Genomic DNA, 144,179 nt, shown 5'->3' with positions numbered 1-144,179 from the left:
GTAATAAAATAATTCGATTACTTAGACCGTGTCTTATTTAATCATATTTACAATAAGATACGTAAATTATACTCACAAAATCATCCGTCAATTTTAAGCAATTTAATTAACTCGTATCGGTATACGATCAATTAAATAATCAATTAAGAGTATTTCCCTATAGGTATGACCTAAGGGGATCAACACCACCGTCGCACGACAGTAATGTCAAACTCTAGTCACCAATCATTACCGATATGTGTGGACCAGTTGATTTGTAAAATATTACATCCCACATGTATTCTTAAAATGAGATTTAATAATGATATTTAAATCATGTGATCGCACTATTGTTGAGGACACATTTCCCAACAATCTCCCACTTGTCCTCGACAAGTGTGCGTCACCAATTCTCTTGTCCTATTACTATCTCCCACTCAATGCAAGGTGTCTTTCAGGTCGTACTTGCAAGTGATCATATCGAGAGTGGTTTCCTCGATCTGGAGAATAACTGATTGACCGGATTTATCTATCATAGATACATTCCGAGCGTGGCCACGCATTTCCAGTTCATTACTCCTCGAGTGGCCCTGAGATATTGTTTTAACCTTGACAAGGGGGTGGACAATTCCTATCGCACTTATTCCCTTCGACTAGCCACACCATCATAACCCAAAATATGCCCATTTGACCCCATTTACGAAGGTCGTAGTAACACAAATCAAAGTTAATCGATCTTTGTGCCATCTTAGGTGAATAGTCTTTAGTGAAAAGAATCGACTCATTAGAATACTATAGTAGCTCTCGCCACGACCAGGCTATATAAATTGCTAGAACTCTATAAGCGGTCATAAGGCCCGACAAGGTGTTCCTAACAATCTGCCTATGTGATCGACTAGTCATCTCACATGACTGTATGGCACTTGAACTTGCCATCAATCGCATCACACTCTAGTCACTTCGAGACGTCACCTCATACAAATGACTATGGGCGAATACAATGCTAATCCGTGTTCACTTTAACGGGGTTCAATTGTCTCTACAACCCGTTTGGATGTAACAAAGTATAATAAAAGAGTTTTAAAGTAAAACTCGAACGACAAATGTGATTATCACATATGAATAGTCAATGCCTGATTACTATTTCATATTCTATAATCTAATTTGATCTTGTACGTAGTTGTTCATTTCAATTCAATTGAAATGACATGACTCATCATGTTTAGCCTTTGAGAAGGCTTTGGTTAGTAGGTTTTATCAACTTCTTGTACCTTACTCAACCTTACTACATACTCGTTTTCCTTTGTAATGTATACATTTGCATTACAAAACTTTCTGAGTACGTGTCGAGATCCAATCAAGACATAGGCCCTCTAGCCTAAGAATAGCTCCCACTGTTTTCACAGTGTGCAGGACTCATCTTTCTTGCACATCTCATGATCGCAAGTGTACTCAATTTCCGTTGTAAACATTTCTTATTGTTCTTTATTGCCTAGAACGATTCTAGAAAATCTACTTCTTAATTAACATTGCCACAATGGTATCTTAACCATCCTGATGTGTTTTGATTATGGTTTTGTCGGAAACCATGCGCAATCTCAATTGTCAATTGTCACTTGTGTAACACCCTTACACAAAATTGCATCATAAACACTTTGCTTTACTTCCTTAATGCTTCTGCAAGCACTTAAGGGTAATCTTTATAGCTTACTTGGTAAAGATTACTTAAATTGGATTTTTGAAAATAATTCATCATACTCAAAGCATATGAAGTGTTATACATCATTTCTTTTTAATTGATTCGGCAGCGAAAGCAAATGAAATCAATCAAATATGTTCAATTTAATTGAACTAGTCATGAATCTTATCAACATAAGACTTCTTACTGACGCTAATATCATGTGGATTTATCTACATAAATCTAGATATTAAAGATGTATTATATTACTCCAAAAGTCTTAAATCATTCTTAATGATCAATATGCCATCCACATATCGGACTAATTAAAATTTCTGTAACTCCCACTAAACTCCATGTATAAATACAACTTCTCGACTTATCGAGAAAAGTTTTTATCACATGATCAAAATGTTGACTCCAACTCATTGATGTCCTACTTAAGATTCTCTCTTAAGTTTCACATTATCTTAGGATTGCAAGAATCTATAAAACTCATGACATGTATTGAATACATTCCATCTATTGAAGAAGTGGGTTTTAGATTCACTTGCTGTATGCATATCCTCATAATGAAACACAATCCCTAAGAAGATCCAAATAGACTTAATCATTTCAATTAGTGCAAAACCCTTTGCAACCAATCTTACTTTGAAATATCTCTTTATTAGTGCAAAAACCATTTGTCACTAATCAAGCCCTTTCGTTTCGGATTTTCATGGCTCTAAGCCTTGTATTGAGTTGTGACTTAAACACTCCTATGTAAGTCATATGTTCATTACTTTCTAGAAGTAATCAACTTGAATCAAACAATTTCTTTTGTAAGTTATAAGCTCTTTACTTTCTTAAAAGTAGCATGAATTCATCATCTTTAACAAGTGACGAATTTAACCTCCTAGGTTTTAAAGAAACAACGACTTACACAAAATGTCTCATGTAGCCAAGAAAGACCAGTCTCTTGCGACATAACATTCTTTGTGGCATTCTTTGTGGCTCTTGAATAATTTCTCCCACTCTGTCTTCTAAAAATAAACTTGTATTTTAGAAAGACAGCTTCATGAGCCGCAAACCCGTCGTGCTCGTGATAATTGCAAGGGAAAACTGAGCATTTGTTTCTTGTGAAAAACTTACAACCATGGTACCCTTACCATTTCATATCTCATATGATTCGATTTAGTGGAAAAATAATTTAGACAAAATGATAAAATCCCCAAAAGGATCAAGTAACTCAAAGTAAGTTGATTGAAATCCAAACCATATCGAATAGCGTTTGATTTCTTATCTAATCACACATTATTCCATAATGCGTGCTAAGAGAGATTAACTTGTGATACTATATCACATTTCCTTTGGCTTATATCAAAGTCTTCACTTTGATAATCCCATCACGACTAAATCGTGATTCCTTGAACTCTTTGAAATTCTTCAAAGATTTCTCCTTTTACCTTATTAAGTGAACATATTAGCGTCAACTTATATCGTTGGTAAAAGAAAATGATCAACCTATTTTGGATCGAACATATACAACCTCGATCTCCTTTTATACCAAAAGGCACGAGACATCTTGCTTTGAATACAAGATACGCATATACCATTAACAATCTAATGGTTTCAAGAGTACTCGATAACTCTTTGCGTTCATCATTCCAAAATTTAAGGTTTAATCTTGGCTTACCAATTTGAGTCTTGCATCATCTTTATGATATATCATTCTAGTTTGGTTTAGAATATAATTACCTTGATGATGGGCTAGCCATACATCAAATCATGGTGTATAGGGTCACAAAAGTGAAAACCTCTTTTGTATCTTAACAAGTTTATATTCTTATTTAGAGTTTATGCACTTAATAGTCACAATTAAGTGCAACTTTAAATCCAAAAACTAGATTGAGTACACAATTACTCTATCTCTCGACATTATTGTTGCTAGTCGTCATATTCCAATCATCTTATGTGTCGAATACAATGATGAAAACCTCCACTGGTTTCTAATATTGACGAAGTGGTACTAGCAAAGTTTGTGTTTAATCAAATAAACATTTAAAGAAGAAGATCCTATTAGATGTCCCACAACTAATTTGTTGATTCTTCAATAATTTGGGGTAGTTTCCTTTCTCGTATCCAACATTTGAGACATTGGAAACTTTATCGGTCGGGATTGATAGGTTTAGTATCGTCATTCTCAACAACATTACCTTTAACATTACCTTGTATCAATTCCATTACTTCTTGAACCTCGTCCTCATCTTAACAGTTTATGAGAATGCTCCCACTCATTTTAATGAGTCTTTACTTAGATAAGCAAAGTTGAATCTTATGAAGATTACTCTTCAATTTAATCGTTTTAGTCTTAAAACTTTCATTGAAGTGGTTGCGTTATTTTGGTCAATTACGAATTCTAACAAAACTAATTACCAAAAAAATTTATCGCTTCAAGGTACTTAATTCAATTAAGTATATGAATAATAATCCATTGTAAGTAGATGTGTTAGTCAAGTATCAAAAACCTGTTTGATAATGAATAACTTTAATCTATACTCTTTACAAGAGATCCTTAGCAATGGTTCATATGAGGTTTTAGAAGCAAATTCAAATTTGTCTTTAGTTATGATGTTTTAATGGAGTTTTGAATCGAAATGATATCGTATATGAATTGTGGTAAAGAAATAGAACAATAATAACGGAATAGTGGAAAAATTAAAATTTATCGTTTTATTAATACTTGTAAACAAGTATAGCATTTACATAGCGACCTCTACCCAACTATGATAAATGATTCCAAGACCCAAAGTCATATTAACTTGGGCACGGTATGGCCGATGAAACCCTTATCAATATAACTCGGTGGATTAACGTTTTAATCGATTCTACTTTTAGAACTCTTGGTCGATAAAATTACTCTAATATTTATCTATAGCCCGGAACACATGCAACTACGGTCGCGAATACTTCCATTGAGCTCAATCCAAATTTCGAATAAATGTGTCCATGATCCAAATCCACATCAACTTGGGCACGGTATGGCCGATGAAACCCTCATCAACATGAATTCGGTTGATTAACACTCATCACCCACTTCCCCTACGTAACAAGGTTTGTACCCCGGTAGGGCCGAGTGCACTCCCTCGCGAAATAGGTTTTCATGGTTTCTACTATTTGGAAAGGCTATGTCTCAATTGTTTATTTTAGCGAGAGGTCATGTCAATTTATTATCTATCACGTTTTAAGTGAACTAAAGCGGTGAACTACGATAATTCTAATTGACACGGTCGATAAACTCGATAAAATAAGGATGCATGTTTTAGTTATGGCGATTTAGCGATGCATGTGACATAAAATAAAATGCAAGCATAAAAATAAATAAATCCTAGTATGGCCTTTCCTAAAATAGAAAAAACTATTTAACTATTACATATTCGGAAACCAACTCCATTGGTCCCTTGAACTTCGGTTGTGACACGCATCTCGAGGTAACACCGTCTTTATGTATCGCCATCTTGAAGAAATCCGTCTTTGGGAACTCCGAGATGAGTTTAAATTACATAATAAATTACATAATTTCTTATTATACATTTGTAAATAAAATAAAATAAATCTATTAAATTACAAAACGGTGATACGAGATCACAATAAAATTACAACCGAATTGATATTCCCATACATTTCGGGAAATACCAATTAAAATCTAAGGCCATACTAAGTAAAATTACATAATTCAAAATTACATAAATTAAAATTATGACAATCATAAAGAAAATGCAGCATTATAATATGTATGAACATGCCCAATTTTATGCTAAATCGCCCTTAATTAGCCAATATCGTATATTACTCGGTTTTTACGGATTTGCGTGATTTCAACATTTTTATAATCACAAAAATACATAAACTCATATTTATGCATAATTTAATTACCCTAATCTCTTAGGACTCAAAATTTAGTCTTCACTAATAATTTGACCATAATTAACTCATATTTTATAAAATTGTTCATAAATGGACCAAAAATTACAAAAATAAGCTATAAACTTCAAATAAATCACAAAATTTCAAATAAATTCAAAATTTGAAATTTTAAAACTCATGAACATTCTGAAAAAATACCATGACACTCATAATGTTCAAAAACTTAGGTTAAAAATTTCGAAAATTTTCCGGAAAAACAATGTTGCGGTTTATCGGTTTTTAACAAAATAATCATAAAAACATGAGAAAAATTATATTCATTAACTTTTCAATTTTAGATCTGAAAAATATGATAAAATGCAACATTGGACATTTTTCCTTAGTCATAGATTATGTTTTATTAATTTTTCACTAATAATGTCACTATTTATGCTCTTTTTCTTCAAAAATCCATAAATCATGCAAAAAGACTTCTTTATAGCCAATTATTTTACACACATCTTGTAAAATTTCATGTGACAACATATTAATTTTCTATGACCAGATTCGAAATTTATCTCATATTAACCTATTTTTCACCTAAATCCGAATTTAATAATGAAAAATCCATTTTTCGAGCATAACAAGTCCAAAAATTATGAAAATTTACAGGTTATCCCAAAATAATATATGTGACAACATATCCAAAAATCACTGGAAAATTCGAAGTGTAGCTAATTTTAGACCGAAAATGACATTTTTACTCATAAAATCATATTTAAATGCCATTATTGTATAATATGAACAATAAAAATCCGTAAATATAACCAAAATATCCTAAAACATTTTAGGACCAGAAATATTAATATGCATGAATTAATTTCGTGATATATCATAATAACACAAATTTTACAAGTTTTATATGTTATTCTTATAACTCGGAAAAACTTTTAACCGATTTGCATGCAAACAACCGTGGCTCTTGATACCGATTGAAGGAAAAGTAGATCTATATACTAACATACTCATATATGTTTTAATTTAATTTGTCATAAAATTAAATGGTGGAACTTATGCAAGCAAGCATTATAACAATATAAAGAAGAAACCATCATCTTACATTGTGATTTTCGGATTTATGGGCACAAGTGAGTTCACCTACTCACTTGTTCTTGAGCTCTCCAAATGGAAGAACAAGGATTCAAGTATAGAATCCCTCCCAAAAGCATATACCCAAGGAAAACTCATAATAACCAATATTATTTAAATCTAGTAATAATATTAGTTTTACTATAAAATTGACACAAAATAAATTGTATTTTACTCTTGAAAATTTCGGTCAAGAGGTAGTGTTTTGTGTGTTTTATTTCTCTAGAAATCTCATAAGATGTAGAGAGCATATCAATTTTCTTACACTAGAAAATTAGATAGGAGGAATGAATAATGATCATGTATGAGAAAAGCTCTTCTCTCTTTTCTTTGGAGTGGCCGAAAAAAAATGCTTGGGTAGGATGCCCAACACATTTCATTTGTGCTCTTCACAAGAGACTAGGCATGCAAGCCTACTACCTAGTGTTATGATTGTGTTTTCATTTAAAAATAAACAACATAATATAAACTATGTACACACCCCCTTATTTTCGGTTTTGGGCATAAAATGGAGAATCCATTTTATTTTTGTCATTTGTCAAATTTGTCACATGTAACATGTTACATGACATGTCACAATGTAATGTATTTTTAACATATTAAAAATCAACATACTCATAAAATATGTCATTTACAAAATCGACTAGTAATTCGTAATTACTTGTACCAAAAATGTTTCCAAATTATAAACTACAACATTCTGTATTTATAATAATTTATTCATTCCGTTTCAATTGTTTCTGTAAACAATAATTTCATCCAAGTAATAAAATAATTCGATTACTTAGACCGTGTCTTATTTAATCATATTTACAATAAGATACGTAAATTATACTCACAAAATCATCCGTCAATTTTAAGCAATTTAATTAACTCGTATCGGTATACGATCAATTAAATAATCAATTAAGAGTATTTCCCTATAGGTATGACCTAAGGGGATCAATCGATCACCACCGTTGCACGAAAAGTAATGTCAAACTCTAGTCAGTCAATCATTACCGATATGTGTGGACCAGTTGACTGTAAAATATTACATCCCACATGTATTCTTAAAATGAGATTTAATAATGATATTTAAATCATGTGATCGCACTATTGTTGAGGACACATTTCCCAACAATAGGGAACACCATCATTGCAAATAAAGACACCAACCACTTTACCAAGCTCGATTTTGTTCTTCTTGAGTCGGCCTTAAACATTGGAAGGGAATTCACCGAGCCTTTCAACTCTCTAAGGTTTTTGGTGGTTAGATGGCTAAATGTTGATTGTGGGAAGCAAGACACTACCGTTATTGTGAATGGAGGTCTAGTCACTCTTTTGGCTAAATACTTTGATCCGAACTTCAACAAGGATAGCAAGTATGTGGCGAAAAAGGGTGGTCATCTCATTGATATTGATACTATGATAAACAAATACAAGTGGGTCTCTCATAACCCTCTTGACACCAAGTATGTGTGGCTCACTAGTGAGGCTAGATCTTTTACTTTGCCTTCGAAGATTTGTCGTTTAAGTGTCCATCGGACCAACTATCTCCTTCCCCTCTCAAAAGAGGCCGAATACATTATCTGACAACAAAAGAGATGAAATTGAAATGTCCTCCTCTTCGATTGTCACACCACCCTATCCTTTCAAGTACCAAGAGTTCAAACCCGAAGGTGTTGAACCAAGCAAAGACTATATTACTCTTCTTATGCAAGAGATGCACAAGCAAGCTTTTAAGGATCGGGAAGATGCTTACTTAGCCCAATATCCACCCCTCCTTCATTTAGCTAGGCAAGGACTTCTTGATCCTTCATGTCCTTTGCCTAGTTGGGTGGATAGGGAAGTCTTCTTTCCGAGTGCATCTAGGGATGAGAGTCCGGTTGACGATGAGGTTGTCGGTGATGCGGTTGATGATATCATTGATGAAGAGGCTAGTGAACAAGAAGAAGAGGATGATGAACAAAGTGAACAAGAAAGTGAAGAGGGAAGTGGTGATGAGTCCACTTCTGTTGAGGAAGATGATGATGGTAATGATAAGATGGAAGATTAGCAAGCTTTGGAGGCTCCTACCCTCTTGAGGTTTGTCTACTTCTTTGTTTTATTTATTTTTCTTGATCATGATTGGAGTAGTCCTAGCAACATAGAGGACTAACACCTCGGCCCCATTGAGGTGATCTTATTTCATTGTTCCCACTTTTGAAAATCCAAAATGACAAATTTAGTTTCATTTCCAAAATGACAAATTTGAAAATTTGAAAAACCAAAAACATGTTCATTTCCTTTGTAGTGTAGTCGTGTATATATTATTGTATATATTGTGTTTGTTTTACCCTTGTTCACATTGATCGACTACGCCACATCCGAGACATAAGGATATTGAAGACCGCATGGTATGATCATTCCAATCTCCTTTTTCCTCTTTATGTTAATGACTATGTGGCTTTATTTTGATTGATGCGGTATAAACAATGTGAATTTAGGACTTGCATTTAGATTATTTGGCATATTAGTTGGTAGAATCATTTGCATTAGGATGTATATATGTTAGTTGCATCATGGCATGTAGTTTGCATGTTAGAAAATTTTGTGAAACCGTCTACTTGGGAAACTTGACAAGTGTATATAGGCCCTAGTAGATGCTTTTTCTTCTTAAGACTTTGCTTGTTAGAATACTTATAAAACACCCTAGGATGTGTCATGCTAGTATCCTTTGACCCATTGTTTAAGGCCTAGTCATGAGTACCTTGTGGTGTGATAACTCCTTGGCTACCGTTTATTCTAAGGTGACCCTTGAAACCATGCATCCATCCATCATCCATGTTCTACCACATTTTTGTCATCAAAGGGAATGGGCACAAAAAGAGATCAATTTGAGTTCAATGAAATGAAAAGTGAAAGAAAGTTTGCAAGAAAATGCATCAAATGAAAAAAGGAGCAAAAATAGAACTCCTAAAGCTTCAAATATAAGCCACCCTCTCTACATATGGGGTGACTTTGAAAATGTTCAAAAGAAATGCAAAGAAAGTTGTCAAGTGTTGAAATGCCAAAAATCAAAAGAAATGGCAAGAAAGTGTTCTCAAATGTTATATGCCACAAGAAATTGGGGGGAAAAACAAAAATGAAAGCAAACTCCCAAAGTGAAACTCAAATATCTATTGATCCCTTTATCCATCGTATCCATTTTTGTGCATGGTAGAGAGGGGACGATCCTTCTTCTTGTCTAGGCAAGAGGGGGAATTCCGCGATCCTCCAGCGTTTCTAACGCCATAGGGAGTCTGCTCTTGACAAAAGTATTTAACGATTGAGGACAAAGGTACCCTAGCTTGACACAATTTGGAGGTGATTTATTGGTATCCTTCTAGGCTTAGTAGTTTGAAGAAATTGCATCTATGAAGGAGTGTGTACCCTTGAATTGCTTCCCTTGTAGATAATTTTCCGCCACTTAGATGAGGAAAGTGGCTATTCTTTTGTAGATGCATCCATTATTTGATTTTGTGTGCTTAATGTTTGGATGTGTCGCCATTTTGGCAAGACCCACCTTGCCTTGCAAGAAAGCATCCTACCTCATGATTGTCTTGTTGTGAGTTGAAGGGACGGATTGAGACCCGCTAACTGTCTCATATCGGCTATGTTATTAGGTTAGTTTAAAATAATGGTCCTAGTCTTTTTCACCTCTTTACTCGGGACGAGCAAAGGTTCGGTTTGGGGATATTTGATGTGACCATAATTAGAGCATATTTAGTCCTCGAATTAGCCTAGTTCCCATGCTTTTTAGTGCATATTTGGGTCATTTATTGTCTTTAGTTCTTTGTTTTGCATTTTCTTTGAGGTTTTGTGTCCTTGGTAGGAAAGGAGTGCAAACCTTGCATTTTCATAGCAAAACGAGACTAAATTGATTGAATTCAATGACCAAGCATCAAGGAGAGACAAGATTAGAAGGCCTTTGTACATACTATAGTAGATGGGCAATGATGAGAAAAGATCCTTGCATCCCCGAGGAAATCCCCAAGGATTTTATGAAGAAAAGGGAAGAAAAGAAGAAGCAAGCACGCTGCATGCCAATCCGTGCGTCTTCCCAAGAAGACGCCCGTCCATCAAGCCACAATCCGTGCGTCTTCCTTACAAGACGCCCGGGCAGCAACCTCAGAAGACGCCCTGGGCAACAACTCACGAATCCGGCCGTCCCGTGCCAAAAACGCACGGATTCCAAGGCAGCACAACTTCGTTTCTTCAAGCTTCAAGAAAGATGCCCATCCTTCCAAAAATACTGGCGTTTCCCTAAGTGGGGACTTAATCGTCATTTAAGCACTTAGTTAACCCTAATTCCTACACCTAATCCCCACTATAAATACCCCCATTAGTCTAATTAGAAGAGCATGTTCTTCTTAGCAATCTCTAGTGTAGTTAATATCAATCAAATCTCTCTTTAATTTTGTAATCAACAATTAATCAAATAATAATACATGTTTTATTTCCTTAATCTCTCTTTTGTTCATCCTTTATTTTGGGAAATTGAAGATTATTTGGGTTATTATTGGGAGATTGACAACCTCTCAATTAAGCATCAAGTACTTCTTTTATTCTTAGCTTTATTATTGGAATCATTAGTAGGTATAATTCTCTTAATCCCTTTTTAATTATTGCTAATTACTTTCATTTATTCATCATGTTTCACTTTGTTGGTATGATTGACAACCTTGCTAGCATGATCAACATGATAATGAGTGAGTAGTCACTTAGCTAGGGTTAATGGGTAATTAGGGGAAACCAACATGGGGAATGATTCATGCTTAAATTAATATGCTTTCATGATTTATTTGCTTGCTTGTTATGATCTCAACTCATGCACATGTTATGTTTGATGAAATGCGAGCCTATGAATCCTTGCATTTTTTACCCATCACCTATCTTTTCAATGAGACTTGTAAGACATAAACCAACTCGAGTCTCATTAGACCATGCATGTTGTTGAGTAGGGAAGACTAAGTCGACTTGTAGGTGTTGTACAATCTAATCGATTCGGCTCCGGGACCCAAACTTTCCTAGGATTGTAAGATATAACCCAACTCAATCCTTCACAACAATAATTGCTTGCTTATAATTTGAGAACATGTTTGTATGATCAATTCCCATGAGTCCCCTATGACCCCATGATACGCTAGTGCTTTTTATCAATTGTTTACAACCCTTTTTAATTCATCTTGTTTGTTTACTTTCATTACTATTTAGTTTAGTGACCTTCTACATCAACCCAAATTGTGACACCCCTAAGACACCACTAGTTGCAATAGAAATCTCATTTCAATTCCCGTCCCTTGGGATCCGACCTTTACTTGCCTCTTTACTAATTGTAGAGTTGTTTCTGAAGCTATAAATTGTGTTTTGGTCTAGGTGCTCCTAACGACAAGTTACCGAAAAGATTTAGTCCGACCAACTTCCAGTCGGTATTTCTCTGTTCTATTATTGAGTATTTGCTGCTTTATTTTCATTCATAGTATAGAATTGCTAGATTAGTTTCCCGAAGCCGAAATTATCATCTTATGTTGTTTGTTTGTTTAATTATTTCAATCATGAATTCGGTAGTTTTATTCCTTAATCTTATTGTTGTTTTCGTCATAGCCATGAGTAGCTAAATACCTTGTGCTAGGATGTAGGGAATCTGTAGAAGTAGGCGGCATTAGAATAGTAGACCTGAAATCGCGCCACGGTCGATCGACCGCAGACCCTGGTCGATCGACTGGCCACGTGAGTTTTACCTTCGTTTTAATTAATTTAATTGCTATGTTTGACGAATCAAGTGCACGCGACTAGTTGAATGCCTAGAAATTGACCGACCCAATAAAGATCGAAAGATAGGGAAGGGAGATAGCCTATCAAATTAAGACGACTAAATTAATAAGATCGGGAGATGAGTTAATTTAGCCTTTTTAGTCACTTTTCAGGACGGAAGTTAGTATTAGTGACATTAGGGACCTGTAGCGAGATCGAAAGATGCTACCTGTAAGATTGGACCGAGAGGACTTCTTATTTTCCCGTCTCACGTGTTTGTTTTAAACCTACCTAGTATACTGCCGCCGAAACTATAGTGAACCGACCATCTTAGCACCCTTTTAATATTTATTTTCATCCGTTTATTTAATTTACTTTTCTTTTATTGTCTTTAGCTATACAACAAATCAAATCAAACCCCCACACTTGTTACTTTAAAGACTAAAATCAGACAACTATTGATTGCATCGCCTCCCTGTGGTTCGACCCTGACTGCCACTAGCTATAGTAGTAGTTTGGACTATAAATATTATCTTTGGTGCACCCAACGACAGGCATCAAATTTTGGCGCCGTTGCCGGGGAGGCAATTGTTTAAAATTTTTAGTTGTTTCTATTTTTAGTTTTTCTTCTAGTTTAAGGGACATCTGTTCCTTAAACTATTCTCATATTCTACTTGTAGTTTCTTCTTATGCGCAGGTCACAGGGTGGTGAATTACTACCGTTCAATCCTGAGATTGAGAAGACTTTGCGTGAGTTGAGACGATCATCTAGAATATTTTCGACAGAGGAAGAGCTGAGTACTTTGTCTAGTTACTACGAGAACGAGCTTTTTGAAGAGGATCCACCTTCGTCACCTATTTCTACTTCTTCAGCTGAGACCGTCACATCTTCAGACATGGCTGAAGAAGCATGTATAGCTAGTCACTCTGAGCCGACAGCTGAGAATCTCTATAACGGATTCGCATTACCAGGGACGGACAGAAAATTCGAGCCAAAACCGTCCTATATCAACTTGGTTGAGAGGAACCAATTCGGGGGAGCTGCAAATGAAGATGCAGCTAAGCACATGGAGACATTAATTGATTATTGTTGTTCCATACCCCCACCAACCGGTGTGACCCAGGACCAGGTGAAGGAAACTATGTTTATATTCTCTCTTCGTGATGCTGCAAGGGAATGGTACCGAGACCTGGATTGAGCTGCTCATGGGATAACAGACTGGAATTCGCTGGCCTTAGCATTTTACAAGAAATATTTCTCTGCCTCGAAGACCAATGCGATTAGAGCTCAGATCACGAGTTTTAAACAGGGTCCGGATGAGAATTTTCATGAGGCATGGGTCCATTTCAAGAAGCTGGTGCAAACTATTCCGCAACATGGGTTTAAGAAGGGGAACCTATGCAATCAATTTTATAATGGGCTTTATGACGATTAGAGGGCTATCCTGGATGCAGCAGCAAATGGTAGATTCCAGGAGAATGTTGGAGAGACTAAGGGGTGGAAAATTATTGATGATTTGGCCACCCATAAAGCTGAGTATGGAAATTCCAGGGGAAATCAAAGGAGAAGTGCTGAATCGTCTTCTGTAGCTGCATTAGAGGCTCTTACGGCGAGATTTGATAAGTACGAGTTGGGAGGAGCATCGAAAGGAGGGATCTATCAAGTGAATGCTGTGTCAGACGGTCCTTTCGTCTGCAAAAGATGTGGAGCTGAGGGACATGTTTAAGACCATTGTCCTAATCCCTATGAGTCTTGTGCTGCCTTTCAACATTATAGGCAGACAAACACTTATTTTGAGCCGAATGTCCATCCGAATTTGAGGTAGAGTAGCCAAAATGTCCTAAATCCGACTCCACCTCCACAGCAGCAGCAGCAGAATTATGTACCCCCTCATAAGCAGCAGCAGCCATATCAAAAGCCTCCGTATGTTCCACAGCAGCAGCAGCAGTCCCAAGGTTCCAAATTTGCCGAATTGAAAAATTTGTCGCTGAAAGAATCTCAAGCTAGAGAGGCCGGGATGAAGATGTTAGAGAGCCAAATTACTCAATTGGTTATCAAGAGTGCAACTCGAGCTCCGGGACATTTACCGTCGCAGACATATCAAAAGGAGACCCTTAATGCAATTACTTTGAGGAGTGGGTCCACCCTTGAGGGGCCCGCTATGGTCGAGGAAGCTACTGGAAAAGATGAGGCGGAACCAAGCAAGAAGAAGGCAGTGACGAATAATAGTAAGAAAAAGACGATCAGTAGGTATGTCAGTCGATCGACCAGTCCGCGAAAAACTACAGCTATTGTTCATGTAGACGTCAGTCGATCGACTGTCATTCATGGTCGATCGACTGACAACGCTGCTGATGGTGAGTCTTTTCGTCCTACAATGCCAAATAACTTGAGGGACCACTTGTTTCGAGGAACGACTACTCCGAAAATATTAAGGCAAGACCCAAATGCTGATGGGTCAGTTCCGGTTGCAAAGTTTGACCCGATGACGATTAATGGTTCATTATTTAGACAGGCTGAAGAAGGGTCAAGCTACAACAAAGAGAAGGTAGTGGATTTTCAGCCTAAATCCACCGACGCCGGCATGAGAGACTTAGAGGAGAGGGCTAAGTCACTTCTATCAGCCCCCTATCCGGAGAGATTAGTGCCGACGAAGGAACAGGTATCGTTTAACAAATTTGAAAATGTTATTCGTAGCTTAAACGTACAAGTTCCTTTTCTTGAATTAGTTAATCAAGTGCCTACTTACATGAAATTTATGAAGCAACTGTTGTCTAAAAAGAAGTCACTTGAAACTGTGCATTCTGTCGCATTAACTGAGGAGTCATGCTCTTATTTGACCCATACTGCACCTCATAAGCTAGAAGACCCAGGTAGCTTTTCAGTCCCGTGTAATATTGGCACTTTTCCAATTGAGAAGGCCTTATGTGACCTAGGAGCCAGTATTAGTGTAATGCCTTTGATTCTTGCTAGGAAGCTGAAATTAACTAGGTTTGCAGTCACGAACATGACAGTATAGATGGCTGATCGATCTGCGGTCCAGCCTATAGGAGACTTAGAGGACATTCCCGTGCAAATAGGAAAGTTCTTTTTCCCTGTTGACTTCATTGTACTAGATATGCCCGAGGATGCCCACATTCCCATCATATTGGGTAGACCATTTCTGCACACTGCTTGTGCAGTTATTGATGTTAGTTCAGGGACTTTAACCTTAAAAGTAGGGAAGCACTCCATTGTCTTTGCCCAGACAGCTAAGAAGAAAGACCCCATGTGGCCAGTCACTTGTAATACGGTTTCTGAAAAGAAATCCTATTTTATGCTTCCTAACATGCCTGTTTCTATGCCTATTCCTGTTATAACACCTCCGCCCCAGATTGGGAGCAAATTGGAGGAAGTCTCTTCTGTTTTGGATGTTGCAAGAGCTGGTTTGGGGAAGGAAGAGCCGCATGTTGCTCCAGCTGTGAAGGAGCCAATCGTTCAAAGAGGCGGCCTAGGATGTCTTAGCTATGGCACTGATGAGGAGCCAGTCAAAGTGAGGGAGTCCGATTTCGATTCTGATGAGCCGGATGAGGTCATTGATTGGGGAGATGCTGAAGCTGTTGATCCGTTGAGTTCTGCGGATGTTGGAGTTGAGAAGAGTGCAGCTGAGAAGATGAGCACTGTAGAGGCTACTTCTTGTAGCCAGAAGCCGAGCAAGTGGGCCATTCCGTGGCCGTTCTTGATCAACTATTAGTTGATTAAGGCTTTTTCAAACAACATTTTATTGCTTTTTAAGACTATTTATCGTTTTTCGTGTGCACGAGACTTCGCAATTTTAATAAGTTTGCTTAGGATTTTATATACTTTATACTATTGCTTTGGGTTTTGCGAAATTTTGGGCGCGTTATTGTGTGTATTTGCAGGTTTATAGACCTTTATAGCTCAATTTTTTGAACTAATTCGAAGAAATCAGAAATTACAGCAGGTCTTCCGGTCGATCGATTGGCCAGTATGGTCGATCGACTGATTTGCGATTTCCAGGAGCCTCTGTTCTTGTTCACTCTGGTCGATCGACTGAGTGATGTGGTCGATCGACCATGTTCGCTGCTGTACCTGTTTTCGATCATTCCCCTGCTGCGTTTGGTCGATTTGCGGAATTCAGGGAGTCTTTTCTCCACTTTATTCTCCGCCTCATTTCTGTTTTCTTCCGTTTCTTTATTTTACACATAATGTTGCGTTTCAATAATTGTTTTCTCAAATTTATGCGCGGTATTTTCTATTTTTTCAGGTACCTATGGTAGCACTGCTGGCTACTGAAACCTCCTAGCTCACGCTGGTTTGGGGAGGTTTCCTTTTGCTGCGCTTAAAGTCTTGTGAGTTTCCGAGTTCTTACTTCCTGTCTTATATAGTTAATTTAACGCAAATTCCTGTTTTCCTTTTTCATTACATGATTTTGCATAATGGGGACATTGTGTGATTTGGTTTGGGGAAGGGTTTTGCGTTGCATTTTATTTGCTTGCATTCACGTTTACATTTTGTCTTGCATTGTTTTTTAATTTCTCCATATATATACAAAAATTTCAAAAAATTCACGTTTGTTTTAGCATATACGTTGAGTCGGTATGGTAGTATTTCAATGATGACATTGCATTTGCATCTGTTTATGCCTAAGCCTTGCTAATTGACATGTTATTAGTAGAATCATATATGCATAATCTACGAGTTTTCGTTAAATTTCTTGCTGAACTTTAGACTTGACCTCGATTTTTGTAAATTACTTATATTTCTGAGATTTAGAGCCTATAACTGGTGTCATCTATGACCGGTTTATCTAGGATGTGAGTAGTACTCCTTACGAGACATGTTATATCAATTTGCATAAATATGAACTTTATCTACTTAATACCTGTATGCATTCGGTTTGTGGTTAGTTGATACATGTGGAAGAGGTTTCCTTTATTCATTTTGCCCATAAGCTTCACAAAGCCAAAAAATAGCCTTTTTGTCCCGTTAACTACATCCTACATTTAGCCTGCCCTTGTCAAGCTAGTAGTTTATTTTCTTGGGATTGTTACTTCATTTTTGGGTTGCAAATGCTCTTTTGAGATGATGTTGGGAAGATGAAAAAGGAAGGAAGGAAAGAAGGAAAAAAATAGAATTGAAAAAAAAGAAAAAAAAGAAAAAGAAAGAGGAACGCATGTGTACTGTAGAGGACGGTCGATCGACTGGCCTCATTGGTCGATCGACTGAAGCCCGAGAAAAGAAGGTTCGCATAATTCAAAGTCTTTATTAAATGGCGATTTTTGCTCCTATGTTGCATTCATATCTTATGGGGAGTTGATTAATTATGGAGATTGTGAGATTTGTGCTTGTTATTAGCACTCGTTTTATTGGAATTTTGAGCAAGAAGTTGGATGTTGTTATAATTTGGTTCCCTTAGTTACTAGCTTGGCTTTTAACTTTGTTTTTATCCAAATTTATCTTAGCCTCTTCTTACCCATACCTCACATATCCATATTTACCTCGGCATGTGTCATGGTCATCTGTTTGGTTGGAATGCATATGTACGGTTGTAGAGATTATTTTCATATTAGATTGCACGCATGTTCTTATAGGTCGTAGTTAGGTGAGATTCACTACAAAATGAATTCTTTCTATCTTTACATTTTTCACCTGTGCTTATGTGTGATATGAGCGACCCGTGAGAGTCTGAATCGATAAGTCTCTACAGTTGACGGTTCAGCAGGTTTTTAACGACTTCATAACTCGTTTGCATGATTTGTATTGCTAATTGATTGTTAGTTGTTGCATTAAAATTGGTTTAGGCTATTCGGTTTGCATTTCGCTCTGAGATTGAACTCGTTCCATTAGGTTTTAGGATCGAGTCTAGTTCTTGCTTGGGGACAAGCAAGGGTTTGGTTTGGGGAAGTTTGATGCGTGTCTTTTATATGATGTTTTACACCTCATTTTGCACGCATTTCAGAGCTCATTTATGTAGTTTAAAGCTACTATTTGCCCCATTTCGTCTACTTTCGTATTTTTATGTAATATTGCAGATTTATGCTGAAATGAGTAGATATTGAGCTAAACCCGTCCCCGAGTATCTTGCATTGCATTTGACATGAAGTATTTACTCAAGGAACGAGCTTGGTGCGCATTTCGAGGCCCGAAAAGATAAATCCACGAGAATTTAGAAGTCAAGTATCAGCTACTTCAGTCGATCGACGGATGCCTATGGTCGGTCGACCAGAGCACGAGTTCCAGGAGCTACTGTACACTGCAGTCCAGTCGATCGACCGGTCACAGTGGTCGATCGACCATGCCGCTAATCTGCGTGAATTAAGAGATCGAGAATTAAGAAGCCCGTTGTGTATTAGGTTTAGGAAAGAGTGTTACGTTATATTCCTATATAACGTAACCTGACATTATTCAGTTTTTAACAAGTCTTTTATCATCAAATTCATTAGGGTTAATTCATTCGTTTAGTTGATTTCCGTCAATAAAGTATTCTTTGCATTCGGTTTTGATTTTCATTCCTACTTCCAATCGGTATTTCTCTGTTCTATTATTGAGTATTCGCTGCTTTATTTTCATTCATAGTATAGAATTGCTATATTAGTTTCCCGAAGCCGAAATTATCATCTTATGTTATTTGTTTGTTTAATTATTTCAATCATGAATTCGGTAGTTTTATTCCTTAATCTTATTGTTGTTTTTGTCATAGCCATGAGTAGCTAAATACATTGTGCTAGGATGTAGGGAATCTGTAGAAGTAGGCGGCATTAGAATAGTAGACCTGAAATCGCGCCACGGTCGATCGACCGCACACCCTGGTCGATCGACTGGCCACGTGAGTTTTACCTTCGTTTTAATTAATTTAATTGCTATGTTTGACGAATCGAGTGCACGCAACTAGTTGAATGCCTAGGAATTGACCGACCCAATAAAGATCGAAAGATAGGGAAGGGAGATAGTCTATCTAATTAAGACGACTAAATTAATAAGATCGAGAGATGAGTTAATTTAGCCTTTTTAGTCATTTTTCAGGACAGAAGTTAGTATTAGTGATATTAGGGACCTGTAACGAGATCGAAAGATGCTACCTGTCAGATTGGACCGAGAGGACTTCTTATTTTCCCGTCTCACGTGTTTCTTTTAGACCTACCTAGTATACTGCCGCCGAAACTATAGTGAACCGACCATCTTAGCACCCTTTTAATATTTATTTTCATCCGTTTATTTAATTTACTTTTCTTTTATTGTCTTTAGCTATAGAACAAATCAAATCAAACCCCCACACTTGTTACTTTAAAGACTAAAATCAGACAACTATTGATTGCATCGCCTCCCTGTGGTTCGACCGTGACTGCCACTAGCTATAGTAGTAGTTTGGACTATAAATATTATCTTTGGTGCACACAACGACAGTCATCAACCATACCTCAAACTTCTCAAGGATAGGCTCCTCAAGCAAGGTGATATCACAAGTCCATTCTTCACCCTATTCCAAATTTCCTTGTAAGACACGTATTCTTCATAAGCCTCTTTTATGGTCTTGTCATCATTACTATTTTCATATGAATCATAAATGGGAGCTTCACTCCTCTTCATTAACTCTTTCTCCAACACCTCAATGTTCACATCAAATGATACACCCTCATACTCACAAAGGTTAAGAGTATTTGGCTTACTCAACCTCATATCTTCCTCATCAAATACCACACTTTCGTGATCATAGGAGCTCAAGGAGATTGGCTCTTCCCACATCACATCGTCTTCATCAAAGGTCTTTGCCTCAAATTCACATTCATGTTAAATGCTCAAGGATTGGTGGGGAGTGTTTGTTTGGGTTGCTTTCATTTGGGCAATTCGAATTGCCAACTCCTCACCATGGGTAACAATGCTTTGGAGAACATTGTTCCTATTTTGGCTCTCCTCTAGAATTTGTGTGAAGAAATTTTGTTGGTCTCCCATCATTTGGAGAACCATATCTTGAATGTCAAAGTTGGGCTCATCTTTTTATTGTGGGTGGGTGTGAAAGTGCTCATATTGTGGCATTTGGAATTGGTTGCAAAGTGAGTTTTGGGTGGGTGGTTGTTGTTGATTTTGGTGGGAAAAGTTGGGGAAGTAGTTAGGATTTTCATTGTATGAGTTGTAAGGTAGGTTTGTGTTTACTTGCTCCTCAAACTCCCCATACCCATAGTCATACTCAAAAGATCCACCACATACTCCATATGTCAAGTCTTGGGTCATCATTATAGCAAAGATAAAGATACAACTACAAACAAGGAAACTACAAGAAAACGGTAAAACGAACCTTGAGGAACAAGTTCCTCAAGGTTAAAGCACAATTAAAATAGACAAACAAGTAAGAACTTAATCACATAACATTGTCCCCGGCAACGGCGCCATTTTAATGGGACAAGAGTTGGTCATCACACATCCAATCAAACACATTTATATTCTCAACAAAACAACTAGTTAGTGGTTAAGTCGAGGTCGATCCATGGGACGGTGTGCTTTGGGTCCTAAGTCTATCTATCTCAATTTATGCTAGTGTCACAATTGATTTGGGTTTGTAGTTGTGATCTAGACTAATGAAAGCAATAAAGTAAATAAAGGTGTAAACCAGTAATAAAAAGTACTAGGATATCATGGGGTCATAGGGGATTCATGGTGTTGATCATACAAACATGTTTAAATAGTTTCAAGCAATTAATGTTGTAGAGGAACCGAGTTGGTTTATGTCTTACGGTTCTTAGGAAGAGTTGGGTCCCGGAGCCGAATCGATTAGATTGTACTACACCTACAAGTCGACTTACTTTCCTCCTAATCACTTCTATGCATGGTCTAACATGAGTCGAGTTGGTTTATGTCTTACAGGTCTTGTTGTATAGATAAGAGATGGGTAAAAATGCAAGGATTCATAGGCTTAGCATTTCATCAAACATAACATGTGCATAGGTTGACATTACAACAAGCAAGCAAATTAATTATGAAAACATATTATATTAAGCACGATTAATCCCCATGTTTGTTTCCCCTAATTACCCACGAATCCTAGTTTAGTAACTACTCACTCATTATTATAGAGAACATGTCATTAATTATATCAATCATTACAACAACTGCAGACATGATAAGAGAATGAGTAAATAAACGATATGGAGTAAAGAATAAAAGAATTTTACCAAACTTGAGATGATTCCAAATAATAAAGCAAACAATAAAAGAAGAGAACTTGATTGATTGATGAAGAGTTGTAAATTCTCCAATAATAACCCCAAATAAACTTCAATTACCCAATAATAATAAACTTGAACAATAATTAAGGAAAGGTTAATGTGTAATTTGTGGAAAGATTAAAGGATTCTCTATTCTAATCTACTCTAATCTAATCTAAGAGAATTTCCTCCGAAGAGAGCCCCCCTTTCTTTGATTATCATCAAATGGGGTATATATAGTAGTGCATCATTAGGTTAAATAAGGCTAAATTAGTAATTAACAATTCTAAATTCTAAGTAGGGAAATGCAAGTATTTCGAAGAGATGAGCATATTTGCTGAAAACGTCACGGTCCGCTCGTACAAAGGGGGAAGACGCTCGGATCGTTGGCAGGGGCGATGAGCATCTTGAAACTAGGATGCTCGGATTGTTCCTCAGGGTGCTTTGCTTCTTCCTTTCACATACTTCTTATACATGCATTGTTGATCTTAGTTCTTGCCTCTACTTCCATACTCGTTCAACCAATATCGTCAATAATCTTCCAAATATGTACGGGAGACGGGAATTTCCGCCTAATTGTCATCTTTCCTACAAAACAAACATAATGCAGTAGGAAAACGAAATAGGAAGGAATCGACTGATAAAACGGTCATGAAATGTTATCATAGTATGCAAAATACGCTCAATTAGGAGACTAAATGTGCGCAAATAATATTCACATCAATGGGTCACCTTAAAATGACTAACATCACCTTATAGATGGCTGATAGATCTAGTAGACGACCCTTGGGTTTCTTAGAGGGCGTGCCTGTTAAAGTAGGCAAGTTCTTTATAACAGTGGATTTCATTGTTTTAGACATAGCTGGGGATACCTGGACCCCAATTATACTAGGAAGACCATTCTTATGTACAATTGGGGCCATTAATGATGTCAAACAAGGGCGTTTGACTCTTGTAGTGGGGAATAATGCGATCACTTTTAGTTTGCCTGGTACGCTTGCTCGGCCAATGATAGAGGATACTTGCTATTCAGTTGATATTGTTGACGAGTCTGTTTATGAGATCTGGTCGGATTCTTTTATAAAGGATCCACTAGAGGCATTGATGCTTTTGGATGAGTGTGCAGATAACCCAGAGAACAATGACGCTGTGTTGGATTTGCTTGAAGCTGCATTAGATGAGCGTGAACTCACCGACGCTGAAGGAGAGAGAGTGGAACAAATGATAAATACTCTTTGTGCCATAGATGTAAAGGTACCTGAGCGTAAGGCTCTTCCTTATCATCTTAAATATGCATTCTTAGATGATACAGAGAAATATCCAGTCATAGTCAGTGCTAAATTGGATGATGATCAGCTGACCGCTTTGTTAGCTGTTCTTAAGAAAAACAGGAAGGCCATGAGTTATTCACTGGATGACATTAAGGGCATTAGTCCTGATATTTGTATGCACAGAATTGAGCTTGAGGGAAGATCACAAGCCTTGCAGACAGGGTCAGCGCCGTCTGAACCAGAAGATGCAGGATGTTGTGATGGCTTAGGTTTTGAAGCTGCTTGATGCAGGTATTATCTATTCTGTTGGTCATTCTAAGTGGGTGAGTCCAGTTCAGGTAGTTCCTAAGAAAGGAGGGACTACTTTGGTCAAGAATGACAAAAGTGAGTTGATACCTACTAGAGTAGTGACTGGTTGGCGGATGTGCATAGATTATAAACAGCTGAATGCCGCCACAAAGAAAGATCCTTTTCCCCTTCCTTTCATTGATTAGAAGGTAGAAAGGTTAGCTTCTCATAAGTTTTTCTGTTATCCAGATGGATACCCAGGGTTCTTTCTGATCCCTATTCATCCAGACGATTAGGAAAAGACTACTTTTACTTGTCCTCAGGGTGTTTTTGATTATCACAGGATGCCTTTTGGTTTATTTAATGCCCCTGCTACCTTTCAAAGGTGCATGATGGGGATATTTTATGAGCATATAGAGTCTATTATGGAAGTCTTTATGGATGATTTTAGTGTCTATGGAAGTGACTTTGCTGATTGTCTGTCTAACCTTGATAAAGTGTTGCAGCGCTGCATTGAGGTTAATCTTGTGCTTAACTGGGAGAAGTGCCACTTTATGGTCAACGAGGGATTTGACTTAGGGCACTTAGTTTCTCACAGGGGCAGTGAGGTTGATAAAGCAAAGGTGCAAGTGATTCAGCAATTGCCTCCTCTTGTTAATGTCAAAGGAGCGAGGAGCTTCCTTGGTCACGCCAGCTTTTACCGACGGTTTATCAAGAATTTTTCAAAAATTGCTAAACCGCTTACACAGCTGTTGCATAAGGATGCCCCCTTTGCATTTACTGATGAGTGTCTTTCTGCTTTTAACAGGTTAAAGCAGGCCTTGATTTCAGCACCGATTATACAGCCTCCCAACTGGGACTTGCCGTTTGATGCTAGTGATTATGCACTAGGAGCGGTGCTAGGCCAGCATAAAGACAAAGCTTTGAATGCAATTTACTATGCAAGCCGAACTCTAGATGAGGCTCAAGTGAAGTACACCACTACTGAGAAGGAGCTGTTAGCTGTGGTTTACGCGCTAGAAAAATTTTGCTCTTATTTGATAGGGTCAGAAGTCACTGTTTTTTACTGACCATGCATTACTGAGACACGTTCTTGCTAAGAAGGAAGCTAAACCACGATTGCTTAGGTGGATACCCCTCCTTCAGGAGTTTGATTTACAGATCAAAGATAAGAAGGGTGTAGAGAACGTAGTAGCTGATCATCTGTCGCGACTATCGCTACAGGAGGGAGAAGATTCTTTACCTATTGATGACTCTTTTCCCGATGACTCCTTATTTCCTGTTATGTCTTCTCATTCTAACCATGACCTTTGGTATGCAGATTTGGCTAATTACGTTGTTAGTGGCGAGCTGCCACCTAACCTTTCTTATCAGCAGAAGAAGCGTTTTCTCTATAACGCTAAGCAGTACTTCTGGGATGATCCTTATTTATTTAAAGAGTGTGCAGACGGTCTCTACAGACGGTGTATTCCGCAGTGGGAGACCAGAGCAATCTTGGAAGGCTGTCATTTATCCTCTTATTATGGTTACCACGGTCCATCGCGCACCGTGGCTAAGGTACTTCAGTCTGGTTTTTACTAGCCTACTTTATTTGCCGATGCTAAAGTGTTTGTTTCAGCTTGTGATGCTGTAGGAATATGTGTCCTCCGACAATAATGCGATTACAACTGTCAATCATGATGATCACATGTTTAAATCTCATTTTAAGAATACATGTGGGAAATAATATTTTACAGTCAACTGGTCCACTCATATCGGTAATGATTGGCTGACTAGATTTTGACATTACTGTCGTGCGACGGTGGTGATAAGTTGATCCTCTTAGGTCATACCTAAAGGGTGACACTCTTAATTGATTATTTAATTGATCGTATGATGATACGGATTAATTAAATTGCTTAAAATTGACGGACGATTTTGTGAGTATTATTGACATATCTTATTGTAATTCGATTAAATAAGATACGGTCTAAGTAATCAAATTGTTTTATTACTTAGATAAAATTATTGTTTACAAAACAATTGAAACTGAATGAATAATTTATTATAAATACAAGACGTTGTCATTTATAAACCGTTTTGGTACAAATAATTATGAATTACTAAGTCAATTTTGTACATGACGTATTTTTATTAATACGTTGATTTTTAATATGTTAAAAATACATAACAATTTCACATGACTAGTAACATGTGACAATTGACAAATGACAAATATAAAATGGACCTCCCATTTTATATAAGTGCCGAAATGGAGGGAGTATTAGGTTAAAGTTGTGTTGATTATTTTTAAGTGGAAAACATGATGATTGCAACCTAATATATAGCCATGCATACCTATGATTTCCTGGGTAGAAAAACTTGCCCATGCATTGGCTCTCCTCCACCCTCCCCACCGGATTTCAAAGGGAATAATAGAGGGTTTTTTCCCTCTAATTATTCATTCACAATTTTACATTATATTTTCTAGTGTAAGAAATAAAAAAACTCTCTCTATCTCTTATGAAAAATTAGAGAGATAAAATCTCCAAAAATCCTTCCTCTTGGCCGAAATTACAAGAGACGAAAACAAATATTTTGGGTTAATTTTTAGTCAGATTAATATTGTTCTAGTTCTAATAATATTAGTCTTTTAAGAGATTACCTTGGGTATTCACTTTTGGGAGGGATTCTTCTTTGGATCCTTTTGTTCATCCATATAAGGAAAGCTTAAGAACAAGTAAGAAAGAGATCTTACTTGTACCCAAAAACAGAAATCCATAAGCTTGTATGATGATTTCTTCTCTACTCTTGTTCTAGTTTTGCATGCATAAGATCTAATTTTAATTTATGACTAAATTAAATTGTCACATATACGAATATGTTAAATAATGAGATTATATATTTATAACAAGCGGTATCAAGAGCCTTAGGTTGTTTGCATGCAAATCGGTTTATAGTTTTTCCGAGTTATATGATTAACATACAAAACTAATTAATTTGGTTTTATGAAGAAAAACCTTAAAATAAATTTGCATGTTAAAATTTTCTGGTCCAAAGTGATTTTTAGGACATTTTGGTTTATTTATGGATTTTATTGTTCATTTTATATAATAATGGCATTAAAATGTGATTTTTATGATAAAAATGTCATTTTTGGACTAAAAATAGCTAAACTTTGATTTTTTTCAGTGGTTTTTGGATATGTTTTCACATATAGTATCTACTGATATCCTGTAAATGTTCATGATAAAATGAGTTGGTTTGCTCGAAATATGGATTTTTCAAATTAAAATCGTATTTAAATGGGAAAATAGGTTAATATGAGTTATATTTCGAATCTGGTCATGGAAATTTAGTATGTTGTCCCATACAATTGTACAAGATATGTGCAAAATATTTGGCTATAATGAAGTCTTTATGCATGATTTATGAATTTGTGATGAAAAATCACATAAATAGTGACTAAAATTAGTAATAATGCTAAAACATACTTCATGACTAAAGAAAAAACGTCATATGTTGCATTTAATCATATATTTCAAATCTAAAAGTGAAAAGTTGATAAAAATAATTTTTCTCATTTTTTTATGGTCATATTTGTTAAAACCGATAAACCGCAACATTGTTTTTCTCGATAAATTTTCGGAATTTTTAACCTAAGTTTTTGAAAATTATGAGTGTCATGGAATTTTTCCAGAATGTTTATGAATTCAAAATTCAAATTTTGAAATTATTTGAAATTTTTATGATTTAATTTGAAGTTTATGACATAATTTTGTATTTTAAGTCCATTTATGAACAATATTAAGATGTCTAGGTTAATCATTGTCAAAATGTTAGTGGAGACTAATTTTGAGTCCTAAATTGGTTAGGGTAATTAACTTGTACATAAATATGAATTTATGTAATTATTGTGATTTTTAAAAGGTTAAATCACGCAAATCCGTAAAAACCGATTAATATACGATATTGGCTCTTTAAAGGCGATTTAGCATAAAATCGAGCATGTTCATACATATTATAATGCTGCATTTTATTTATGATTGTCATATTTTAATTTTATGTAATTTTTGAATTATCTAATTTTACTTAGTATGACCTTAGTTTTAATTGATATTACCCGAAATGTATGGGAATATCGATTCGGTTATAATTATTGTGATCTCGTATAACCGTTTTGTAATTTAATAGATTTATTTTATTTTAGTTACAAATGTATAATAGGAAATTATGTAATTTATTATGTAATTTATTTATTCCGGAGTTCCATGAAGACGGTGCTACTCGAGAAGGCGATCCATCAAAGAATGTTGCCTTGAAATGCGTGCCAAGACCGAAGTTCAAGGGACCAAAAGAGTTGGTTTCCGAATTTATAATATTTTATTAGATTTATTATTTTAGGAAGGCCATACTAGGATTTTATTTTTATGCTTTGCATTTTATTTATATGTTGCATGCATCGCTAAACCGCCATAACTAAACATGCATTTTAATCGAGTTTATCGACCGTGTCAATTACAATTATCGTAGTTCACCGCTTTAGTTCACTTAAAACGTGATAGATAATAAATTGACATGACCTCTCGCTAAAATAAACAATTGAGACTTAGCCTTACCAAAAAGTAGAAACCATGAAGACCTATTTCATGAAGGAGTGCACTCGGCCTTACCGGGGTACAAAACTTGCTACGTAGGAGAAGTGGGTGATAAATGTCTACCCACCGAATTTATAAAGATAAGGGTTTTATTCGGCTTTACCGATGCCCAAGTTGATGTAAATTTGGATCATGGACACATTTATTCGAAATTTGGGTTGAAATCAACGAAAGTATTCTCGACGGTTGCCGGATGTGTTTCGGGCTAAAGATAAATGTTAATGTAAATTTATCGACCAAGAATTCTAAGAGTAGAATCGATTAAAGAGTTAATCCACCGAGTTATATTGATAAGGGTTGTATTCGGCTTTACCGATGCCTAAGTTAATATGAATTTGGGTCTTGGAATCATTTATCAAAGTTGGGTAGAGGTCACTAGATAAATGCTATAAAACTTGTTTAAATTAAAATTTACGAGTTTTATTATTATTGAAAATCGACAAATGTTTTATTCCTTCTATTTTGTTTTGTAGACCACTTTTATTTCTCATAACTAATGGCCGCACCAAACACCAACGCCGCACCTCTCACTAATGTTTCATGGCTCCGATCATTCTTGGATCGTTGTAAGTTTGAAAAGAATGGGTCAATTTTCCCCGATTGGGATGCCCAACTCAAATTAGCCGCCCAAGGTGACGACAAGCTTTGTTACCTAACCGAGGCCTCTCCACCCGAACCTAATGCTAGGTCGAGTGCCGCCACTAGGGAAGCATATGAGGCTTACCACCAAGAGTCCGCCACTATGAAAAATGTGCTGATTTTTGCTATGGAGGCGGATCTCCAAAGGGGAGCCTTTAAAATGGGCACCGCTTATGAAATCTATTCCAAACTTGTGACAATATTTTCGCAAGCACCGAGGATCGTCCAATATGTGGCGGCCTCGGCATTCTTTGATCTCGATTTTAAGGAGGGCCAAAAGGTTAGCCCTCACGTGCTCAAATTGTTGGAGCTAGTCGAGACATTGAAACTTCAAAAGGTTGAAATCCCCAAAGAGCTCATTGTAGATAGGATTCTACACTCCTTATCCAAAGTCAAAGCGTATGTTCAATTCCGGGTGAATTTTAACATGCAAGACAAGGACGTGTCTCTTGAAGAGTTGCACAAGTTACTTGTGCAAGCCGAAAGAGAAAAGGGTTAAATGTTAACCCACCTAAGGACGTGCTTAATATAAGCACTAAGAGCAAAGGGAAGTTCAAAAAGAATGGGAAAAAGGGTAAGAGGCAAGCTCCCATGTCCACCAAGGCTAAGACTTTTGAAGCTAGCACTTCCAAAACCAAGAAAGGTCCTCTTGACAAATGCCATTATTGTAATGGTGTTGGACATTGGAAGAGGAATTGTTCCAAGTACCTTGGTGACATCAAAGCTGGAAAGATCACTCCAGTAGGTAAATGACTATTCTTTCTTTTATGTTTCTAATTCGACTATGGTATTTTGATACAAAGTTGTGATAATGTATCCCCTTTTTATTGTAAATAAGGCCTCCTCCAAGCGAAGACATAGGAAAGGAAAAGCAAGCTTGAGCTATCATCAAGGAGCTGGGAGTAGCTACCAATGAAGCTTGGCTTTTTATTATTGTCTTATTTTAAGTTGTGTATCGGATTTTTAGAACTATTTTGATTTCCGTGTTCGACATGGAAATGGTTGATCCTTTCTAAACAATGGTTGTATTTTGGATTATGGTGGCTTGGTTTGCAACCCAAGTCACCCCTTTTATCGTATTTCTTTGTACTAAAAATTCGTTTTTATATGCTTGCACATAGAAACATATGATCGTCTACTTAAAGTGATCCAATAGACAACTATAATGATGGGATTCATTATATGTCCACAAGCTTAAGGCTTGTGTATGATCAGCTGAAGGCTTGTGTATGATCAATTATAAAGTGATGTTGAGTTGATGAACTCTCCTAAAGAAATGTCAATTACCAAGTACACTAATCAAATTTAATATCTATTAGTCAATCTATGAGATAGTCCTCCCTCTACTTTGAAATCATCACTTGTGTCTCATAAACTATCTTTGAATATTTAGTGTATTTATTCTAAAGATAGAGTGGGAGAAAAAGGAAGACACAAAGAATACAAAGAATAATTTGTATGCTTGAGTAAATGAGATCTATGAAAGAAAGAATGATTTGTATACCTAAATAGATAGTATACATAAATAGATGAGATCTATGGTCTCGAATAGATGAGATCTACATGAAAAAAGAGACCAAGTGAAGTAATCAAAAGAATATGTTCTTAAGATAACTACACGAGGAGACCAAAAGAAAGTTTTGATAGAAAATGACTAAAGAAGATAGAAAATGAGTAAAGAAAAGTCTCAACAAGTGATTTTGCTAGTTTATGACCTAGATATAAATAGAGTTTCAATATTGATATTTACTTAAGAGCCTAAATGAAACAAAGTTGCATCTTCGAATATAAATGAGATTTATGATTAAAAGTTGCAAAGAAAGATATGCCGATATCTACAAAAGCTAAGTTAATTGTTAACCACGCTAGTGTCATTACTCAACCTCGTTATGAAAATGAAATGGTTAAACCTCCTTCCGAAAAAGGGTATTTTGAGAAGGACGTATATTAAATGGGATTACACTTTTAAATAATGACATTGCTATGCATCATTATAAAAATGAATGAGTTAGAGATTAAAATCTCTTTCCATAAGTTTAAGACTGAAACCTTTTCAAAATAGGTATTTTGAAAGGATATGCTGGGAAAATATATGGTTTTAATCTTAATAACTTAGCAAAGCAAAATGTATTTCAATTCTTTAAATGTTTCGATTGAGTAGTCAATTACGAAACATGTGGAATTAAGTGGGAGTTTGAAATTATCATGTGAAGACATGGAATTTAGTGGGAGCAATCATCTTGTAAAATTTATAACTCATTACTCATTGAGAATGACGAGCTAGTACTATCTTTCACAAAGAAGTGTTTGAGGTTTCAATTCTGGATGAAAATGGACTATGATGAATCCAATCACATTATGGGATGTTGGATAAGTATTGAGATATACACATCAAATCAACGACAAACGTAGGTTATTCATATCGATGAAAATGGAATTACCATAAGCAGTCATGGTCGTTCATTGAACCTAAGAATGGTTGATCACATGATTAAAGATTACTAATGTTTCCGCCATTAGAATAATCATGCACATGTCCAATAATGAATCATATGCTTAAGAGCATGATGAGTCATTGGTAAGACATAGAAGAATCGTCATGAATTCTCAAGGACAACTAATGAGCTATTCTAGTGTTTGACAGAACACTCTGTTATGTGACAAGAAGTTGCACATATTGAAATTCGAAAACGCGTAAGGATTTATGAAGATCTTAAGCTAATTAAGCTTAAAGATAAATAAGAAGTTGGAAAGATACTAAGTTATAGTAAGAAGTTACTCAAAACTAGTATTTTCTAATATGCTACGACTTATGAGAAGTGCTAGGCTAATTGTCTTTACAATTGTTGTAAGACCCTACAAAATGTATACCTAGTGCATTGCGAGTTGGTAGAACACTTGACCAGTGCAAGTTATATTACCAACCACAATTCGTTGGTTATGTGATAAACAACTAGAAAGTTCTTTCAAGATAAAGAACCTAAACCTAGGTTGGGAACCTAGATGTGTACTTGGTAAAGTTCATGCTATGAGAGATAACATGAATATAAAGGAACGTGCAATACGAAAAGTATGAACACATGGACACATGGTATGTTAAAATTCTATTGTAATCAACAAGTGTTTCCACACTTATATACATCACAAGGTAGTAATATGGTATTGACTACCCGAATATGATGTCCACATCCAAACGGGTTGTAGAGACAATTGAACCCCGTTAAAGTGAACCCGGATTAGCATTGTATTCACCCATAGTCACTTATATGAGGTGACGTCTCGAAGTGACTACCGTGTGATGCGATTGATGGCAATTTTAAGTGCCATAGAGTCATATGAGAATGACTAGTCGATCACATAGGCAGACTGTTAAAAACAATTTGACGGGCCTTATGACCGCTTATACAGTTCTGGCAAATTTATATAGCCTGGTCGTGGCGAGAGCTACTATAGTATTCTAATGAGTCGATTCTTTTGACTAAAGACTGTTCACCTAAGGTGGCACAGTTTCAGATTAACTTTGATTTATGTTACTATGACCTTCGTAAATGGGGTCAAATGGGCATATTTTGGGTTATGATGGCTGTGGCTAGTTGAAGGGAATAAGTGCAATAGGAATTGTCCACCCCTTGTCAGGGTTATAATAATATCTCAACGCCACTCGAGGAGTAATGAACTGGAAATGCGTGGCCAGGCTCGGAAGGTATCTATGGTAGATAATTCCGGTCAATCAGTTATTCTCCAGATCGAGGAAACCACTCTCGATATGATCACTTGCAAGTACGACGTGAAAGACACCTTGCATTGAGTGGGAGATAGTAATAGGACAAGAGAATTGGTGACGCACACTTGTCGAGGACAAGTGGGAGATTGTAGGAATATGTGTCCGCCGACAATAATGCGATCACAACTGTCGATCATGATGATCACATGTTTAAATCTCATTTTAAGAATACATGTGGGAAGTAATATTTTACAGTCAACTGGTCCACACATATCGGTAATGATTGGCTGACTAGAGTTTGACATTACTGTCGTGCGATGGTGGTGATCAGTTGATCCCCTTAGGTCATACCTAAAGGGTGACACTCTTAATTGATTATTTAATTGATCGTATGATGATACGGATTAATTAAATTGCTTAAAATTGACGGACGATTTTGTGAGTATTATTGACGTATCTTATTGTAATTCGATTAAATAAGATACGATCTAAGTAATCAAATTGTTTTATTACTTAGATAAAATTATTGTTTACGAAACAATTGAAACTGAATGAATAATTTATTATAAATACAAGACATTGTGATTTATAAACCGTTTTATTACAAATAATTATGAATTACTAAGTCAATTTTGTACATGACGTATTTTTATTAATACGTTCATTTTTAATATGTTAAAAATACATAACAATTTCATATGACTAGTAACATGTGACAATTGACAAATGACAAATATAAAATAGACCTCCCATTTTATATAATTCCGAAATGGAGGGAGTATTAGGTTAAAATTGTGTTGATTATTTTTAAGTTGAAAACATGATGATTGCAACCTAATATATAGTCATGCATACCTATGATTTCTTGGGTAGAAAAACTTGCCCATGCATTGGCTCTCCTCCACCCTCCCCACCGGTTTTCAAAGGGAATAATAGAGGGTTTTTCCCTCTAATTATTCATTCACAATTTTACATTATATTTTCTAGTGTAAGAAATATAAAAACTCTCTCTATCTCTTATGAAAAATTATAGAGATAAAATCTCCAAAAATCCTTCCTCTTGGCCGAAATTACAAGAGGCAAAAACAAATATTCTGGGTCAATTTTTAGTAAGATTAATATTGTTCTAGTTCTAATAATATTAGTCTTTTAAGAGGTTACCTTGGGTATTCACTTTTGGGAGGGATTCCTCTTTGGATCCTTTTGTTCATCCATATAAGGAAAGCTCAAGAACAAGTAAGAAGGAGATCTTACTTGTGCCCAAAAACCGAAATCCATAAGCTTGTATGATGATTTCTTCTCTACTCTTGTTCTAGTTTGCATGCATAAGATCTAATTTTAATTTATGACTAAATTAAATTGTCACATATACGAATATGTTAAATAATGAGATTATATATTTCTAACAGATGCTTGACAACGCTCTGGGAATATTTCTAAGAGACATGAGATGCCACAAAATGGAATTTTAGAGGTCAAGGTTTTTGATGTCTGGGGCATTGATTTCCAATGACCCTTCCCGTCTAGCAAAGGTAACAGATATATTTTGGTAGCAGTAGATTATGTGTCAAAGTGGGTGGAAGTGATTGCTTCACCTAATTGCGATGCCAAGACTGTGATTAAAATGTTCAAAAAGATTATCTTTCCTAGATTTGGTGTCCCTAGGGTCGTCATTAGTGATGGGGGAATGCATTTTAAAGAAAAGAAACTTACTTCTATTTTGTCTAAAGTTGGTGTCCAACACCGGCGCGGTTTGGGGTATCATCCCCAAACTAATGGGCAAGTTGAGGTCTCTAACAGGGAAATAAAGGAGATTTTGGGTAAGGTAGTTTATAAATCACGGAAGGATTAGAATCTAAAACTAGAGGACACATTATGGGCTTATCGGACTGCCTTTAAAACACCGATTGGTGCATCACCATATCGGTTAGTTTATGGGAAGTCCTGTCATTTACCTGTTGAGTTAGAGTGTAAGGCTTGGTGGGCTATTCGTGAACTAAACTTTGATCCTAAGTTGTGTGGTCAGAACCATTTATTGCTGCTAGATGAGCTAGAGGAGTTTAGGCTAAATGCCTATGATAGCTATGCATCTACAAAGAGAAGACGAAGAGATGGCATGACAAACGGATCATACCTCGAGAATTTTATGTCGGGCAGAAGGTGTTGCTGTTTAATGCCCGACTGCGCTTATTTTCTAGTAAGCTGAAATCCAGGTGGAGTGGCCCTTATACAGTGACTGGCGTCACCAAATTCGGGTCCGTTGAGTTAGAAAGTTCCGAGGGAAACAGGTTCAAAGTCAATGGCAAATATGTGAAGCATTACCATGAAGGAAATGATGTAGATAATAGAGTTGAAGTCCTGTACTTCGACAATCCTGATGCGCAGCTAATTGAAGCCAGAAAGGTCGTGCGGGACCTCTTAAACCTGCGCTATCCGGGAGGCAACCCGGACTGTTTTGTTGTACTTTTGTTTAAACTTGTTGCTTTAGTTTATGTTGTGTGCCTAGACTCTATTTTTACGAACATTCGCTGGATATTCACGCCCTTTTGTTAGTTGCGTGGTTTCTTTTGGTGCGTTTGCAGGCTTCCCACGAAAACTTTTTGATCGAGAGGTTTTATTCCTCGATCGAACACTTCTGCTGCTCCTTCCCTTCGATCGAACACTTGACCTTCTCGATCGAAGGCCTGCAAAATCCCTCTCCTCGATCGAGAGCCTCTTCTCCTCGATCGAGTGCTTCTGGCCCCATATCCACTCGATCGAACCTCTCTGCCCTTTTCGATCGAGCCCTGTTGTTATATCTCGCATGATGCGATGATATTGGTTTGTTAATGACCTCCCATGTTCATGGTCGGTTTGGGGAGGTCCCTACTTTACGTAATCTTGTAAGTTTTCCGGCTATCGTTCTCCTTTTCTCTTCAGTTTGCATTTCCTTCCATGTGTTTGGTACAATGAGGGCATTGTACGGTTTGGTTTGGGGAGGTATGCATCCATATCTGTGTCTGCATGTTATTTTGTTGCATTTCCGTTTGCACGTTTATATATTTTCGCATGCATTGTTGTTTTAAATTCAAAATTTCCGCAAAATTCAAAAAAATTTCACGTTTATTTCTGCATTTCGGTTGAGTCGGAACGTTGAACTTTTACGCTACTTTGAGTCCTTTTACCCTTACCTTGCATATTCTTAAATTCTGTTGGCATGGTAATCTGCATAATCTACGAGTTTTTGTTTCACTTTTATCTGAATGAATAAACTTGACTCTTATGTTGGCAAGCTACATTTACATTCTAAGGTTTAGAGCTTGATAAACTAGTGACATTCCGGACCAGTTTCATGTAGGATGTGAGTAGTACTCTCTATAAGGAATGTAACATCAATTTGCATAAGCATGAATTTAGTCTACTTAGTACCTGGTTGCATTCGGTCTGTGGATGGTGACACATGTTAGGAGAGGCGATTCCCTTTATATCATTCTACCCATGAGCACCACATCGCCAAATTGCCTGTTTTGTCCCGTATAGCTACAATATATAATTCTGCCTACCCTAGCCGAGCTAGTAATAGTAGCTATTGGGATTGTTCCATTGCAATATCGTTATATATCTGGTTTGAGAAGTTGGTGGAAATGTTGAAGGGAATGAAAAAAAAAATGAAAAGAAAAAAATTATGAAAAATTGAAAAAGAGAAATATGAAAAAAGAAAGAAAGAAAAGATTAAAAAATCATGAGCAAAACATTTATCATGTTGTGATTTGTGCTCCCATGCTATATTTGTATCCTATGGGGCATAGACGATATTATGGTGGTAGTGAGTTGTGTGCTGCAAATTGGCACTGTTTTGCATTCTTATATATTGAGTATGAAGTTGGGAAGTGTTTCTAAATTTGGATCCGTTGTTACTAGCTTGGCTACTGACTCCACATCTCCAAATTCATTTTAGCCTCTTCTTACCCATTACCTCACTTACCCAAATGTAAGTCCTCAGCATGTGTCTTGGTCATTAATTGGTTGGAATGCATATGTACGGTTGTAGAGACTTTATTCATGTTACACTGCATGCATGTTCTTATAGGTTAAGTTAGGTGAGTGTCTCTACTTCTTTCTATCTTTTACTTATATACTCACCATGTGCCTAATTTATGCGATGAGCGACCCGTGAGAGTTTGATAATTATGAGTCTTGCAAGGTCGACAGTTCGGTAGTTTGAGACATTTATTTAACTCGTGTGCACTTGCTTATTTGCCGCTTTGTTAGTGTTGCATTAAATTGGTTTAGGTGGATAATTTGTAGCTGATGTGTTGGTCCCGTTCCGTTAGTTGTCCTTAGTTGCATTCATAGTTTGCTTCGGGACAAGCAAAGGTATGGTTTAGGAAGATTTGATGCGTGTATTTTATATAAGGTTTTTACCTCATTTTTACACACATTTCTTTGTTATTTATGTGGCATCTAGCTATAAATGCCCCCGAATTGTCTACTTTGGTTTGTCCTGTATAAATTGCAGGTATGAACCAGAAAGGAGCGAAATCAAGCTTAAACTGTTCTTAATCGCATGCATTTTGGAGAACAGGGAACCGGAGCTTGGAATCTGTTACTTAGAGATGCGTGAAGAGGCCTCGGAAGGTGTCAAGGAGTTCACCCGTGCTTATATAGCTCGACCGACCTATTTTGCTGCTCATAGTGGCCGATCGAATGCTTTATCCATCAAGAATCACTCGATCAAGCTCTATCTTTACTCGATTGAGATGGCTATCCTCTGAAGTCTTCGATCGAACATTATCTTTACTCGATCGAATGATTTGTCAAGCTTTTCTCTCGATCGAGTGGTTTCATTTCACTCGATCGAGAGCCTATTTGTTTTATGCGGGCTGATACGTGCATTTTATATAGTCTTTTTAGCCTATTTTATGCACGTATTTCTATGCCTTTATCGTGGTTTATTGCTACGAAATGCCCCGAATATGCTACTTTGGGTTATTATGTCTTATTTGCAGGTATGGATCCGAAAGTAGTGAAATCAAGCTATTTACCGTCCGTTTAGCATGCATTTGGAGGAAGAGATAACTCGGAGCTTGGAAAGTGCTATTTTGAGATGCGCATTGGAGTAAGGAAGTTAGGCGAGCCAAGAGAGTGCTTCAATTTGCTAGTTCCTGCTTGTAAGAGCCATATCTCGAGTTCTACAACAGTTATTAAGGTGATTCTAGTTGGAGGTGAAAGCTTATCCTCTTAGCTTTCCAACGCCACCAACCACGCCCTATTTGTCCAAGTAACGAAGAAATGGCAGCCGTTTGAGGTTCAGTGCGCGAAGCAGGAATTACGCGCTGAGAAGTGCTCGATCGAGAACTATTTCTATTCGATCGAGAGCCCATTTGCTCGATCGAGAGCCACTTCTTCTCGATCGAGTGGATTTTGCTGACGGGCTGGGCTTTTTAGTTATTTTCCGTCATTAGGTTTAATTAAACTCCTAATTTCTTATAAATAGGAGTGAGGTCGTCAGTTTATGCATCTCTTTTTTTATCCGGAGACACTCTGACTCTCTCTTTTCTCTTGGAACGATACACTGTTACTTTGCATTTTATTCCGGATCATTATTTCAGTAATTTCTTCCCTCTTTTCTCTCTTTTTATTTAATGTTTATTATTCCCTCTCCCTCTTTATTTATTGTTCTTATTTACTCCATGAGTAGCTAATTCCCCGTAGTATGTTAGGATTAGGGAAGCCGTGGTAGCAATGTTTTAACTGACTTATATAGATTAGTCTTGGGATAGGAATTGTATTAGGCAATTTAATTGTTATCCGGTCGAATGAATGCATGCAGGAGACCATAAATTTAGTTAACCCCGACCTAGATCGAAAGATTGGAAGGGAAGGCTTGCTTAATTACAATAGGGTATTGCAGTGAGGGCGAAAGTTAAGCTGTTTACGCTCTAGGGCGGTTTAAGGACCGAAAGGTGACGACCATAGCTCTTCTTATCAATAGTCTAATCGCCTTAGTATTCATGATAGTATAAGATCCGATAGCTGCCACGGTGGACCGACTCCTAGCATACTTCCTTCCTCTTACTGTTAATTCTCTTATTCATTTCTCTTCTTTAGCCTTTTTAGTTTAGTCAACACAATCAATTCAACCCCATCAGTGACATTAGACAGATAAATCGACAAATAGATAGTACACCGCCTCCCTGTGGAGATCGACCCTACTTACCGCTGACTTCTGTTAGTTGTACTTAGGTATTTTATTTTTGGTACGAAACGACAGTATCACGGGCTTTGAGTTGTTTTCGAGATTTCCTTTTGTAATTAGGATAAATAAATTAAGTCGGCAGTCAAAAAAAGGTCTCTCTTCCTCTCTCCCTTCCTTTGACTCTTTCTCTTACTCTCCTAGAGCCTTTGCTCTTGAACCCTAACTTTGGATTTTTCCTCCTTGTAATCGGTACTCTTTATTCTACTCTTAATCTTTAACCAATAACTTGTTCTATTGCTTATTTCCCTTTAATCTCTATTATTTATTCTCTCTTTTCATACTTCTATTATGTTGAATTCCTATAGTTCATGTATTGTTGTTGTTTGCTCAAGAATTATGCAAAACTAATCTCCCTTGCTAAGACATAGGGGAGCCATGATTTTAAGTAAATTATGAATAGGTGATTAGACTTGATGCGAATTAGATCTATGTTGTTAATCGATGCATATAATTGTTCTGGTCTACTTGAGTCGACGCAATTAGGCAATTAATCACGGTACACCTTGACCGAGATCGGAAGATTGGAAAAGGTAAGACCTGCAGCGAACATTAGGGCCTTCTAATGAGGGCGGAAGTTAAGTTAGTAATGTTTTAGAACGAATAGCGGACCGGAAGGACCTTTTCACTACCCTGTAGATCGAATTTGCATTGACATGTGACCCTAGATTACATTTTTTAAGAATCATGGCGAACCGACTGTCTTAGCTAATTTCTCTTTGCTTGATTGTTATCAACTCTCTTCTTTATTTCTCTTACTTTATTTCACTCCTTTGATCTCCTTAGCTTAGAACAATCATTTAAAACCCCCCACTAGAAATTGTGACTCAGGCGGATTAGTTTAGCAGACCTTTTACATCTCCCTGTGGAGATCGACCCTACTTACCGCTAACTTTTGTTGGTAGTATTAGGTAATTATTTTTGATACTAAAATAATGGTATCAGTCACAGTCGTGGGGATGGGTAAAGAGGTTGCAAGATGGAAAAATGGGGTCTGGGTTCAAGTCGTCCGGAGCGGAAGGCGATGGGGTATGACGAGCTTTACCCATGGAAAAAGAAAGGGAAATAAGATTGAGGAGAAGGGAATAAGTACCTGACGGCGTGGGGCGAAGCTCTGGCAGAAACAACGAGGATCCGACGAGAAGATGAAGAGGAGAGGAAGGGTTTTAGGGAGGTGTAACACCCCCATATAGCAAGGAGCCTTAACAAGACCTTCCTTAGAATATAGAGGCGTTACCATCTCGGTTGCCCGAAGAAAGCAATCATCAAAAGTCGATAAAAGAACATTTATAGTTACTTTACAAGTGATTAAACCAAAACTACTGATACAAATGATACAACTCATCAACACTATGTAAACTACTCCTGTCAGGACTCGTGAAGACTCATCTAGCCAAGACTCCGGCTACCATCCAAGACATCAACTGCTAAGACTGACTGCTCACCATAAGGGATCACGGCAGACACAACAAAAACAAATAAGAAGCAACCACACAAGGTCAGTAACTGAGGAAAGACACAACATCCACTACCAGGATACTACAAATACAACCAAGCACACACACAAGTCACAACCACTCCAGCCAAACACCGTCACCGACTGTCAACTGGACCAGCCCTGCCAGTGGGTGACCGCAGCCCTTCCCACCTAAGCCCCGCTCATCATATCGAGCAATAACCATGTCCCATTAATGTGCACATCCCCTCCCGTGGCGGGTTCCACGGAGGGAGAAACTAGGGCGTGAAGCCACTCCCGCAAGTGACTCCACTGAGCCGAGGACGCACCACGAGAACCATAGACAATCATTTACAATCATCTGCACCACAACAACAACAAACGGAACAACACAACACCAACCGATTACCATAGCCAAACAACTATACCGACACCACAATTAACACAACAGCTGACACACTAGACAACCAACAGAAACTGAGTAGGCGAACGTACCTTTAGCCAACCGCAGCGATTCCTTGTTCAATCACATGACATCAACCAAGCAAGCAAAACCCCTATAGAAACAGTACAAACACCTATTACTACTGCTACCACCCTACAATAAAACAACAACAACAAAAATGATGATGATGATGACATACCTACGCATCGCATATCAGCGTCAAGACCGCTACCCGACTCAAGCAACCCATCCCTAAGGCACAAGCATCCTCAAAGACTCCCATGGAAGGAATTAGGGTGAAGGAAATGAAGGAGGGCGACATCTAGGTCTGAAAGAAGGAGGCGGAAATGATTTGCTGTTCTATAAAAACACAATTATAAATCCTCGCTGTAAAGACGCTACACCATCGAGTAACTAACTTACTCGATCGAGCGGCCCCTACTCGATCGAGTACCCAAGCTACTCGATCGAGTAGCCTCGACTAGATCGAGTACCACTCATCCCAAGGCCTATCACGACACGAGGCATCTCTTGCACGAGTTCCCAAAGGCTATCACATGCCCCTAGGGTCGGTCAACGGGTCCCTAAAAGGACGGGTATTACAGTCTTCCTCCCTTAAAAAGAATTTCGTCCCAGAAGTTCGACTCATCCTCCCCCCAAACTACACGACAAGAGACCAAGTTCGACACCACAGTTTACCCGACACAGGTCAACAACTCTCTAGAAGCATTATCCCACTACGTATGTCCATCAAACATCATCATCGTCATTTGCCTAACACACACCACACACTCAAGACTCGAAGAACCACTACTTGAATTACCGAACACGCAACATGCACCAACTCGACTATTGCTTATACTACTACATCGAATTATGCAGACATACGTGAATGCAACAACGAGACTATACTTTCACTGGCCAACGATTTTCAACACCAAACATGCAACATAACAGTCCTATCCCAGATTCACATATGATAACATACAAATGATCGCTAACAACCCTACTACTTCTCATGACATCATATTCCCATGATAACATAACGAATTATTACTGAAAATAAGGTATAATGACATGTCATCTTGTTCGGCAATTATTGACAATTATTCACTCTCACCCAATTATATAATTGCCACAATAAAACTATTAAAACAATTATAAACTCATAATTTAAATGTAACAGAAATACCATGAAACATCACAAACATACTGCAAAACTGTGATAATTACGACAGTTTTTCTTTGCGACATTACTCTTCCCCTCTAAAAAGGAACTTCGTCCCTGAAGTTCACCATCAAACGACTTCCCTGTCCCTTAACCCGACACCTATTACATTTTGTCGACATTACTCATTAACCACCACTAATATTAATTCATATACACACGCCACTTTTACTAATGGACATTTGTGGACAGTGGGGGGCCCACAGGGGCGCTTGGGAGGAAGAGAACAAGAGTTTTCATTTTTGTTGGAGTCGCCACCAATTTTTATGGGAAATTGGAACCGTTCGAATACCTCGTGTCATGTGAAGACACAAAGTAGTGACATGAACACTAAGCAATCGTTACCCTTAGCATTCTATGTCTAGAATGACTCTCGTGGATGCCAATGAACACGGATGTTCACAGAGATCTGGAGTAAGGGGTGAGGGTACGTATTAGGAAGCTCTTTTAATCGAACACCTAATCCCACCCGCCTCGATAGCGGCCTCTACTAATGATTAGGGACATCATTTATACTCGATATATCGTCGATTATACGCATGCAATGCAACATCCAAGTTTTAATCCTAACATGTGAAAATTAGGCTAAGTCGGTGAGACACGTAGTTGACAAACAATTGGGTCGAAGTAGGAATTTAATGTTCAATTACATGTGATAACATACTAATGATACAAAATTCAATGATAAATACAATAGGAAAATTACAATAATTAGAATGGATTAGGCGATTTATGTCGAAAATACCTTTTAAAACGGATAATTTGAGAAAAAGAATAAAGAAATAAAAGAACGAACAAGTCAGAAGGTGTTACTACGGATAATAGTTGATTATACGTAAGCTAACTAAACTAAGTCAAGCAACAACCGAGTTCGGAAACAGAACTCAACCTGGAACAGGCGCTGCAGGACTGCGCCCTTTGGAAGAGGCGCAGGAGTTGCTGCGTTTGTTCCAAGGGTGAGTTCTGGCTGTGAAGCCGGAACTGCAAATCGTTAATAAAATCAGTGATTTTAAAGGTTAATTAATAATATTTACTCGGATGAAAGTGATTATTAGGTAAATTACATGTGATTGAAGGTCATAAAAGCAATAAAACATGGATGAGACGGATGCAAACGGATTATTTACATGAAAGAATGATTGATTAGTGACATGGGTGAACTAATTAGGTTAAACATGACGAATTATTGACAAATTAATGACGAAAACGACAAAAGACAGATGAAAATATATCAAAGATCGAATTTCAGAAACTCAATATGAACGAATCGAATTTCTACAACCCGGATTGAATTTAATGACGAAACCCGCAAATATTGGATTATAAGGGATTTAAGTCGGATTTTAATGATGAATTGAACGTGTTAATGATGATGATTAATATGCATATGAAATTATCATGTGATTGTGTGTCAAAGAATTAAAGAAAACAAACGAAACAAACAAAAGACGAACGAATTACAGAGGACGAAGGAAGAAGAAAGGAAACAGGAACTGCGGCAGCCTCAAGAAGAGGCGCAGCAGTTGCTGCGTCCTTTCTCGACGGTTTGTCTTCTGGAAATCCGCAAAAAGAGGTTTTAAAGCACGGTTTTAGAAATCGGTTTTAAGAAGGTATTTTCGACATAAACCTTACATTAATGATACAAAAAATAAATAACAATAAATAAAAGAAGGATTTACACCCTCAGACTTACATGTTTTACGAAACGAGATGAACTAAGATATCGATTAGTGATGCTCGACGCGAATGTAAAGAAAGTGCCCTCGTAAGAGGAAAACGAATAGATTAATTAAGTTGATTGATTGTGGAGTTGGTCAAATTGGTCGGTCATGCAAACGAGGCTGGTACTCAGAAGGATCCGAGCTTACGTGGTCGAAAGTTCAGGCACGTAGACGCCAAAAAGTAAGAACAATGGTCTAGAATGCAAAGGGAGAGGAGAAGGGCGGACACTCGCTTGAGAAATATGAGGAGCGAAGGCTCCTATTTATACTAACCACGTGAAGGAATTAGGGTTTCGGAGAGTCTTTGGAAGTGAATCTCGGAAAGATATGAAAAAGATACGAAAGATATGAAAAAGATATGAAAATTACGCAGAAAAGGACCTAGGAAGAGGCGCAGCAGCCACTGCGTCTCTTGGAAGAGGCGCAGCACCTGCTGCGTCTGTTCCCAAGTGGTTTCCCCCTGCGGAAGAAAGATTTCCGTGTTTAAGTTATGGTAGGACGGAATAATTTGGTTTTCCTTAATATTTTATGTGAATATTACGGGAAATTGTTTACCAAAGGATAAAGATTATAAAATATGGAATAGAAATATCCGGAACGTTCCAGAACATTCTGACTCGGGATTTAACGATTATCAGAAAATGAAGACGGTTTTAGGCCCGGACTCCAAATGTACTCTAATTACTGTCAAAACGCCCGAATCGGCACGCAGACGACAACTAAGAGGTAGACATTTGTATTTGAGCAATCACTTGACAATAAACTTACGAACTGTCACAAATCGTTCCGCGTAACAAACATGCGGCCCAATCATCACCGGGTGTTTTTTGCGAGGGGTGCAGAAATGAGGTATCTACAGAGCCCCCACTTTGACTGAGGGTCGGACAAGGCGAAAGTCAAAGTATAGCCATCAGGTCAATCGAAGATTACAACATGACGACTATGGTGACGCGAGGCGGCTCAAGGGGTCTGAGCCAAGGACCTGTCGTCAGGAACATTTTAGAGTCTGTCGACTATCGGGGAGGGTCGTTTAAAGTCCATTAGACTACGTAAGGAGACTCGCCAGCCATAAGAAGAGACCATACCTGAGACTTCTTTCTCGAGATGCTTCCGGAGGTGCATGGGAGCTAAGGTTAAGCGTGGGAGCTAAATAAGGTGAGTAGCAGGACACAGGCGGGAACTGATAAAAGAAAACTGCTTGGGTAGTCTTCGAGAAATAATTGCGAGTATCAGGACACAGGCGGGAACTGCTGAGAGAAAACTGCTTGGGTAGTCTTCGAGAAATAATTGCGAATACCAGGACACAGGCGGGAACTGCTGAGAGAAAACAATGTTGATCTCCATGTCGGTCGTGAACTCTTGTGTGGGGAACGTAACCGGGAATTTTATCTCTGTGCCTTGAGAGGGAAGTCTATCCACTTACTCTCGCTTGGGGGCAAGATAATGAAGAGAAGGCGTGTCGAAACACCTGTCGAGAAATACTTGCTCGTTGCGACAAGCAAAGTCTTGGAAGCAATAAATAATATGCAATAGTCTGCTGCTGGCTTGGAAAATACGGGCCGGAACGAAAGATAATCGTCAAACGGACCAAAAGGATAAAATAGCATCGGGGAAGAGGCGCACCAAGGATGGGCCCACAAATAACGAACTCATAACGAATTTTTGAAAACTGGTATGGAGGGAACACCAGGAAGAGGCACAGTAAGAGCTGCGTCTCTTGGAAGAGGCGCAGCGCCTGCTTCGTCTATTCCCCAAAGTGTATTTTCTGCGTAAAAACGCGATAAACAGAGGGGTTGTGTTCATTTGTTCGACATATAATTCACACATTTCTCTCTCAAATCTTCACCATTTCCGCCAAGGTTTGATTCAAAAGCTTGCATTAATCATGACTAATCGAGGTATGTGTCTCATTCTTGCATTAATCGCCCATATCGACTTAATTGGATCGAAAAACTTAGGGTTTTCAACCCAATTTGATCGAAAATTTGGGGCTTTTCCCCCAAATGCATTTGTCTTGTAAAATTGACATTAGAAACGGGTAATTGGTAGTATAAGGAACACAACCATGTATTTTTTCGAATTTTCGTTGAATTTTGAGCATTTGAGTGAATTTGAGATGGTTTCACAGCTAAACCGTAAATTGCTTCGAAAATAGCCTTAGGATTGTCCATTTGCGATGAAACTTGATATTTGGGATCCTTGGATGATGGATAAACTTCCTACCATTTCGGAATTTTGGTTTGTGACGGCTTTTTCAGGACACTTTTCTAGGGCATAATCGCCGTTATAACGAAATGCTGCCAAAATTTCGACTCGAACCCGGAACTAGGCTTCAAGTTAGGCTTAACTTGACCCTAATTACCACATGAGTGATCGGGTTTTTGAGAATATGGCCAAAGATGGCGAGAAAGGAGCGATTTCAGGACTTCCAAAGGCTCGAAAATCCCTTAACCAAGGCTCGTCGTCACGTGACGCGGCCTGAATTTGCTTTAATGTTGCAGGTGATGAGCCTTCTACTTCTGGGAGGGCTCCCATGGAGATAGACGCTGCTGTTGTCGAGGAGGCTTTGGAGCAGGCCTTCACTGCCGCGGTGATGGGTGCTGGGGACGAGGTCTATGAGGAGGAGGCTATTGAGGAGGAAGAGGCCCCGAGACGGGCCAACGTTGGACGAGGAGGTCGTCAGCTGAGGGGAGCACCTGCGTGGGCTGAGACGTGGGAGAGTAGGCACTTGCTGTGGGCCGCAGAGGGTCACCTGTCCTACAGGACGGTGAAGAGCTTGGTAAATAGGAATTCACTACTCATCACTCATCTTCTTTCATTTATTTGTTCATATCTCTTCCAATTTTTTTCAAAAACTAAAGATAGCTTTTGTTTCAAATCATAATAGGAGGCCAGGGACATCAGGTCGTTCTCGGGTTACACGACATCATTGGAGTGCTACGAGCGGCTGTCGGCGTAGGAGCGCGCCATGATCGAGCGTGGAGCGTTCGGCGCCTTGGTGCAGGCCTGGAGGGATATCGCGAAGAGGAAGCTGCGGGCTAACCTTAGCCTGGTCCGCGCTTTCTTGGACCGATTCTGGGATACGACTTCCACGTTTCACATGCCTTTTGGTGAGGTGGGAGTCACTCTGGAGGATTACGGCATGATTTCTGGTCTGCCGTGCGGGACTGAGGCTGTGGAGTGGCCGGAGACTGCCATGAGGGTGGACTCGGCCGAGGCTAGGAGGTTGATCGGCTGGAACTTGTCGCCGATGGCTGTCACAGTGCCGGGTTTGGTGCCCAGCTCCTAAGTTCGAGACTACTTTGCGGGAAAGATCCCAGCGCTGGTGACGATTGACGGGAGGGAGACGGCTCCTCCTCCTTGTACAGCTGAGCAGAGAGTTCGTTTGTGGCTCTGGTGGTTTCTGTCTTCGATCTACCTTGGAGACAAGGGAGAGAGGCTGTCGACGAAGCTTCTTCCCTTCCTTTCTGACCTGAGCTCCCTAGGGCGTTGGGACTGGGTCACTGCTGGTTTTGCTGTCCTCATCCGCTTCATGAGGGCCATGGTTCGTCCGGAGTTGATGGAGAAGGGGCTTCTCCTGGCGCTGTCGGACCTGGACTACTGCTGGAGGTATGAACCTTCATTTAGACCAAAATCGATTCCTTTCTTTATCCAAACACGAAAGATCGTTAGTAACTATCTTGCTTTACAGGCGTGGGTGTACTCCTACTTTCCGGGCCTCGCGCCCAAGAGGACGGAGCCGCTGGAGAAGGCCAATCCTGTGGTGAGGGATTGGGTGATGTGCAGGACGAAGAGCAAATGTTCTTCTCACGGTGTCTACCGGCGGGACGTGAACGCTCTTCAGCTAGACAGCGTAAGCATTTCACTTATATTCATTTGCTTCTATATTGCCTTTAAATTGATCATAAGAATAATTCCTTTGTTTATCTTATCCCAGTGGGTGCCCAGGCCTTGGGCGGAGTACACTGAAGCGCCTCCTTTTGTGGCTGAGGTCCTTCGACCTAGGAGCTCGAGCCGGCTGCTGTTGAGGACGTCGATGGGTCCTGTGTGGTACTTGGGCGAGCGCTTGGCTCGTCAGTGCTGTCGGGACGTGTTGACGGTTCCCATCGATCCTCCCAGGACGATGTTCGTGGAGCCTCTCGAGGCGAGAGAGGAGGTTGACTTGGCTGGCATTGGTGGTGACGCCCTCCTTCTTCCTGGCGAGGACTACTCGGCGTTCCTCTACGGGAGGTTGACGTACTGGCTGGTAGTGGTGAGTATCTCTACTCTTCCTCTTTACTTGATTTTTTAAAACTACGATGAAAGATCACCGATTAATGAGAAACATTTGGTTTTGCAGGAGGTTGAGGCGGCGGGCATTGAGCCCCCAGAGTACCCCGAGACCCTCGAGTACACTGACGCGACCGGGAGGACGATGATCTCCAAGCTACGCGACTTTGACGTGGCTGTGACAGATGCTGGCCTGGACGACTGGCAGCATCTGATTCGGAGGGTGAGCCTCTAATTTGCATAATTTTTGTGTAAGAACACATTTGGTTGAACTTATTCAATTATTGAGAACTTCTTTCTTGAAAATGCAGGTCGCGCCTTCTCGGTTCGTGGCGTTATGGAGGGTGGCCAACCGGCTGCGAGCTACTACCGTCGAGGCACTTGTCGGTGGTCGAGATCGTCAGGTATAAACCTTGTGCCTATTTCATTTTTGAATTTTGATTTCCCTTGTAATTGCTTGAAATGATTGACATAAGCCAATTTTGTTGTTTACAGGAGGACTGCGAGCTGGAGCGAGAGTTGGCTCAATCCCGGGAGGAGACAGCTCGCTTGTTGAGGGAGCTCGAGGTTCGAGACGCCAAGATTGCTGCTCTTGCGGCAAGGGTTGCCGAGCTGGAGGGCGACCAGCAGTAGTTTTGTTCTAGTTTTTGTTTGTTTGTTGGCTGTATTTTGCACAGTTGTACATTTTGGACCTTCATTTTGAACATTTTGGACTTTGTTTGGGGCTCGAGCCCGAGTTTGTTGTACATTTCCCCTTTTTGGTTGTATATAAGATGGCCTGAGTGCCTTTGTTGCTGGGATGTGCTGCTTGTATCTGCAGGTTAGCTTTGAACAGGTGTGGTAGATGACGGTTTACGCCGTCATGCCGCCGAAATTTATATAGAAATCACGCAAAACATACATATGGCCTTGATTTGCGCAAAACGAGTGACTCAAAAGAATGCAAAAATGCAAAAATTTTGCCGGAAATGACCGGACGGTAGGGAGGGTTACCCCCTAAAAAAAGAAAAAATAGAAATCTATAAGTTAGAAATTAGATGATTAAAAAAAATAAATGAAATAAATTTAAATTTTGAAATGAATTATAATGAGAACTATTTCCTAAAATGAATTATATCCAAATGAGAATTATTTCCTAAAATGAATTTGTACGAGTTTGGTGAAATGACGAAAATGTCGATGTCGTCTCGAAATGCGTGCCCGCGGAAGTTAGGAAACCCGAAATATGGTAACCTCCACGTATTTACCAAAATAATAACCCGTAGGAATAGAAAATTATTCGTCATGGAATTAGAAAAGATCCAAGGCGGAAAATCAATAAAGTTAAGCTGAGGAAGAGGCGCAGCATGAGCTGCGTCCCTTTGAAGAGGCGCAGCAGGTGCTGCGTCTGTTCCCAGGTTGTTCTGTTCTGGCGGATTTTTGGAAACAGAAATTAGTATAAATAGAGACGTCGATGGAGCTTTTATTCACACAATTCTTCCGTCTCTTCTTCGTCTTATTACATAAAACTCTCAAAATAATCCTTCGTCATGAATACTTTAGAGGTTCGCGTAAAAGAATGGACCAACGAATTTTCCAACATGGAGAAATATGATATGGACGCCTATAATCTTGGATCACTGCTGAGTTTGAAGCTTATTAAGGTTGTCAAACCGTTCTTGGATGCTTGTCTCGATTATTGGGACCAGAATTACCATGTTTTTGCGTTCCCTGGAGGCGATATTTGCCTATTTCCTGAAGAAATTGCTGCGATTGGGGGGTGGGACACTGAACACTTGCCTGCCATTCCTTCTATTTCGCAAGGGTACAAGAGAAAATTTAGAGACTTGCTTGGGTTGACTAGACTTGAGGTGGACCGTCTAGTGACCTCGAAGGGAGTGCGAATGTTTGACTTCATTGACCGATTTATTAATAGAGATGACCCCAACGTTTCTTATGTTGCCAGGCGAAGGGCATTTGGGTTTTGCTTGTTGCATGTGTATGTCTTCCAAGGGCATGTTAATGAATACTTGAGAGGTGATCCCCGTCTTTTGGGCCTTGTTGAGCAAATGGAGCTGCGCAGGAGCCCAGCTTGTTTATGCTTAGGAGAGATCCTGTTGGGCTTGGATAATAGGAGAGCCAATCGTGACCTACCGTATTTGGGAAGTCCCGTCATTCTGCAGGTAAAAGAACATTTCTTTCTTTTTTCTTTTCTTTTCTTTTTCTTTTTTTCGTTTTTCTTTTTTCGTTTTTTTTTTTTCGTTTTTCGTTTTTCGATGTCTAATATCCGCTTTTGATAGGTTTGGCTTATGAAACGGCTTCGATTGATCAAGCCCCCAGTTCATGTTCCTTCTTATCATGCTCGTTCAATTGCCATGAGGACCAGGCTTTACATGGTGGATTTCACCCGAGTCTGCAATTATTGGGAGAACAAACTGAAGAGTGACGATGGCCCGTTGATTAGGTGGATTGTGCCGTGGTGGCATCTCAAATCTGTCACTGGAGTGTCTTCTTTGGATCCTACTCGGTCCGTGCGCATTCCTGGCCTGGAATTTATGGTGTGCATTTTCCCGGAAAGGCTGATGAGACAAGTTGGACTAAAACAGACAATCCCGAAGCTTGATACTGTCTCACAGACTACTGTGGCGCTGACTACAAAGAGCCGAAGGGAGTGGGCCATTAGATGGGCTCAAAGAAATGTATGGTTCTTGAACTCTTCTGCTAATGCCTTATGGCTGTCGGATTCTTATCTGCGATGGAGGAAAGCTACTACTCCGGAAGAGCGCGAGAGATTGAGGAAGCGCGAACCCGTTGACTACAAGGTGCGCGAGGTGGAGAAAGAGAACGAAAAGCATTTGACTAAGGGAGAGGAGGAAGCCGGGTTTCGAGTTGTTCATCCTTCGAAGAAAACGAAGACTTCTCCTGTCGTAGAGATGGTGATTGGCAAGAACGGGAAGTCTAGGCCTCGAGAAAGACCTTTGGTGATTAGGTCCGAAGTGGCGCAAGAGCGTCCGGCTCGAGGTGGTGATAGCCCGAGTCTTTATATATTATTTATTATTATTATTATTATTATTATTATTATTATTATTATTGTTGTTGTAATAAAAAGGTGGGGTTTTTAGAATCCTAGCCTATTCTATTTTTATTATGTAGCGTACTATTACTATTAGAAAATGAATGAAATAAAAAAGGTTAAATGGTTATGAAACCGTTGTGATTTTCTATTTATTATTCTTGTCGAATTCCAAATGCAATGCAAATGTCCTTCTATTTAAATTCTTTAAAAAAATAATGGGTTGTATCCTGTAAAGGATTGCCTACGTATTCACTTAAAAAAATAAAATCAAACCCTTGCGCGTAGTTCGAGTAAATGTAAAAGAATAATTGTTCTAAGGAAGAGCTTGTAGTGAACTTAGAAAATAAGCATGAGCTTTTGCTTACTCTGAAGGTGGAAATTTAGTTTATTTGATGATATGAGGACTACAAAAATTGCCAAGGTGCAAGAGCAAAGTGACATTAGATTATTTTAGCTTGCCCAGGGGCCGTTTATTTAGTGCCACAAGAGCGACACGTGAGGTTACGCGTGGCGCGTTTTTGTTCCTATTCTAGGCATAGTACCATTTTAGTTGGTCGAGGTTTGTTGGGTTGGAAAACTCATTCCCGTCTAGGTCTGTGATTCAAACCGTACCCCCTGGAAGTATGGACTTAACTAAAAATGGTCCGGCCCAATTAGGTTTGAATTTTCTCTGTGGGTCAACAGGTAGAAGAGCTCTAACCGATTTGAGTATTAAGTCTCCTTCCTTGATGTTTCTTGGCCTAACCCTTTTGTTGAAAGCTCGTTTGATACGTGCTTGATATGTTTGGACATTATACAAGGCGCGTAGCCTACGTTCATCCAGGAGGATGAGTTCTTCATATCTATCCCTCTTCCAATCGGCTTCTGGGATTTGACTTTCGAGTAGAATACGCAAGGATGGTATCTCTAGCTCAACTGGTTGTACAGCTTCCATGTCGTTAGTCAAATAGAAAGGGGTAGCCCCAGTGGGCGTCCTAACAGATTTGCGATATCCCCATAAAGCGAAGGGTATCTTGCTCGGCCAATCTCGATAGTTGTCAATCATTTTCTTGAGAATTGTGACAACGTTCTTATTTGCTGCCTCTACCGCGCCGTTAGTCTGTGGTCTATAGGGCGAAGAGTGGTGATGCCTAATCTTGTATTTGGCTAGCAATTGCTCAGTCCCAGCTTGGAAATGTGATCCATTATCACTAATGATCTCATGTGGGCAACCGTATCGACAGATGATGTTGTTTTGTATGAACTTTGCCACATTTTTAGCCGTAAGACTAGTGTAGGAAGCCGCTTCTACCCATTTGGTGAAATAATCGATTGTCACTAGGATGAAACAGTGACCTCTTGTTCCGGCTGGGGTTATCTTCCTGATTATGTCGATTCCCCAAGCAGAAAATGGCCAAGGAGATGTCATCGTATAGAGCAATGAAGGAGGGACGTGTTGTACATTCCCGAAGATTTGGCAATTGTGGCAATGTCTTACGTATTTGATGCAATCAGATTCCATTGTGGTCCAATAATACCCCAGACGTGTGATTTTCTTTGCCATCATGGGCCCACTCATGTGGGGACCGCATTCTCCATCGTGGACTTCTTCCATCACCATTCGTGCCTGTGAATGATCAAGGCAACGTAGGATTACACCAAGAGGTGTTCTTTTGTACAACTCTCCTTGCATGAGAACGTATTGGGATGCTAATAGGTGTATAGCACGTTGTCCCCTCTTGTCCATATCAGGTGGATAGGTACCGTTGAGCTTGAAATTCAGGATTGCTTGGAACCAGGGTTCCTGTGCGATTTCCTCTTCATCGGTGATTTGGTGTACATAAGCCGGCTCTGACCGTTGTTCGATGCACAAAGGCATTTCCATCATGTCATCTGGCATATTAATCAAAGATGCAAGTTTTGCAAGAGCATCTGCAAATTTATTTTCTTCCCAAGGTAGGTGTAGATATGTCACGTGATCAAAGAATTGGGCAACTTGGTCTATTCTGGCTTGATAAGGTGCTAGGCTTTCGCTTCGAATTTTCCAAGATCCTGTAACTTGGTTGATGATCAGTGATGAATCCCCATGTACTCGGAGGTTTTTAATGCCTAAGCTCACTGCCGCTTGTAATCCGATGAGGCAAGCTTCGTATTCGGCAGCATTGTTTGTCACCTCGAAGTCGAGTTTGACAGCGATTGGTGTGTGCTCGCCTTCAGGAGAAATGAGCAACACTCCTATTCCAAATCCTCTTAAGTTTGATGCCCCATCAAAGTAAAGGTCCCAGGAGTCTACATCAGTTTGGAGTATATCCTCGTCCGGAAATGACCAAGTGTCTATTGTTTGTGCATCATTCATGGGATTTTCTGCGAAGAATTCGGCAACGGCGCGCCCTTTTATAACTTTTAGAGGCACGTATTTGAGGTCAAATTCTGAGAGCATCAAAGTCCATCTTTCTAGGCGTCCGTTGAGGACGGGTTTCTCGAAGAGGTATTTGACTGGATCCATTTTGGAGTATATTTTGACGGAGTAGCTAAGCATGTAATGGCGTAGCTTCTTCGTCGCTCACACAAGAGCAAGGCATGTCTTTTCGAGTTGTGAGTATTTGCACTCGTACTCCAAGAACTTCTTACTAAGGTAGTAGATAGCCCTTTCTTAACTTACGACGGTCTGAGCTAGCGTGGCACCCATGGCTGTTTCAGTTACTGTGAGATATAAACCAAGAGGTTGATCTCGTTGAGGTGGCATGAGCACTGGTGGTTTAGCCAATATTTCTTTGATTCGGTTGAATGCCTTTTGACAATCATCATCCCACATGGTGTGGTCAGTTTTCTTGAGCTTCTTGAAGATAGGCTCGCAAATCATGGTGAGTTTCGATATGAATCGACTTATATATTGCACTTTTCCCAGGAATCCTCTGACTTCCTTTTCTGTTTGAGGTTGTGGCATTTCGATCAGAGCCTTGATCTTGGAAGGGTCTATTTCTATACCTCGTTGGTTAACGACGTATCCTAGGAGTTTGCCAGATGTTACTCCGAATGTGCATTTCTGAGGATTGAGCCTCATGTTGTATTTTCATAGCCTTGCGAAAAATTTGCGAAGGTTCGCAATATGCCCTTTTCTATCCTTGGATTTGACAATCATGTCGTCTACGTATACCTCAACTTCTTTGTGCATCATGTCATGTAAGAGTGTAGTTGCGGTGCGTTGATATGTAGCTCCGGCATTGGTCAATCCAAATGGCATGACCGTATAGCAATAGGTTCCCCATTGAGTGACAAAGGCGGTCTTATACATGTCTTCTATGGCCATCTTGATTTGGTTATAACCCGCGTACCCATCCATGAAGGATAGTAATGTGTGGTCTGCGGTATTGTCCACCAATATGTCGATGTGTGGTAGAGGAAAGTCATATTTGGGACTGGCTTTGTTTAAGTCCCTAAAATCAACACAAACCCGGATTCTCCCATCATTTTTGGGTACAGGTACTATGTTGGCTACCCAGTCAGAATACTCAGAAACTTTGATGAACCCGGCATTGAATTGCTTGTCAACTTCTTCCTTAATTTTGAGAGCCCATTCCGTTCTCATTCGTCGAAGCTTCTGTTTTACAGGTTTGAAACCTGGCTTAATCGGGATTCTATGTTCGGCGATATCCCTGTCGATCCCTGACATGTCTTTGTAGGACCAAGCAAAAACGTCTTTGAACTCGTGTAGGAGGTCTATGAAATCGGCTCTTTTGGTAGAGCTCAAGGTAGTCCCTATCCTAAGTTCTTGGGGTTCTAGTTCGGTTCCTACGTTGATGGGTTCGGTGTCCTCTATTACTGGTCCCCTTTTCCCTTCCTGTAGTATTTCTTTGGCTATGTAGGGAGGTATTTCGATTGAGTCTGGGTCTTGGTCATCCTCAGTATCATCATAAACAGAATTGCACTCAAGATAACACAAAGAGTAAGCAGAACCTGATTTATTCATATTAAAGTTTGGGTAAAGTTGAAACAAAGAAGCCATCTGATGCATGGTTAGTGGCGGTAAAGGGACAGTGGTTGGGACATTTCCCGAACTACTGTGACTACTCGAGGCTAAGCTAGGAGAAACAGAGGGAATGGGGATGACGACAGGAGGATACTCCCTAATGACTTCTCTAGACTCTAACTCTGAGTCCGACTCTGACTCGATATCATCGTCTTCTGGTTCTCCTTTGAACATCTCTCCTTCTCCAGTGGTGAGCTTGAAGAGTCTTCCTTGATTGTTGGTCCACTTGATTGATTTTCTCCATCCTTTCTGCTGACTTGCGTTGGTTTCTGTGATTAATGCGGTGGGGTTGAAGAGATCGTCTTGAAGTATCGTGGTAATGATCTCATCCTGCGCGGCCCTGACAAATCGATCTTCTCCGAACAATAGACTAACAGCTTGTTCGTCGAGCAAGGTGCTTGACGGGTTTTGACGGTAGGAACCGTTTCTGGAGGGATGAAGTAGCAATCGTGAAAGATCTCGATTCCGGCTAGCTTCCTCTCGAGATAATGCCAAGGCTCGGGAAAGCCGTGAAAGAGTTCTAGACTTCCTTCTTCAACAAAGTACCCATTTAGGGTATGGATATAGGGTCGCATTTGGACTCCTACATGCTTACGGTTTTGGACTTCAGCGAGCATCTCGAGAACCTCTTCTTTAGTGGGTTTGTACCCTAGTCCAAGTGGTATCCTCTTTGAGTTGCCTTCCTTGTATGGTGCGAAGGTGTTTCTTCGAGTAGGGTTCAAAGGCATTCTAGGGAAGTATCCCTGGGTTTTGAGTATGTAGTTTACCACTAAGTTGGAGTAGGGATCATAGTATAAGGGTGCCAATTCGCTTTCTATGACGCTTATGCTTTGGAAGCCCCCAAGTTCGTATACGGGATCTGCAAGGTCTTGATTGTTCGTCTTCTTTTCGATTATTGCCTTGATGGGTGACGAAGTGATCGTCACCACTTTGCCATTTAGTGGGATCTTGATCTTTTGATGAAGGGTGGATGTTACCGCTTTGGAAGCGTGAATCCAAGGTCTTCCTAGGAGTATGTTGAAGTAAGCTTCGATGTCCACTATTTCGAAGTTAACCTTTCGCTAAATTGGCCCTGTGGCTATGGTTAGGTTAACAAGTCCTACCACCTTTCGTCGTGTACCATCGTATGCACGCACACCTTGATTGGTAGGGGTCCAATCCAACTCTTTCATGCCTAATTTGTATGCCGTTTTGAGGGGTATGACGTTGACCGCAGAGCCATCATCTACCAAGGTCATTGGCACATTCTTCTTTAGACAAATGACGGTGATGTAAAGAGCTAAATTGTGACTAGCGCCAAAAGGTGGCAAATCTTCGTCTGAGAAAGTAATAGGATTACTTAGCTTTGGTGATTCTTGGAAGACCAAGTTGACTACATCTTCGGGTGTCGAGTTATGTGCTACATTTAGTTTGGCCAAAGCTTGCAGTAAAGCTTGGCGATGTGGGAATGAGCTCGCTACCAATTGCCAGACTGAAAGACCAGCCTTTTTCTTCTGTAATTGCTTGAGCAAATGGTCAGTGGATTCCTCTTCGTTATCATTTGGTGTGACAACGTTGGTTGGACCATTTTGAGTAGTGCTGTGATATGGACGTCCCGAACGAGTTAGGTGGTCCACATCTTGGTCTTCACCATTTTGGACTATTTCCTTGACTAGGGAGTTCTCAATGAGATACTCGTCCTCATCATTGTCGGCCCAAACTCCATTGATTGTAGCTAGTTCCCTCATTCTCATGATTTCATCTTCTAGTCGTATGATTTGGTTGACTAGTTTATCAACCACGGCGACTATTTCTTGCATAGTAGCGTTTTGAGAGAATATTAGTGGCACATGCTCCTTGGGTGTTGCGTTGGGATCGCGTAAAGTTGTCACCACATTTTCTAATTCCCAAACTTGTCTATCCACACTCCTTGCCCATGTGATGAAGTCGGAAATGGTAGGGGAGATAGTAGAGTAGAACCCTTTATTCTCGATTGCATGGATTTCATCTTCAATTGGAGAAATGAGGTGTGAACAATCTAAGGTAGATTCGTCAGTTGTAATCAATAGAACTCCAAGAGGATTCTGAGTGTTGTTGGGTTTACGTCCCGGCGGTATTGGTAGTCGGCCATCTTCAATCATGTCTTGAAGCACATTTTTCAATTTGTAGCATTCTTTGTGTCATGCCCTTTGCCCCTATGGTATTCACAGTACGAGTTCTCGTCCCAGAACTTGGATTTCCTTTCGGGTTCTGGAGTAGGTCCAATGGGTTGAAGTTTGCCTTGCTTCATTAACCTTTTTAGAGCGTTGGAGTAAGTCTTCCCAAGATTTGTGAATTTCCTTGGTGGGGTACTTTTCTTGGATGGCTCGAGAAGGTTAACTTCATCGGTCTTGCTAGTGGAGCCGTATGAACGACTTGTTGAGCCTTGGTATCCTCGACCTACCGTTTTGGATAAGATCCCTTTACGGATGTCATCTTCAATCCTTGTCCCTAGTACGGTTAAGTCCTTCAAAGTCTTGATGTTTTGGTATCTCAAATTATTGGCATAGATGGGTTTGATATTATCCACAAACTTCTCCACAAGGGTAGCCTCATCTAGGCGTTGAACTAGTTGGGTACTAGTCTTCCTCCACCTGCTTAGGAAGTCGGTGAATCCTTCTTTGTCATTTTGGGTAAGAACCTCTAGAGTGCGCATGTTAACTTGGATCTCGGCATTATCCGCATATTGCTTAGCAAACTCGATTGCGGCATCTTCCCAAGTAGCGACCTTCTTGTGTTCTAAGGAGTAGAACCATTGCTTCGGGATGGTGTCAAGAGATGAAGGAAAGATCCTTAAGAACATCTCGGGTTTGATGCCTTTGATAGACATGTAATCCTTGAAGGCACGGATATGGTTCAAAGGGTTTTCGTGCCCTTTAAATTTAGGGATCTCCGTCATATTGAAGTTGGTTGGCAATTTGGAATTTACGGCCTCATACTTGCGGTTATTCACCCTATAAATGTCATCCCCTTTAAGGTACATCAATTGCTCCTCTAAGTATTGGAGTCTTTTCTCGTCTACAGTTAGTCCAATGAGAGGATTTTCATCCCTGGATTCATCCGCGGAGTCACCTATTACTTCACTTTCATGAGAAGGCAATCTGCCCTCTACGGCATAGATCCGGCCCTCGATGATCCCAAGGCGATCATGGACTTGGTCTTGGGTAACTTGGATTTGGTCTAGCGCGGCTAGGATTCGATCATTACCATCTTGAAGTTGGTGGAGGTTTTTTTTGCTAGATCCAGGCATCTTGAAAACTGGATAAGAGATCGATGACGAATCAAAACACGATCGACCAATCTAACACACTTGCTAAAAGAAGAAATGTTTTGACTCTTAAAGTGGGTGTGTGCCACTTGTGTTGAGTGAGCTTTGAAGAAAGGACAAGAATTTTGAAAATGTGTATCCTAGTCAACTATAGTGTAGTTATAGGAGTGGACTCGAAGTGAGGTTTTGAAATGGGCTTGTGACCCGGATTTTGACTCGACAAATGGACAGAGTTTCGACTGGGTTTTGCGCTAATCAAATGGCCTTTTTCGAAATTTTGATTAAAAAGGATTTTGATTTTTACAAAAATCGTCATGGTTTCGTTTAGAAATGGTGATCACGTAAGGTACAAACATTTATACATGCATTATAACGGGATGCTGAGTGCATTTAAAAGGGTTTTGGTTTAAAGGGTGTGTTGCCATACCGAACCATCAAACCTGAAGTCTGTGGAGAGGCTCGTACCAAACAAGAGTAAGGCCGATTCCTAGTCCATTTCTCAAGTAGTGAAGGCCTTTGATACAAACAAGAGTAAGCATCATGGTATGAATGACGTCAATCGCTATCCAGCCTTAGGCCCAAATAAGAATTAGGACCGTTTAGACGGGATGATTGGTCGAATGGGTTAGGTTGGGCCTAGGAAGGCCGAATAAAACGGTCTAGGAAGACCGAGTTATGAAAACTGACAATTGTCTTGTATAAATTATTCCCTAACCTTGTTCAAGTTTCACCCTTGGCTACACGTAAGTGTATTATCCCCAGCGGAGTCGCCAAACTGTGGACAACGGGGGGCCCACGGGGGCGTTTGGGAGGAAGAGAACAAGCGTTTGCATTTTTGTTGGAGTCGCCACCAATATTTATGGGAAAATGGAACCGTTCGAATACCTTGTGTCATGTCAAGACACAAAGTAGTGACATGAACACTAAGCAATCGTTGCCCTTAGCATTCTATGTCTAGAATGACTCTCGTGGATGCCAATGAACACGGATGTTCACAGAGATCTGGAGTAAGGGGTGAGAATACGTATTAGGAAGCTCTTTTGATCTAACACCTAATCCCGCCCGCCTCGATAACGGCCTCTACTAATGATTAGGGACATCATTTATACTCGATATATCGTCGATTATATGCATGAAATGCAACATCCAAGTTTTAATCCTAACATGTGAAAATTAGGCTAAGTCGGTGAGACACGTAGTTTAACAAACAATTGGGTCGAAGTAGGAATTTAATGTTCAATTACATGTGAGAACATACAAATGATACAAAATTCAATGATAAATACAATAGGAAAATTACAATAATGAAAATTACAATAATTACAATGGATTAGGCGATTTATGTCGAAAATACCTTTTAAAACGGATAATTTCAGAAAAAGAATAAAGAAATAAAAGAACGAACAAGTCAGAAGGTGATAATATGGATAATAGTTGATTATACGTAAGCTAATTAAACTAAGTCAAGCAACAATGGAGTTCGAAAACAGAACTCAACGGGAACAAAGAAGAGATCGCGCCCTTTGGAAGAGGCGCAGGCGATTCTTTGCGTGCATGTCTGTTTCCAAGGGTGAGTTCTGGCTGTGAAGCCGGAACTGCAAATCGTTAATATAAATCAGTGATTTTAAAGGTTAATTAATAATATTTACTCGGATGAAAGTGATTATCAGGTTAATTACATGTGATTGAAGGTCCTAAAAGCAATAAAACATGGATGAGACGGATGCAAACGGATTATTTACATGAAAGAATGATTTATTAGTGACATGGGTGAACTAATTAGGTTAAACATGACGAATTAATGACAAATTAATGTCGAAAACGACAAAAGACAGATGAAAATATATTAAAGATCGAATTCCAGAAACTCAATATGAACGAATCGAATTTCTACAAACCGGATTGAATTTAATGACGAAACCCGCAAATATTGGACTATAAGGGATTTAAGTCGGATTTTAATGATGAATTGAACGTGTTAATGATGATGATTAATATGCATATGAAATTATCATGTGATTGTGTGTCAAAGAATTAAAGAAAACAAACGAAACAAACAAAAGACGAACGAATTACAGAGGACGAAGGAAGAAGAAAGGAAGCAGGAACTGCGGCAGCCTCACGAAGAGGCGCAGCAGGAACTGCGCTCCTTCGAAGAGGCGCAGCAGTTGCTGCGTCTTTTCTCGACGGTTTGTCTTCTGGAAATCCGCAAAAAGAGGTTTTAAAGCACTGTGACACCCCGCGATAACGCGGAAAACATAACTTATAAATTTAAGCGGAAAAATTGGGAATTTTTGAAACTTTTAAAATTTAAAGTGCGGGTTCATTAAGATACAAAACACAAATAAAGAATGCGGAAATAAAGTTTAAATTATACAAACGTGATAGTCAAAGGCGAGAGAAAATATATCCCTCGAATGACAATACAACAATAGGTGAGTCTAAACAATCCTACTAAACCAACTACTAGACCAAAGTGCTCGCTAGCTCACACATGTCTTCACCCCATGAATGCACCAACTAATACCTATCATTCATGTAAACATGAACGCCACTGTCAGTGGGGAGTAACTCAAGGTTCTCCCAACCACAATATGTCGAAATGCAAGTAAAGAACCACTTAATTAAAGATATGGATCATGCATCATATATGAACAATAAAGAACAAAGAGAATATACTTGATATCATGGTGAGACAGGCATAATACTTTCTTAATAGAATATGCATGATAAATGGGAATAGATATGCAATCAAGGGAATAGAATAATCAAGTCAACCAACTCATATTGACCGACTCAACAAGTGTAAGACATATACTTAGTATGAACTCACAAGACAAACCATCTAGACTCCAACCTCTTGGTAGGACGACGATCATAATACGGTCCTAGTCTAAACCTGGATCCAGACTCTCGGGATGGACGTCACCCGATACGACAAACGATATACCAATCGTATCCAAGACTCGAAACATGGCACACACTCGTAACCAAAGGTCGAGTAACCTCTAATCGGAAACATGGCACACACCCGTAACCAAAGGTCCAAAGAAAGGCGGAAGGATATCCTAATTCGGAAACATGGCACACACCCGTAACCAAAGGTCCGAAAGAGGAAAGATAACCCAATCCGGAAACATGGCACACATTCGTAACCAAAGGTCTGAAAAAGGAAAGATAACCCAATCCGGAAACATGGCACACACTCGTAACCAAAGGTCCGAAAACGGGAAAGGAATGTCAAGTCGTCACACAATGTAAAACGTCACACTTGAGTCACAAAAAGAGTGAGAATGATCATGCAGATATAAACACGATAGAATGTCATACGACACGGGATCTCTAATGTCACATTCATACTTATGGCTTGTATCTCACCATAAGTACAGATGGGAACATCAATCCCAACTATCATATCGCAACTAGAGGGCTTATAGCTCACCCCTAGTATCCAATAGGACCAAGACTCTCACAACCAAACAATACACGGCATTATCAAGAATGTGACTCTTACAAGTACTTATAATAAATATCTCATACTTGTATTATATTAATAAATATTCCACTTTACAGTTTAACATGCAGACTGAATAAAATATAAGCAAGTGATAATGAATAGTTTCAACAAAGCCATTTTACTCAGCAAAGTTCTTATGCCACTCATTAGTACACATCTGCCATTTACCAAATTATTCACCTGAGACACTCCCTCTGTGCTGAACTCACTTAAAATATTAAAGATTTCATGTTAAGACTAGCATGCGGCCAAGATAAAGACTGGCAATTATTATCAGTGGGGGACTCCTATGCAAGAGCTTCCTTGTGTGCTTAATCGGTGGGAAATAGTTACATAAAACCGATGCTTGACTGTCCCAAAACATCCCACTCAATAACGTTAAAACAGTCCCAAAACATCCCACTCAACACTTAAGACCGTCCCAAAAATAACCCATATTCATCATGGAAATTGTCCCACTCCGGACTAACTACAGCCGTGAATGGCACCTACAAACGCTATCTTTTTCTCGTCTGAGAGCAATCCTAAACAACACAGTTTTGTGCCCAAAAACAGTACACACACACAGCCTTATTCTCGTCCCAAAACAGTCCTAGAAACGCATACAACCCGTCCCCAAAACTGTTCGAAGTACCTGCAAAGACTGACTCAAAAATAGTCCCAAAAGATAGAGGTAGCAATCAGTCCGATACCGAAACAAATTAACCTCACCACGTGAGAACATTCTAATCCACACTCAAAGTTCAAAGTTACCTGAACCATTACTAAACCATCCAAAACCAAATTCATTACCAAAATTGTTTTAACCCAGAAACTTTAATTCTAAATAGCACTATGCAAATGCCTTCACTAATCTAGACCGTCTATCCCACAAGAAGGTAAAAGATTAATAATGACCGTAACCATAGTACTCCAATATCAATTAACAGATCCGGTACTTAAAATCGCACATAATAAATGGAAGGGATTATATTAAGTTGTCCCTGTCACAATAATAGAAAAAATCACGAAGAAAGTTCACAGGTATAAAGAGAGTTCAAGCAACCGAGTTCAAGATAGGATTCGGGCTCAAAACAGCCCAACTCCAACACCAATATGAGACGAAACTTACCATATAAATGAGGAAAATGTAAAGAACCAAAATTTATCAAATAAGGACATGTAAACGACCTATAAGACGAAAATTTCGACAATTTTGTCGAGTAACCTATCACCGTTACCTTTTTGCTCTCCTAATTGTCCAAGGAATCGCCCAAGGATGACCCTAAACACAAAAAAATGGAAGAACTTAGTCCGAAATCCGAATCCTTGTAAGACGGCTGTTTTGAAAAAGGTGAAAAGTCGACACCTTTCTTACCTAGAAAGAAGGAGGAAGAAAAGGGGAAGATAGTGGTACAAATATTAGGGGAAACGGTGGAGGAATGAAGTCAGAATCTGGGTTTTAAGCTCGGTAAAAATGGTGTTTTGGTCTGTGCTTGTATTTGTTGTTTGCTGAGGAATTGTTCATGTTGATTCAGGTCAAACGCAAAGAAGAAAAGGAAGTTGAGGGGAGTGGGGACGGGAGGTAGAAAAGTAGATATATAATAATAATAATAATAATAATAATAATAATAATAATAATAATAATAATAATAATAATAATAATAATAATAATAATAATAATAATAATAATAATAATAATAATAATAATAATAATAATAATAATAATAATAATAAAAGGGTTATATAAATATAGAGTGTAAGAGGGAGGCATGAGTGTTGTCAATCTTTAATTGGTCGAGATTAAAAATAGTCTCACATATGAAAATGTGACGGTCTATGGTTAGATGGAAATTCGTCTTAAACCTACTATAATTTAAGACGGAGCTTTATTATTTTCGCTATTAATATTATCCGACAAAAATATTTATTTTGTATAAACAAGTTTGTGAAAAGGTAACTTTTATAAAATTTATCTTCAAAAGAAGATTAATTAAATTAAATAATTTAAAAATATGAAATAAAGTTATTGAACGGTTAATTAAATTTTAAATGTCAAAATGGGAAATTCGAGGGTGTTACAAGCACGGTTTTAGAAATCGGTTTTAAGAAGGTATTTTCGACATAAACCTTACATTAATGATACAAAATATAAGTAACAATAAATAAAAGAAGGATTTACACCCTCACACTTACATGTTTGACGAAACGAGATGAACTAAGATATCGATTAGTGATGCTCGACGCGAATGTAAAGAAAGTGCCCTCGTAAGAGGAAAACGAATAGATTAATTAAGTTGATTGATTGTGGAGTTGGTCAAATTGGTCGGTCATGCAAACGAGGCTGATACTCAGAAGGATCCGAGCTTACGTGGTCGAAAGTTCAAGCACGTAGACGCCAAAAAGTAAGAACAAAGGTCTAGAATGCAAAGGGAGAAGAGAAAGGCGGACTCTCGCGTGAGAAATATGAGGAGCAAAGGATCCTATTTATACTAATCACGTGAAGGAATTAGGGTTTCGGAGAGTCTTTGGAAGTGAATCTCGGAAAGATATGAAAAAGATACGAAAATTATGCAGGAAAGGACCTGGAAAGAGGTGCAGGAGCCACTGCATCTCTTGGAAGAGGCGCAACACCTGCTGCGTCTGTTCCCAAGTGGTTTCCTCCTGCGGAAGAAAGATTTCCATGTTTAAGTTATGGTAGGACGGAATAATTTAGTTTTCCTTAATGTTTTATGTGAATATTACGGGAAATTATTTACCAAAGGATAAAGATTATAAAATATGGAATAGAAATATCTGGAACGTTCCAGAACAATCTGACTCGGATTATAAAATGTGGTAGACGAAAGTCATCTTTGGGACTGGCTTTGTTTAAGTCCCTAAAATCAACACAAACCCGGATTCTCCCATCCTTTTTGGGTACAGGTACTATGTTGGCTACCCAGTCAGAATACTCGGAAACTTTGATGAACCCGGCTTTGAATTGCTTGTCAACTTCTTCCTTAATTTTGAGAGCCCATTCCGTTCTCATTCGTCGAAGCTTCTGTTTTACAGGTTTGAAACCTGGCTTAATCGGGATTCTATGTTCGGCGATATCTCTGTCGATCCCTGGCATGTCTTTATAGGACCAAGCGAAAACGTCTTTGAACTCGTGTAGGAGGTCTATGAAATCGGCTCTTTCGGTAGAGCTCAAGGTATTCCCTATCCTAAGTTCTTGGGGTTCTAGTTCGGTTCCTACGTTGATGGGTTCGGTGTCCTCTATTACTGGTCCCCCTTCCCCTTCCTGTAGTATTTCTTTGGCTATGTAGGGAGGTATTTCGATTGAGTCTGGGTCTTGGTCATCCTCAGTATCATCGTAAACAGAATTGCACTCAAGATAACACAAAGAGTAAGCAGGACCTGATTTATTCATATTAAAGTTTGAGTAAAGTAGAAACAAAGAAGCCATCTGATGCATGGTCAGTGGCTATAAAGGGACAGTGGTTGGGACATTTCCCGAACTACTGTGACTACTCGAGGCTAAGCTAGGAGAAACAGAGGGAATGGGGATGACGACAGGAGGATACTCCCTAATGATTTCTCTAGACTCTAACTCTGACTCCGACTCTGACTCGAATTCATCGTCTTCTGGTTCTCCTTTGAACATCTCTCCTTCTCCAGTGGTGAGCTTGATGAGTCTTCCTTGATTGTTGGTCCACTTGATTGATTTTCTCCATCCTTTCTGCTGACTTGCGTTGGTTTCTGTGATTTAACGCGGTGGAGTTGAAGTGATCGTCTTGAAGTATCATGGTAATGATCTTATCCTGCGCGGCCCTGACAAATCGATCTTCTCCGAACAATAGACTAACAGCTTGTTCGTCTAAGCAAGGTGCTTGACGGGTTTTGACGGTAGGAACCGTTTCTGGAGGGATGAAGTAACAATCATGAAAGATCTCGATTCCGGCTAGCTTCCTCTCGAGATAATGCCAAGGCTCGGGAAAGCCGTGAAAGATTTCTAGACTTCCTTCTTCAACAAAGTACCCATTTAGGGTAGGGATATAGGGTTGCATTTGGACTCCTACATGCTTACGGTTTTGGACTTGAGCGAGCATCTCGAGAACCTCTTCTTTAGTGGGTTTGTACCCTAGTCCAAGTGGTATCCTCTTTGAGTTGCCTTCCTTGTATGGTGCGAAGGTGTTTCTTCGAGTAGGGTTCAAAGGCATTCCAGGGAAGTATCCCTGGGTTTTGAGTATGTAGTTGACCACTAAGTTGGAGTAGGGATCATAGTATAAGGGTGCCAATTCGCTTTCTATGACACTTATGCTTTGGAAGCCCCCAAGTTCGTATACGGGATCTGCAAGGACTTGATTGTTCGTCTTCTTTTCGATTATTGCCTTGATGGGTGACGAAGTGATCGTCACCATTTTGCCATTTAGTGGGCTCTTGATCTTTTGATGAAGGGTGGATGTTACCGCTTTGGAAGCGTGAATCCAAGGTCTTCCTAGGAGTATGTTGAAGGAAGCTTCGATGTCCACTATTTGGAAGTTAACATTTCGCTCAATTGGCCCTGTGGCTATGGTTAGGTTAACAAGTCCTACCACCTTTCGTCGTGTACTATCGTATGCACGCACACCTTGATTGGTAGGGGTCCAATCCGACTCTTTCATGCCTAATTTGCATGCCGTTTTGAGGGGTATGACGTTGACCGCAGAGCCATCATCTACCAAGGTCATTGGCACATTATTCTTTAAACAAATGACGGTGATGTAAAGAGCTAAATTGTGACTAGCGCCAAAAGGTGGCAAATCTTCGTCTGAGAAAGTAATAGGATTACTTAGCTTTGGTGATTCTTGGAAGACCAAGTTGATTACGTCTTCGGGTGTCGAGTTATGTGCTACATTTAGTTTGGCCAAAGCTTGCAGTAAAGCATGGCGATGTGGGAATGAGCTCGCTACCAATTGCCAGACTGAAAGATCGGCCTTTGTCTTCTGTAATTGCTTGAGCAAATGGTCAGTTGAGTCCTCTTCGTTATCATTTGGTGTGACAACGTTGGTTGGACCATTTTGAGTAGTGCTTTGATATGGACGTCCCGAACGAGTTAGGTGGTCCACATCTTGGTCTTCACCATTTTGGACTATTTCCTTGACTAGGGAGTTCTCAATGAGATACTCGTCCTCATCGTCGGCCCAAACTCCATTGATTGTAGCTAGTTCTCTCATTCTCATGATTTCATCTTCTAGTCGTATGATTTGGTTGACTAGTTTATCAACCACGGCGACTATTTCTTGCATAGTAGCGTTTTGAGTGAAGATTAGTGGCACATGCTCCTTGGGTGTTGCGTTGGGATCACGTAAAGTTGTCACCACATTTTCTAATTCCCAAACTTGTCTATCCACACTCCTTGCCCATGTGATGAAGTCGGAAATGCTAGTGGAGATAGTAGAGTAGAACCCTTCATTCTCGATTGCATGGATTTCATCTTCAATTGGAGAAATGAGGTGTGAACAATCTAAGGTAGATTCGTCACTTGTAATCACTAGAACTCCAAGAGGATTCTGAGTGTTCTTGGGTTTACCTCCCGGCGGTATTGGTAGTCGGCCATTTTCAATCATGTCTTGAAGCACATTTTTCAATTTGTAGCATTTCTTTGTGTCATGCCCTTTGCCCCTATGTTATTCACAGTACGAGTTCTCGTCCCAGAACTTGGATTTCCTTTCGGGTTCTGGAGTAGGTCCAATGGGTTGAAGTTTGCGTTGCTTCTTTAACCTTTTTAGAGCGTTGGAGTAAGTGTTCCCAAGATTTGTGAATTTCCTTGGTGGGGTACTTTTCTTGGATGGCTCGAGAAGGTTAACTTCATCGGTCTTGCTAGTGGAGCCGTCTGAACGACTTGTTGAGCCTTGGTATCCTCGACCTACCGTTTTGGACAAGAGACCTTTACGGATGTCATCTTCAATCCTTGTCCCTAGTACGGTTAAGTCCTTGAAAGTCTTGATGTTTTGGTATCTCAAATTATTGGCATAGATGGGTTTGGGATTATCCACAAACTTCTCCACAAGGGTAGCCTCATCTGGGCGTTCAACTAGTTGGGTACTAGTCTTCCTCCACCTACTTAGGAAGTCGGTGAATCCTTCTTTGTCATTTTGGGTAAGAACCTCTAGAGTGCGCATGTTAACTTGGATCTCGGCATTATCCGCATATTGCTTAGCAAACTCGATTGCGGCATCTTCCCAAGTAGCGACCTTCTTGTGTTCTAAGGAGTAGAACCATTGCTTCGGGATGGTGTCAAGAGATGAAGGAAATATCCTTAAGAACATCTCGGGTTTGATGCCTTCGATAGACATGTAATCCTTGAAGGCACGGATGCGGTTCAAAGGGTTTTCGTGCCCCTTAAATTTAGGGATATCCGTCATATTGAAGTTGGTTGGAAATTTGGAATTGACGGCCTCATACTTGCGGTTATTCTCCCTATAAATGTCATCCCCTTTAAGGTACATCAATTGCCCCTCTAAGTATTAGAGTCTTTTCTCGGCTACAGTTAGTCCCATGGGAGGATTTTCATCCCTGGATTCATCCGCGGAGTCACCTATTACTTCACTTTCATGAGGAGGCAATCTCCCCTCTACGGCATAGATCCGGCCCTCGATGATCTCAAGGCGATCATGGACTTGGTCTTGGGTAACTTGGATTTGGGCTAGCGCGGCTAGGATTCGATCATTACCATCTTGAAGTTGGTGGAGGTTTGTTTCGCTAGATCCAGGCATCTTGAAAACTGGATAAGAGATCGATGACGAATTAAAACACGATCGACCAATCTAACACACTTGCTAAAAGAAGAAATGTTTTGACTCTTAAAGTGGGTGTGTGCCACTTGTGTTGAGTGAGCTTTGAAGAAAGGACAAGAATTTTGAAAATGTGTATCCTAGTCAACTATAGTGTAGTCGTAGGAGTGGACTCGAAGTGAGGTTTCGAAATGAGCTTGTGACCCGGATTTTGACTCGACAAATGGACAGAGTTTCGACTGGGTTTTGCGCTAATCAAATGGCGTTTTTCGAAATTTTGATTAAAAAGGATTTTGATTTTTACAAAAATCGTCATGGTTTCGTTTAGAAATGGTGATCATGTAAGGTACAAACATTTATACAAGCATTATAACGGGATGTTGAGTGCATTTAAAAGGGTTTTGGTTTAAAGGGTGGGTTGCCATACCGAACCATCAAACCCGAAGTCTGTGGAGAGGCTCGTACCAAACAAGTGTAAGGCCGATTCCTAGTCCATTTCCTCAAGATGTGAAGGCCCTTGATACAAACAAGAGTATACATCATCGTATGGATGACGTCAATCGCTATCCATCCTTAGGCCCAAATAAGAATTAGGACCGTTTAGACGGGACGATTGGTCGAATGGGTTAGGTTGGGCCTAGGAAGGCCGAATAAAACGGTCTAGGAAGACCGAGTTATGAAAACCGACAATTGTCTTGTATAAATTATTCCCTAACCTTGTTCAAGTTTCACCCTTGGCTACAGGTAAGTGAATTATCCCCAGCGGAGTCGCCAAACTGTGGACAACGGGGCGCCCACGGGGGCGCTTGGGAGGAAGAGAACAAGCGTTTACATTTTTGTTGGAGTCGCCACCAATTTTTATGGGAAATTGGAACCGTTCGAATACCTCGTCTCATGTCAAGACACAAAGTAGTGACATGAACACTAAGCAATCGTTATCCTTAGCATTCTATGTCTAGAATGACTCTCGTGGATGCCAATGAACACGGATGTTCACAGAGATCTGGAGTAAGGGGTGAGGGTACGTATTAGGAAGCTCTTTTGATCTAACACTTAATCCCGCCCGCCTCGATAGCGGCCTCTACTAATGATTAGGGACATCATTTATACTCGATATATCGTCGATTATATGCATGCAATGCAACATCCAAGTTTTAATCCTAACATGTGAAAATTAGGCTAAGTCGGTGAGACACATAGTTTAACAAACAATTGGGTGAAAGTAGGAATTTAATGTTCAATTACATGTGAGAACATACAAATGATACAAAATTCAATGATAAATACAATAGGAAAATTACAATAATGAAAATTACAATAATTACAATGGATTAGGCGATTTATGTCGAAAATACCTTTTAAAACGGATAATTTGAGAAAAAGAATAAAGAAATAAAAGAACGAACAAGTCAGAAGATGATAATATGGATAATAGTTGATTATACGTAAGCTAATTAAACTAAGTCAAGCAACAACGGAGTTCAGAAACAGAACTCAACCTGGAACAAGCGCAGCAGGACTGCGCCCTTTGGAAGAGGCGCAGCAGTTGTTGCGTCTGTTCCAAGGGTGAGTTCTGGCTGAGAAGCCGGAACTGCAAATCGTTAATATAAATCAGTGATTTTAAAGGTTAATTAATAATATTTACTCGCATGAAAGTGATTATCAGGTTAATTACATGTGATTGAAGGTCATAAAAGCAATAAAACATGGATGAGACGGATGAGACGGATGCAAACAGATTATTTACATGAAAGAATGATTGATTAGTGACATGGGTGAACTAATTAGGTTAAACATGACAAATTAATGACAAATTAATGACGAAAACGACAAAAGACAGATGAAAATATATCAAAGATCGAATTCCAGAAACTCAATATGAACGAATCGAATTTCTACAACCCGGATTGAATTTAATGACGAAACCCGCAAATATTGGATTATAAGGGATTTAAGTCGGATTTTAATGATGAATTGAACGTGTTAATGATGATGATTAATATGCATATGAAATTATCATGTGATTGTGTGTCAAAGAATTAAAGAAAACAAACGAAACAAACAAAAGACGAACGAATTACAGAGGACGAAGGAAGAAGAAAGGACGCAGGAACTGCGGCAGCATCACGAAGAGGCGCAGTAGGAACTGCGCTCCTTCGAAGAGGCGCATCAGTTGCTGCGTCCTTTCTCGACGGTTTGTCTTCTGGAAATCCGCAAAAAGAGGTTTCAAAACACGGTTTTAGAAATCGGTTTTAAGAAGGTATTTTCGACATAAACCTTACATTAATGATACAAAAAATAAATAACAATAAATAAAAGAAGGATTTACACCCTCAGACTTACATGTTTGACGAAACGAGATGAACTAAGATATCGATTAGTGATGCTTGACGCGAATGTAAAGAAAGTGCCCTCGTAAGAGGAAAACGAATAGATTAAATAAGTTGATTGATTGTGGAGTTGGTCAAATTGGTCGGTCATGCAAACGAGGCTGGTACTCAGAAGGATCCGAGCTTACGTGGTCGAAAGTTCAAGCACGTAGACGCCAAAAAGTAAGAACAAAGGTCTAGAATGCAAAGGGAGAAGAGAAGGGAGGACACTCGCGTGAGAAATATGAGGAGCGAAGGCTCCTATTTATACTAATCACGTGAAGGAATTAAGGTTTCGGAGAGTCTTTGGAAGTGAATCTCGGAAAGATATGAAAAAGATACGAAAATTACGCAGAAAAGGACTGGGAAGAGCGCGCAGACCACGTGTGTCTCTTGGAAGAGGAAGACTGCCTTTGCGTCTGTTTCCAAGTGGTTTCCTCCTGCGGAAGAAAGATTTCCGTGTTTAAGTTATGGTAGGACGGAATAATTTGGTTTTCCTTAATATTTTATGTGAATATTACGGGAAATTGTTTACCAAAGGATAAAGATTATAAAATATGGAATAGAAATATCCGGAACGTTCCAGAACATTCTGACTCGGGATTTAACGGTTATCAGAAAATGAAGACGGTTTTAGGCCCAGACTCCAAATGTACTCTAATTACTGTCAAAACGACCGTATCGGCACGCAGACGATAACTAAGAGGTAGACATTAGTATTTGAGCAATCACTTGACGATAAACTTACGAACTGTCACAAATCGTTCCGCGTAACAAACATGCGGCCCAATCATCACCGGGTGGTTTGCGAGGGGTGCAGAAATGAGGTATCTACAACATTACGTGATCAGAATCCATAAAAACGTACACCGTTGACATTAAATACCAGTTCACCGATGGATGAATATATATATATATATATATATATATCTATTGTGGTAAACTAATAGCATGCCAACACTTGATACTATACAACCATACTGAAGAAGTGAGAATATTAAAAACATATTACTCGATTAACCATGACAGATGGTACGTGCATAAAGATTATAAGGTAACACAACTACTACTAAAACGGCGTGCATTACTCAAAATCCATGTCCACCCATAACACCTTACTCCACAAACTTATTATTCACGAGGTAAAGATATGTACATATACATAGACTAACTTAAACCACATCACTTGCATGCCAAGTTCCCGCAACAATACATGTCATTGTCCCGTCACCCTATATCTAACAAATTTCACTTATAACTCAAGAACTAGTCAAAACATGACTAACAATGAGACTAAAACATGTTACTAACTATCCACAATTAGGTCTAATATAAAAACATCCAAAATAAAACATTCGAACAATTTAAATTTCGAAACGTTCATGTAACAGTGACACTCGATCGAGTTGGTCATGCACTCAATCGAGCTGGCCTTACTCAATCGAATATCCTAGCTACTCGATCGAGTAGCCCGAGATCAGAACACTCCTCCAATAGACACACCTGCAGCTACTCGATCGAGTGAGGGGCACTCGATCTAGTTGCTACAGGTCCATATTTTCCCGGAAATCCAAACACAATACATATAGTCACATAACTACGAGTCGGGGTGATGACCTGACCTCAAATCCTGTAACACAAGTTCAAAATCAGCAAGTACGGCGTTATGGCCACCGATACAAACCAAGTTACAAAAAGATAGTACCAACCGAAACAACTACATCCATCATACACTACAAAAATAACAAAGATAAACGGAGTATCACTTCTGCTGCTGCTCGTCCATCACGGCATCCTCATCTCCACCACCACCCGAAGTTCACACTCCTGACGTACCAAGACCCGCATCACCACCGGCTCCAGCATCTGGCCTCACGTACCAAGGGGTCAAACCACCATAAGGGTATGACTGAGGTGCTCCCCATGTAGACATATCCACCCCGTAGGAGTGGAAAACACCGCTGCTATCCCCAACTCCCCTCCACCAAACCGGATGAGGTCCCGAGGTCCCAATACCCTGAACATATGTCATCTCATGCATGTTCCGGAGTGTCAAGGTATAGGACACTTTGTCGGCAAGGTAGCTCTCACGCGTCTCTGAGGTATCAAATGAAGGGTAACCAGGAAACGGATACTATGGTGGTACCGGCTGCTGTGGCTGAGTCTCAGCCTCTCTCGCTCGCACTCGGCGTGACCCTCTCCCCATTCTAGGTCGATCCTCCTCAGCTCTCACGGTCTCTCCCTTACTCGGCTCAGGCATGACTCGGAGGATATCCAGGTCGATGAAATACGTCTGCCTCGCAGGACGCGCATCCTGTTCTTCCTCGTCAGAATCGGCAGATATAATTGCCGCAGGTAGAGGCTCTGTCGGTGGGAGGTGCTCAGGATCTGGTATCTTCATCCAACTCATGCCCCACACCCTCCACGCTAAACTGCCATCCTCCAAGGTTCTCAACCATTTCAGGTCGAGGAAGTAGGCTCTGTCCAAGGTAGGTACCGGGGTGGCTAAAGGGGTGTAGGCCGAAGAAGCCTCAAAGAAAGTTAGCTTCTCAGCTAAACGTGTGGCAATGGCACCACAACTCAGGATCCTAGTGCCAGACGAGGCCATCAAAGCTAGACTGGCACACACTATGGCGGGAGCACTAAAGGTCACCCTCTCAGTCTGCTCGGGGTTAAGGTACGCCATCAGAAGCATCAACTCATGTGAGTTCAACTTACTCACATCCGATCTCTCGTATAGAAGACACGACAAAGCACGAAGGAAGATTTTCAAAGTGACCTGTTGCACATTGTTGATCAACATGTTACTAGCAGTGGGAGCTGATTTCCCGGTGATACAAGGCATAAGACTGCAAACCCTACACTCGGTCGGTATGTCACGAAGGGCTCCCTCGGCAGGCTTAGCCATGCCAAGGTGAGGAGCAAACAAGTTCATGGTCAAGGCAAAGCTGGTATTCATGAGGCGGAACTCCACAGTTTGTTGCACCGGCTCGTATTTAAACGAGCTCATGAACTCGAGGGTCAGAAAGGCATACGAATGCTTTCGTAGGTGATATAGTTCGGTCAACCCCAAGGTCTCAAAAATGTGTCTGACATCAGTCTTAATACCCAGATCATCCAAAAGGGTCGAGTCAATGCAGCGGGTCGGTCTCATCTTACAAGCCTGTAAAGCCACAAACTTCTTTCTTTGGGTGAAATCCATGAATACAACAGACGGGTATTCGGGTATTCGGGTACAGCTGGGACAACCGCTCCACTCCCCTCCCCAATTTCGGGCTTAGAAGCCCTACCCCTCTTACTCCGTCTGGTCCCTACTGTCGGTCTCGACATCTGTTTCAGCATACAATTTAAATATAAAACCACATATACACTAAAACATACAAAGCATACATGTTTGATCGTAAAAGAATCATCTAAGTACACACTATCACCAACAATCCCAAAATTACAAGTAAAATTCTCAATTCTTAGAAATTAGACGGTCTCTACAGCTGTAAAAATTTTGACATATTGGGCATCCTTTTGCATTACCAATACTTATTTTGAAGACTTGACATTCAAAATAGCTTTCCCAACAAACAAATTTCACCATAAAAAAAATGAGTTTCAGTTTGGGGCACTTTTAAGACGGAGTTTTAGGGCAAAATTTTGAGTGAAAACCATCAAAATCAATTCTAAACATGATATATACAACATACCTTACCCAATTTTCCCCCTTTTATATACAAAAGACAACAAAAATCCAATTTAAAATCTCAAACCCTAAAAATTTCGAGTCATATAAACCCCCTTTTGATTCGATTTTTGGCTCAACTAATATCAATAATCTACAAATTGAAGCAACTAGATCATATGACAACAATTACAAACAAGATTTGGCATATATAAATCAATTTTTCAGAAATTACTATCATCCTACATGCTTCTAAGTAGATAAAAACATAGAAATAAGATAAAAAAAACCTCACCTTGATGGATTAGCAAGCAAAAAGGGAATGAACTAAGCAAGAAAACACATGATCTAAGCACCAAAGATCACAAGGTTGAGAGTACTTTGAGAGAGTTTTACGAATTAGGGTTTGATGAATAAAAGAATAAGGAAGAAAGAATAGAAAAGAAGGGTTATGAATCACGCGAAATCTCGGGTACTGTTCACTTACTCGATCGAGTTTCCGTTAGCATATCCGACTTTTCGACGTTATAACTTCCTAACTAGATCGAATAAAGTCTACTCGATGGAGTAAACATTCCTACTCGGTCGGGCAAGATTAAGAACGAGGTCAAAAGTTACGGATTTAAGTAACGGTTCCTCCAAAACAATAACTCAAGTCAATTCCAAAATAAATTTGGAGATCGTCACAGATTATTATACTCATTCACGACGTATTACTACTACACAATTACAACGTATCAATCTAGCAACCACATTACTTCATTCAACTCATTTTACTTCATTCCATGACAACCATTACGCAACTAATTGACTACACTATTAGCCCTCTCATACACACATGCAACGTAATATTTCACTACCAATTATGTAAGTATAATTTCAATGGCACAACCACAGTTATACTACTCGAAACTTTCATCCAACATCATACCATTATTTATCACCCCAGCTTTATAATAATCTAACCTTGCCACAGTAATTAACAAACACTCACTCAAATCAATCGTCACATTGCGGAAGCGTTAATTCATACACCTATCACATCCAATCCAAATACTATTTTGATTCGCATTACGACAACTCAAAACTTATTAATTATCATTATTACCACATACAAGACTCGCAAGGTCTTTATATTAACCACTAACACCAACTATTTAAACCAACCATTGCCATCACTTCATCGCACTCATCGTCATGTATCATAAGTGTTTCACTAATTCCATTACTTATACACCCATACAACTCGACCACATACGCACACAGTTCCTCATCACAATTGCACATACTAGCATCCATAAGGACTCTATCACAAACATTTCTAACACAACCATTAAACACACTAAGCATATAATTCCCGACTTAACATCCCATAACCGGTGACTGGCTTAAGCCTAATGGGGCCATGATTTTGAAATGAAGGCGCCTACTCACCCAAAATCTAGCATCAGCTGGGGCTCCCAATATACATACACCAGGTTCATTTTATTAGACTGATTACTTTCATTAGGCTCATTTGTTACAGGTTCCAAAATCGTCGCTTTGATACCACTTTGTAACAACCCCATATACCAAGGAGCCTTAACAAGACCTTCCTTAGCATATAGAGGCATTACCATCTCGGTTGCCCAAGGAAAGCATGTTGGAATATGTGTCCTCTGACAATAATGCGATCACGACTGTTGATCATGATGATCACATGTTTAAGTCTCGTTTTAAAGAATACAATTGGGAAGTATTTTTACTGTCAACTGATCAACATATATCGGTAATGATTGGCTGACTAGAGTTTGACATTCTTGTCGTGCGATGCGGCGGTGGTGATCGATTGATCCCCTTGGTCATACCTATAGGGCAACACTCTTAATTGATCATTTAATTAATCGTAAAACGTTACGAGTTAATTAAATTACTTGAAAATTTGACGGACGATTTTGGAAGTAAAATTTACGTATCACATTAAAGTTGATTAAAATGAGATACGGTCTGAGTAATTGAATCGTATCATTACTCGGATGAAATAATTGTTTAAGGTAACAATTAAATTTGAATGAATTATTATAAATAAAAACTGTTGTGATTTATAAACGGTAAAATATTTTGGTACAAGTAATTATGAATTACTAAGTCAGTTTTTGTATATGACATATTTTTATTAATACGTTGATTTTTAATATGTTAAAAATACATAACAAATTTATGTTACATATGACATGTGACATATTGACAAAATTAACAAAATAAAATGGGTTCCATTTTATTGTATGTCTTAGAAAAATAAGAGGGGATTAAGCTAATTATATGTTGATTATATTAGTGGAAGGCATGATGATTGCCTATTAGACTAGCCATGCAACCCTATTGTTTATTGTGAAGAGCAACAAGTGCACACATTGGCTCCCTCCACCCTCTTCCTCCATCCGGTTTTCAAGAGGAAAACCTCTTTGGTTTTTCTCTTATATTTTTACCTAATTACACAATAAAGTTATTGTTGGTTTTACTAATTTATTCACACATCTAAAATAAGAATTCTAGAGAGATAATAAGCTTCCTTCTTCCTCTCCCATAAACCGAAAATATTAAGTGTTATATAATATTTTTGGGTCATTTTCTACAAGATTAATATTGTACTAGTTCTTATAATATTAATTTTAATTAAGAGTAAGCCTTGGGTATTAAGCTTTGGGAGAGATCCTACAGTTGGATCTTAGTTTTTCCATTAAAGGATAGCACAAGAACAAGAGAGAAAAGTGATCTCTCTTGTGCCCATAAACCGAAAATACAATGTAAGAATAATATTTCTTCCTTATTTTGTTTTAATGTTTGCATGCATAAGATCAATCATTAATTTTATGATAAATTAAATTAAAACATATATGAATATGTAAGTATATAGATTTACTTTTCCTTCAATTGGTATCAGAGCCATGGTTGTTTGCATGCAAATCGGTTAAAAGTTTTTCCGAGTTATAAGAATAACATATAAAACTTGTAAAATTTGTGTTATTATGATATATCACGAAATTAATTCATGCATGTTAAAATTTCTGGTCCTAAAATGTTTTAGGATATTTTGGTTAAATTTACGGATTTTTATTGTTCATATTATACAATAATGGCATTTAAATGTGATTTTATGAGTAAAAATGTCATTTTCGGTCTAAAATTAGCTATACTTCGAATTTTTCAGTGATTTTTGTATATGTTGTCACATATATTATTTTGAGTTAACCTGTAAATTTTCATAATTTTTGGACTTGTTATGCTCGAAAAATGGATTTTTCATTATTAAATTCGGATTTAGGTGAAAAATAGGTTAATATGAGATAAATTTCGAATCTGGTCATAGAAATTTAGTATGTTGTTAAATGCAATTTTACAAGATGTGTGTAAAATAATGGGCTATAGTGAAGTCTTTTTGCATGATTTATGGATTTTTGAAGAAAAATAGCATAAATAGTGACATTATTAGTGAAAAATTAATAAAACATAATCTATGACTAAGGAAAAACGTTATATGTTGCATTTTATTATCTTTTTCAGATCTAAAATTGAAAAGTTGATGAATAAAATTTTTCTCATGTTTTTATGATTATTTTAGTTAAAACCGATAAACCGCAACATTGTTTTTCCGGAAAAAGTTCGAAATTTTTAACCTAAGTTTTTGAACATTATGAGTGTCATGGTATTTTTTCCAGAATGTTCATGAGTTTAAATTTCAAATTTTGAATTTATTTGAAATTTTTTGATTTATTTGAAGTTTATAGCTTATTTTTGTAATTTTTAGTCCATTCATGAACAATTTTATAAATATCAGTTAATTATGGTCAAATAATTAGTGAAGACTAAATTTTGAGTCCTAAGAGGTTAGGGTAATTAACTTATACATATATATGAATTTATGTAATTTTAGTGATTATAAAATGTTGAAATCACGCAAATCCGTAAAAACCGAGTAATATACGATATTGGCTAATTAAAGGCGATTTAGCATAAAATTGGGCATGTTCATACATATTACAATGCTGCATTTTCTTTATGATTGTCATAATTTTAATTTATGTAATTTTTTAATTATGTAATTTCACTTAGTATGGCCTTAGATTTTAATTGGTATTTCCCGAAATGTATGGGAATATCGATTCGGTTGTAATTTTATTGTGATCTCGTATCACCGTTTTGTAATTTAATGGATTTATTTTATTTTAGTTACAAATGTATAATAGGAAATTATGTAATTTATTATGTAATTTTATTCATTCCGGAGTTCCCAAAGACGGATTTCTTCAAGAATGGCGATACATAAAGACGGTGTTACCTCGAGATGCGTGCCACAACCGAAGTTCAAGGGACCAATGGAGTTGATTTCCGAATATGTAATAGTTAAATAGTTTTTCTATTTTAGGAAGGCCATACTAGGATTTATTTATTTTATGCTTGCATTTTATTTTATGTCACATGCATCGCTAAATCGCCATAACAAAAACATGCATCTTCTTTTATCGAATTTATCCACCGTGTCAATTAAAATTATCTTAGTTCACCGCTTTAGTTCACTTAAAACGTGATAGATAATAAATTGACATGACCTCTCGCTAAAACAATTAATTGAGACATAGCCTTAGGGCTGAGTATCGGTCCAAGAATGGACCGGACCGGACCAAACCGGACCGGACCGAAGACCGAAAATAAAATTTTTGTGGACCGAAGACCGGACCTAAAACTTTCGGTCTTGGACCGGACCAAACCCGAAATATTCGGTCCGGTCCGGTCCGGTCTTAGACCGAAATGGACCTAGAACTAATTCTTTCGCTATTTCGTGTGTGTTAATTACATTTAAGTTTCACTAAATTAAATGTCGATGAATAATTAGACGATTGTTTTTGAGAAAAAAATACTCAATATTAATTTATAATGTCTTGTGAATATAAAATGGTAATTTAGTTTATAATATTCTAATGATAGTCTTTAGAAACATAAAATTCGGCCCATTTGGTCCGGACCTAAAATATCTGGGTTTGGTCCGGACCGGACCGAAGACCGAAAACTCAAAAAATGAGGACCGAGGACCGGACCTAAAAAATTCGGTCCGAGTTTGGTCCAGACCAAATGGTCCGGTCTGGTCCATTTTTCCGGTCCGGACCTAAACTTGCTCACCCCTACATAGCCTTACCAAATAGTAGAAACCATGAAAACCTATTTCGCGAGGGAGTGCGCTCGGCCCCACCGGGGTACAAACCTTGTTACGTAGGGGAAGTGGGTGATAAATGTCTATCCACCGAATTCATGTTGATAAGGGATGTATCGGCCACACCGTGCCCAAGTTAATGTGGGTTTGGATCATGGACACATTTATTCGAAATTTGGATTGAACTCAACAAAAGTTTTTGATAAGGGATGTATCGGCCCCACCGTGCCCATGTCGGATGTGTTTTGGGCTAAAGATAATTGTTAATGTAATATTATCGACCAAGAGTTCTAAAAGTAGAGTCGATTAAACGTTAATCCACCAAGTTATATTGATAAAGGATGAATCGGCCCCACCGTGCCTCAGTCGATATGAATTTGGGTCTTGGAATCATTTATCTAGTTGGGTAGAGGTCACTAGAAAAATGCATAAAACTTGTTTAAATCATACATTTTACGAGTATTATTATTAAAACGACATTTGTTTTACTCCTTATATTTTGTTTTGTAGACCACTTCTTTTTCTCATAACAAATGGCAACACCAACACCAAACGCCACACCTCTCGCTAATACTTCATGGCCCGATCCTTCATGGATCGATGTAAACTTGAAAAGAATGGGTCAAATTTCTCCGATTGGGATGCCCAACTCAAATTGGCCGCCCAAGGTGACGACAAGCTTCGTTACCTTACCGAGGCCTCTCCACCCGAACCTACTACTAGGTCGACCGCCGCCACTAGGGAAGCATATGAGGCTTACCAAAAGGAGTCCGCCGCAATGAAAAATGTCTTGATATTTACGATGGAGGCGGACCTCCAAAGGAGGGCCTTTAAAATGGGCAATGCTAATGAGATTTACTCCAAGCTTGTGACAATGTTTTCACAAACTCCGCGGATCGTCCAATATGAGGCGGCCGCGGCATTCTTTGACCTCGACTTCAAAGAGGGCCAAAAGGTTAGCCCTCATGTGCTCAAACTTATGGAGCTTGTCGAGACCTTGAAGATTCAAAAGGTTGAAATCCCCAAAGAACTCATTGTATATAGGATTCTACACTCCTTGTCCAAAGTCAAAGCATATGTTCAATTCCGGGTGAATTTTAACATGCAAGACAAGGATGTGTCTCTTGAGGAGTTGCACAAGCTACTTGTGCAAGCCGAGAGGGACATGGGGTTAAATGTGAACCCACCAAAAGATGTGCTTAACATAAGCACTAAAAGTAAGGGGAAGTTCAAGAAGAATGGGAGGAAGGGTAAAAAGCAAGCTCCCACATTCACCAAAGCTAAGACTTGTGAAGCTAGCACTTCAAAAATCAAGAAGGGTCCTCTTGATAAATGCCATTATTGTAGTGGTATGGGACATTGGAAAAGAAATTGTTCCAAATACCTTGGTGATATTAAGGCTGGAAAGATCACTCCAGTAGGTAAATGACTATCCTTCTTTTATGTTTCTAATTCAACTATGTTATTATGATGCAAAGTTGTGATAATGTATCTCCCTTTTTATTGTAAATAGGGCCTCCACCAAGCAAAGACAAAGGAAAGGAAAAGCAAGCATGAGAAACCATCAAGAAGCTAGGGATAGCTTTCATGGAGCTTTGCTTTTCATTGTCTTATTTTAAATTATGTTTTGGATTTTAGAACCTTAAGTTTCCGTGTTCGACATGGAAAGGAAGGTATTTTGGATAATGGGTTGTATTTGGATAATGGTGACTTGGTTTGCAACCCAAGTCACCCGTTTTATCATTTTATCCTTTTGTTCTAAAATTCATGTTTAAATGCTTGCTCTTAGAAACATAAGATTATTCACTTAAAGTGATCTAATAGACAAATATAATGACGGGTTTCATTATATGTCCACATGCTTAAGGCTTGTGTATGATCATTTATAAAGAAATTTTGAGTCTATAAACTCTCTTAAAGGTATGTCAATCATCAAATACACATATGAAATCTAAAACTATTAGTCTATCTATGAGATAGTTCTCCTTATACTTCAACATCATTATTTGTGTCTCATATGCTATCTTTGAATCTATAGTGTATTTATTCTAAAGATAGAGTGGGAGAAAAATGAGGACACAACACACGAGACAAGATAAAAATTGTGTACTTGTGTAAATAAAGATCTACGCAAGAAAGAATGATTTGAATGAAGGTATATCTATTTACATAGTATACCGAATAGATGAGATCTATGGTCTCAAGTTAGTTCTATATGACTAAAGAAGACCAAGTGAAGTAATCATAAGAGTATATTCTCAAGATAACTATACGAGGAGACCAAAAGAAAGTTTTGGAAGAAAAATGACTAATGTAAAGTCTTAACAAGTTTTTGACTAAGTTCTATATGATAAATTTTGACCAATAGTTTCAACTTTAAGATTTACTTAAGAGCCTAAATGAATCGTAGTAACATACTAGTTATGATCGAGTTGCAAAGATTGATATACCGATATCTTCAATGACCAAGTTTTAACCACGCAAATGTCATTGCTTAACTTCATTATGAAAAGGGTTAAACCTCCTTTCGAAAGGGTATTTCGAAGGACGTGTTCTAGATATTATTTATATTTGAATAATGACATTGCTACACATCATTATGACATGAGTGTGTTAGAGATTTAAAATCTCTTTCCGTAAGGTTAAGATGAGACCTCTTCGAAATAGGTATTTTGAAGGGATATGATGGGAACATATATGGTGTTATCTTAATAACTTGGCAATGCAATTTATATTTCAATTCTTGAAAAGTTTCGATTGAGAAGTCAATTTCGAAATATGTGGAATTGAGTGGGAGTAAGGAAATTATCATGTGAAGACATGGAATTTAGTGGGAGCTATCATCCTTTGAATGTTTACAACTCACCACTCGTTAAAGAATGACGAGCGAACACCTTCCTTCTTAGAGGAAGTTTTGAGTTTTCAATTCTGGATGAAAATGGACTATGATGAATCCAATTACATCAAGGGATGTTGGATTAGTATTAAGAGATACACATCGTATCAACATACACATAGGTTATTCATATAGATGAAAATGGATTGCCATTAGCAGTCATGGTCGTTCATTGAACCTATGAATGGTTGATCTCATGATTATTAGTAACTAATGTTTCCGCCATTAGAATGATCATGCACATGTCCAATGGTGAATCATATGCATAAAAGCATGATGATTCATTGGTAAGCCACAATAGAAACGTCATGAATTCTCAAGTAGAATCCGATGAGCGATTTCGGTGTTTGTCAGAATGCTCTTATATGTGTCAAGAGGTTGCGCATATTTATGAAAATCCGAGCACATGTAAGGATTTATGAGAATCTTAAATCTTTCAAGCCAAGAAAGAGAAATAAGAAGTTTTTGGAAAGATACTTAGTTGAATAAGAAGTTACTCAAAACTAATCTTTCCTAACTATACTAGGACTTGTGAGAAGTGCTAGGCCAATCGTCTTGACAAATGGTTGTAAGACTCTGCAAAACATATATCTAGTACATTGTGTGTGGATGGAGTACTTGATCAGTACAAGTTATATCATTCACCATAAATTCGTTCGTTATGTGATAATCGATAAAAAAGTTCTTTCAAGATAAAGAACCAAAACCGAGGTCGGGAACCTTGATGTGTACTTGGTAAGGTTCATGCTATGAGAGAGAACATGAATGTAAAGGAAAATGCAAGTGTAAGAGGTTTGAACACATCGACACATGGCATGTTAAACTTATATTGCAATCAATAAGTGTTTACACTTATGATATACATCACAAGGTTGTAATATGATATTGACTACCCGAGTGTGATGTCGACATTTGTCGTTTGAGTTATTATTAACTCACCTTGCACATTGTTATATCCAAACGGGTTGTGGAGACAATTGAACCCCGTTAAAGTGAACACGAATTAACATTGTATTTGCCCATAGTTACTTGTATGAGGTGACGTCTCGAAGTGACTAGAGTGTGATGCGATTGATGGCAAGTTCAAGTGACATAGAGTCATGTGAGATGACTAGTCGCTCACATAGGCAGACTGTTAGGAACATTTTGTCGGGCCTAATGACCGCTTATAGAGTTCTGGCAAATTTATATAGCCTGGTCGTGGCGAGAGCTACTATAGTATTCGAATGAGTCGATTCTTTTGATTAAAGACTATTCACGTAAGATGGCACAGTTTCAGATTAACTTTGGTTTGTGTTACTACGACCTTCGTAAATGGGGTCAAATGGGCATATTTTGGGTTATGATGGTTGTGGCTAGTCGAAGGGAATGAGTGCGATAGGAATTGTCCACCCCTAGTCACGGTTATAACAATATCTCAGGGAGACTCGAGGAGTAATGAACTGGAAATGCGTGGCCACGCTCGGAAGGTATCTATGATAGATAAATCCGGTCAATCAGTTATTCTCCAGATCGAGGAAACCACTCTCGATATGATCACTTGCAAGAACAACCTGAAAGACATCTTACATTGAGTGAGAGATAGTAATAGGACAAGAGAATTGGTGACGCACACTTGTCGAGGACAAGTGGGAGATTGTTGGAATATGTGTCCTCCGACAATAATGCGATCACGACTGTTGATCATGATGATCACATGTTTAAGTCTCATTTTAAAGAATACAATTGGGAAGTATTTTTACTGTCAACTGATCAACATATATCGGTAATGATTGGTTGACTAGAGTTTGACATTACTGTCGTGCGACGGTGGTGATCAGTTGATCCCCTTGGTCATACCTATAGGGCAACAATCTTAATTGATCATTTAATTAATCGTATAACGTTATGAGTTAATTAAATTACTTGAAAATTTGACGGACGATTTTGGAAGTAAAATTTACGTATCACATTAAAGTTGATTAAAATGAGATACGGTCTGAGTAATTGAATCGTATCATTACTCGGATGAAATAATTGTTTAAGGTAACAATTAAATTTGAATGAATTATTATAAATACAAACTGTTGTGATTTATAAACGGTAAAATATTTTGGTACAAGTAATTATGAATTACTAAGTCAGTTTTTGTATATGACGTATTTTTATTAATACGTTGATTTTTAATATGTTAAAAATACATAACAAATTTATGTTACATATGACATGTGACATATTGACAAAATTAACAAAATAAAATGGGTTCAATTTTATTGTATGTGCCGAAAAATAAGAGGGGATTAAGCTAATTATATGTTGATTATATTAGTGGAAGGCATGATGATTGCCTATTAGACTAGCCATGCAACCCTATTGTTTATTGTGAAGAGCAAAAAGTGCATGCATTGGCTCCCTCCACCCTCTTCCTCCATCCGGTTTTCAAGAGGAAAACCTCTTTGGTTTTCTCTTATATTTTTACCTAATTACACAATAAAGTTATTGTTGGTTTTACTAATTTATTCACTCATCTAAAATAAGAATTCTAGAGAGATAATAAGCTTCCTTCTTCCTCTCCCATAAACCGAAAATATTAAGTGTTATATAATATTTTTGGGTCATTTTCTACAAGATTAATATTGTACTAGTTCTTATAATATTAATTTTAATTAAGAGTAAGCCTTGGGTATTAAGCTTTGGGAGAGATCCTACAGTTGGATCTTAGTTCTTCCATTAAAGGATAACACAAGGACAAGAGAGAAAGGTGATCTCTCTTGTGCCCATTGTAACGCCCCGTAATTTCGGACCGTTAATGTATTTCGAAAATAATTTATTAATCAAATAAAAGTTGATATTTAAGTATTTAAAGTAAAAATAATTCAAAGAAATATAATTTTATTATATTTTGAGGTAAAGTATTTATTTTGATAGTTTCGAGATGTTTAAAAATAGTTTAAACCGTGTAAAACTTTTTATTTCGAAATAAGGGCGTATCGGGGGGAAAATGACAATTCTTTTGAACGTTGGGTAAACGAATTTGGAAATGGGGCGTATGAATACTCAATTTTCTTGTAATCTCGTGTTTAAAAACTTTGGTCTTGTCGGAATTTGCATTTGACTTACGGTTTTAATTATTATTGAAACGAGTCAAAACCGACTCGAAAAATCCCGACTCAAACCCGACTCCCTCCTTTCCTTTCTCCCTTACCCGGCTCCCCTCCCCCTTTCTTTTCTTTTTTTCTGATTTTTTTCCTCTATCTTCTTCTTCTACCTTCTAATAAACACCAAAACACCATTTTTCACAAAATCAAGCTAAAAATCGTCACAATTTCTTCGTTTCTACTCGGATTCTCGCATAATTTATATTTTCGGAATCCCCTCGTCGAGATCTACAACTTGGTATAATTTAATTTCAGTTTTCTTGAAGTTGTTTTAAGATGAATTTTCGGTAATTTCGGTTTTATGTACTTATTATTGTGTTTTAATTGTTTATTTAGGTGAAGAATTGGAGGACGAGTTCGGGGACTCGTATATTGTAGAGGATAGCGGCTAGTTGTTGTTAGGGTTTGGGTTTTGAGGTGCTAATTGCTCTTTTTCTAGCTTAAGGTAACATATTTCGAGTTACTCGACGAAAGATCGTCACATGCTTTGTTGTTTTTGGATGTTTTGTGATTTTTGTTTTGAGTAGAAATTTTCACATGTTAAAATTTGATGCATGCATGCTTAATTTATGCCTTTTGTTAGTTTAAGTTAACAAAGTTGAATTGGGAACGATTAATTAGTGTTTAGACGGTCTTTTATTGAACAAAAATGGAAAAAAAAAGAGGTGTAGGGGGCGGCAGCGGGCCCAGCAGCAGCCCGGCAGGCCCACGGCTGGCCCATGGCTGGCCCGGGTCGGTCCGTTGCTTGTTTCGCGGTTTTCCATGCATTGTTCGTCATTTTAGGTTCATTAATGAGATAATTAGAATAAGTAATGTATGGGTAAACTTTTGAATTAAATCAAATTAGTAATAAAAATTATGTTAAAGGTAAAAATTATATATATTTTGGTAGTTGCACATGTTTAGTGTAGGTTAGAAAATGAAATTGTAAAGATTAGGCTCAGAATGAATTATATAGCGATAATTGTAATGTTTTGTTGTTTGTGCCGAAAACTGAGCCTTAGTCCCTTTGACTGATGCGATGTCAGTTAATTGAGTGATTGGTCAGCCGCAATTTTACCCGTACCTGTCGTAGGGCTGGGGTTGCGGGTAAAAATTCGGTTGAATGAATTAGATAATCGGCCTTTTTCTTGTTTTAGGCCATTTATCAAGCTTTAGTTCACATGTATAGCTGATTGAATTTAAGTAGCTTCTTATATTGTAGAAACGGCCCTAGATTCCCTGAAGCCTTTAACATGGTTAATATTGTTAGAATTGGAAATTAGTATTGAATTCTTATTGAGGACACTGTTGGATTATCTGCTGAATAGACATTTATATAGCCTTTCACATGATAGAATGTTAGCATTTATGTTGGTAAGTAGGACTCTTTGCCCTCTTATGGTTAAGTGGGTGTCTTACTTGACTTGTGTGGTGAGTCTTGTGTGGTGTGGGCTAAAGTATTCAAGCTGGGACTAGCTGGGACTAGGTCCTAGGTGAGTATTTCGGCCTTCATCATAGATAGGTCTTTATAGTCTTTGACGAGTATATGTTCACTGCTTGATAGCCTTTGTGTTCCTGACTAGTGGATTTATATCCAAGTTGGGGCATGACCTCAGTTACTTATTTTGATAGTAAGTGGGCAGCTTAAGTACTAGCCAACCCTTTGGTGGACTCCTTAGGGTACTCACTTTGTTTTAGAAAAATTGTGGGTCTTGGGTGCGGTGGTGTGTGTCCGCATGTCTAGTCTCTGTGAGATTTTAGGCTAGGGTTGTGTTGTCTCTTGGCCATGTTTTATTAATATTAACCGCTGAGCCAAGATACCGGTTCGATTACCTTCCCTACCTCGTGGTATAGACTCGAGTTACAAAGTGACTATTGACCGTACTAAGAACTTATGCCTGTCTTTGATATATTGCCCTTTCTTGTATGGTGATTTTATGAATTGTAATAGGTGAGATGTAAGCCGGTTACAATTGATAAAGTTTGGATTACTGTTTGTTATATGTTTCACATGATAGTTTAGTTTGGTCAGTTTAGAGTTCACATGTTAGAATACATGATAAGTAAATGGTTTATCAAATTGTTTACATGTTACATTACATGTTACATTAATTTTGACGATTCGTGGCTGGGAGGACTCGAAGTTACTCCCCACTGAATTGTGGCTTTCGTGTTTGTATAAAATGCGATTGACAGGTTGTTGATGCTTTGTTGGGGTCACAGACGAGCTAGTGAGCATAAGGAACCTTGGACCTAGTTTGGCTATTCTATTAGTAAACCTTTTAACTTTTGGTTTTGTATATAATTTGAAGGGACATATGTCTCCCTTTTCTATTTTGGGTTGTATCATTATGTATTTTCTTACCTTTAACGGTGTTAAGTAAATTAGATTGTTAGCAATTGCAGGTTTTGGCACCCGCCTTTTGGGAATGTTGGAGATGTTGTGATTGGTTTAGAAAATTTTTTGAAATTACAGGTTTTTATATAGTTGGACCAATTACAAACATATCCTACCAGTTTTTCCGTAGAATTTACGCGTTTATTTATCGGGTTATTTAAGGGTGTCACACCCATAAACCGAAAATACAATGTAAGAATAATGTTTCTTCCTTATTTTGTTTTAATGTTTGCATGCATAAGATCAATCATTAATTTTATGACAAATTAAATTAAAAAATATATGAATATGTAAGTATATAGATCTACTTTTCCTTCAAAGCAATCATCAAAAGTCGATAAAAAAACATTTATAGTTATTTTACAAGTGATTAAACCAAAACTACTTATACAAATGATACAACTCATCAGCACCATGTAAACTACTCCTGTCATGACTCGTGAAGACTCATCCCGCCAAGACTCCGGCTACCATCCAAGACATCACCTGCTAAGACTGACTGCTCACCATAAGGGATCACGGCAGACAAAACAGAAGCAAATAAGAAGCAACCACACAAGGTCAATAACTGAGGCAAGACACAATATCCACTACCAGGATACTACAAATACAACCAAGCACACATAAAAGTCACAACCACACCAGCCAAACATCGTCACTGACTGTCCACTGGACCAGCCCTACTGATACTGTCGTTTCGTACCAAAAATAAATACCTAAGTACTACTAACAGAAGTCAGCGGTAAGTACGGTCGATCTCCACAGAGAGGCGGTGTACTATCTACTTGTCTATCCTATCTGTCCGATGTCACTAATGGGGGTTTTGATTGATGACTAGACTAATGAGGCTAAGGCAAGAGGTAAAGGAATGCAAGAAATTAACAATAAGAGAAGGGAATATGCTAGGAGTCGGTCTACCGTGGCAGCTATACTATCGGGAATACTGAGGCGATTAGACTATTGATAAGAAGAGCTATGATCTTCACCTTTCGGTCCTTAAACCGCCCTAGAGTGTAAATAGCTTAGCTTTCGCCGTCACTACAATACCCTATTGTAACTAAGCAAGCCTTCCCTTCCAATCTTTCGATCCAGGTCGGGGTTAACTAGATTTATTGGTCTCCTGCATGCATTCATTCGACCTGATAACAATTAAATTGCCTAATACAATTCTTATCGCAAGACTAATCTATTCAAGTCAATTAAACATGCTACCACGGCTTCCCTAATCCTAACATACTAAGGAATTAGCTACGCATGGCTCGGGATACTACACTAGCAATTGCTAATCTAATAATATAAGACATGATAACTAAATAATAAAGAAACGATAAAAGCAATAAAGGAACAAGGAAGAATAAAAGGGAAGAGAAATGTTACTGAAATAAATCCGGAAATAGGGAAGAACAAAAGTAACAGTGTTTAGGAAAAAATTAGAGAGGAGAAGCCCCCTAATACTCACGTCCTAACTCCTATTTATAAGAAAATAGGAGTATAGTTAAACCTAAAGACGGAAATTAAGTAAAAAGCCCAACCCATAGCGAAATCCACTCGATCGAGTGAAATAACCACTCGATAGAGTAACTCAATAAGTGAAACTAGTCGATCGAGTAGAAAAAGGACTCGATCGAGCAAAATTCTACTCGATCGAGTACTTTCCAGCGACAGTTTCCTGCTTTGCGCACTGAACTTCAAACGGCTGCCATTTCTTCGTTACTTGGGCAAACAGGGTGATTCCGGTGGCATTGGAAAGCTAAAAGGACAATCTAAACTAGCTTGACAAGGCAGGCTAAATTTGGAATGTAGCTAAGGGTCAACAGGCAAATTTGGCTAATGTGGAGTTAAAAGGTTAAAAATGAAAGGAAAGTGAAATTGTAAGCACCTCCCTGCATGTGACACCAACCACTAACCCGAATGTATGACAGCAAAAAGCAATTGAATTTCATAAACGTGCAAATTAATGAACATGCTATGCAAGGAGTAACTACTCACAATCCTACATGAAACTGGTCACAAATGACACCAGTTTATAAGGCTCTAAATCTTAGAATTTATAAGTAGGTTGCCAAAATTTCAGGTCAAGTCTATTCGTTCAGCTAAATTAAACATTAACTCGTAGATATGCAATAAGACAAAGCTAATAAGATAATTAATTCAATGCAAGGCTTAAGCAAAAAGACAAATATAGTGCAGTTTCATCATTGAAATCTACCGTTCCGACTCAACCTATATGCTAAAATAAACATGAAATTTTTTTTTTGAATTTCTAACAATTTTTCAATTTTTAGGGAATTTTTGAATTTTTAACAAAAATAAACAACAATGCAAACATAAATTAAACGTGATAATTGAAATGCAATGAAAACAAAATGCAGACACATATATGGATGCATAACCTCCCCAAACCAAACTGTACAATGCCCCCATTGTACTAAAACATGGAAAGGAAATGCAAACTGAAGGAGAAAGAGAGTAAATACGGAAAAACTCACAAAATGCGCGGATAAAAGGGACCTCCCCAAACCAGCCAGCAACGTGGGAGGTCACTAATAGCTCCGAAACATCGTCACAAGAAGCTAAGTCAAGCAATGGGCGTCCAAAACAGCTCGATCGAGAGGAATAGTGGTCGATCGAGTAATTATAGTGGTCGATCGAGTAAATTTTTTTTTTTTTTTTTTTTTTTACTCGATCGAGTAGAAAGTTACTCGATCGAGCAACTCGTCTTTCTGCGGCATAAGGATTTCCTGCAAAGACGCAAATAAAACAGCCCGTAAAACTAACAAGCAAGCATACTGATAAAGTTTATGGTATAAAAACCATTTATTACAACTGAAACTAAATAAAAAGCAAAATAAAATCGCCGGGTTGCCTCCCGGGTAGCGCTAGCTTCAGACAGGTCCCAGCTCGACCTTCTTTTTCTTCGAGCCTCTATAATCAGCTACAATCAAAACAGCTCAAAGCGCGCAGCATTAGATCGTACATCTGCGCATGTGCTACACAAAAAAAGTAAGTAGCACCGAGTGGAATACAAAAATAAGAAATAAGATTAAACAACCGTTTAAGTCTAACAAATTTCCTATGTGAGCTCCTAAATTTATCCACAAAATAAAGGAGCGCGGGAGCAATAGACGATATATTAGGGTCCAGATTCAGATTAGCAATTTTGAGATGACATGTACGGTGAAAATTCGTTAATTTATTCGTCCACATAGGAGGCGCTATAGCATTAAAAGAAATAGCGCGAGTCAAATGAGGTAGCTTACTTTGAAAATTAAGAACAATAAAATTACCGCAAATTACCTCAGGTAGGTTGCTCTCAACAATGGAATCACTGACAAAAGAATGTAATATCTCATCCGTGCTAGGAGCAAATACCGACTCAGCTGTCCTTTCGTCGCCCTCAGTGGAATTCGTCCCGTAAATCTCAGCCTCAAGTGCATCTAACTCGGCTTTGAATAAGGGGGATTCACCGTAACCGTTATCATCGTCAAAATCGTCATCTAAATCAAACCCATATGATGAATCAAAGCTCCCAATGGCCAACTCACTCGATCGAGTAGAGTTATTACTCGATCGAGCACTTTCCTCTTGATTTTCACTCGATCGAGTGATTTGAACTGCTCGATCGACTGATTCTTCTGAAATTTCACTCGATCGACTAATATAAGTCACTCGATCGAGTGCTATTTCTTGGACAGGGTTTAAATCTTCGCACAAATTCTGGAAATACGATAGGAATTCGTCATCCGAGATATAGAAATCATTCTCAGCATTGGGCAACACGGGTTCATCATGGGAAAAACCGCTCTTGGTCAAGTACACCTCTTCTGGTTGCCTACCATCCGACTCAGCTGTTAACTGAGCTATTTCGGACTTGATTTCGTCAATGTGCGCGAAAAATCATCTATCATATTCCTGCACTAAAGATTTCAGCTCCGCAAATTCTTTTTTCTGTATATCACGAGGATCTTGTTGCGGCGGCCATTGATGGGGTGGATGTGGCGGCACAACTACAGCTGCTTGACTAACTCGACTACGCTGCCTGAACGCGTAAACTTCGTCATTCTCTGCCAAACAAAGGACTGCATTATGCCCAGCAGCACCACATCTCCCGCAGTAAATCACCGGCTGTTCCATATAATAGGACATTGGTGATGGGTCAAAGGTACTCAAGCCTTCCCTTTGACGGTCTTTCACCTAGAACTGTCTAGGTAGTACCTGTAAGGCCTATCAAAACAGCACTAAACAAAAGATTAAAACGGCCTCAAGGGAAAAATCCCCTGAGGCTACAAACAGATAAAATTAAACAAATAAATAAATAGATTGCCTCCCCGGCAATGGCGCCAAAATTTGACACGTCTGTCGCGTACCTGTCAAAAATAACCAACTGGCTCTAACTAATATAGCTAGGGAAGTCGGGTCGAATCCATAGAGAGGTAGGAAAATGTCAGCTAAATCTAAGTTCGTCAAGGTAACCTAATTGGGGGTTTATAAAATGTGATTTTCTAAACTAAAGAGAACAAGGAGAAGAGAAATAAAGGGAAGAAATAACAGATAGAGAAAAACAGCTAAGACAACCGGTTCACCATAATCATCCGGTCAAGTAATCTAGGTCCCAGATCGATGCAGTACGGTCTAAGGGGTAGCGAACGTCACCTTTCGGTCCTTAATTCACCCTAAAGTGTAAACAGCTTAACTTTCGCCCTCACTGCAATACTCTATTGTTCGCTACTAGTCTCGCCTTTTCCAACCTTTCGGTCCAGGTTAAGGATCACTAAGAATTAAAGGTCTAATTGCGTCGACTCAATTAGGCGGTTATAATTAAATGTAGCATTTAACCAACAAAGACAGTACCAGCATTAACCTAGTAAATCGATTACTCTCCCTTCATATTATGGATCCCCTATAGTCTTAGCATAGGGAAATTAGCTACTCATAATCATGGAATTAACAATGATAACAACCAGATAATTAAAACTAAGCATGATGATGAACTAATAAGAATTCAATTAAGCAATTATAATAATAAATGGAAGAAAAATTAAAGCAATAAATAAGATTAAGAATAAAACTGGAATGATAATACCAATCGTAGAATCCAAATCCGAGTAGCAAAGTGTAGAAGAAGAATAAAATCCAAGAACAGTGACAAGTATAATCCGGAAACGAACCAAGTCAGAAGAGAGAGTAGTCACGTAGTTTACTCCTCCAGTCTTATACTCAAAATCCATCCTAAAACCTAATTTATGGACTAGTTACAAAAGCCCATGAAATAATTAGGCGGAAATTAACTAAAGCGCATGAACCCACTCGATCGAGTAGAAGTAGTCTACTCGATCGAGCAAATCATCACCAAACCACTCGATCGAGTGGAAATAAACCACTCGATCGAGTACCTCTTGCAAAAACTCCTCGATCGACCCCTTAAATTGCTCGATCGATCAATCTTGAGTATATAAAACATTCGATCGAGCAGTAAACCACTCGATCGAGCTATCTAGGCACGCTAGGACTTGAATTGCTCCCCGAACTCAGCTCACGCGTCTTCCAAGTGTTAGATATCCAAGCTCCGACTCCTTATTTTCCATGAATGCATACAATTGGGACAATTAAGGCTCGATTTAGCTCCTCTTCGGTCAATTTCTGCAAAATACAATAAACGGACCAAAGTAGAATATTCGGGGGTATTTGTAGCCAGATGCTACATAAAAAGCACAGAAATGCGTGTAAAAATGAGGTGAAAACCTTATATAAAAGACACGCATCAAATCTCCCCAAACCAAACCTTTGCTTGTCCCCAAGCAAATATGAATGCAACTAAGGGTGAACAACGGAACGGGACCAACGCATCAGCTACAAATCATCCACTAGAAACAATTTAATGCAATAACATGACAAAGTGGCAGTGAAAAGTGCAAACGAGTTAAATTAATGTTTCAAACTTACTGAACCGTCGACCTTGCAAGACTCAAAAGAAATCGGACTCTCACGGGTCGCTCGTCATTCAAAATCAGGCACAAGGTGAGTATATATGTGAAAGATAGGAAGAAATAAGACACTCACCTAACTCGACCTATAAGAACATGCATGCAGTTAACATGAATAAAGTCTCTACAACCGTACATATGCATTCCAACCATACTAATGACCAAGACACATGCCGAGGACTTACATTTAGGTAAGTGAGGTAATGGGTAAAAAGGGGCTAAAATGAATTTGGATATGTGGGGTTAATAGCCAGGCTAGCAACAACGGATCCAAATATAAACTGCATCCCAACTTCGTACTCATAACAGCAAGATGAAACGGTGCAAAAATTATGCACTAAACTCACAAAACACCAAAAATCGTCAACTCCCCAAAAATTATAGATAAGACATGGGAGTGTGAATCATTATACAATTCTCATTCTTTTTCATATGTAATTTTTCTTTCTTTTTCTTCTTCTTTTCTTTTTCGCATTTTTCGTTTTTCATTCTCTTTTTTTTTTTCTTTTTTTCATTTTTTTTTTCAACAATTCGACATTTTCCTTCTTTCTTTCTTTCTTTCCCTTCAATTCCTCCACCATCTTCTGAAATCAGATAAAATAACCATATTGCAATAAAACATTCCGAGAACTACTCGTTACTAGCTCAGCTAGGGTAGGAAGTATTATAGAAAGTAGTTGATAGGACAAAAAGGCAATTTGGCTATGTGAGGCTCATGGGGAGAATGAAATAAAGGGGACTGCCTCTCCTAACACGTGTCACCATCCACAGACCGAATGCATATAGGTATCAAGAAGACTAGACTCATGCTTACGCAAATTGATGTTACATGTCTTAAAGAGAGTACTACTCACATCCTAAATGAAACCGGTCATGAATGTCACCAGTTTAAAAAGCTCTAACCTCAGAATGTAATGTAGCTTGCTGACATAATGAATCAAGTCTATTCGTTCAGATAAGGAAGAAACAAAAACTCGTAGATTATGCACATAATCACGCCAACTAAATGTCAAGAAGATGCAGGGCTCAAGTAAGGGTTCAAAGTAGCGTCAATGTTCAAACATTCCGACCCAAAATTAAACATGAAATTTGAAAATTTTTGAAATTTTGATTTTTATATGATTTTTTTGAAGTAAAACAAACAACAATGCATGCGGAAATAATAAACATGGAAGCAAAAATGCAAGAAAACATGCAGACACAGATATGGATGCATACCTCCCCAAACCAAACCGTACAATGCCCTCATTGTACCAAAAATAGGGAAAGAAATGCAAACTGAAAGGAAAAGGAGAAGTGGAGTTGGAAAACTTACAAAACGTCGTAAGGAGGGACCTCCCCAAACCGACCATGAACATGGGAGGTCGAAGAAAGTCAAGCAGTAGCTCCATAGACGTAAAACAACAGCTGGGAGTCAAAACCACTCGACCGAGCTCTTGGAACAGCTCGATCGAGTGAACCAGTGCACTGGAAGGGCTCGATCGAGTGCAAAACCACTCGATCGAGTAAGCATGGGTTTGGATCTGGTCGATCGAGGACATTATCATTCGATCGAGTGAAAGCTGCCTCAAAAAGTGCTCGATCGAGCACAATATCATTCGATCGAGTACTTTGACCTGCAAAACACGCATTAAAAGCAAGGAAAATACATAGGAAGTTCATAAAACAGCGTCTAAAGTTCACCATAAAGCCAAAGAAAAATAAATAGTTCAACAGAAGTACAATAAAACAGTCCGGGCTGCCTCTCGTAGAGCGCTGGTTTAAGAGGTCCCGCACGACCTTTCTGGCATCAATTGACTGGCGTGTCGAGCTCGTCGAAGCGCAAGACTTCAACACGATTGTCCGCTTCAGTCGCCTCGTGGTAACGCTTCACGTATTGGCCATTCACCTTGAATCTACGCCCCTCGGAATCTTCAAGCTCCACACATCCAAATTTTGTAACAGCTGTCACCGTATAAGGACCACTCCATCTGGACTTCAGCTTGCCAGGAAATAATCTCAATCGGGCATTAAACAGCAGCACCTTTTGCCCAACATGGAACACCCGAGGTAGGATTCTCTTGTCATGCCATCTCTTTGTCTTTTCTTTGTAAATCCGCGAGCTGTCATAGGCGTTAAGCCTAAACTCCTCCAATTCATCTAGCTGCAAAAGACGATTCTGACCACATAACTTAGGATCATAATTAAGCTCACGAATTGCCCACCAGGCCTTACATTCCAATTCAACAGGTAAGTGACACGATTTCCCATAAACTAGCCTATAAGGCGATGCACCAATTGGTGTCTTAAAGGCAGTTCTATAAGCCCATAATGTGTCATCTAGCTTAAGACTCCAGTCCTTCCGTGATTTAGAAACTACTTTAGACAAGATCTCTTTCAACTCGCGATTAGAGACCTCTACCTGACCACTAGTTTGGGGATGATACCCCAAACCACGCCGGTGTTGGACACCAACACTAGACAGTATGGAAGTGAGTTTCTTTTCTTTAAAATGCATCCCCCCATCACTAATGACGACCCTAGGGACACCAAAACGGGGGAATATGATCTTTTTAAACATCTTTATCACGGTCTTAGCATCACAATGAGGTGAAGCAATTGCCTCAACCCATTTTGACACATAGTCTACAGCTACTAAGATGTACCTGTTACCTTTACTGGATGGGAACGGTCCTTGGAAGTCAATGCCCCAGACATCGAAAACCTCAACCTCTAGGATGCCGTTTTGTGGCATCTCATGTCTCTTTGAAATGTTCCCTGATCGTTGGCAAGCATCACAAGCTGAAACAAAAGACTTAGCGTCAGCAAACAAAGAAGGCCAGTAAAAACCAGACTGAAGTACCTTAGCCACGGTGCGCGATGGACCGTGGTGACCACCATATGAAGAGGAGTGACAGCCTTCCAGGACTATTTTGGTCTCCCACTGCGGAATACACCGTCTGTAGAGACCGTCTGCACATTCCTTAAACAAGTAAGGATCATCCGGATATCGCTTAGCGTTATACAGAAAACGCTTCTTTTGCTGATGAGAAAGGTCAGGCGGCAGCTTGCCACTGACAACGAAGTTAGCTATATCTGCATACCAAGGTTCTTGGTTAACAATAGACGATATAACAGCAATCAAAGTATCGTCAGGAAAAGAATCATCAATGGGTAGAGAATCTTCCCCTTCTTGTTGCATCAGTCGCGACAAGTGATCAACCACAACGTTCTCAGCTCCTTTCTTATCCTTAATCTGCAAATCAAACTCCTGGAGAAGGAGTATCCATCTCGGTAGCCGTGGTTTGGCCTCCTTCTTAGCAAGGAGATGCCTCAAAGCTGCATGGTCAGTAAAAACAGTGACTTCTGACCCAACTAAATAAGTACGAAACTTCTCTAAGGCATAAACTACGGCTAACAGCTCCTTCTCAGTGGTAGTGTACTTCACTTGAGCCTCATCCAGAGTTCGGCTCGCATAGTAGATAGGATTCAAGGCTTTGTCTTTCCTCTGGCCAAGCACCGCTCCTAGTGCATAGTCACTCGCATCACACATGATCTCAAACGGCAAGTCCCAGTTGGGAGGCTGTATGATTGGCGCAGAGACTAAAGCCTGCTTTAACCTATTAAAAGCAGAAAGACAAGCATCAGTAAACACAAAAGGGGCATCCTTAAGAAACAACTGTGTAAGTGGTTTAGCAATTTTGGAGAAATCCTTGATAAACCGGCGATAAAAGCCGGCGTGACCAAGGAAGCTCCTCACCCCCTTAACATTAACAAGAGGTGGTAATTGCTGAATCACTTCCACCTTTGCTTTATCAACTTCTATTCCCCTATCAGAAACTAAGTGCCCTAAGACAACTCCCTCGTTGACCATAAAGTGGCACTTCTCCCAGTTCAGCACAAGATTGACCTCAATACAGCGCTGCAACACTCTCTCAAGGTTAGACAGACAGTTAGAAAAATCACTTCCATATACACTGAAGTCGTCCATAAAAACTTCCATGATAGACTCAATATACTCTGAAAATATCCCCATCATACACCTTTGGAAGGTGGCAGGGGCATTGCACAAACCAAAAGGCATTCTGCGATACGCAAAAACGCCCTTAGGACAGGTAAATGTAGTATTAGCCCGATAAATGGGTGGATAGGGATCTGAAAGAACCCTGAATACCCGTCTAAATAGCAGAAAAATTTATGAGAGGCTAACCTTTCTACCATTTGATCGATAAAAGGAAGGGGAAAGTGATCTTTCTTAGTGGCGGCATTCAGCTGTCTGTAATCTATGCACATCCGCCAACCAGTCACTACTCGAGTAGGTATTAATTCATTCTTCCCATTTTTAACTACAGTTGTCCCTCCTTTCTTCAGGACCACTTGTACTGGACTCACCCATCTAGAATTAACGACAGAATAAATAATACCTGCATCCAGCAGCTTCATTACCTCAGCCATCACGACATCCCCGCATCTTCTCGGTTCACCGGCGCCGACCCTGTCTCGCAAGGTTTGTGATCCTCCTCCAGCTCTATCCTGTGCATACAAATATCGGGACTAATCCCGTGATATCGTCCGATGAATAGCCCATTGCCTTCCTGTTTTTCTTAAGTACAGCTAACAAAGAGGTCAGCTGATCATCACTAAGCTTGGCACTAACAATGACTGGATATTGCTCTGTATCGTCTAAGAAAGCATATTTAAGATGAGAAGGGAGAGGCATACGTTCCGGTACCTTTACCTCAATGGAGCAAAGAGTGCTAATCATTTGTTCCACCTGTTCTCCCTCATGCTCATCTAAATCATCAACAAGCAAATCCAACGCAGCGTCATCATCGTCTGGGCTATCTGCACACTCATCAAAAAGCATAAGAGCTTCTAGTGGGTCCTTCATAAAAGAACCCGACCAGAAGTCATAACTTGACTCGTCAATGATATCGACCGAATAGCAAGTGTCCTCTATCATTAGCGAGCTAAAGTACTGGGCAGACTGAATGTGATAGCGTCATCCCCATCGCAAGAGTCGACGCCCTGACATCGACATCAATAATGACCAAACTGTACAAAGGAATGGTCTTCCTAAGATAATTTGGGTCCGAGTGTCCTCAGCTATATCCAAAACAATGAAATCTACTGGGATGTAAAGCTTGCCTATTTTCACAGGCACGTCCTCTAAGACACCTAAGGGCCTCCTAACAGATCTATCACCATCGTAGAGGGTAATGTTAGTCACTTTGAAATGACTCATCTTCAGTTTCTTGCAGACAGGAAGGGGCATGACACTGACACTGGCACCTAAATCGCAAAGCGCCTTATCAATAACCATATTGCCTATGACACAAGTAATAGAAAAGCTGCCCGAGTCTTTCATTTTTGGAGGGGCCTTATTCAACAGCAAATTACTAGACTCTTCCATAAATGAAATCGTCTCAAATTCACTCAAATTTCTCTTACGCGTCACAATATCCTTCATAAACTTAGCGTAAGTGGGTACCTGAGTAACAAGTTCGAAAAAGGGGACAGTTACCTGGAGGTTCTTCACGACGTCCACAAACTTACCGTACTGCTGCTCGATTTTTGCGTCCTTCAGACGACTTGGGAAGGGTACCCTGGTAGCGATGAGTGGCCCCGCAACTTTTTCTTTACCTTTATCAATGCGTGACGTCTCCACAGCAGGGGAAGATGACACGGTGGCGGTATTAGATAGTAAATTAGGATCCCCGCCACTTAAAGTACTGGATTGAGTACTTTTATCAGTCGATCGACCATTTGCCTTTTCTGTTTCACTCGATCGACCATGTTTATCACTCGATCCAGTGATTTCTTCAGCATAGTTACTCGATCGAGTAAGATTTTCACTCGATCGACCAACATTGAATTCTGCACTTCTCGATCGACCACTATTTTCACTCGATCGAGTGGTAGAGTGAGTTAAACTGCTCGATCGAGTAGAAAGGTCACTCGATCGAGTGTTTACAGCACACGCAGCGAGTATTTCCATCAAAAACTCGTCTAAATCATCATCCGAGTTATCGTCAGCTATCAAAACCTCGTCTTCTTCATGAGTAAGGTCATTTTGAAAATTCATTGCACTGACTGGATCGCAAATTGGAAGAAGCTTGGCTTGGTCTGTCGCGAGTGTTAAGCTCGCGCGACTTGTTCTTTCAATTCCGATATAACCGTTTCAGATTGCCGTGACATACTCATCATAATGGACTTTAATTCGGCAATTTCTTCTCTAGCAGAGGGAGAGACCGGCTGTGGTACTGGCGTAGAAGGGGTAGAATCATTCCTGATCTCTTCATACAACTGGGAGAAAGGGACTCCCTGCTTGTAATTTTGATAGGCAAGAACGCGCTCAACACTTTCCATGCATAAGATAGGGTCATGCCCTTCCGTGCCACATCTACCACATGGCTCTGTATGCTCTGTAATCGTAGGCATCTTGGCAGATAAACTTTCAAGCAACAACTAACCTGCAAAACTAATCAAAACTTTGCAAAAATGAGATCGGCCTCAAGGAATGAATTCCTTGAGACGAGAGACAAACTTAATTAAAGCAACAAGTTTGCGCCACCTCCCCGGCAACGGCGCCAAAATTTGATACTGTCGTTTCGTACCAAAAATAAATACCTAAGTACTACTAACAGAAGTCAGCGGTAAGTAGGGTCGATCTCCACAGGGAGGCGGTGTACTATGTACTTGTCTATCCTATCTGTCCGATGTCACTAATGGGGGTTTTGATTGATGACTAGACTAATGAGGCTAAGGCAAGAGGTAAAGGAATGCAAGAAATTAACAATAAGAGAAGGGAATATGCTAGGAGTCGGTCTACCGTGGCAGCTATACTATCGGGAATACTGAGGCGATTAGACTATTGATAAGAAGAGCTATGGTCGTCACCTTTCGGTCCTTAAACCGCCCTAGAGCCTAAATAGCTTAGCTTTCGCCCTCACTACAATACCCTATTGTAACTAAGCAAGCCTTCCCTTCCAATCTTTCGATCCAGGTCGGGGTTAACTAGATTTATTAGTCTCCTGCATGCATTCATTCGACCTGATAACAATTAAATTGCCTAATACAATTCTTATCACAAGACTAATCTATTCAAGTCAATTAAAACATGCTACCACGGCTTCCCTAATCCTAACATACTAAGGAATTAGCTACGCATGGCTCGGGATACTACACTAGCAATTGCTAATCTAATAACATAAGACATGATAACTAAATAATAAAGAAACGATAAAAGCAATAAAGGAACAAGGAAGAATAAAAGGGAAGAGAAATGTTACTGAAATAAATCCGGAAATAGGGAAGAACAAAAGTAACAGTGTTTAGGAAAAAATTAGAGAGGAGAAGCCCCCTAATACTCACGTCCTAACTCCTATTTATAAGAAAATAGGAGTATAGTTAAACCTAATGACGGAAATTAAGTAAAAAGCCCAGCCCATAGCGAAATCCACTCGATCGAGTGAAATAACCACTCGATCGAGTAACTCAATAAGTGCAACTAGTCGATCGAGTAGAAAAAGGACTCGATCGAGCAAAATTCTACTCGATCGAGTACTTTCCAGGGACAGTTTTCTGCTTTGCGCACTGAACTTCAAACGGCTGCCATTTCTTCGTTACTTGGGCAAACAGGGTGATTCCGGTGGCATTGGAAAGCTAAAAGGACAAACTTTCATCTCCAAATGGAATCACCTGAATATCTGTTGTATAACTCGAGATATATCTCTTCAAAGTAGGCACTAGCAATTTGAAGTTCTTCCTTTGCTCGCCTAGCTATCTTCCTTCTTTGCGCATCTCAAAATAGCTTCATTCCCGCTCTAAATTCACTCTTCCTCCAAATGCATGCTAAACCGACGATAAAAGGCTTGATTTCACTACTTTTGGGTTCATTCCTGCAAATAAGACAAAACAAACCAAAGTAGCATATTCGGGGCATTTCGTAGCATAAAACCACGATAAAAGCATAGAAATACGTGCATAAAATAGGCTAATAAGACTATATAAAATGCACGTATCACCTACCAGTGGGTGACCGCAACCCTTCCCACCTAAACCCCGCTCATCATATCGAGCGATAACCCTGTCCCATTAATGTGCACATCCCCTCCCATGGCGGGTTCTACGGAGGGCGAAACAAGGGCGTGAAGCCACTCCCGCAAGTGACTGCACTGAGCCGAGGACGCATCTCGAGAACCATAGGCAATCATTCACAATCAGCTGCACCACAACAACAACAAACGGAATAACACAACACCAACCGATTACCATAGGCAAACAATTATACCGACACCACAATTAACACAACAGCCGACACCCTAGACAACCAACAGAAACTGAGTAGGCGAACCTACCTTTAGTCAACCGCAGCGATTCCTTGTTCAATCACATGACATCAACCAAGTAAACAAAACCCCTATACAAATAGTACAAACACCTATTACTACTGCTACCACCCTACAAGAAAACAACAACAACAACAAAGATGATGATGATGACATACCTACGCATCGCATATCGGCGTCAAGACCGCTACCCGGCTCAAGCAACCCATCCCTAAGGCACAAGCATCCTCAAAGACTCCCATGGAAGGAATTAGGGTGAAAGAAATGAAGGAGGGCGACATCTAGGTCTGTAGGAAGGATGCGGAAATGATTTGCGGTTCTATCAAAACACCATTATAAATCCCAGTTGTAAAGACGCTACTCGATCGAGTAACTAACTTACTCGATCGAGCGGCCCCTACTCGATCGATTAACCAAGCTACTCAATCGAGTAGCCTCAGCTAGATCGAGTACCACTCATCCTAAGGCCTATCACGACACGAGGCATCTCTTGCACGAGTTCCCAAAGGCTATCACATGCCCTTAAGGTCGGTCAATGTTGGTCAACGGGTCCCTAAAAGGACGGGTATTATAGGAGGTGTAAAGTTTTGAAATTTTTTGGAGTTGTGAGGTGAGTGGGTGGGCGGATGAGATTATAAAGGAAGAGGAAGTTAAGAAGGTCCGAGAAATGAGGGGAAGAGTAGGGGCAATGATGAGTGTTTGGGAAGCTGTGTAAAAGACGGCGCGAGATTTAATTAGTAATTCCTTACTCAACGTCTCGAGGAGTATCTCACAAGGAATTAGAGGCAAACTGTTAGGGCCAAATTCTGCATATTGGGCGAGTAGGGGATTAGGTCTATTAGAGCTTGTATGATGAATTGGGCTAAGAAAACTAATGGCCACGAGGAGCCCGCGCGCTAAAGATGGTCAGGGAGATCTTAGGGAGATTTCAGGGATATCAGGGAGAATAGGATACTCAATAGCAAATTATGGAAAGAAGCCCAGTAAGACCTGGATATAGGTTTCCTTGTCGTGCAAGGGAACTAGACTTTGCCAGGGTTTTGGCCATATAAATAGACAAGGAGATGGAGGAGAAAGATTCATTCAAGACCAACACGGAGACAAAACATATTGTATTAGCTAGATTGTCGTGCCATCTACCTTGTAATCGTCCTCATAACAAAAGCTAGTGCAATCATTGGAAGGGTATCGTCCATTCCCATGGTCGTTTATTGGGTTTTCCGCGTCACCAAACCTCTTATGTTAACGCTTATTTGCATCTTTACTTTCCATACTTAGCATTCATATAAACAAAATAACTCATATACAGCGAATAAGACCACTTTGACCTAGTTTAACCCAATTCGGTAGAAAATTACCAAAACAGTTGTTACTATTATTATTATTATTATTATTATTATTATTATTATTATTATTATTATTATTATTATTATTATTATTATTATTATTAGTATTACTATTATTATTATTATTATTATTATTATTATTATTATTTTATTTATTATTATTATTATTATTATTATTATTATTATTATTATTATTATTATTATTATTATTATTATTATTATTATTATTATTATTATTATTATTATTATTATTATTATGCGCGCAGCTTTCGTAGATATAAAAATAAAAATAGAAGTTTACATGAAATTGGTGGGGAGCCGAGAGATAATCTTGGCTCCCACACCCTTAGCAAAAGCAAAGCCAAGTCTAGTAAAAATATAAGCGGCCACCCGAGCCCCTGCATCTTGAGATACCGAGAATTTATGGATCCGCTTGAGCAAGGCAAGAGCATCCGCACCCAGCTCCCCAAGCGAAGAGAAAGAGAAGGTTAAGAAACCATAACCAGCTGTCGCGCATAAATCCCTATACTTAGCACACTTACGCCGAGCAATATCTGTGACAACCCGGCCGGGCACAAAATCCATCATCCTAGTCTGAATCAAGGGAGAAGACTCTGTTAAATCGACGCACAGATTACGCCCTATGTCCCAGGAATAAAGCAGCAAATCCGTAGGACGAAGAGAGCCACCATGTCCATCAACCAAACCGATATCAACCTCCTTACCCGTAGAAATACCAGACCTATAGCAGATGTCGAATAAGGTGTCACGAACGAGGTTTTGCCGATGTTTAACACCCACAGTACCAGTACAAGAAACAGCGTGGTCCCCGTAAACATTATCAGCAAAAACCCGAGAGGAAGCAGAACAAGGCCTAGATACCGTGAATAACGGAACACCCAGTCGATATCCAAGAACACTACGATAAGTCCTCCTGTTCATAGTCTGACCAAACCCAGAGATAGAAACCGCACGCAACTAATCAGATGAGTGGGCACCCTGCTGAGACTTCCACAACGCAAGCTGACGCGGTGTTAAAGAGAAAACAGATTCTGAAGCAGCAACAACCGTCGCAAAATATATGTCTGCCAATTTCTTCATAAGTTTGGGGGCAGTAGTTTCACTAGGATCACGTAAGAAAGTAGAACCTGTAGTCTCAGAAAACACCCGCAAGCCATCGTCGAAAGTAGGACCAGCATTTACAATACCAGAAGGCCGTAGGAGCTTAGCCTGCAAATCTGCAAACTACAAACGGGACGCCAGAAAAGCATAGTGTGAAACATCTCCCACCGCATAAACACCAAGTCCACCAAGATGAAAAGGGAATGTAGCAAGGCGCCACTGCCAATCCCCAAAACCAGGTCTGGATGCTGTGACAATACGTTCCAAGCTGGAACGAACGGCAGCATCGAAAGGAAGATGGACCGAACCAAAAACACGGGGGGAGCAAGTACAAAGGCAGAAATAGAGCTTAGAAATACCAGTACAAGCTCTAAGAAGAAGCAACTCACATTGCGGGTCCTCAATCCTCGCGACCAAGTCCATAAGCTCAATGGTCTTAGTCACTCTCTTTGCCACAATCTCACTGCCAAAAATAGGACAAGTACTGACAGGTCCACCAAAACATAGACACCACGCAAGGGTCGAGCAATAGAAGGGGGAAAACCCCGAGAAGCCGACTCTGAGGATCCTCAACAGGCCAAAAGACCTCAGTCTTGGCGACGTTAAGAGGCAGTCCAAACCGAGGGCCATCCGCCATAATCAAATCAAAAACCCTCCCCACCTCCAAAGTGTCCCCAACAATGGTGCCATCATCCAAGTACCACACCTGCATAGTAAGGTCAAAAGAGTCCAGGATTTTGCACACTAACAGATGCAAAACCAAAGCGAAAATCAAAGTGCCCAAAGGATCACCCAGCTGGACACCCTGACAAGACCACAAGCAATGCTCCCCATAAAAAAGACGGGCAGGGCTGGAGTAACAAAACTCCACCCAATGGGAAAGAACCGGGAAACGAAGGCGGACTTCCTGAAGCATGGTCGCACGATCGACAAGGTTGAAAGTATTTTGGAAATCAACCAGCAACATAGAAAGTCCCATATCAGCACCTCGGGCCTCAATGAGCCGATTCAAGGTATGCAAGATAGCCTCTCCTCCACCGGACACACCCACCCCAAACTGAAGACCAGCAAAATAAGAAGACAAAGAAGGACCAACCAAAAAAGCACCAACCTTATAGACAAGCCATCTCTAGACAGTGCCAACAGCAATAGGACGAACACCACCACCCGTTTTAACAAGTGGCGTGAGCGGGGCGCTGGCAATGTACTCGCACAGAGCTAGAGGACACCGGCCCTCAAGAAAAAGATTAACCACCCTAGTAATAGAAGCGATCATATCATCAGAGATACCCACAACAGTGCCACTCAAACAGTCTATAAGGTGCTGGGCACGAAACCCATCCCTCCCACAACAAATGCCACGTGAGAAACTCCGAATCATATCCAAAACCACTATCAATGAGGCAACCAGAGGATGATGATCCCCAGACAAAGGAGGCAATAAAGGAGGTGGGGCGACAAGATGCTTCTCTCGCAAGGCCACAAGAGTGGCATCAGAATAGGGGGCGACCCAAGAGGAAGAAAGCACCCGAACAACAGCAGTATAGTGACCATCATAAATCTCCCGCCGACATTGACGAAGGTTAAGCTCACTCAAATCAAGATCCTCCTCCACATGAAACGAAGAAGGATCCTCATCGAAACACTCCCGCAACAGCTGCAAACCACCCCCATTGTAGATACCTCATTTCTACACCTCTCGCAAACCACCCGGTGATGATTGGGCCGCATGTTTAGTACGCGGAACGATTTGTGACAATTCATAAGTTTATCGTCAAGTGATTGCTCAAATATTAATGTCTACCTCTTAGTTGTCATCTACGTGCCGATACGGTCGTTTTGACAGTAAATAGAGTACATTTGGAGTCCGAGCCTAAAACCGTCTTCATTTTCTGATAAGCGTTCAATCCCGAGTCGGAATGTTCTGGAATGTTCCGGATATTTCTATTCCATATTTTATAAATATTTCACAATCTTAATCTTTTGGCAAACAATTTCCCGTAATATTCATATAAAGTATTAAGGAAAACCAAATTATTCCGTCCTTCCATAACTCAAACACGGAAATCTTTCTTCCGCAGGAGGAAACCACTTGGGAACAGACGCAGCAGGTTCTGCGCCTCTTCCAAGAGACGCAGTGCTTGCTGCGCCTCTTCCCAGGTCCTATTCTGCGTAGTTTTTGTATCTTTTTCATATCTTTCCGAGATTCACTTCCAAAGAGTCTCCGAAACCCTATGTCCTCCACGTGATTAGTATAAATAGGAGCCTTCGCTCCTCATATTTCTCACGCGAGTGTCCGCCCTTCTCTTCTTCCTTTGCATTCTGGACTTTTGTTCTTACTTTTTGGCGCCTACGTGCTTGATCTTTCAACCACGTAAGCTCGGATCCTTCTGTGTACCAGCCTCGTTTGCATGACCGACCAACTTGACCAACTACACATCAATCAACTTAATTAATCTGTTTTAATTCCTCTTACGAGGGCACTTTCTTTGCATTCGCGTCGAGTATCACTAATCGATATCTTAGTCCTTCTCGTTTCGTCAACATGTAAGTCTGAGGGTGTAAATCTCTCTTTTATTTATTGTATTTTACTTATTGTATCACAATTGTAAGGCTTATGTCGAAAACATCTCTTAAAACCGATTTCTAAAACGTGCTTTAAAAACCTCTTTTTATGGATTTCCAGAAGACTGACCGTCGAGAAAGGACGCAGCAACTCATCGCCTCTTGAAGGAGCGCGCATACCTGCCGCGCCTCTTCGTGAGGCTGCCGCATTTCTCGCTTCCTTTCTTCTTCCTTCGTCCTCTCGTAATTCGGCTTGTTTTATTTTGTTTTAAATCTGTTTTTCGTTAATTCTTTGACATAACATCATAATAATTCCACATGTATATTATTCATCATCATTAACATGTTTAATTCGTCATAAATCCGACTTAAATCCCTTATAATCTCATATTTGCGGGTTTTCGTCATTAAATTCAATCCGGGTTGTAGAAATTCGATTTGTTCATATTGAGTTTCTGGAATTCATCATTGACATATATTTTCATCTGTTTATTGTCATATTCGTCATATGTTCGTCATTAACTCATCATGTTTAGTCTAATTAATTTGTTTAGTTAGTTTAATTCACTAATTAATCATTCGTCCATGTAATTAATTCATTCACTTCCGTCTCATCCATGTTTTATCGTTTTCATGACCCATTAATCACATGTAAATAACCTACTAATCACTTTCATCCGAGTAAATAATTTAATCAATCATTAAATTTACCAATGAGTATTAACAACACGCAATTCCGGCTTCACAGCCAGAATTCAGGTCAGGAACAGACGCAGCAGCTGCTGCGCCTATTCCAAGGGACGCAGCTCAACTGCGCCGGTTCCGGGTTGAATTCTGTCCCTGAACTCCATGGTTGCCTTGACTTAGTTTATTTAGCTTACGTATAATTAACTATTAACTGTATTATCGCTTTCTGATATGTTCGTAATTTTATTCTTTATTCTTTTTCTCAAATTATCCGTTTTAAAGGTATTTTCGACATAAATCGCTAAACCCATTGTAATTATTGTAATTTTCATTATTGTAATTTTCTTTATTGTATTTATCATTATTTCTTATGCCATTTGTATGTTTTCACATGTAATTGAGCATTAAATCCTACATCGACCTTAATTGTTTGCTAATTACGTGTTTCACCGACTTAGCCTAATTTTCGCATGTTAGGATTAAAACATGGATGTTGCATTGCATGCATACAATCGACGATATATCGAGTACGAACAACTTCCCTAATCGTTAGTAGAGGCCGCTATCGAGGCGGGCGGGATTAGGTGTTCGATCAAAAGAGCTTTCTAATACGTACCCTCACCCCTTACTCCAGATCTCCGTGAACACCCGTGTTCATTGGCATCCACAAGAGTCATTCTAGACATAGAATGCTAAGGGTAACGATTGCTTAGTGTTAATGTCACTAATTTGTGTCTTGACATGACGCGAGGTATTCGAACGGTTCCAATTTCCCATAAAAATTGGTGGCGACTCCAACAAAAATGCAAACGCTTGTTTCTCTTCTCTCCCAAGCGCCCCCGTGGGCCCCCTGCTGTCCACAGTTTGGCGACTCCGATGGGGATAATACACTTACGTGTAGCTAAGGGTGAAACTTGAACAAGGTTAGGGAATAGTTTGTACAAGACAATTGTGGGTTTTCATAACTCGGTCTTCCTAGACCGTTTCATTCGGCCTTCCTAGGCCCAACCTAACCCATTCGACCAATCGTCCCGTCTAAACGGTCCTAATTCTTATTTGGGCGTAAGGATGGATAGCGATTGACGTCATCCATACCATGATGCTTACTCTTGTTTGTGTCAAGGGCCTTCACTACTTGAGGAAATGGACTAGGAATCGGCATTACTCTTGTTTGGTACGAGCCTCTCCACAGACTTCGGGTTTGATGGTTCGGTATGGCAACCCACCCTTTAAACGAAAACCCTCTTAAATGCACTCAGCATCCCGTTATAATGCTTGTATAAATGCTTGTACATTACATGATCACCATTTTCTAAACAAAACCATGACAATTTTTCAAAAATCAAAACCCATTTTCTTAATCAAAATTTCGAAATAGGCCATTTGATTAGCGCAAAATCCAGTCGAAACTCTGTCCGTTTGTCAAGTCAAAATTCGGGCCACAAGCCCATTTCAAAACCTCACTTCGAGTCCACTCCTACAACTACACTATAGTTGACTAGGATACACATTTTCAAAATCTTTGCCTTTCTTCAAAACTCACTCAACACAAGTGGCACACACCCACTTCACGAGTCAAAACATTTCTTCTTTTATCAAGTGTGTTAGAGTGGTCGATCGTGTTTTGATTCGTCATCGATCTCTTATCCAGTTTTCAAGATGCCTAGATCCAGCGAAACAAACCTCAACCAACTTCAAGATGGTAATGATCGAATCCTAGCCGCGCTAGCCCATATCCAAGATCGCCTTGAGATCATCGAGGGCCGGATCTATGCCGTAGAGGGAAGGTTGCCTCCCCATGAAAGTGAAGTAATAGGTGACTCCGAGAATGAATCCAGGGATGAAAATCCTCTCATGGGGATGACTGTAGCTGAGAAAAGACTCCAATACTTAGAGGAGCAATTGATGTACCTTAAGGGGGATGCATTTATAGAGAGAACAACCGCAAGTACGAGGCCGTCGATGCCAAATTACCAAGCAACTTCAATATGACGGATATCCCTAAATTCAAGGGTCATGAGAACCCTTTGAACCACATCCGTGCTTTCAAGGATTACATGTCTATCAAAGGCATCAAACCCGAGATGTTCTTAAGGATCTTTCCTTCATCTCTCGACACTATCCCAAAGTAATGATTCTACTCTCTAGATCATAAGAAGCTCGCTACTTGGGAAGATGCTGCAATCGAATTTTCTAAACAATATGCGGATAATGCCGAGATCCAAGTTAACATGCGCACTCTAGAGGTTCTTACCCAAAATGACAAAGAAGGATTCACCGACTTCCTAAGTAGGTGGAGGAAGACTAGTACCCAACTAGTTGAACGCCCGGATGAGGCTACCCTTGTGGAGAAGTTCGTGGATAATCTCAAACCCATTTATGCCAACCATTTGAGATACCAAAACATCAAAAGCTTCAAGGACTTAGCCGTACTAGGGACAAGGATAGAAGATGACATCCGTAAAGGACTCTTGTCCAAAACAGTAGGTCGAGGATATCAAGGCTCAACAAGCCGTTCATACGGCTCTACTAGCAAGACAGATGAAGTTAACCTTCTCGAGCCATCCGAGAAAACTACCCCACCAAGGAAATTCACTAATCTTTGGGACACTTACGCCAATGCTCTAAAAAGACTAATGAAGCAAGGCAAACTCCAACCCATTGGACCTACTCCCGAACCCGAAAGGAAATCCAAGTTCTGGGACGAGAACTCATACTGTGAATACCATAGGGGCAAGGGACATGACACAGAAAACTGCTACAAGTTGAAAAATGTGCTTCAAGACATGATTGAAGATGGTCGATTGCCAATACCGCCGGAAGGTAAACCCAACAACACTCAGAATCCTCTTGGAGTTCTAGTGATCACAAGTGATGAATCTACCTTAGATTTTTCACACCACATTTCTCCAGCCGAAAATGAAATCTATGCAATCGAAAATGAAGGTTTCTACTCTACCATCTCCCCTACTATTTCCGACTTCATCACATGGGCAAGGAGTGTGGATAAGCAAGTCTGGGAATTAGAAAATGTGGTGACAACTGCTCGCGATCCCAACACGACACCTAAAGCGCATGTGCCACTAGTCTTCTCTCAAAATACTACTATGCCAGAAATAGTCGTTGTGGTAGATAAATTAGTCGACCAAATCATACGACTAGAAAATAAAATCATGAGAATGAGAAGACTAGCTATAATCAATGGAGTCTGGGCCGACGATGACGAGGACGAGTATCTCATTGAAAACTCCCTAGTCAAAGAAATGGTCCAAAATGGCAAAGACCAAGATGTGGACCACCTAACTCGTTCGGGTCGTCCATATCAAAGCACTACTCAAAATGGTCCAACCAATGTTGTCACACCAAATGATAACGAAGATGACTCCACTGATCATTTGCTCAAGCAATTACGGAAGACAAAGGCTGATCTTTCAGTCTGGCAATTAGTAGCAAGCTCGTTCCCACATCGCCAAGCTTTACTACAAGCCTTGGCCAAGCTAAATGTAGCACATAACTCGACACCCGAAGATTTAGTCAATTTGGTCTTCCAAGAATCACCAAAGCTAAGTAATCCTATTACTTTCTCAGACGAAGATCTGCCGCCTTTCGGCGCCAGTCACAACTTGGCTCTCTACATCACTGTCATTTGTCTAAAGAAAAATGTGCCAATGACCTTGGTAGATGATGGCTCTGCGGTCAACGTCATACCCCTCAAAACGGCATACAAACTAGGCATGAAAGAGTCGGATTGGACCCCTACCAATCAAGGTGTTCGCGCATATGATGGTGCACGACGAAAGGTTGCTGGACTCATTAACCTAACCATAGCCACAGGACCAATTGAGCGAAAGGTTAACTTCCAAATAGTGGACATCGAAGCTTCCTTCAACATACTTCTAGGAAGACCTTGGATTCACGCTTCCAAAGCAGTGACATCCACCCTTCATCAAAAGATCAAGATTCCACTAAATGGCAAAGTAGTGATGATCACTTCGTCACCAATCAAAGCAATAATCGAAAAGAAGTCAAATAATCAAGTCCTCGCAGATCCAGTATATGAGCTTGGGGGCTTCCAAAGCATAAGCGTCATAGAAAGTGAACTGGCACCCTTGTACTACGACCCCTACTCGAACTTGGTGGTCAACCACATACTCAAAACCCAGGGATACTTCCCTGGAATGCCTTTGAACCCTATCCGAAGAAATACCTTCGCACCATATAAGGAAGGCAACTAAAAAAGAATACCACTTGGCCTAGGGTACAAACCCACTAAAGAGGAGGTTCTCAAGATGCTTGCTCAAGTTCAGAACCCTAAGTACACAGGAGTCCAAATGCGACCCTATCACCCCACATTAAATATGTACTTTGTTAAGGAGGGAAGCCTGGAACTCTTTCACGGATTTCCCGAACCTTGGCATTATCTCGAGAGGAAGCTAGCCAAAATCGAGATCTTTCACGATTGCTACTTCATTCCTCCAGAAACGGTTCCTACCGTCAAAACCCGTCAAGCACCTTGCTTAGACAAACAAGCTGTTAGCTTGTTGTTCGGAGAAGATCGATTTGTTAGAGCCGCGCAGGATGAGATCATTACCATGATACTTCAAGACGACCACTTCAACGCTACCGCGTTAATCACAGAAACAAGCACAAATCATCAGAAAGGATGGAGAAAATCGATCAAGTGGACCAACAATCAAGGAAGACTTTTCAAGCTCACCACTGGAGAAGGAGAGATGTTCAAAGGAGAACCATAAGACGATGAGTTCGAGTCGGAGTCGGAGTCTAGAGAAGTCACTAGGAAATCTCCTCCTGTCGTCATCCCCGTCCCCTTCGTTTCTCCTAGCTTAGCCTCGAGTAGTCACAAGTAGTTCGGGAAATGCCCCAACCACTGTCCCTTTGCCGCCACTGACCACGGATCAGTTGGCTTCTTTTTTTCAACTTTACTCAAACTTTAATATGAATAAATCAGGTTCTGCTTACTCTTTGTGTTATCTTGAGTGCAATTCTGTTTACGATGATACTGAGGATGACCAAGACCCAGACTCGATCGAAATACCTCGCTACGTAGCCAAAGAAATACTACAGGAGGAGGAAGGGGGACCAGTAATAGAGGACACCGAACCCATCAACGTAGGAACCGAACTAGAACCCCAAGAACTTAGGATAGGGACTACCTTGAGCTCTACCGAAAGGGCCGACTTCATAGACCTTCTAAACGAGTTCAAAGACGTTTTCGCTTGGTCCTACAAAGACATGTCAGGAATCGACAGGGATATCGGCGAGCATAGGATTCCGATAAAGCCAGGTTTCAAACCTGTGAAACAGAAGCTTCGCCGAATGAGAACGGAATGGGCTCTCAGAATTAAGGAAGAAGTTGATAAACAATTCAAGGCCGGGTTCATCAAAGTTTCCGAGTATTCTGACTGGGTAACCAACATAGTACTTGTACCCAAAAAGGATGGGAGAATCCGTGTTTGTGTTGATTTTAGGGATCTAAACAAAGCAAGTCCTAAAGATGATTTCCCTCTACCACACATCGACATACTGGTGGACAATACTGCAGACCACGCATTACTGTCCTTCATGGATGGATACGCGGGTTATAATCAAATCAAAATGGCCATGGAAGATATGCATAAGACCGCCTTTGTCACTCAATGGGGAACCTACTGCTATACAGTGATGCCGTTTGGATTGATCAACGCCGGAGCTACATATCAACGCACCGCAACTACACTCTTACATGACATGATGCACAAAGAAGTTGAGGTATACGTAGACGATATGATCGTCAAGTCCAAGGATAGAGAGGGGCATATTGCGAACCTTCGCAAATTTTTCGCAAGACTACGAAAGTAGAACATGAGGCTCAATCCTCAGAAGTGCACATTCGGGGTAACGTCTGGCAAACTCCTGGGATACGTCGTTAGTCAAAGAGGTATAGAAATAGACCCTTCCAAGATCAAGGCTCTGATCGAAATGCTGCAACCACAAACAGAAAAAGAAGTCAGAGGATTCCTGGGAAAAGTGCAATATATAAGTCGATTCATATCGAAACTTACAATGATTTGTGAGCCTATCTTCAAGAAGCTCAAGAAGACAGACCACACCATATGGAATGATGATTGTCAAAAGGCATTTGACAAAATAAAGGAGATATTGGCCAAACCGCCAGTGCTCATGCCACCTCAACAAGATAAACCTCTTGGTTTATATCTCACGGTAACCGAAACCGCCATGGGTGCCATGCTAGCTCAAACTGTAGGAAATGAAGAAAGGGCTATCTAATACCTTAGTAAGAAGTTCTTGGAGTACGAGTGTAAATATTCACAACTCGAAAAGACATGCCTCGCTCTTGTGTGGGCAACGAAGAAGCTACGTCATTACATGCTTAGCTACTCCGTCAAAATATACTCCAAAATGGATCCAGTCAAATACCTCTTCGAAAAACCCGTCCTCAACGGACGCCTAGCAAGATGGACTTTGATGCTCTCAGAATTCGATCTCAAATACGTGCCCCTGAAATTAATAAAAGGTCGCGCCGTTGACGAATTCTTTGCAGAGAATCCCATCGACGATACACAAACAATAGATACTTGGTCATTTCCAGACGAGGACATACTCCAAACTAATGTAGACTCCTGGGACCTTTACTTTGATGCAGCGTCAAACTTAAAAGGATTTGGAATAGGAGTGTTGCTCATTTCTCCTGAAGGCGAGCATACACCAATCTCTGTCAAACTCGACTTCGAGGTGACAAATAACGCCGCAAAATATGAAGCTTGTCTCATTGGACCACAAGCGGCAGTAAGCTTAGGCATTAAAAATCTTCGCGTGCATGGGGATTCATCACTGATCATCAACCAAGTTACAGGATCTTGGAAAATCCGAAGCGAAAGCCTCGCACCTTATCAGGCTAGAATATACCAAGTCGCTCAATTCTTTGATTACGTAACCTATCTACACCTAGCTCGAGAGGAAAATAAATTTGCAGATGCTCTTGCAAAACTCGCATCTTTGATTAATATGCCAGATAACATGATGGAAATGCCTTTATGCATCTCACGACGGTCGGAGCCGGCTTATGTGCATCAAATCACCGATGAAGAGGAGATCGCGCAGAACCCTGGTTCCAAGCAATCCTGAATTTCAAACTCAATGGTACCTATCCACCGGATATGGACAAGAGGGGGCAACGCGCCATACGCCTACTCGCTTCCCAATACGTTCTCATGCAAGGAGAGTTATACAAAAGAACACCTCTTGGTGTAATCTTACGTTGCCTTGATCATTCACAGGCACGAAAGGTGATGGAAGAAGTCCACGACGGAGAATGCGGTCCTCACATGAGTGGGCCCATGATGGAAAAGAAAATCACACGTTTGGGATATTATTGGACCACAATGGAATCCGATTGCATCAAATATGTAAGACATTGCCACAATTGCCAAATCTTCGGGAATGTACAACATGTCCCTCCTTCATTGCTCTATACGATGACATCTCCCTGGCCATTTTCTGCCTGGGAAATTGACCTAATCGGGAAGATAACTCCAGCCGGAACAGGAGGTCACTGTTTCATCTTAGTGGCAATTGACTATTTTACCAAGTGGGTAGAAGCGGCTTCCTACACCAGTCTCACGGCCAAAAATGTGGCAAAGTTCATACAATACAACATCATCTGTCGATACGGTTGCCCGTATGAGATCATTAGTGATAATGGATCCCATTTCCAAGCTGAGACTGAACAATTGCTAGCCAAGTACAAAATTAGGCATCACCGTTCTTCGCCCTATAGACCACAAACTAATGGTGCAGTAGAGGCAGCAAATAAGAACGTTGTCACAATTCTCAAGAAAATGATTGACAACTATCGAGATTGGCCAAGCAAGATACCCTTTGCTCTGTGGGGATATCGCACATCTGTTAGGACGCCCACTTGGGCTACTCCTTTCTATTTGACCTACGGCATGGAGGCTGTACAACCAGTTGAGCTAGAGATACCATCCTTGCGTATCTTACTCGAGAGTCAAATCCCAGAAGCTGATTAGAAAAGGGATAGATATGAAGAACTCATCCTCCTGGATGAACGCAGGCTACGCGCCTTGCATAATGTCCAAGCATACCAAGCCCGTATCAAACGAGCTTTCAACAAAAGGGTTAAGCCCAGAAACATCAAGGAAGGAGACTTAGTGCTCAAATCGGTTAGAGCTCTTTTACATGTCGATCCACGGGGAAAATTCAAACCTATTTGGGCCGGACCTTTTCTAGTCCAATCCATACTTCTGGGGGGTGCAGTTAGAATCACAGACCTAGATGGGAATGAGTTCTCCAACCCGACAAACCTTGACCAACTGAAACGGTACTATGCCTAGAATAGGAACAAAAACGCGCCTCGCGTAACCCCACGTGTCGCTCTTGTGGCACTAAATAAACCGGCCCCTGGCCAAGCTGAAATAAGCTAAATGTCACTGTGCTCTTGCATGTTGACAAATTTGTCATCCTCATGTCATCAAATAAACTAAATTTGCACCTTCAGAGTAAGCAAAAGCTCATGCTAATTTTCTAAGTTCATTAAAAGCTCTTGCTTAGAACAATTATTCTTTTACATTTACTGGAACTACGCGCAAGGGTTTGATTTCATTTTCTAAGTGAATACGTAGGCAATCCTTCACAGGATACAACCCGTCATTTTCAAAAATGTAAATAGAAGGACATCTGCATTGCATTTGGAATTCGACAAGAATAATAAATAGAAAATCCCAACGGTTTCATAACCATTTAACCTTTTATTTTATTCATTTTCTAATAATAATAGTACGCTACATAATAAAAATAGAAGAGGCTAGCATTCTAAAAACCCCACCTTTTTATTACAACAATAATAATAATAATAAATAATAATAACAGGACTTGGGCTATTCTTCCATCTTCCCCTTGCCCTTGTCATTCTTGTCACACTTCTTTTCACGACCTCGAGCCGGACGCTCTTGCACCACTTCAGACCTAATCACCAATGGTCTTTCTCGAGGCCTCGACTTCCCATTCTTGCCAACCACCATTTCCGCGACAGGAGAGATCTTCGATTTCTTCGAAGGATGAATAACTCGATGCCCGACTTCTTCTTCTCCTTCTGTCAGATGCTTCTCTTTCTCTTTCTCTACCTCGCGCACCTTGTAGTCCACAGGCTCGCGCTTCCTCAATCTCTCGCGTTCTTCAGGAGTCGTAGCCCTCCTCCATCGCAGATAGGAATCTGACACCCATAAGGCATTAGCGGAGAAATTCAAGAACCACATGTTTTTTTGGGCCCATTTAATGGCCCATTCCCTCCGGCTATCAGTGGTAAGTGCCACAGCGGTCTGCGCAACGGTATCCAGCTTCGGGATCATCTGCTTCATTCCGATTTGTCTCATCAATCTTTTCGGGAATGCGCACGGACCTAGTAGGATCCAAAGAAGACACTCCAGTGACGGATTTGAGGTGCCACCACGGTACGACCCACCTAATCAAAGGACCATCCTCACTCTTCAGTTTATTCTTCCAGTAATCACAGACCCGAGTGAAGTCCACCATGTACAACCTCGTCCTCATCGCAATCGAGCGGGCATGGTAAGAAGGAAAATGGACTGGGGGCTCATGCAGTCGAAGCCGTTCCATAAACCAAACCTAGCAAAAGCAGGTATTAGACATAACACAAAAAAAAAAAAAAAAAAAACGAAAAAAGAGAGAACAAATAGAAAGTGTTGTTTTACCTGCAAGATGACGGGACTCCCCAAATACGGTAGGTCGCGGTTGGATTTCCTATTATCCAAGCCCAACAAGATCTCTCCTAAGCATAAACAAGCTGGGCTCCTGCGCAGCTCCAATTGCTCAACAAGGACCAGAAGACGGGGATCACCTCTCAAGTCTTCATCAAAACATGCCCTTGGAAGACATACGCATACAAAAGGCAAAACCCAAATGCCCTCCGCCTAGCAACATGAGAAACGGTGGGGTCGGCCCTATTTATGAATCGGTCTATGAAGTCCAGCATTCTCACTCCTTTCGAGGTAACTAGTCGGTCTACCTCAAGTCTAGTCAACCCAAGCAAATCTCTAAATTTGCTCTTGTACCCTTGCGAAGTAGAAGGAATGGTAGGCAAATGTTCGGGATCCCACCCACCAACCGCAGCAATTTCTTCAGGAAATGGGCAAATGTCCCCTCCAGGGAACGCAAAAACGTGATAATTCGGGTCCCAATAGTCAAGACAAGCATCCAAGAACGGTTTAACAACCTTGATTAGCCTCAAACTCAACAATGATCCAAGGTTATAGGCACCCATATCATATTTTTCCGTGTTCGAAAATTCGTTGGTCCATTCCTTCAAGCGAATCTCCAAAGTATTCATGATTAAAAGTTTCTTTTGAGAATTTTATGTAATAAGACGAAGAAGAGACGGAAGAATTATGTGAATAAAAGCTCCATCCGCGCTTCTATTTATACTAATTTCTGTTTCCAAAAATCCGTCGAACAGATGACTTGGGAGCAGCGAAGACCTTTGCGCCTCTTCAAAGGGACGCAGCTCATGCTGCGCCTCTTCCTCAGCTTCACTTCTGTGATTTTCCGCGTTGGATCTTTCCTAATTCCATGACGAATAATTTCCTATTCCTATGGGTTATTATTTTGGTAAATACGTGAAAATTACCATGTTTCAGGTTTCCTAATTCCGCGGGCACGAATTTTGAAGCGACATCGACATTTTCGCCATTTTACCACACGTGCACATTTTCATTTTAGGAAATAATTTTCATTTTCATTTTAGGAAATAATTTTTTTGTTTTAATTCATTTACATTTCTCATTTCATTCATTTACTTTAGAAAACGATTTTCGATTTACCGAATTTCAAATTAATTTCAATTTCTTAATTCCATTTCTACATTTCTAACTTATAGATTTCTATTTTTTTTTTCTTTTTTTAGGGGTAACCCTCCCTACCGTCCGGTAATCTCTAGCAATTTTTTTTGCATTTTTGCATTTCTTTTGAGTCTTTCACTTCGCGCTAATTAAGGCCATATGTATATACAAATGAATGTCTTGCGTGATTTCTATGTAAATTTCGGCAGCATGACGGCGTAAACCGTCATCTACCAAACCTGTTCAAAGCTAACCTGCAGATACAAGCAACACCACCCAGCAGCAAAGGATCTCAGGCCATCTTATATACACCAAACAAGGAAATGTACAGCAAACTGGGGGCTCTCGCCCCAAACAAAAGTCCAAAAATGTCCAAAATCAAGGTCCAAAATGTACAAGTGTGCAAGTCTACAAAAACAAAGCAAAGCTACTGCTGGTCGCCCTCCAGCTCCGCGACTCTTGCCGCAAGAACGACAATCTCGGCGTCCCGAACCTCGAGCTCCCTCAACAAGCGAGCTGTCTCCTCCCGAGACTGGGCCAACTCTCGCTCCAGCTCGAGGTCCTCTATAAACAACAACAAAATTGGCCCATGTCAATCGTGTCAAATCAGTCCAAACAATTACAAAGGAATTAAAAATCAAAAATGAAATAGGCATAAGGTTCATACCTGACGGCCTCGACCGCCGACAAGTGCCTCGACGGCAGTAGCTCGCAGCCGGTTGGCCACCCTCCATAGTGCCACGAACCGAGACGGCCCAACCTGCATTTTCAAAAAGAAGTTCTCAATAGTTTAATAAAGTTCAATCAAACGTGTTCTTACACAAAAATTATACAAGTCAGAGGCTCACCCTCCGAATCAGATGCTGCCAGTCGTCCAGGCCAGCATCCGTCACAGCCACGTCAAAGTCACGCAGCTCGGAGATCGTCGTCCTCCCGGTCGCGTCAGTGTACTCAAGGGTCTCGGGGTACTCTGGGGGCTCGATGCCCGCCGCCTCAACCTCCTGTGAAGCCAAATGTTTCCCATTAATCGATGATCCTTCATCATATGTTCTCAAATAAATCAAGTAAAGAAAAAGAGTAAAGATGTTCACCACTACCGGCCAGTACGCCAACCTCCCGTAGAGGAAGGCCGAGTAGTCCTCGCCAGGAAGAAGGAGGGCGTCGCCACTAGCGCCAGCCAAGTCCGCCTCCCTCTCTGCCCCAGAAGGCTCCCTGAACATCGTCCTAGGAGGATCGATGGGAACCGTCAACACGTCCCGAGAGCACTGACGAGCCAAGCGCTCGCCCAAGTACCACAAAGGACCCATCGACGTCCTCAGCAGCAGCCGGCTCGAGCTCCTGGGTCGAAGGACCTCAGCCACAAAAGGAGGCGCTCCGGCATACTCCGCCCAAGGTCCGGGCACCTACTGTGATAAGACAAACAAGGATCATTCCTATGATCGATTAAAAACAATGAAGAAGCGAATGAATATAAGTGAGATGCTTACGCTGCCCAGCTGAAGAGCATTCACGTCCCGCCAGTAAACGCCGTGAGAGGAACGCTTGCTCCTCGTCCTACACATCACCCAATCCCTCACAACGGGATAGACCCTCCCCAGCGGCTCCGTCCTCTTGGGCGCGAGGCCCGGGAAGTAGGAGTACACCCACGCCTGTGAAACAAGATAGTCAGTAACGATCATTCGTGATTTGATAAAGAAAGGAATTCATTTCAAGCCTCAATGAAGGTTCATACCTCCAGTAGTAGTCCAGGTCCGACAGCACCGGGAGAAGTCCCCTTCTCCATCAACTCCGGCCGAACCATGGCCCTCATGAAGCGAATGAGGACCGCAAAGCCAGCAGTGACCCAGTCCCAACGCCCTAGGGAGCTCAGGTCAGAAAGGAAGGGAAGAAGCTTCGTCGACAGCCTCTCTCCCTTGTCTCCGAGGTAAATCGAAGACAGAAACCACCAGAGCCACAAACGAGCCCTCTGCTCAGCTGTACAGGGAGGAGGAGCCGTCTCCCTCCCATCAATCGTCACCAGCGCCGGGATCTTTTCCACAAAGTAGTCTCGAACGTAGGAGCTGGGCACCAAGCCCGGCACTGTGACGCCCTTCGGCGACAAGTTCCAGCCGATCAGCCTCCTCGCCTCGGCCGAGTCCGCCCTAATGGCAGTCTCTGGCCACTCCACCTCCTCGGTCCCACACGGCATACCAGAAATCATGCTGTAATCCTCCAGAATGACTCCCACCACACCGGAAGGCATGTGAAACGTGGAAGTCGTATCCCAGAATCGGTCCAAGAAAGCGCGTACCAGGCTAAGGTTAGCCCGCAACTTCCTCTTCGCGATATCCCTCCAGGCCTGCACCAAAGGACCGAACGCTCCGCGCTCGATCATGGCCCGCTCCTCGGTCGACAGCCACTCGTAGCACTCCATCGCGGTCGTGTAGCCCGAGAACGACCTGATGTTCCCGGCCTCCTATTGTGATTTGAAACAAAAGCTATCTTTAGTTTTGAATGAAAATTGGAAAAGATATGAGCAAATGAAACGAGAGAAGGTGAGTGATGAGTAGTGAATTCCTATTTACCAAGCTCTTCACCATCCTGTAGGACAGGTGACCCTCTGCAGCCCACAGCAGGTGCCTACTGTTGGGGTTGGTGTCCTTAACAGTTAGTGCAAGGACTTATAAACCTCTAAAAGGATCAAAGGGCATACTTTGGTATTATTATCAGTTGATCCACGTTTATCAATAACGGTTGGCTTGCTAGATAAGTTTGACGTTATTGTCATACAGATGGCGGTGATCAACTGGTCCCTAAAAGTCACACCTATAGGATACGTTCGAGAGATGTGACGGTATGAAAATACTGTCATATAGATGCCAAAATTGACTAACCAGTTAGTCCGAGTTATTTGACTAGTAATTAGTCAAATATGTGATGTTGAGATATTATATTTAATACGGATTAAATATCATGGGCTAAGGCGAATTAACCAGTTAATTCGTAAAATTAAATATACGTGATTTATATTTAATTAAATGTATATTAAAATAAATTATACAATACTGTTTTGTCGGACACGTATTAATAATTGATTAACTCGTATTATTAGCTGATGCCTTAATTTCCGATAACCGATAATATGATTTATAATATAAACCCGTCATATACATTTTAGCGATTTTGCGAACCAGACCATGAGCCAAGACTAAAAGGAAGTGGAAGCCCACTTCCCTAGGTAGCCCATGGCCGGCCGAGTGAGAGGGAACAAAAGGGAGGGTTTCTCCTCCCTTCTAACCTAATCAAAACATTTGTAAAAAACTAGGGTTTCGAGAGAGCATTTTTCTCTGTAGAAACCGAGATCTCACATCTCAAGCAAAACACACATCAGTTCTCCCTATATTGCAAGGCAATCGGAGAACACTGTTCTAGCACAAGGGCATATCTCGGACAAAGTCTTGGGTGCAACGATTAGGAGGAAATCGCTTAGATTTACATTTCTTTACGCCGCAATTTAAAGGACCCGAGGTTATTTCTTGTTCCTTATCGTTTCTATTGTTTTTATCGTTTTATGACTATAAATTGCATGTATAAATTTACGTTATAGTCCTGCAATTAAAGGGTAGTATACGGATATTAACCCACAAGTGGTATCAGAGCGAGGCCACGTGAATTTTTCATGTGTTTTTCATAAAACGTTTTGAGACGATCATGTTTTGTCTAGAAAACCGTGCGGCTGGAATTTTATTTCGAGTTGTTTTTGTTTTTTTGTAAACCGTGTCATGTTTACACACGGCTGACCCTTGTTTTCAATTTGTTTTATACATATTGTTGTTTTATACGGAGATTATAACAATATGTCAAGTTTTATCAAATTGCTAAATTTGTTTTGATGCGTTTTGATCAAAAATTGAAATTGTTTCTGTCTCGAAAACAGTTTTCACGAGGGTTTTTAAGTTTTCAGAGACTTTTGCACTCGATCGACCAAGTTTCTAATCGATCGAGTGGCTTTTCTATATAATTTTTGCTCGATCGAGTCCCTGTTGTACTCGATCGACCCTGACCCAAAACTTTTTGCTCGATCGAGTCCACGCTGTACTCGATCGACCAGCTTTTAAAACCCCACTGCTCGATCGAGAGGTCCTCGTACTCGATCGAGCAGTATTGCTGATATAGGTACTCGATCGACCACCAGTGTTGTCGATCGAGCACCTCCTGATTAGCATACCCCTCGATCGACTTGCAGTTCAGTCGATCGAGCCCTGTAGTTCCTCGATCGAGCACTTATGTCCCTGGATCGAGGGATTTCGTCTTTAACAGCTTTGAAAATTTGTTTCTTATGATTTAAATTTTCTTTTGGCTTTAATATGTACTTTATCCGGATATAGTACACTCGCTTAATAGTGAATCGGTTCACTCACGTACCATATAATTGTTTTAAAGCGTCTTTAAAATGACGGATTATAATAGATTAAAATTAAATGATAGAAGCGGTTTTATCACTCGAATTTTAATCATTAAAAGGTGGTTTGGATAAATTTAACATAATTACGGAATTATGTCACGAATGAATTTGTTTTTAGTTGATGCATTTTTATTTATCGTTTTGTTGAATGCCGTGAATGCCTCTTTTTACGTATTTAATTTTACAAGCGATTGTAACTTAGTGTGGCCTTAGTAGAACGTGTTACCGTAATGATGGAACACGGTCTTGGTTGTATTTTGAGATCTTGTATCTCCGTTTTGGATTTTTCACTTGTAATTACAGTTTTAATTAGAATGTAAATAGGTTTATATTTGTAATTTTAAATTGTAATTTTTGAGAAGACCAAAGATGGAGACCAGATGCTCACTCCCGCTACTTGGATCAAGATGGAACATCAAGACAAGCTTTTCGGGTCCAACGGTGGATTCCAAAGTTGTATTATGTTCTTATACTAGGATAGGCCACACTAGGAAAATTTTATTTACGTTTTTGCATTCCTTTATTTATTTTTCGCAACGATAATTTGCATCATATTCCGCCTAAAAACCAAACCACCTAATTATTGCATGAAAACTGACACATATAGAGGTCACGAGTTAGTTTTCATTGACATTCTCATGTCACACGTTTTAAGCCATCATCCAAATAAATTCATTCACGACAGACGCTAGTTATTCGTTCACTTAAAATGAATTATAATTTTGTTGATGGGATCTTCCTCGTATAAACCAAAATTGAGAACGGTCTTTATAGGTCAAACTCCAATGAGTCCCTTCTTCGTCGGTAGGCATACTATGACCCCTTCTACGTCGGGTAAGTTGGAACCGATTGACCTATTTTATCTCAACACTATGGTCACTAAATGCGATCCTGTGATCATGGTGGACTATAGATAGGATTTACGAAATCTATCGACCAAGAGTTCTTAGGAAGAATTAGCTAAACAGTTGGCTTATCAATTTACGAAATTGAGTCTTGGGATCACTTGTGTCTTTCTTGAGGGAGATCAATTATGCAAGTGCAAGAGTCTACATGTTTAAAATGAATTTTAAAATAGACTTAAATCACCTCGATGAGTTGCTTATTTCGTTTTGTTTTTCCTTTCTTTTTCAAAGTGTAGATCACGTTTTAAATCGCTAAACAACAAATGGCTGGTTCAAGTGATAACCCAATGCCAAGTGCCACATTGGACCGTGAGTCTTGGCTTAGGATCTTCATGAATCGGATGAATCGGTCTACTCGATCGAAGAATGATGGATCCAACTTCGCGGATCGGGAGGCGGCATTACGGAATGCGCCACCGCGACGGGAAGCTCAAATTTTTGTTAGAGCCCCTCCGGCAAACCCAGGTCCCACGGCTAGAGCTACCGAAATCGCCAAGTTTAACGATTTTCGCATGGAAGCGGGTGCGATTAAAAACGTACTCATTTTTGCAATGGAATCCAATTTGCGTAAGCGCTTCATAGCCCATGGTGCAAACAAGATTTTCACCACGCTCACTAAGGAATTCTCGAAAGCACCGAGAATCGTGACCTATGAGCATACCACTCGCTTCTTTGATGCGAGACTCGAGAAGGGCCAACCGGTTAGCCCACACATTCTCAGCATGATTGAGAATGTCGAGAAGCGGAGACCTTTAAGCGTAACATCAGCGAGAACATTGTTATCGACCGCATGCTTCACTCACTCCACGATGGTTTTTCGCAATTTAGAGCGAATTACTATATGAATGATTTGAAGAAAACTCCCCATGAATTGCACTCCCTCCTCGTACAGACCGAGAAGGACATGAAGTGCGGTGGGAGCTCGAAACAGGATGTTCTCGTTGTGTCAAACAAAGGGAAAGGTAAGGGCAAAGCTCCGGCAAACCTAACGAGAGGTAAGGCGAAGTTCAAGAAGTCGGGTTCGGGGAAGAGTGGTCTGGTGAGGCGAGTAACTCATCGAGGCATGACAAAGAGCAAGAGTGAAAACATGGAATGCCATCATTGCCACAAGATTGGGCATTGGAGACGCACATGTCCTGTTTATCATGAGGACTTAAAGGCAGGTCGTGTTAAACCTGTTGGTATGTCTTCTCTCTCTTCTACTTTTATTCATATGATTGAGATTAACCACGCAAGTTACGGAACTTGGGTACTTGTCTTGGTTGTGGTTCTCATCGTGTAATCATGTGCGGGGGCTCGAAACATCGAACCCCTCGTAAAGGGTGAGGTGGACTGCGTGTCGGGAATGGAGCACGAGTGGCTGCCGTCTCAAGGGGAACATATGTGATCCAACTTCCTAGCGGATTTGAGTTATTTTTATATAACTGCTATTATGTACCCAGTCTTTCTAAGAACATTATTTGGTTTCGCACTTGATAAACTTGGTTTTTCATTTGTAATAGAGAATAATACTTGCATTTTCTCATTACACGATATGATTTCTGGCAAGGCAGTCTCCATGAACGGAATTTATGTTTTAGATCAGACCACCGAAATATTACACGTAATGAATAAAAAGTTAAAGGTTGGTGACAAAGATCAAACGTATCTATGGCAATGCCGTATGGGACACATTAATGAGAAACGCGTAAAACAACTCATCAAACATGGAGCTATCTCGGCTTTTGATTTTCAATCATTTGGCACGTGTGAATCATGTCTCATCGGTAAGATGACTCGGATTTCCTTCAAAGGTGTTGGAATGCGCGGCTGGCGACCTATTAGGGCTCATACACACGGATGTATGTGGTCCTATGTCAATCACCGCACGAGAAGGCTATAGGTATTTCATCACTTTCACGGACGATTTGAGTAGATATGGCTATGTCTACTTAATGAAGCACAAAAGTGAATCCTTTGAGAAATTCAAGGAATACCAAAATAGGGTGCAGAACCTGTTGGGTAGAAAGATAATAACACTGCGTTCGGATCGTGGTGGCGAGTATCTTTCTCACGAGTTTGATCAACACCGAAGGACCGTGGGATTGCCCTACGATTAACTCCACCTGGAACACCTCAGTTGAATGGTGTGTCCGAACGGAGAAATCGAACACTACTTGATATGGTTCGATCCATGATGAGTCACACGGTTTTACCTGATTCATTGTGGGGTTATGCTCTTATGTCAGCCGCTCTAATACTTAACCGAAGTCCGTCTAAAGCTGTTGACAAGACTCCATATGAACTATGGAAGGGAACGGTCCCTAACTTGTCCTTTATACGGGTTTGGGGCTGCGAGGCTTATGTCAAGTGGAGACCTGAAGATAAGCTCGGCCCGCGATCGGTCAAGACATACTTTATAGGTTATCCTAAAGGATCACGTGGTCATTACTTTTATTCGCCAACCGAACAACGTGTTTTTGTTGCGGCTAGTGCGACATTCTTAGAGAAGGAATTTCTCGAGAATGCAAAGAGTGATAGAACCTTCGACCTGTCGGAGATTCCAGAACCAAACACCGAGCAACCATTGGAGGAACCAATTCCTTCAATCCCGGCTGCGGTGTATATCCCTGAGGAACCTAGGAGGTCGGGTAGAGTCTCTATTCCTCCGGACAGATACATCGGTATGGTCGAGGAACATGACATAGATGACGTTCTACTCTTAACGAGTAGTGAACCCGCAACCTATAAAGGTGCCATGACAAGTTCTGACTCAAAGCTATGGCTTGAGGCCATGCAATCCGAGATGGACTCCATGTATGAGAACAACGTGTGGGATCTTGTTGACTTACCTGCTAAGGTTCGTCCCCTTCAATGCAAATGGCTTTACAAGATAAAGCATTCTGTGGAAGGTCAACAAGATATCTACAAAGCACGACTAGTTGCTAAAGGTTTCACCCAAGTGCCAGGTTTGCACTACGATGAGATTTTTGCACCCGTAGTTATCTTTGCGTTCCATTCGGATTATCTTAGCGATCGCCGCTTTTCATGACTATGAAATTTGGCAAATGGATGTGAAAACCGCCTTCTTAAACGGATTTTTGGAGGAAGAGTTGTACATGGTACAACCCGAAGGTTTCATCGATCCTGAACATCCTAAGAAAGTGTGCAAGCTTAAGCGTTCCATTTATGGACTTAAGCAAGCATCAAGGAGTTGGAATCATCGCTTCGACCAAGTGATAAAAGACAATGGATTTACTCGATCGGTCGAGGAACCATGTCTATATATCAAGTCGAGTGGGAGCAAGATTGTCTTCCTAATATTGTATGTTGACGACATACTCCTGATTGGGAATGACATACCTCTCTTAACTTCGGTGAAAGTATGGTTGAAGAACCATTTCGGATGAAAGATCCGGGAGAGGCACAGAGAATTCTAGGCATCCGTATCTATCGAGATAGATCACGACGGATGTTATCTCTCGATCAGAGTCTTACATAGACAAAGTCCTAGAGAGATTCAAAGCATGACTAACTCCAAGAAAGGGTTTCTTCCTATGGCTCCAGGGGTGCATTTGAGCAAGTCTCAGGCACCAGAGACACCGGAAGAGAAAGAGCGCATGACACGGATTCCTTATGCTTCGGCAATAGGATCAATCATGTATGCCATGATATGCACACGTCCGGACGTGGCATATGCATTGAGTATGACAAGTCGATTCCAACAAAGAACCAGGTGAACCACATTGGTTGGCTGTCAAGAACATTCTTAAGTACCTACGGAGGACTAAAGATTGGGCTTTGACTTATGGAGGCGAACAAAAGCTATGCGCAACCGGTTACGCAGATGCTAGCTTCCAAACGGATCGTGATGACTCGAAATCTCGTCGGGATTCGTTTTTACTCTTAATGGCGCTGCGATCAGTGGAAGAGTTCCAAGCAAACGATTTCAGAGATTCTACGACCGAGTCCGAGTACTATGCCGCGTACGAAGCTACAAAGGAAGCGATATGGATGCGTCAATTCTTACATGGGCTCTCTGTAGTGCCTAGTTCGAATGACCCGATCACCATCTATTGCGACAATAGTGGTGCCATCTTCCAAGCTAAGGAACCAAAGTCTAGTAACAAATCTAGACATGTACAACGGAAAGCTCATCTAATCCGGGATTACGTGGAGCAAAAGGAAGTAGTGATAGAAAATATTGCTCTGAGATGATAACATAGAGATCCTCTCACTAAAGCATTACGACAAGATAAGCATGAAGGGCACGTAAATTCCATGGGAATCAAACGTGTTCCTGAGTTGTAGTACTCTTTTATGGATTAGATTCATCCTCTTTTGTACTCTATACGACATCATCGTTTTGATATTTATACATATATTTTGTTTTTCATGTGGAATTGTACGACAATTTTGAACACCACAAAGTGAATTGAACAAACATCATATCTTGTTAGTCCTTAATTGCCCACATGAGTGATAACTCGGCAATTATTCTGTGACGTTGGTTGATGGTGGGTTCAACGAGCCATAAGTCAACCGGTTGACTGACCAATCACAGAGGCGATTTATACGGATATTTCATAGGACACAATTGTGACATCGACGTGGAGTCCTAAATGTTTTATAACATTCGTTGCCCGGTCGTGGATAGGACTTCCATAGTGATCCTAAGAGTCGATTCTTAGACTATCGACTGTCTCTTGAGACTACGGCAGATTTTGGGTGACTTTGGTTTCTTTCTCACGGTCATCCGTAACAGGGGGCCAAGTAGATTTTTTTCGGGTCATTTCATCTTCGTGCTTAGATCGGAAGGAGTCGAGTTGAAGGAAATATTCAGCCTTTATCGGGTACTCGATATTTCTCAGGGCCACTCGAGGAGTCAGAATCGAAATGCATGGCCATGCTCGGATACGGATTCGTTTTATCAGTTAAGTTACTCTCTAGTCGGGGAAACCACTCTAGATACAGATCGATTGTAAAATACGACCTTTGTGGATCCAGATCTGCAAATTGTTTTACATTGAGTGGGAGAAATTTTAAAATGAATATGAGAATCGGTTATCGCACCTACACTTGTTCGGACAAGTGGGAGTTTGTTGGAGCTTGTGTCCTCCGTTAGTGCGGATAACGTCATTGCACATACACTTGTACGGACAAGTGGGAGCTTGTTGGGGTTGGTGTCCTTAACAGTTAGTGCAAGGACTTATAAACCTCTAAAAGGATCAAAGGGCATACTTTGGTATTATTATCAGTTGATCCACGTTTATCAATAACGGTTGGCTTGCTAGATAAGTTTGACGTTATTGTCATACAGATGGCGGTGATCAACTGGTCCCTAAAAGTCACACCTATAGGATACGTTCGAGAGATGTGACGGTATGAAAATACTGTCATATAGATGCCAAAATTGACTAACCAGTTAGTCCGAGTTATTTGACTAGTAATTAGTCAAATATGTGATGTTGAGATATTATATTTAATACGGATTAAATATCATGGGCTAAGGCGAATTAACCAGTTAATTCGTAAAATTAAATATACGTGATTTATATTTAATTAAATGTATATTAAAATAAATTATACAATATCTTGTTTTGTCGGACACGTATTAATAATTCGATTAACTCGTATTATTAGCGATGCCTTAATTTCCGATAACCGATAACATTTATAATATAAACCCGTCATATACATTTTAGCGATTTTGCGAACCAGACCATGAGCCAAGACTAAAAGGAAGTGGAAGCCCACTTCCCTAGGTAGCCCATGGCCGGCCGAGTGAGAGGGAACAAAAGGGAGGGTTTCTCCTCCCTTCTAACCTAATCAAAACATTTGTAAAAAACTAGGGTTTCGAGAGAGCATTTTTCTCTGTAGAAACCGAGATCTCACATCTCAAGCAAAACACACATCAGTTCTCCCTATATTGCAAGGCAATCGGAGAACACTGTTCTAGCACAAGGGCATATCTCGGACAAAGTCTTGGGTGCAACGATTAGGAGGAAATCTGCTTAGATTTCTGTTCTTTACGCCGCAATTTAAAGGACCCGAGGTTATTTCTTGTTCCTTATCGTTTCTATTGTTTTTATCGTTTTATGACTATAAATTGCATGCATAAATTTACGTTATAGTCCTGCAATTAAAGGGTAGTATACGGATATTAACCCACACCTACTCTCCCAAGTCTCAGCCCACGCAGGAGCTCCTCTCAGCTGACGACCTCCTCGTCCAACTTTGGCCCGTCTCGGGGCCTCCTCCTCCTCAGCAGCCTCCTCCTCGTGGACCTCGTCTCAAGCAGCCATCACCGCAGTGGTGAAGGCCTGCTCTAGAGCCTCCTCGACAGCAGCAGTGTCTATCTCCATGGGAGCTCTCCCAGAAGTAGAAGCCACATCACCTGTGACATTAAAGCAAATTTAGGGTGCGTCGCATGACGACAAGCCTTGGTTAAGGGATCTTCGAGCCTTTGGAAGCCCTGAAACCGCTCTTTTCTCGCCGTCTTTGGCAATACCCTCACCAAACCGATCAATCATATGGTAATATGGGTCAAGTCAAGCCTAATTTGAAGCCTAGTTCCGGGTTCGAGTCGAAATTTCGGCAGCATTTTGTTATAATGGCGATTATGCCTTAGAAAGTGTCCTGAAAAAAGCTGTCACAAACCAAAATTCCGAGAAGATAGAAAGTTTACCCATCATCCAAGGGTCCCAAATATCAAGTTTCATCGCAAATGGGCAATCCTAAGACTATTTTCGAAGCAATTTACGGTTCAGCTGTGAAACCGTCTCAAATTTCACTCAAAGGCTCAAAAACTCAACGCAAATTCGAGATAAATACATGGTTATGTTCCTTATACTACCAATTATCCATTTCTAATGGCAATTTGACAAAGCAAATGCATTTGGGGGAAAAGCCCCAAATTTTTGATCAAATTGGGTCATGAACCCTAATTTTTCGATCCAAAATTCGACAAAAACAGAAGATTAATGCAAGAATGAGACACATACCTCGATTAGTCATGATTAATGCAAGCTTTTAGATCAAACCTTGGCGAAAATGGTGAAGATTTGAGAGATAAATGTGTAGATTATGTTTCGAACAAATGATTTCAACTCCTCCGATTATCGCGTTTTTACGCAGAATAGACACTTTCGGGAATAGACGCAGCAGGCGCTGCGCCTCTTCCAAGAGACGCAGCTCTTGCTGTGCCTCTTCCTTGTGTTCCCTCCATACGAATTTTCAAAAATTCGTTATGAGTTCGTTAGTTGTAGGCCCATCATTAGTGCGCCTCTTCGCCGATACTATTTTATCCTTTTGGTCCTTTTGACGATTATCTTTCGTTCCGGCCCGCATTTACCAAGCCAGCTACAGACTGTTACACGTCATTCATTGCTTTCGATACTTTGCTTATCGCAACGAGCAAGTATTCCTTCACAGGTGTTTCGACACCCCTTCACGAGATTAAGCGGATATACTTTCCTTCTCACGATATAGAGATTAACGTCTACCAAGCAGATTTCTCCTCAGCAGTTCCCACCTGTGTCCTGCTCTTTACCCTTTTTCTCAAAGACTACCCAAGCAGTCTACTTTCAGCAGTTCCCGTCTGTGTCCTGCTACTCACTTTATTTTAACCTTCGCACCTGATATTCGCTCCTTAGCTCCCATGCACCTCCGGAAGCATTTCGAGAAGAAGTCTCAGGTATGGTCTCTTCTTATGGCTGGCGAGCCTCCTTACGTAGTCTAATGGACTTTAAACGACCCTCCCCGATAGTCGACAGACTCTAAAATGTTCTCGACGACAGGTCCTTGGTTCAGACCCCTTGAACCGCCTCACGTGGCCATAGTCGTCAGGTTGTAATCTTCGATTGACTTGATGGCTATACTTTGACTTTCGCCTTGTCCAAGCCTCAGTCAAAGTGGGGGCTCTGTAGATACCTCATTTCTGCACCTCTCGCAAACCACCCGGTGATGATTGGGCCGCATGTTTGGTACGCGGAACGATTTGTGACAATTCATAAGTTTATCGTCAAGTGATTGCTCAAATATTAATGTCAACCTCTTAGTTGTCATCTACGTGCCGATACGGTCGTTTTGACAGTAAATAGAGTACATTTGGAGTCCGAGCCTAAAACCGTCTTCATTTTCTGATAAGCGTTCAATCCCGAGTCGGAATGTTCTGGAATGTTCCGGATATTTCTATTCCATATTTTATAAATATTTCACAATCTTAATCTTTTGGCAAACAATTTCCCGTAATATTCATATAAAGTATTAAGGAAAACCAAATTATTCCGTCCTTCCATAACTCAAACACGGAAATCTTTCTTCCGCAGGAGGAAACCACTTGGGAACAGACGCAGCAGGTGCTGCGCCTCTTCCAAGAGACGCAGTGCTTGCTGTGCCTCTTCCCAGGTCCTATTCTGCGTAGTTTTCGTATCTTTTTCATATCTTTTCCGAGATTCACTTCCAAAGAGTCTCCGAAACCCTATTTCCTCCACGTGATTAGTATAAATAGGAACCTTCGCTCCTCATATTTTTCACGCGAGTGTCCGCCCTTCTCTTCTCCCTTTGCATTCTAGACTTTTGTTCTTACTTTTTGGTGCCTACGTGCTTGATCTTTCAACCACGTAAGCTCGGATCCTTCTGAGTACCAGCCTCGTTTGCATGACCGACCAACTTGGCCAACTACACATCAATCAACTTAATTAATCTGTTTTAATTCCTCTTACAAGGGCACTTTCTCTGCATTCGCGTCGAGCATCACTAATCGATATCTTAGTCCTTCTCGTTTCGTCAACATGTAAGTCTGAGGGTGTAAATCTCTCTTTTATTTATTGTATTTTACTTATTGTATCACAATTGTAAGGTTTATGTCGAAAACATCTCTTAAAACCGATTTCTAAAACGTGCTTTAAAAACCTCTTTTTACGGATTTCCAGAAGACTAACCGTCGAGAAAGGACGCAGCAACTGCTGCGCCTCTTCGAAGGAGCGCAGTACCTGCTGCGCCTCTTCGTGAGGCCGCCGCAGATTCTCGCTTCCTTTCTTCTTCTTCGTAAATCCTCGTAATTCGTCTTGTTTTATTTTGTTTTTACTTTGTTTTTCGTTAATTCTTTGACATAACATCATAATAATTCCATATGTATATTATTCATCATCATTAACATGTTTAATTCGTCATAAATCGGACTTAAATCCCTTATAATCTCATATTTGCGGGTTTTCGTCATTAAATTCAATCCGGGTTGTAGAAATTCGATTTGTTCATATTGAGTTTCTGGATTCATCATTGACATATATTTTCATCTGTTTATCGTCATATTCGTCATATGTTCGTCATTAACTCATCATGTTTAGTCTAATTAATTTGTTTAGTTAGTTTAATTCACTAATTAATCATTCGTCCATGTAATTAATTCGTTCATTCCGTCTCATCCATGTTTTATCGTTTTCATGACCCATTAATCACATGTAAATAACCTACTAATCACTTTCATCCGAGTAAATAATTTAATCAATCATTAAATTTACCAATGAGTATTAACAACACGCAATTCCGGCTTCACAACCAGAATTGGTCAGAAATGACGCAAAGAATCTGCTGCGTCTATTCAAGGGACGCAGACTCTGCGCTTTGTTCGGTTGAATTCTATCCCTGAACTCCGTGGTTGCCTTGACTTAGTTTATTTAGCTTACGTATAATTAACTATTAACCGTATTATCGCTTTCTGATCTGTTCGTAATTTTATTCTTTATTCTTTTTCTCAAATTATCCGTTTTAAAGGTATTTTCGACATAAATCACTAAACCCATTGCAATTATTGTAATTTTCATTATTGTAATTTTCTTTATTGTATTTATCATTATTTCTTATGCCATTTGTATGTTTTCACATGTAATTGAGCATTAAATCCTACTTCGACCTTAATTGTTTGCTAATTACGTGTTTCACCGACTTAGCCTAATTTTCGCATGTTAGGATTAAAACTTGGATGTTGCATTGCATGCATACAATCGACGATATATCGAGTACGAACAACTTCCCTAATCATTAGTAGAGGCCGCTATCGAGGCGGGCGGGATTAGGTGTTCGATCAAAAGAGCTTCCTAATACGTACCCTCACCCCTTACTCCAGATCTCCGTGAACACCCGTGTTCATTGGCATCCACGAGAGTCATTCTAGACATAGAATGCTAAGGGTAACGATTGCTTAGTGTTCATGTCACTACTTTGTGTCTTGACATGACGCGAGGTATTCGAACGGTTCCAATTTCCTATAAAAATTGGTGGCGACTCCAACAAAAATGCAAACGCTTGTTTCTCTTCTCTCCCAAGCGCCCCCGTTGGCCCCGCTGTCCACACCCATGCATCCCCCAAGCGAGGATAGCCCTGGTAAAACTCTCCTCCTGACTCTGACGCCTAATAACGGTCCTACACTTAAGATTACTCCGAGGAGCAAAAGTCTTAAGCAGACAAAGACGCAACACAAGCAAACAAATCCAGCAGGAGAGGTCACCAGGAGAACCAGCCACATCATCCAAGACCCCCTTCAAAGCCCGAGCAAACCCAAGCCGACACTTAGGAGGAATAGATTTCACGGTGCGAAGGCCCAAAGATAACAAACAATCAAGCAAAAATATAGACCACTGAACAAGCTCAACCCCATCATCAGACGAAATAACCGATGGAGACGAAGCTAGAGGTCTGGAGATACCCTGAATAACAAAACTATAGAGGCCGTCAACACACTCTGGAAATCCCACAATATCACTCCGACTATGCCGACATCTAGCGCGAAAGGTACGGGTTTTAAAGCACACCCCACACAGCCAGAGCCCCATCCGTTTCAAAGTAGTCTCGACATTATAGAAAACAGTCAGCCTATCAGTAAGAGTTTGACGCGTAAGTCCCAACGCACCATCAGACAATGTCGGTCCTGAAAATGCTTCTGCCATGTAGCCTTAGTAAGGCCTTTTCCAAAACCATCCGGACACGCATGAAGACTCGGAAAAGGGCAATGAAACCGCACAAGATCAGGCCTGAAAAAAGAATTAAAACGAAACACCTCGTCCTACCTGCATGGTAAACGATATAGCCACTAAGAAAACCACCCGGACGAAAACCACAACACAGGCCCACGCACAAGCAGCTAGAGGCTCGTAGAAGAGAAGTCAACCGAAAGACAGCTAACTAGTGGGCAGCCAAGAGAGAACACTGAGAAGAAAACATAGTCTAAAACACAAGGTAAGATAATAACATTTTTCCGCTTTATGTACATTGGTTTGTTCATACATTATACTACGGTTACATTAGGATAAAAAATAATGAGAAGAGTGAAATCTTTGTTTTAAAAAAAATAATGTATAAATGTTTCGAATAATTAATAATGTCAAATATTTTTGCGTCGGTTTTAAAAATAATACTCTGTATATAACTTTTCTAAACTGAATTTATAGGATCTGAACTTATAGGATCTGAACTGAACTTATAGGATCTGAACTAAACTTATAGGATCTGAACTGAACTTAACTTATATGATCTGAACTGAACTGAACTTATAGGATCTGAACTGAATTTATAGGATCTGATCTGAACTTATAGGATCTGATCTGAATTGAACTGAACTTATATGATCTGAAGTGAACTTAAATTAAGTGACTTTAAGTTCAAAAGAATATGACCTAAGTATCCGTCTTAAAGAAGACGTTGAAGAGACAACACAGAGAAATTAAAAGGCAATTACGACAAAAATCTATAAAGCGTATTTAAAACCCTGTGGACAATTGTATCCTGGCAAACTTAAATCCGTCATAGTCTGGCTCTTGTGTCTACGACTACCATTAATCATACGCAAGTCTCTCAACAATCACATGTGGTTTGATTTCTCTAAAATTTGGAGGACTAACTACTACGCAACGCTCCAAAATCCAAGCCAATCAAAGAGACAATAGTATCAGCACTATCACACATTCACACTATCACTACACAAACCAAACATTCTGAATCTCCTGTCAAGTCTCTCAACAATTTTTCAATCAATGGCAGCATCAAATCTCTAACCACCTCAACCATCTAACCTACAATCCCTCTCTTTACCCTTCAAAACCCGCATCCTCCTCAAAATCTTCAACCTCGTCACTGATATCGTCTATCGCGACAACGGTACCGTCAATCGCCGCGTCTTCAACCTCCTTGATCGTCGCGTCTCCGCCAACCCCACCCCTATCAACTCCGTCTCCACTCACGACATCACCGTCAAGCCCACCACCAATCTCTCTTTTCGCCTCTTCCTACCTCACCAACCAACCACCACGTCACCCATCCCCGTCATTGTTTTCTTCCACGGTGGTGGCTTCTCCTTCCTCTCCGCCTCCTCCTTCGCTTACGACGCTGTCTGTCGCCGTCTTTGGCGGAGACTCAACGCCATCATGTGCTTCATCGAGTATCGTCTTGCTCCGGAAAACAAGTTCCCTTGTGAGTACGAAGACGGCATTTATGTCCTCCAATTCCTCGACACCCGCCGCCACGAAATCCCCTTGTGGCCTCAAAATGCTTCCGTGTCGCGCTGTTTTATTGCAGGAGACAGCGCGGGAGGGAATATCTCACATAATTTCACGGTCACAGCGTGTACTACGCAATTCTCGGAACTCAGAGTCATCGGGTTGATTAACATACAACCGTTTTTTGGAGGGATGGATAGGGTTGCGTCCGAAACAGAGCTGGAGGGGGCCCTCATTGCATCTGTTGCCCAGACAACGTGGATGTGGAACGCGTTCTTGCCAGATGGGCTGGACACGGATCATTGGGCCGTAAATGTAAGTGGACCGAATGCGGTGGATATAACAGGGCTGGATTTTTCGGAGACGCTGTTGTTTATAGGCGGGTTTGATCCGTTGAAGGATTGGCAAAGGAGGTATTATTAATGGTTGAGGAAGAGTGGGAAGGTGGTTAAGTTAGTTGAGTATAGTACGACTATTCATGCTTTTTATGTTTTCCCTGAGTTGCTTGAAGCTACGTTGTTGTTTGCTGAGGTTCAACACTTTATTCACAACCCACTTTCTAAATTGTAATTTTATTACTACTTGATCATAATCTTGTTTATGTGTGCGTTTGTTGATCTAATTTTTTGTATCATTATCATTAATCATGGTTTTTACTTTTGATGATGCTTTAGTAAACGTGGAGCAGGCCCTGGCTTTTTCCCTCGTTATTTTTTCGGGTGTGATACCGATAATTGGAGCAACCTTTTTCATTATTATGCTTTTTTTTCAACAACAGTAAATTTTCATAAATAAAACAAAGTACTACAAACCGTTTATTTAAAATACAAACAAAGGGGGGTTAGATACCCCCAAGCTATCTAATATAACGATGAAAACGTACAAGAAGTCGTAACGGAAGAGAATATATGACTCTTCTTAAAAGGGGGATGATAGTGGGTGTCAAATTCGATGGACTGAACTTCCTTTCTCTTGGTCCTTGTAATCATAGAGATAGAGCGAGCAGATCTACAAAAAGAAGTTGAAACATCGACAGAAACAGACGATCATTTTTTCAAAGTAGTAGAAACTAGACCTTTACAAACTTTGCCCTCAGAATGACCCTCATTGTGACTCCATTTGTTGTCAAAGGGATTCCTAACCGCTGCAAATTTAAACGTTGTCATTGATACTTTGCTAACATGGGAAGAATCAGAAGAGAGCTTTTTCTTCTTATCAGCTTGAAAAATAACGTCCTCGTGAACCAGCTGAGCACTTTCTTGCTTGACATGAAAGGTTGTATGAAGATTCTCCGACATAGGAGAAGAAATGGGAACCTCTGATGGCCTTGAAATATCCTCCAAGGGAGTTCCCGTTTGGATAGTTTTAGAGATGAGGGGACGGACCCTCATGGTAGACAAGGATCTAGGGTGAAAGAACTCAAGATTTTTGCCCCGCATTAAATTCTCATAGTCTTGAGATGAAATATTTAGCTGATTATGTGGCTTCTTCTTGTGGGTAAAACTGAATTGAGACGATCTTGAGCTGGTTTAGTTGACGGACTCATCTATAGCCTCGCAAGGCACAAAGCTACACTCGGAAGTCACCTCGGGTAAACTAACAGGGGCACAATCATCGAAGGAAGCCGAAGATAACAAGGGCTTATTTTCTTTCCTTTCAATGTCAAGAGGAACAGTTTGAGAAGATTCTCGTTTTCCATTCAAGTTGATAGCTAAACGGTCAACCACATCTTCTAGCTCTCAGGAAATATCCTTATTATGAGGACTAAACTTGATAGCACATTCAAAATCAGCAACAACTTTCGGAAGGAGATTCAAATGCTTAAAAGCTTGCCCCCTTCGATAGAGTGCTTTAATATTTGAAGGATCAATCGACAGAATCAAAGAGCAATACTAGCAAACTTGGTCATAATCAGGGGTCTGCAGGTCACAAGCTGCCAAATTCAAGAAGATGGAGAGGGCAAGAGAAGTAACAGAAGTTTCATCATCTTTGGTAGGGGTACCCATAAGCAAGAGAAATTTAAGGGCTATTTTATAATGAAAAAATGCTAAAGGCATAGTACCCATTTAAGGAACATATTCCCCTTATCCTTGAGGATACCGACACTCTGAAGAGATGGCATCCCACCTTCCAAAACGGTTTGACCAAGGAGTTCATTTATCTCGGGACAATCATCCCCGCGAAACATGTCCCCGAGAGAAACTAAAATTAATTGATATGCCATAATGAAACTAAGACAGAAAATGAAGGAAAAGGATTTTGTAGACTAAAGTAAGAAGAAAGATCGATTAAGCTTAAAGAAACTTAACCAAAACGATAAAGTTTACAGAAAACTTAACAAAGAAGGGAGGAGAAACTACTACAACCAACCCATCCACCACAACACCAATCCCACCTCCACCTAACACTCAACCAATGAAACAAATGAACTAAGACACCACCGCAAGATAAACAGAGCCGACAACCTCCTATCAGAAGCACAAAAAACCAAGCTCAAAGGTTAAAAGCCTAACATGAGATAGTCTGCAAGCTGCTATTGCAGATGATCAAATCTCCAAACTAGCACCAAATATAAATCAAGATGACTTGGAGCACAGCCAAGGAAGGCCAATGTAAAAAAACAAAAAACACAATTATCAAGTCACACACAAGCAAAGAGCAACAATTACTCTGAGTTGCTGCTCAAAGCAATCGGAACTGACTTAGTAAACGAAAACAATACTTCACAAACCAGTCTCGCAAATAAAAGAGAGACCGAGAAACCAACGTAGAAAACATGTCGTTCAAAGTTGAAGCGAAAAATCAGAGATGGACCACAATGCGAAAAACAAGGGTAAGAAAGGCCGATTAGGGAATTACCAAACCTAAAAAATGACATACAACAAAGGATAAAATTGAACCTAACAAACCGACAGCCAGAGAAAAGAAGCAAAGAAACCCGGTTGCAAAGGAAACGATAAGAAGCCGGATTTGTGAGAAAAGACACCCCAGGATGCAGAGATAAATTAAAATTGGAGGAAATACCAGGTGGGTCTAAAAAATTCCTAAGGACCGTGATTGAGCATTAGGAACCACCGGAGAGCAGCCAAAGGGAGGCTGTATCTCCGGCGGTGCCGGAGAGGATAAGGGCAGGTCAGGGGATGAGGCGGTGGTAGTTGATCAAAGAAAACTTAAGGGGTGGAAAAGGTGGAGAAAGTCGGTGATAGAGAGAAAAGTTTCTCTCTCTAAGAAAAGTTTCTTCATTCATTATTATGCTGGTGGAGTGTTGATTAGGATAATCACATAAGACAAGAGGATATAGATTTATAAAAAAATTGCGATTACAAAGTTTTTAACTAATTTAAATGTACACAGCGATTTGGAGAAATAATTGAAGAGAATAATATCAAGGATATGGATTGTATACTTGATATTATCTTGTAAATATATTTAGCATATATTATCTTTGTAAATTAGGAGAATGCATATTTAATTACCTATTATGTATGAGTTAATCTAGGAAGGGAAAGATAGAGTAGTTGTGTTTTAGGCTATATAATGCACGATGTATATGCTGTTGATTTAATAAGAAAACCTTCACCTTCATCATCCTCGTTTTACATAAATTCTCAATAATGGACAATTGTAATTGACTTTTGATTGTTAACTAGTTTGGCTACCCGTGATACTCACGCTATCCTTTAGTCGATTATGTTATTACTAATTGTTTTTCAAATTCTCATAAGGCTTTTCTAAAAACTATTGCTGAGGGGCTATGGACATCGCCACCTGCAACGCCCAGCCGATCTGTGGACATAGCAGCGGTCTTTTGAAAGCCACACTCGGCGGCGTAAAAATGCTTTCGACCAGATCGTTTTAGATCGGTCAGTTTTATCTCGGTAAGTGTCTCGAAACGATGCAAGAGATGTTCGGAGTCGCCACCAAGCATTTGTGGGATGCTTGGAACCCGTTCGAATCCACTTTATAGCTAGGTCAACCAAGGCAAAAAAACGGTGTTTGACATAGGTACTAAAGATAAGGAATCGTCCCTCTTTAGCATCCTATCTTTAGAATGACTCTCGTACACCCTGGATAAGGTCGTCCACTATCCAAAGTTTCTGAGTAAGAGGTGAAGGTACGTATTGGGAAGCCCTTTAATCGGACACCCAATCCCGCCCGCGGTAGCGGCCTCTACTGATCGATCTTGGTTGGTTAAATGCAAAAGTTGATAAAATGGGTAAATGCATGATTGCGCATCCACAAGTTTAAACCTAACATGTGAGCTTTCTATGTCGGTTGTTTAATCCAAGTGTCAAGTATTTGATGTCGAGTTGGATTTAATGTTGATTTGCATGCAAGACGGAAATTAAACATCCATTTACCGAGTTAGGTTTATGGTGCATTACGTGATCCATTTGTCTTAGTAAGGCATTTTGCAAATACAATGTCAAATGGGCAGATTTGTCATCTAATCCATCCTGTATTCGGGTTAACTGAAGTCGGGATCGTCCTAGACAAGTGCTGGAAGGAAACAGGGCCTGCATCAGGCAGCCTATATAGGCGCGAGCCATCAGGCGATGCAAACAGGCTTGTCCTGATTTGAAAATTGGAAAATAAGTGGCCTGTTTAGGCACGGGTCAACAGATGATTGAAGGACGTCTTCGGACCATTAAAAAGCTTTGTAAAATGGTTTGAAAAGAGGGTGTTTTAACCCGTCTTGATTTGAAAAGGTTGTTTAGACCGCTTTTGTGTTGATGTGAAGAACGAGACTTGAATAATCGTCATTGTATTGACAATATTCGGATGGCGTGTTCGGTTTTGCAAGCTTGACATGAATAGTTTTGAAAATGATTATGAACTAATTGTTTTATGTTCATTTGTTTGTCATTATTTAATGTTTATCATCGTACTTGGGTTAGAATCCGACATGGTATGTAGAACCAAGGATGATTTTGTATTTATGACTAATGCATTTATTTTGAAAATGTAAAGAAATGAAATAAAAGGTTTTCAAATACCTTTTAAAATGTTATAAACCAAATATTATCACCGAAACACGGATTAAACCGTTATGGTATTAGGAACCAGGGTGAAAAATGTTTTATGGTTAAAATTTTATCATAAAAATGACTTGGAATATTTGAAAAGGTAAAAACCGATTTGCAAATAAGAGATGAAAATAAAGGGGAATAAGAGACCAAACACGGCTGGATTAAGGCCTGAGAGGGAATTTAGGCATGAGCCTGTCTGCTATACTAGCAGCCCCTGTCTCCGGCCAAAATATGGTTTTGGCTCGTTTATCCCATATTTGGACCATGATATGCATGTTTTAGCATGTTATAGTAATAAAACAGATGAAAAACATGATAGAAGAGGATTTTTACACCCTCATACTTACATGCTAGGCTTGAGACGAGAAATCGACGAAAGTGTATCAACTTGTTTGGTCGGAAAACTCAGTTTGAAAACCGTTTTAGCAATGTAAAAAGAGTGTTTTAAGTTTAGTGATGGTGTAGTTGGTCGAGATGGTCGGTCAAGTGATTTAATGCACGATGACGGTACCAAACAATGTGTAAGGCTTGTGTTTTCGATCGGTAGGTCGAAAACATGTGTCGGTTTGCGACTTGAAAAGTCGAGTCTATAATTTTAAGGGAGAAATGAGGGGGCGGACACTCGCGTGAGGTGTTATTGTGTGTGAAGGTGGGTATTTATAGTGAAATTGGTGGTTGTGTGCGTTTTGAGCGACATGGCCGCATGGGCTCCTCGAAGAGGCGCGAGCCAATTCGCGGGTCTTCGAGGTGTCTTGTCACTATCACGCAATTGAAATCATGATTTATTCTATCCTATGTTTTGGATGACATGATTTGTACTTGACCATGAAGCATTCTGGGAAATACTTAACATGGAAGTCTTGAAAAGTTTTGTTTTTTGTGTTTGACTCGTTGTTCGAGTCGGGCTTTGAATTTTGAGTCGGTTTTTGGTCTAGTGTCGGTTTTTACTCTTGTTAGTGTCATTGCGACCCCGTCGTCATGCATTAAACACTCCAGGTACTTTTGCAATGTTTTGAAATGTTTTGCTTTCGAAATCGTTTTAAGTTTTCCAACGTATAGTTATACAAAACTGTCGATTAAACGCTGCGATTCCTAAACATGTTGTAGTCCGATAATCATCTGGTGTTTGTTGGAGACTCGACAGATATTGGGTATCTACAGATCCTCCACTTTGACTGAGGCTTGGACAGGGCGAAAGTCAAAGAATAGCACCCATGTCAATCGAAGATTACAAACTGGAGACCGAAGCAACGTCGAGGTGGATCGAAAGGGTTCAGGCAAAGGACCTATTGGTGGGAAGGGCGATGCCAAGGCGAGTCGGGGATACGAGTCAAGGACCTGTCGTCGGGAACAGTTTAGAGACTGTCTACTGTCCATCCGGGTCATTTAAAGTCCGTTAGACTACGTACAAAGGCTCGACAGCCATAAGAAGGAGTCATAGCTGAGGCATCTTTGGGATATGTCCTTGAGTCGTTTATTTTTTGCTGACAAAGGCTTGCCAGCCGTGTTGTAGATATGAAGGGGCTTGCCAGCCGCTTGCTGATATGAAGGAGCTCGCCAGTCGCGTTGCGGATATGAAGAGGCTCGCCATCCACGTTGCGGATAGGAAGGGGCTCGCCCGCCACGTTGCGGATATGATCGGGCTCGCCAGCCCCGTTGAATGTGATGCGTTTTGAGGCTCGCCAGCCATGTTGAATATGCGTTGTGAGGCTCGCTAGCCATGTTGAATGTGCATTGTAAGGCTCGCCAGCCATGTGGAATGTGGGTTGTGAGGCTCGCCAGCCATATTTAATGTGCGTTGTGAGGCTCCCCAGCCATATCGAATGTGCGTTATGAGGCTCGCCAGCCATATTGAATGTCGATTGATCGATTGTGGGAAATAGCCGCGTTGGATGGGCCTATTTCGAGAAGTTGTTTGAATTAGCGGGCTCTATGACGAGGCCTAAGATATCTTACTGGGGGAATCTCGGTGTTTACATTGGATGTCCGTGGTGTCGGAAAGGGATAGGCATGTGAGCCTGGCTCCCATGGTTGGCGGTGATTTTGAATCTCGAAGAGAGGTAACGGTTTTTATTGCCGTTTGTTGAAAACTTGTGAAAATAGTGAATTTGAACTTCACTTTTGATTTTGTATTTGAAAGATGACGGTTTTTAATGTCGTCGTAGAATTTTTGTGAAAATAGCGAATTTGAATTTCGCTACTCGTTTATGTTTTTGAAAGGTGACGGTTTTTGATGCCGTCGTTGAAATTTTGTGAAAATAGTGAATTTCCATTTCACTATTTTGTTTTTGTATTTGAAAGGTGACGGTTTTTAATGTCGTCGTTGAATTTTTGTGAAAATAGTGAATTTGAATTTCTCTATTTTGTTTTTGTGTTTGAAAGGTGACGGTTTTTAATGTCGTCGTTGAAAATATTGTGAGAATAGCAAATTTTGAATTTTGCTACTTGTTTTTTGAAATATGACGGTTTTTAATGTCGTTGTTGAAATTTTTTAAATTTGTGCGCGGAATTGGGCAAAAGCCCAAAATTCCGCTGAATGTGTTGGGGACACCCCCAATGAGGGGCGAGCAGATCTGCGAAGGA

The 144,179-nt window shown here is 40.1% G+C and overlaps 1 pseudogene; it reads left to right on the top strand.

Moving 5' to 3' along the window:
* Positions 1-136,125: 136,125 nt before the first annotated feature.
* LOC141641175 (putative carboxylesterase 18) lies at positions 136,126-137,204 on the top strand (annotated as a pseudogene).
* Positions 137,205-144,179: the final 6,975 nt, after the last annotated feature.

Source organism: Silene latifolia, chromosome 2 (assembly GCF_048544455.1).
Source record: "Silene latifolia isolate original U9 population chromosome 2, ASM4854445v1, whole genome shotgun sequence".
Classification (NCBI taxonomy): Eukaryota; Viridiplantae; Streptophyta; class Magnoliopsida; order Caryophyllales; family Caryophyllaceae; genus Silene; species Silene latifolia.
Note: the sequence above shows the minus strand (reverse complement) of the source record. Positions and strands in the feature narration are given on the sequence as shown.